General features: G+C 43.6%; 1 protein-coding gene and 1 long non-coding RNA gene across 4 annotated transcripts; one reads left to right on the top strand and one right to left on the bottom strand.

The window, feature by feature from the left end:
* Positions 1–2,668: 2,668 nt before the first annotated feature.
* EHF (ETS homologous factor) lies at positions 2,669–80,450 on the bottom strand. Of its 3 annotated transcripts, none has more exons than XM_077287006.1 (9): positions 80,314–80,450; positions 23,145–23,244; positions 21,230–21,466; positions 12,850–12,909; positions 12,336–12,395; positions 11,371–11,439; positions 10,263–10,328; positions 7,756–7,951; positions 2,669–5,356 (listed from the first exon to the last, which is right to left on the bottom strand). In XM_077287006.1, the coding sequence occupies exons 2-9, from the start codon at positions 23,239–23,241 to the stop codon at positions 5,257–5,259; spliced, it is 885 nt and encodes a 294-aa protein (XP_077143121.1). In that variant the 5' UTR covers positions 23,242–23,244; positions 80,314–80,450; the 3' UTR covers positions 2,669–5,256. The 3 variants fall into 3 exon arrangements, with proteins under 3 accessions (XP_077143121.1, XP_077143120.1, XP_077143122.1); XM_077287005.1 differs by lacking the exon at positions 80,314–80,450 and adding an exon at positions 41,505–41,638; XM_077287007.1 differs by lacking the exons at positions 12,850–12,909; positions 80,314–80,450 and adding an exon at positions 41,505–41,528.
* Positions 80,451–117,007: 36,557 nt separating this feature from the next.
* Positions 117,008–117,735, top strand: LOC143809551 (uncharacterized). Its single transcript, XR_013222331.1, has 3 exons — positions 117,008–117,045; positions 117,121–117,265; positions 117,352–117,735. It is a non-coding gene; the product is annotated as an uncharacterized LOC143809551 (long non-coding RNA).
* The last annotated feature ends 6,584 nt before the right edge of the window (positions 117,736–124,319 follow it).

The following is a 124,319-nucleotide window of genomic DNA, read 5'->3' as shown; positions in this document are numbered from 1 at the left end:
GTATAAATATATATATATGTATGTATGTGTGTTTGTATATATATATATATGTATGTGTGTTTGTATATATATATATATGTGTGTGTGTGTGTGTGTATATATATGTATGTGTGTATATATGTATGTACTCGTGTGTATATATATATATATACTGTATGTATATATATATATATATATATATATACATAAGAACACACACACACACATACTACTGTATATATATATAATACTATATATTTATTTCTGTAAGGCAAAAACAGTAGGACGTTTTTGATCACGCCAATGTTTAAAATTGGGTTACATTTTATACTTTAGAGCAAAACATGGGTTGCAATGATGGACATGTCTTTTAAAGTCACTGAAATCCCACCCTATATGGGGCAAACGCTAGTTTGGCCGAAATCTATTTATCCTGTCTCCCCCATAAAGTAATAACTCGGCCAATTGTTCATGCTTCTGTGGTTTATGGGACCATGATGCACAATCCGGCTGTGATTTTCTTGGCCCGAAGTTGACAGCTTGGGTCAGGAGCCCCGCGGGCCGCTCCATGCATCGGACCACAAAACACCATGACTCAGTCTCAAGATAACAATGTAATCCCTGATTTCTTCTCCAGATCCTGACTTTATCTTGTGTCCTTACATTGATTAGCAAGTGATGGGCTATGGGGGCTTTAATATCCCCCCATGAGATGCGGATGAATGTAAGCAATGTTTGCCATGGATGAGTAATATATTCCAGGCGTATGTGCGGTGTTACTACACTTCACGTGTCCTCACCGCTGTTTTTATGGCTCACGTGTGTCACAATACTTGTCAAGTGACTGATTTGCAGTTCTACCCAGATGAGGCAATATGGAAACTACTTCCTTATGATGTGCCTGAGATTTTTTTTATTTCTGTTTTCAAAATTACACCTCAATGAATTGCATAGTTATCATGATGACTGGTGGGTGACGGAGAGTCAAAAAGTGGCAAATCCAGAATTGTCACCGAACCTTCATGAGATGACAACACAAAACGTACGAGTAGCTCTCTAACGTCCTTCCTTCTTATTACTCCAGCATATATGGATATAGACACGGTCCTTCAAGACGGCAAAAGGGTCTTACTAGAAGGTGGCGACCACCAGTTTCCTAAGCAAGGAACTTGTTCTAGGCAGTTGTCACTTCTCTTCTTCCAATCCTCATGGACCCCAATAAAGGAACAAGGCGTTGAATATGGGAGTAATGAAGGACAGAAGCTTTCTCGGTGCCCAAACATAGGAATTTTATGGGCATTCCCCACCTTTGGTCCTTGAACATGTTGTTGGATGGACTTTTTCTTATGGGGACCCTCTCCCACGCAGACAGGTGACATTCTCTCATCAATAAGTGCTTTTTTTCTTTTGGTTCTCTGGATCCCAAAACCTACAGAATTAGCAGATTGTTGAACTTAATGTCTAGTTGGCTCTACAAAGGGATTTTTAGCAGAGCATTTTTTGGTGCCATCGTGCCCCAGTTTTTTTTCCTTCTCTGTCCATCCCTCTTTCTGGCCCTACGAGTAATATATAGTAGTTTTACATACTCGTCGACCCTCAGATATGGAAAAAGCAGGACAAGATAAAGTGATGGGATATAATTATATAAAGAAGAATGACTGAATGACCAAAAGACTATGTAACTGCACAATGGTCCCCAGTTATTATTGGAAGATCAGCTCTGGAGATCAAACTGCTGCTGTTGTGACTGATACACTGGGCAAAGTGATCAGGAGAGTTCATAAAAAATGGCCAGACTATTGGAAGGACAAGATAGTTGGGGGGGGGGGCAAGGGGAGGCAGAGACGCAACTCTATCATTTGGGAGTTAGGGAAACTTCTCCCAAAATGGAAGATCAGACAATTTGCCTAGTGAGAAAACCCTTTAAAGGGATGATCCAAAGTGCAAGGTAATTTTCATCCTAAATCCCAATCTAATTAGGGCCATAATCTAAACTGTTTTCATAATCACCATCAGTGTCACCATCAGAGTCATCAGTGGCACTCATTTTAGAGGCTGGGCTAGTCCCTGTGCAATGTGACAGTGACAGTGCGCTCTCTGTTGCCAGTTTAGATCAGCAGTAACAAGCTGGCAACAAAGCCCATTGTCAGAATACCCAACATGCTGAGACCAGTGGCATCACTTGTGAGGGCGACACTGGGTATTCTGACAGTGCACTCGTTACCGCTGATCTCATTCGGTGAGAGAGTGCACTGTCACTGTGCACATTGCACAGGGACTAGCCCAGCCCCTGAAATGACCTTTACTGATGACTCTTCGTTTCAGAGAGGGGGCAGGGGCTGTGGAAGTAACCGCAGCTGCTGCTCCCTCATGACACTTTGAGTATCGCAGCATGCAATGTGGATTCTCAAACGAAGCGTCCTCAAAAAAGGCAGTAGTAAAAAAAAAAAAAAAAATGTAGATAGTGTAGTGAGAGATGGGTAGGGAATTTTTAATTCATCTATATTAGAAAATTGTTTAGATTATGGCACTAAATAGATTGCGATTGAGGATTAAAATTACTTTGGAGTCCAGACCACCCCTTTAAGACTTCTATATGATTGACAGATTCTGGGATGCTAAACACAATGTAAATGTTGTACACCTATTATTACCTTATAAAACTCCATATAGAGACATAATACACAGATTAATCTAAAAGTTCATTTTATTAATAAACAATACAGTACAAACTAGACATTTCTCCATAATCATGAGCTACATCAGAAAAAAAATAGAAATTCAACTTTTCGGAGTTCGGAGTGCTCCTCCTGTCCTGTTAAGGGTTTGATGGAGTCATCCCATAATAGTCTACTTCTACTACCGAAAGACTGGACTTATAGAAGTTCTTAGAGAGAGGAGGTGCTTCCCGGTCGGTCTCATCCCCAGTGAAATGGGTAAAGGACGCCCTCAATGTTTGCAAACGAGAACTGGAAAATGTACCAGATTTCTAAAAATATGATGGGGACATCAGGACCTTCTACCCAAGATAGATATACAGCTGTGATGGTGTCAGGAAGAAGCTGAAAGCTGCCTCATTTTTATCTTTGCTATGGGGCCCGCTATAGATGAGCAAATCGATTTGATGCAAATTAAAATTTGTGTTGAATTTTTAGGTATTTGTTGAATCTGGCTATGTCGATCAGTTAGTGAATTGCTTTGTGCAAATCAAGAAGAGAAGGGTGACGTGACGTGGGGCAGGTTACCTCATAATGCCTTGCAGCTATCACATGACATTGTATAGCCCAGCCCACCAGGAGTGACTATCACAGCCTGTATAAAAGCCGAGGTAGGGAATGCAGCAGCCGTATTGTGATGAATCTGGATAGTGAGAGGAAGTCACAGTTCTGCCATGGAGATAGGGATAGAACCATAAAACACTGAAGAAACTGTACAGATAGTATGTGACAGCACAACAGTATAGAAGATTTCCAGAACATTTGAAAGCTTTGGAGTACTTTTGTTTCCCAGCAAAAGTTCCTGAGCAAATTCTGCAAAAGATTCACTCATTTCTAGTGCCCACTGTTTTCTATGAACATCCCTGTCCACAAGAACCTTGTTTAGTGTCACGGACTCTATAGTCCTCTGTGAAGACTCTTCCATACCCAACTCTTCTGAAGCACAGGTAATAGCGATACGTCAGCCAAGCATCAGATATGTGCACACTCTTCCTATTTATGGCTTATTCAGAAATAATTTATAGATATTTTTTGTAAAGAAAAAGCATTATTTCAGTCGTGCCTGCACTTCAAAAATCCTCAGTGTGAACATAGCCTTAGTCAGATCTTTGTGAGGTCAGCTTTGGAAGAGCTTCTCCACCTGTGGCCGGATTGGTGCCATCATTTTCATTACTTTGTCCTTAGCTTAGGAGTCGGACCAAACTTTCACTTCACAGGGTTGCACAGGGGCAATGCTCAATCTATATTTTAATGCCCAATTAATCAGATTTTTACAAAACTTCATTTCGATGGAAACCCAATTTAAGGAACTGTAGAAGAATAGCAACACGTCTGCTTTCTTCCAGACGAAGCGCCACCTCTATCCATGAGCCCCATCTGGTATTGCAGTTCATCTGTAGTCAGGTGTGGAGCTGTTTTTAGGATAAAGCAGCCATGTTTTCCAATTTTCGGTCTACCCCTTTAACAACTCTTCATTTAAAGGGGTACTGCCATCATCAATGCATTAAGTCCCACCACCACAAATGCTCCAGAGAAAGGGGATCGAGCACTGTAGATTTTAGATTATGCTCCCATTAGTGACCTATGTAGCCCAATCTGCGCCCCAACAGCCAAGTCTGAATATACCCCTCGGCCATAACCCATACGATAGGGATATGCTTTGATTATTATGACTGCATGCAGGGAGGGTAGATGATTTGGAAATAAACTCTATTATAATCACCCATTTCTATCGACCACCGATATTAGAGGAAGAAAAACCTCAAAATTCTCCCCACCGATATTAGACCTAAAGCTTGTAATGCCCAAAAGTAGCAGCTTCCACCTCCGGCCGGTAACAAATAAGACGATTCACAGTCAGATAATCAGATGGACTGACGCAGAAGTGGAAGGACGCAGCGACATTTTTGGTCCATGTTACATTCATATATTTTGGGGGAAAGAAAGTAAGAGATAAAGTGACAAAAAGCCTAAAGATTTGAGCTGCTCTGATGCGGTGTCCAGGCTTCACTTCTGCGGCTGGCGTCCTGGGCGACTCTTGCATTTACTACGCCCTAAGACGTCGACGTCATGACATGTAGGGGGGGGACTTAGTAATCGCCATGATGCCGGCTGCAGAAACGAAAACTGCCCTAGATCAGTATACAAGCATTACGTTTTTTGGTTGTTGTTTTTTTATACCCCTTTAAGATAAAGCTGCCTTTAATTACATTGCAAAGTCTGCCCCCACTTAAAAAAAAAAAAAAAAAAAAGGAACTTTACACAAAGTTTATACAAAACCAAGACCATTATAAGAGCGTAAGCTGGCGTCCATGATCTCACATTATTATATCCAATTAACCCTATAAATTCCGCCCCCCCCCCCCCCGAGAGCTCAGAACACAATGCAGCCGAATCCCAGAAAAGCTGCAAGTCACAGAGAACTGTGTACAAGACCGTCTTCCCGAGTGTCGAGAAGAGGCATCAGGGGCACCGGGGTCCGTCCTCCTCGCCTCCTTCTGCTGCCCCCATATAAATAAATTAGTCAGTGTTTGCAGTCTGTGATGGGCTTCGGTGGGCTTCAGCTGTCGTTCTCCTTCCATCCCCGAGCATTCTTCCCAAACTTATAAACCAGACGCCTCCCGTCCACGCGCTCCAAGATCTCTCGCTTGTAGTAGTATCTGGTGGGAAAACACCAAAATGTATTAGTTCATCCCGAATATCGCACACCATAAACCCTCGTCGTGTCTTAAAGGGGGATTCTACCCTTAAAGGGGGATTCTACCCTTTGTTACAGCGGGTGCGCGACCTGTGTGCTCACTATGACCTCTGTGGATAGACAAGCATTTGCGGCTTCTCACCTCCTAGAATTTTTATATTAGTTATATAGCGGTATTATTTATGCACTGTACTATGCAAGGAGAAAGAGGAGTATATAGGTTAAAAAATAATAGTAATACTTTATTAGATTTACAAAAAGTCCATTAGTAGTACATAAATAAATACATGAATAGATACAAAAGATACAAAGAATTCATAGATATAGTGCTTCAGAATGGTTTAAAAGAGCAGGCATCCCCCGGTGCGCAGAGCCCAATATGTCAACATGTATAAGGGTAGTGAGCTGCTGATAATGTATACCTAAAATGCCAAATAGTGCATGTATAATAGGGCAGCAGCGCTTACCAATCAAATGAGGGGCACCCGAACACCGGACTGGAACCGTAGGAACAAAAGAGACCCCCGACGCGCGTTTCGCTTCAGGTGTGGTGCATTGTCAATGTATGCATTTATTTAAGCTGTCTATGATTGTATAATTGGTCACTTCATGGCTTTGTTATTTGAGCACTGCATATAGTTATTATTTGAGCACTATATTGGGATATTGTTGGTTCTTTGAATGTTGATATGATTACAGCACCATATGCTGGTATTATTTGGTCAGTGTATTTTGTTTGAGCGCTATATGGTGATATTGTTTGGTCACTGTATGTTGCTATTATTTAGGCATTTTATGGTGGCATTATTGGTTACTTTATGGTGGCATTATTGGTTACTTTGTGGTGGCATTATTTTATATTATTGGAGTAGACGTCATTACTGCACAGCAAATTCTTCCTGATGCAATGTTAAAACTATGCTGGTGAACGACATTGTAAAGGTTGAAGGAAGAATAAAATGAAATAAATGTTGCAACAAAGGCTACTGCATCTGCGTGTGTAATTGGATCAGATATAGTCACCTACTTCGATGCCAAGAGGAGATCATTGGAAGGATCATTCATCCTTCTTATGTAATAGTCGCCCGTGACTCAGAATACGAAAAATATCCACCTGCTTCTCATGACAACACTTCCTGTCTCCAAATCACCATTCACATTAATATTCACAATCATAACTACAACTATTCAAGCCAGAGGTAGAATTGATGTCAATGGTATTAGTATGAACTCAATCCATGTAATGTCCCTATGACAAAACTAATCAAGGCTAAATAACAGAAGTGTTGTCATTGGGAAAATATTTTTTTTCCAACTAAATCATGTGTTTCTGTCTCTTTAAATACCTGCCTAATTTTTTTTCTTTTTGATAGACTAGGTGGTCATATGATCTGTGCCTTAAAGGCACAGTAGCAATGTGAATCCCCATTACTTTGGCAACATGTACATCGTTGCCAACATTTCTGGGGTGGTTTAAGCCCCACCTCCAAACCACGCCCAACAGGGAACAGCCAACCAATCCTGGTAGTGCTTCCAATCCACCAGGAATGCCTACTTTACATAAACCACACCCCTTTTGTCCCAGGAGTTCCAGCAAATTTAGGACAGATGGCATTTATGCATGTACATAATGTGGTCTTAAAGGGGTTGGCTGGTGACAACTTAAACATCTGTGGGGGCCCGAATCCCTGGATAGGTGATACATTTTTTTAACTGGAAAATCCCTTTAAGGCAGAAGTCTACTGGAAGCTGTCTATTTGGTGAACAACTTACTTTTGGGGCTTCACTAGGCTCTGTGTGACATCACTAATCCCAAAATTTTTTGGAACCTCCAAGATTTATAGGGTTTACAAAAATGATTTTTTTATGTTTCTTTTCCAGCATGGGTGGGACTGAGCACTCGATTATCATTTGACTGCACATAACTGCCAATTGGAAAGGGGTAGAGAATGACGTATAAATAAATAATGATGCCATGCGGTTACAATTTAGTGTACCGACAGTTTCTGGCAGGTAAGGGGGATGCATACAGACCATACGATAAGAGATTTTCATTCTTTTCAACTTGCCTTTTTTTGCATATATTAGTCTAGGGCCGGCCCTAGAGGAGCGGCTAGTTTACTGATTGGCCAGTGTTATAAAGGCAGTGTTATTTGGCCCTGTATTCTTTTAGCACTCAACAGTAAGCCATAAGGGTAGAAGTTTAGATTTAGGTGGTGCCAAGGTAGCAGCTGCATGTGGCCCCTGGTGTCAGAGGAGGCCCTAAGGTCTCTTTACCACATAAGACGCAGTACTATAAATGGTAAGTGAGGCCTGTTAGAAAGTTTGCACCTGGTAAAGAAATAAAGGCCCTTCTGTTACCTCATAGCGCGGCTCAGCTTCTCGTAGGTCATGCTGCTGTTGTTCTTCTTCTTTCCCCATAGCTGTGCCACTGCCTCGGACTTGAGGAATCGGAACACCCCCTCGGAGCGATCTTCCCATCTTATTAAGCCTGGGTTCTTCTCAGGTGTGAGCAGGATATCTCGAATAAACTCCCAAAGATGCGTCCCGCGTGGGTCTGAAGAGAAGAAATCATGGTCACTTACGACAAACTATGCTCCTGATGCTGCCCGGGTATCTACTTTTGCTGGAGTCATTCCATTATATTTTATATTCTAAGCCAGCCCCCTTCTATATTTAGGTTGCAGAGAAGGGGGCTGGCTTAGCCATTGAAAAGTCAGCCAGCCCCCTTCATACACAGCTTTGGTCAGGTGCTGATCCAAGAAATACCATCTGGTATTGAGCACAGAAGAGACCCAAAATTGGAGCGTCTACCAGAGGATCGGCACCACCAGAGCATTGTGCCATAAAGTTGTTCATAGACGGAGCCGGTCAGATTAAATTAACTAGATCATGGAACATGGAGTGAAGAGGAAATATCCATATCCAGGAGTTCTCTACAAGACATTTCGCTACCGGCATCACCGCTGCCAAATAATATTCTGGGACATATTGCTGATGCTCCGCAATCCCAACCTAACCAGTTCCAGAGACAAAAGGAACAAAATTCCTGGCACCGTGGGCCCCTTCTATTAATAAAGCCATGTTCCTTAGCCAAATAACTTATTTTGCAAGCACCATTCCGAGTCAGTCTTTGAAGACAACCCCTTTAAAAATGTGTCCGTGAAGGTGATGGCTACTGATCCCACTTCCAACCAGCAGCCACGATTCAACCACCTGATGGCCGGGCGATTTCCCGTCTTTGCGTGTTCACACGTTCATTGTTCCCCTATTTCAAGAGCAGTAATATTTTTATTTTTCTGCCCACCTAGCCGTATGAGGGGCTTGTTGTTTGCGGGACAAGTCATAGTTTTGAATTGCACCATTCATTTTACCATATTACCTTACTGGACAAAAAAAAAGTTGGGTGAAGCGGTGCCATTATTTTTTGGGTACGGTTTTTGCGGTTACTCATTGTGCAGTAGCAATGACCTAGCGACACTTTTTTTGCATTACAATTTCAGCGCAGTATCACAAAACCTCCACCAGGGGGTGCGGGTTAAGGAAAATAGGTAGACTCACAGAGAAACCACCGACCAGCAGGCAGGAGCCACTATGTGGCAGAAGAGTAGTCAGAAAAGCTGGGTCATCAATGGAGAGGGAACAAAGTACCAGAGTTCACAACAATACACGTGGTCAGAAACAAGCCAAAGAAGTCAGAGCCGGTTGGGAGCAGGAAAGCCAGAGACGGAAGACAATCAAACAGGTCAGGGGACAAGCCGAGTCAAATACCGGGAGGTCACAACACAGAGAGCGAGTACTACAACGAGCGAAGTCACAGGGGAAAATAGGAACGGGACCTAGGTAAGCCGGCAGAGGACAAAGCAGGGTATAACGGGGTCAGCTGCTAAAGCCAGAAACTGGAACTATAACTGACACTGCTTGCAGGTAGCAGCGGACTGAAATAGCCAGATACCAAAACGAGGTAGAAAAGATTAACCCCCGCATGACCATCCCGGGAAGAGAGTAATCAGAAACAAATCCCGGACTGGATTTCCTTGTATTGCACAGGTGATAATTTAATCACCTGCACAGAATGATTCCAGCACCTTGTGGAATGCTAAGGAAATCCTGAAAACATGACCTGTTGGCAGCCCTCGAGGAATGCAGTTTGACACCTCTGGCCTAGATGGCAGCGACGGGCACGTTCAGGAGGTATTCCATCAGCACCCCGTGATCAAGTCGCGGAGAGTATGAACCCATCACCACCAGCATGGTGAACCCTAAATTCTGCAACTGTTGACAGCAGTGTTTAAGGGCCTAAACAGCAGCGATCGGAGCTGGCTCTGGTCGCTGCTGCTGCTAGTCAGGTGTCAGCTGTATAACATATATGAATCCAGCTCAATACACCCACACCTGGGAATCAGTTTTATAATAGTAGATCATGGGTTAGCACCACCCCTGTCCACTGGATGCGCTTAAAGCTCGAGTGAGGCGCAATACCAGACATGGACAGGAGGGGTGCTGTTCTATTTTTTTCCTATCCTCTTCCAATTCTCATAACCTAATTAATAAAAAAAATTGTATAAAATAAAAACACTCAATGAGTCACAGCTCAACGAAGAAATTCCTGGGAAATCATGAGGGCTTCTTTCCTAAGAAGAGCTGTGGCGTTATACAATGTGTGCTATGTGACCGCTAATGTGGTCCAACCTGTTAAAATTCGTTAGAAGTCACCTGTTTACAGAAGAAATGGAAAAAAAATGTGAGAATTTTTTTTTTCGTGCAATCTCTTGAGCTGGGTGCAAGGTTCGGTGCAGCAGGAGGTGGTTTTTCCTGCCCCCCGTGGCTCCTGATATCCTCCCGATTGGCAGATTAACAATACTTACTGTGTTTCTTCACGCTGGCTCTCTGAGGATGGTCCTGAGATTTCTTCACGTCAGATTCTGCATAGGCTGCGCAAACAAAAAACAGTATTGTTGTTCTATGGGGTCTGTCCTTGCCAGAAATGGTGTAATACCGATTGTCGAAACTTTCATATACAAGACAAAGGGTCATTTCATGCGTGTGGCAACACAGTGCACCAAACCTGTGCTGTTCTCATGCACCGCGGAGGGGCGGTATTATTTTGGGTGTCAACTACTACGTACTTTTAAATAATAAGACTATGATGGGAAATATTGGATGCCCCTTTAACTGTAAAGCCCTGCAGAATATGTTGGCGCTATATAAATAAATATTATTATTATTATTATTATTATTATTAAAGGGAATGTCTGCTACTTACAAAACAGTTTAGAAATTATCTCATTACAGTTCTAAAATTAAAAAAATACACACACTAGCATACCGGACCCCACCAATCATCTGTATGACTGCCGGTGCTCTCTGCTGGTCTCCTGGCTTACTCTTCTGGCGGGAAGCGTCAGGTGGTCACTGTAGCCAATCAGCAGCTACTGACTAGCTGCAGTGGTTACACTCTGTCTGAGCTGGAATAAAGAGCCTGGGGGCACCAGAAGCTGTACGGAGCAGTAGCCGGTAGGCAACTATGTTTTCTTATTCCTTTTTTATTTTATTTTAGCACTGGTTTGGGCCCATGTTTTTTAGTAACAGACAACCCCTTTAAGGGCTATCAGATATTTCCCATTCTAGTCTTGTGTGATCACCCCTTTAAGTACATTAAGGCATTGCCTATGCTCAAAAAACCATCATTGGCAAATGGGGCACACTACCTCTTGGCCAGCTGGGCACTTAGTAAAAATTCAGTGCAGAATAGTTGGCTCCAATGAAAAAAAGTTGCGATCACTCTGAGCTGGACCCTGTACCAATAAAGTTGTGAAAAGTTTTTTTTTTAATCCAGCAAAGCAAATTAAAAGCAAAAAAAAACTTTATTGTGGCTACATTCAAGTAGTAGCATGAGCATAAAAAAATATATCTGACGCGTTTCGAGTTTTGCTGACTCTTAATTGTAGATGTAATGATGTGACTGACAGGTACCTGCATTGTAGTGATTGGCTGCAGAGGTGGACAGCTGACTCCGGCTGAAGGCTTTAACATCATATAAGTCTGAAAGACATAATCAAGAACAATCACGGCTTCACAATGGCACAGATAATAGATAACCATGCAAATTATTTTATGGGAAGGTAAATCTGTGCAACACTTTTTATTAATTAGTTCAGATGAAAATTGAACTAATGGTGCAAAAGTTAAAAAAAAAATCTAATCGTTTTGTGTCAACAGCTTCTATGGAGATTAATGCGTTTCCATGGTTACAGACTACAAACAATAGCTGCAGTAAAGTTCCTGCAGTAAAGTTCCCATCCACCTTTGCTCTTCATCTTGACAATGTACAAAAGGTATGAGAATACTCTGAAGGCTACAGATAGAAGGGATTCTGACTGCGGAATCAGACTACACAGTGTTTGTTTGTAGTCTGTTGCCATGGACACTGATAGGGTTTCATAATAGTTGGAAAACAATAGCAGATTTATCATATTTGGGGGAGATGAGGATCTGGCGTGTTTGATTTCGGACTGTCAATCATTTTGTTCTCAGTTAGAAAAGCTGCCAACCAGAGTCTGGCAGTGGCGCTCTTGTAGAGAACACAGGAGCTCGGCTGAGTGAGTACTCCTGTGTATGGAAAAGTCAGGAGACATAGCTGTCAGCCAATCGTTCGGGGGGCCCATTAGTAGAGGCCATTATTAACATATTGGTGGGGATCCAATTCCCGGTACAACCACTGATAAACTGATCAAAAGGATTGTTGAGATCTGCAGAGTCATGTTACGGTACCTTTCACACATGGTACACATGGTAGTGGCTGTGCCTGGTACTGCAACCCCTTCAATCAGCTGATCAATGGGGATTCTGAGTCTTAATCCCACCGATCTGATATTGATGGCCTATCCTCAATCTCAAATGTGTACTTTAAGGCTGAAAATGCAGCCACGCAAACTTACCATCATAGCTGCTTTCATATAAAAATGTGTCTTCTTTCCAGGGTGTGATCGGACCAGGATCTAGGATAGAAAGCATTTACTTTATTGACAGTCATTCAATCACTGTAGCATTTATTCTAAAAAGGAAATATATATATATTTTTTTACATCTGGCGTACAAAAAAAACCCATTAATCGCTATTGGTCATGTATCAACTGAAGGATCAGGTTACATTGTAATTCTAAATATAGCAAGGATGTACATCTGGCATGCAATACCACATTTGTCCCTTAGTGGCCACTGCAGGCGACATGCACACCTAGTGGCAGCTTTCCCTGATCCCAACAGACGATCACATGGGATTTCAAAGGCCGGATCCACTGTGAGCAGCCAATTGATTGGTCTCGATGAGACACTCCTTTAATGATCGACTTTTCTAGGACAATTTTAACAATTATCATTACTTATATTTCCGCCTTCACTTCTTCAGAATGAAATGCAAATTTATGTTAATATGAGAAATATTAATTATACCTGTTTGCTCTGTTTTAATAACGACATTGAGCGACTGGAGAACTTGGCTTCCATATTGACCTATAGGAAAGGAAAGAGGTCACCGTCACATTTACATCAGTGACAGAGCCATGTATTAATTGGATTTAATTTAGTATGATTTGTGCATTATTCCTGTATTTTTATGTCAAGATCTCTGCTTGCTGTTAGTGAATAATATATTAAAACTAATTTACATGTCTTATTACTATAATAAGTGGATCACATGTTGCCGCAATACCAGTGATCATCTGTGATCTGTAGAGGATCATGGTAGTGAGTGCTCAATTCTCCTGCAGTGCCACCACTGGTGAAATGAAGCATTACATGCTTCATAAGGAATTGAATATACGTCCTGTATAATGCCTGTCCAGTATGTGCTGGGTCTGCCATTTCTGATATCTGAGGGTCCTACATGGGGGAATCCCCTCTAATAACTCAGAAAAGTGAAATTAAAGTGGGTTTTCAAACCCAGAAATTCCCTGGTTTTCTCTACAAAGGGCTGGATAACCCCTTCTCAATCCCCCTGATATGTGGATGGCCTAAAAGCCATATACTGAGATCAATCACCTGTCATGGGGGAACTCTGGGACGTGTTCTGCTTCTTCTGTCATTTTGCACACGAGTATTTGTTATGTCACATTTCGCAAAGAGGAAGTTTGACAAACCGGAATAGGAGTAATGCCAAGATATGAGAGCGAGCAATGTGGAAGAATAAGGAAATGCAAAATATCCAGACATTAACCCTCCACGGACCAAGCCTATTAAGGCGCTGAGGACCGCGTTAATTTTTCAGTTTTTCGTTGCTGCATTCAGAGCAGACAGACATAACTTTTTTATACATACAGTACAGACCAAAAGTTTGGACAATCCTTCTCATTTGAAGATTTTTCTGTATTTTTTTGACTATGAAAATTGTACATTCACAATGAAGGCATCAAAACTATGAATCAACACATGTAATAAAATATACTTAACAAAAAAGTGTGAAACAACTGAAATTATGTCTTATATTTTAGGTTCTTCAAAGTAGCCACCTTTTGCTTTGATGACTGCTTTGCACACTCTTGGCATTCTCTTGATGAGCTTCAAGAGGTAGTCACCGGGAATGGTCTTCCAACAATCTTGAAGGGGTTCCCAGAGATGCTTAGCACTTGTTGGCCCTTTTGCCTTCACTCTGCGGTCCAGCTCACCCCAAACCATCTCGATTGGGTTCAGGTCTGGTGACTGTGGAGGCCAGGTCATCTGGCGTAGCATCCCATCACTCTCCTTCTTGGTCAAATAGCCCTTACACAGCCTGGAGGTGTGTTTGGGGTCATTGTCCTGTTGAAAAATAAATGATGGTCCAACTAAACGCAAACCGGATGGAATAGCATGCCGCTGCAAGATGCTGTGGTAGCCATGCTGGTTCAGTATGCCTTCAATTTTGAATAAATCCCCAACAGTGTCACAAGCAAAGCACCCCCACACCATCACACCTCCTCCTCCATGCTTCACGGTGGGAACCAGGCATGTAGAGTCCATCCGTTCACCTTTTCTGCGTCACACAAAGACACGGTGGTTGGAACCAAAGATCTCAAATTTGGATTCATCAGACCAAAGCACAGATTTCCACTGGTCTAATGTCCATTCCTTGTGCTCTTTAGCCCATACAAGTCTCTTCTGCTTGTTGCCTGTCCTTAGCAGTGGTTTCCTAGCAGCTATTTTACCATGAAGGCCTGCTGCACAAAGTCTCCTCTTAACAGATGTTGTAGAGATGTGTCTGCTGCTACAACTCTGTGTGGCATTGACCTGGTCTCTAATCTGAGCTGCTGTTAACCTGCGATTTCTGAGGCTGGTGACTCGGATAAACTTATCCTCAGAAGCAGAGGTGACTCTTGGTCTTCCTTTCCTGGGGCGGTCCTCATGTGAGCCAGTTTCTTTGTAGCGCTTGATGGTTTTTGCCACTGTACATAAGGACACTTTCAAAGTTTGCCCAATTTTTTGGACTGACTGACCTTCATTTCTTAAAGTAATGATGGCCACTCGTTTTTCTTTACTTAGCTGCTTTTTTCTTGCCATAATACAAATTCTAATAGTCTACTCAGTAGGACCATCAGCTGTGTATCCACCAGACTTCTGCTCAACACAACTGATGGTCCCAACCCCATTTATAAGGCAAGAAATCCCACTTAATAAACCTGACAGGGCACACCTGTGAAGTGAAGACCATTTCCGGTGACTACCTCTTGAAGCTCATCAAGAGAATGCCAAGAGTGTGCAAAGCAGTCATCAAAGCAAAAGGTGGCTACTTAGAAGAACTTAGAATAGCTATATATATAAGAGGCATCGTGATTACTCGCTAATCCCGCCCTCTGCACAGTAGCTCCACCCCCACCACATCACCACACACAATCCCGCCCCCCCACCACATCACCACACATAATCCCGCCCCCCACCACATTACCACACATAATCCAACCCCCACCACATTGCCACACATAATCCAACCCCCACCACATTACCACATTACCACACATAATCCAACCCCCCACCACATTATCACACATAATCCAACCCCCCACCACATTACCACATTACCACACATAATCCAACCCCCCACCACATTACCACACATAATCCCGCCCTACCACCACATTACCACACACAATCCCGCCCCCACCACATTACCACACATAATCCCGCCCCCCCACCACATCACCACACACAATCCCGCCCCCCACCACATTACCACACACAATCCCGCCCCCCACCACATTACCACACACAATTCCGCCCCCCACCACATTACCACACATAATCCCGCCCCCCACCACATTACCACACATAATCCCGCCCCACCACCACATCACCACACATAATCCCGCCCCAGCACCACATCACCACACATAATCCCGCCCCCACCACATCACCACATGTAATCCCGCCGCCCCACAATATCACCACATGTAATCCCGCCCCCCCACCACATCACCACACATAATCCTGCCCCCACCACATTACCACAGATAATCCCGCCCCCACCACATCAACACACATAATCCCGCCCCACCATATTACCACACATAATCCCACCCCCCACATCAACACACATAATCCCGCCCCCACCACATTACCACACATAATCCCGCCCCCCCACCACATCACCACACATAATCCCGCCCCCACCACATTACCACACACAATCCCGCCCCTCCACCACATTACCACACACAATCCCGCCCCCACCACATCAACACACATAATCCCACCCCCCACCACATCACCACACATAATTCCACCCCCCACCACATTTCCACACATAATCCCGCCCCCCACCACATTACAACACATAATCCTGCCCCCCCACCACATCACCACACATAATCCCACCCCCCACCACATTACCACAGATAATCCGGCCCCCCACCACATTACCACACACAATCCCGCCCCTCCACCACATTACCACACACAATCCTGCCCCCACCACATTACCACACATAATCCCGCCCCCCACCACATTACCACACACAATCCCGCCCCCCACCACATTACCACACACAATCCCACCCCCACCACATTACCACACACAATCCCGCCCCCCACCACATCAACACACATAATCCCGCCCCCCACCACATTACCACACACAATCCCGCCCCCCACCACATCACCACACATAATCCCACCCCCCACCACATTACCACAGATAATCCCGCCCCCACCACATTACCACAAACAATCCCGCCCCTCCACCACATTACCACACACAATCCCGCCCCCACCACATCAACACACATAATCCCACCCCCCACCACATCACCACACATAATCCCGCCCCCTCACCACATTACCACAATTATTGTTATTAACTTCATTTTAAGTTAATTTACCACCTGCGTAAGCACTATTGAATGTTGTATTTACTTACTTTAGTTTAATCACCAGCAGCGTTAATTAGATAGCAATGAGCGTGCCGAGCGTTAGCTGGCTGGAAACAGCTAGTAAGAAATAATTTCAGTTGTTTCACACTTTTTTGTTAAGTATTTAATCCCACATGTGTTAATTCATAGTTTTGATGCCTTCAGTGTGAATGTACAATTTTCATAGTCACGAAAATACAGAAAAATCTTTAAATGAGAAGGTGTGTCCAAACTTTTGGTCTGTACTGTGTGTATATATATATATATATATATATATATATATATATATATATATATATATATATAATTTTTTTAATTGTAACTTTCATGGTTTGTTTGTTTTTTTTTCCTTTTTTTTCCATTTTGAGATATGATTTTTTTTTTTAATTACTTAAAGTAACTTTTTTTTTTTTGTTTTTTTTTGTTTAAAAAGCAATCCTACTGTTTCTTTTTGCATTTTATATTTGTATCCATTACCTTTATTCTATGAGTCGTTCCAATTATGGCGATATCATATAATACATAATATTGGCACAGTTCATGTTGAACTATAGTTTTTATGTCACCACATTCCAAGAACAACTTTTTTTCTATTTCCAGTAACGTAGCTGTATGTGGGTCTGATTTTTGGGAGTCAAGTTATTTATTTAATTTTTTTTAATAGAACTATTCTTTGGTACATCTAAATTATTGATTAACTTTTAACACTTTTTTTTGGGAGCGTGGAGTGAAAAAAACAAACAAATCAATTCCGTAAAAAATGTTATGCTGTTCACCATGGGGTTTAAATAAAATGTTAACTTTTTCTACGATTACGGTGATGATACAGTGTATGTTTGTATCGGCAAATAGAGTAACTTTTTTGTCTAAAAAATAAATAAATATGGTAAATAATAAATAAAGTATAAAAAATGTTCATTTTTATTTTTTTTTAATAGTTTTAAAGTGACATTAGAACAAATAAAAATATCAAATGCTTATGACAGGTTACTAAATATTACAATATCAAAAGAAAATTGCACAAATTATGAGAACTGGAAGCTTTGGTGTCTAACTATGTCATATTAAATAGATGAGGAATGTATGAGGATTAGGGAACAGTCACACAGTCGTATAACTCTGGAGAGCGCAATGCCATGCTCGGACTGGCCGGCGGCTCTCTCGACCCGAGATTGACAGTTTGATGGATTTCTATGCAGCTGTCATGATCGGGTCGAGAGAGCTGATGGCCAGTCCGAGCACTGCATTGTGATCCTCATCCGAGTTATATGACCATGTTCCTGTCCTTCACATGGAAACTCCATAGGAGAATCAAGCCCGTGTCCCAATATCTCCGGCCATGAAACCTAAATGATATTCTAATTTTTGTTTTTAATTAGGGCATTGCTAGGCCCATAGCTGGCAAGAAAGCCCATCTGTTTAACCTCCTAGATGGCAAAGTAACTCTTACCCGCAGCATGTAAGGGATTAATTGTCAAGGATCAGAGTTTTCTCTAAGGTTGGAAGGTATAGCTTGCTTATTAGTTGGTGAGCCGAAATTTGAAGGTAGAGGAAAGAATGCTTTTTTTTTTAAATTTTAGTGTGACTGTGATGCCTGCGGCACGATCGTTGCAGCGATGGACAGCTCACATGCGCCTATTACACCCAGGCGAGCAGCTACTATATATGATGGCTGTGGACACTGCCCCAGTACCCCCTGACGAAGCTCTGAGCGAAACGTGCGTCGGGGTACTTGGCAGTCTGGTTCATTAATTGTTGCATTGATGATGGCATGTGTTGTGTGTACTGGTGCTATTGCTTTACTGTACTTTATTAGAGGGTTCTCGTTGGGATTATTTATTGTGTTTTTATTTATTATCCTATTTTGTTCAGAGCCTCCTTGAGGAGTCATTGTATGAATTAAGTTTCTTCTACTGTTGATCATGGTCTATCTATTGAACTATGTTTTAGGTCCCCTCCCCTGATTATATTTATGTGCAAGCACTGTAACCCCCCTTCCTTTCTGATTATTATATTTGTCATTAATTATACTTTTAGCCACAGTGTGATTTTTATTTTCAATATTGAATACCATTGACAATGCTGCCTTTCCTTTTTTTCAGATTTTATGGGGTATTTTTTATTCTTTTTTTCTTATAATTTTTGGGTATATAATTAATTGTAATTAATACAATTTATTTATGTTTAGGTCTCTACAATAGGGACTGAGGCAGGGGCGGACATATCATTGGTGCAACCTGTGCAGCCGCACAGGGGCCCAAGGGGTAAGGGAGCCCATTTCAACCTCTAAAGCAGGTGCAATTTTGCATTTTAGGAGCTCTTGGGCTGCAAAGGGCCTATATATTGTACTTGCACAGGGGCCCTTTTCTATCTGTGTCCGCCTTTGGATTGAGGTACTGTACCGCTGTACCCCAGGGCATTTTAAAATGCGCGCTTGTCCTGCCTCCCGTGACGTCCCGGCTTGTGATTGGTCGCGTCGCCCATGTGACCGCGACGCGACCAATCACAAGCCAGAACGTGATTTTAAAATCCTGAAGGACCTAAAATTACGTCACGGCTTGCTGTGATTGGTCGCGTCGCGGTCACATGGGCGGCACGCGACCAATCACAAGCCGGGACTTCACGTAAGGAAGGAAAAGCGCGATTTTTAAGCAAACAACGCTGCCGGTTCCCTCGGTGAGGTCCAGGCTGCGTCGGAGAGGTGAGTATAGCAATATTTTTTATTTTAATTCTTTATTTTACACATTAATGTTTCGATACCGATACCCGATACCACAAAAGTATCGGATCTCGGTATCGGAATTCCGATACAGCAAATATCGGCCGATACCCGATACTTGCGGTATCGGAATGCTAAACAATGGCATCCGATCCGATTTTTTATCGGATCGGATGCCATGCAGGAGGTCTGTGGGTCCAAACAACAGAGCTCCGGTGCAGAGCGTCTAAGCCTGGGACTTCCGGTAGGCCAGGCGCAGCTCCCGGAAGTCCCAGGCCTCTGCGTCGGATCTGTGTTGTTTGGGCGGCATTGCGCTGCTCCCTGCTCCCTGCTGCGCCGGCCAGAAGTCCCAGGCTGCACTTCTGAGGCCTGAGGAGATCGCTGTCTGGAGGCCCTGTGATCGCTGTCTGGAGGCCCTGTGATTGCTGTCTGCAGGCCCTGTGATTGCTGTCTGGAGGCCCTGTGATCGCTGTCTGGAGGCCCTGTGATCGCTGTCTGGAGGCCCTGTGATCGCTGTCTGGAGGCCCTGTGATTGCTGTCTGGAGGCCCTGTGATCGCTGTCTGGAGGCCCTGTGATCGCTGTCTGGAGGCCCTGTGATCGCTGTCTGGAGGCCCTGTGATCGCTGTCTGGAGGCCCTGTGATTGCTGTCTGGAGGCCCTGTGATTGCTGTCTGGAGGCCCTGTGATTGCTGTCTGGAGGCCCTGTGATTGCTGTCTGCAGGCCCTGTGATTGCTGTCTGCAGGCCCTGTGATTGCTGTCTGGAGGCCCTGTGATTGCTGTCTGGAGGCCCTGTGATTGCTGTCTGGAGGCCCTGTGATTGCTGTCTGGAGGCCCTGTGATTGCTGTCTGGAGGCCCTGTGATTGCTGTCTGCAGGCCCTGTGATCGCTGTCTGGAGGCCCTGTGATTGCTGTCTGGACTCAGGCCCTGTGATTGCTGTCTGGAGGCCCTGTGATCGCTGTCTGGAGGCCCTGTGATTGCTGTCTGGAGGCCCTGTGATTGCTGTCTGGAGGCCCTGTGATCGCTGTCTGGAGGCCCTGTGATTGCTGTCTGCAGGCCCTGTGATTGCTGTCTGGAGGCCCTGTGATCGCTGTCTGGAGGCCCTGTGATCGCTGTCTGGAGGCCCTGTGATCGCTGTCTGCAGGCCCTGTGATCGCTGTCTGGAGGCCCTGTGATTGCTGTCTGGAGGCCCTGTGATTGCTGTCTGGAGGCCCTGTGATTGCTGTCTGGAGGCCCTGTGACTACTACAGCAACCATCATCCAGTGAACTGTGGGGTGTCATTGGCCATTACTGAGATAAGTGAGAGGGAGCGCAGTGATGGCGAACCTGTGGCAGTCCAGCTGTTGCAAAACTACAATTCCCATCATGGCTGGCCATTCAAAGCAAAGGCTTTGGCTGTGAAGACATGATGGGAATTGTAGTTTTGCAACAGCTGGAGTGCCACAGGTTCGCCATCACTGGAAGAATTCCCCCTCCCCCTCACTTATCTTAGTTCACGGCACCCCACACAAGTTAAATAATAGCAAGACCAACAAAAGAAACCAACTGACAGATGAACAAAGAAGTCACTAAGCAGGTAAGTTAATTCTAATTATACATATTTGTTATTTAAACTATACATGTCGCAAAATTATGGTTTTTTATCAAGGTGACACACCACCCAAGTTATGCTCGGTTTTTTGGCGAATTTTGACACACCGAGCTCAAAAGGTTGCCCATCACTGGTATAGGGTCTCACCGTGCCACTTGAGATTTTGCACATTGCTGTACAAGATGTGTCCGACAGCACCTGTAGCTTGTGTGAAGTCCTGCAGCGTCATACTGCACAGACGTTCCCCGGTGATGTCAAACTCCTGGAAAGGGATGCAACTGGCGTCCAACTGGTTGGTCTCCACGAACTGTTGCAGCCACTCCCAGACCTGAAATTTAGTCCAGTACTGAGGGTGCATGTCGTGCCACTGACCCGAGAAGAATCCTGCAGAAAGACCAGACACAGGACATGTCAATGCACCGCACAAGTACACGCACTCTTGGCAAAGGTTGGAAATTTTATAGAAGCAGCTGGCACTGTAAAAATGAGAAACATTTCACTTTGTTTGTGAAAGGTGTAAAAGTTTATTAATTGCTTCCTGCCGGATAGACATTGTCTGTTTTTCCTCATCAGAATTTTCTCCACTGCTAATTAGAATAGAATTACCTGGTAATAAGTGTGAATTGTTAACACTTAAAGGGCATGTCCCTATTAGGTCATATAGACTTCATAGGTCCCCCACTGGGGACCCTCTATATTACCTGCTGCTCTGGAGGACTGAGCGAGCGTGACCATATATTACTTTTCTCTAGCATTAATTTTAATTGATTCCTCATTTCTCCAGGAAAGTAGGATTTATTTAATGGCTCGATTGTATCTTACGACATCAAGTTTTGGGTTTGATCGATAGATCTTTAAAAGGGCGCAGTCAGGCGGCCATATGAATCGGAATGAGATCGGAACTCAGTGCATGGACTTGCCGGCGGCTCTCCTGACAACTTCATGTATTTCTATGCAGCTGTTTCTCTTAGTCAGGAGAGCCGCCGGCCAGTCCCTGCACTGCTTTCCGATCTTCTTCCGATTTATATGGCCGCCTGACTGCAAAAATAAGCAACTTTGTAATATATCTTACATAGAAATCTGCTTATTTCTCCTCCTAGACTGATTATTAATTCTGAATTCATTTCCCCATTACTGAGTATGGAGACGACAGTTGGTGCTTTGAAAATTCTATGGTGGGAGGAGTTAGGCTACTTTCACACTAGCGTCGGGCTCGGTCCGTCGCAGTGCGTCGGGCCGACGTTCCCGACGCTAGCGTTGTCTCCGCCGCACAACGGGGGCAGCGGATGCATTTTTTCAGCGCATCCGCTGCCCCATTGTGAGGTGCGGGGAAGTGCGGGGAGGTGGGGGCGGAGTTCCAGCCGCGCATGCGCGGTCGGAAAAAGCGGACCGTCGGGAGCAAAAAACGTTACATGTAACGTTTTTTGCTCCCGACGGTCCACCACAGCACGGCGCAACCGTCGTACGACGGTTGCGACGTGTGTCAATGCGTCGCAAATGCGTCGCTAATGTTAGTCAATGCAGAAAAAACGTATCCTGCAAGCACTTTTGCAGGATGCGTTTTTTCGGCAAAACGACGCATTTGCGACGTATTGCAGTTAACGCTAGTGTGAAAGTAGCCTTAGAGGCCGAAACAGACATTTCTCTTCAAGTTCTCCTGAAAGAAAAGTTACCGTTCTCTATAGAACTTCATGAGCACAAACTGCCATTTCTTATTTCAGTAGTGGAAAAATACTTTGAGGACAGATTTTAACTGTGAGTTAAGAATTTTGAGAATAAATGGTCAATTCAGGAAGAAAAAGAAGCAGATTCGCACCAAAATTTGGAGTATTATTAAAAAGATGCAATTGATGAATCAGCCTAAAACCAGAAATAATGCCCACAATGGCGAACATAAGAAGAAATAGGTGATCACAGAAAACATAATTAGAAAAAAGACACAAATGACAAGAATTTGGTACAAATCAAAAACAGCAATAAAAAAAAACTATAAAAAAAAACAAACAAGACAAAAAAAAAAAGCCACAAGCTAAGACTGGGGGAGTCTTAGTTCCTTTCTTACCATCACATGTGGGGTAGGGAGCAGTCCAGGATGGCTGAAGGGAGTGTGAGTTGGCACTTGGATTAATATTCATGATATTGCTTCCTTGTAAAATCATGATCTACAAATAAAGTAGAAGAAATATTAGATAATTATGGAAATGCATTCTAAAAATCACCTAAATGTACATCCTTGAATACTTTTTTATGCTTGAGTCACCACTGCAATACCAGACACAACCTATGTACCAAGAGTGGCGCTGTTTCAGAAAAAGAAAAATACATGTATAGATATTTTTTATCTCATACTTTCTAATTATAGACTATAATAAATGGGTAAAACCCTTTCACTTTCACTAGCAGAGTTCATGGTTCACGAACAGAAACCACAATTACAGTAAGTCACGTGCCCCGGGATCAGTTTACAGCTTGTAGATAAGCGACAATTCTGACTTATGGGGTAGAAAATAACCAATAACATTCCTGTATGGTAACTGCTAGCCTGGGGAATCAATAGAAAAATGTGACACGTAGCGCTCATTACTGGCAGACGCCTGCTGCAGGGCATGCTGGGAGTTGTAGTGTTGCCACAGTTTAGAGCCCACCATGGTCAAATAGTGGGCATGTTTGTGCAGCTGCCTGATATTTTCATTGGGAATTCACATTGGTGGTGAAATTCTGTATCATAGGCTTCTTAGGCTGGGGTCACACTTGGCGTAAGACAATACGCCACGTATTATACGTCCGTACTACGGCCGTAATACGGAGAAATGTTCCCAAAATATTGATCCGTAGTCAGGGTGTTTCAGCGTATTTTGCGCATGGCATCCTCTGTATGTAATCCGTATGGCATCCGTACTGCGAGATTTTCGCGCAGGCTTGCAAAACCGACATCTAATGGATTTATGTGCTCAAATGTTCGGGAAAACATATATACAGTATATATATATATATATATATATATGTCATTGAGATACATATATATATATATATATTCTGTATTTAGATTTCATTCAGCGCGATATCTGTGAAAAGCCGGTAATTCAATTGCCGGCTTTTCATTTCTCCTGCACAAACCCGACAGGATATGAGACATGGTTTTCATACAGTAAACCATCTCATATCCCCTTTTTTTTGCATATTCCACACTACTAATGTTAGCAGTGTGTATGTGCAAAACTTCAGCGCTGTAGCTGCTGAAATAAAGGGTTAAATGGCGGAAAAAATTGGCGTGGGCTCCCGCGCAATTTTCTCCGCCAGAATGGTAAAGACAGTGACCGAGGGCAGATATTAATAGCCAGGAGAGGGTCCATAGTTATTGGCCCCCCCCGTGGCTAAAAACATCTGCCCCCAGCCACCCCAGAAAAGGCACATCTGGAAGATGCGCCTATTCTGGCACTTGGCCACTCTCTTCCCACTCCCTGTAGCGGTGGGCTATGGGGTAATGAAGGGTTAATGCCACCTTGCTATTGTAAGGTGACATTAAGCCAGATTAATAATGGAGAGGCGTCAATTATGTCACCTATCCATTATTAATCCAATTGTTTGTAAGGGTTAAAAAACACACACACATGATTTAAAAGTATTTTAATGAAATAAACACAGCGGTTGTTTTAATAATTTATTGTTCTCTCAATCCATTTCCAGGCCCTCGCCTGGCAAAATAATAAACGCACAAGATACATACCCTCAGCTGAAACGTCACGTCCCACGATGTAATCCATCTGAAGGGGTTAACTAATATTACAGGCACGAGCTGCGATAAACCACTCGCTCGTGCCTGTAATCCCCCGGGTGCTGAAAGGAAAGCTGGATCTGTACTTACATTGAGTCGCGGTGATGCGCCCTCTGGTGGATGTTCTCATGAACTGCAGCCTGGGAACTTTTTCCCACGCTCCAGGTCATATGAGGACATCCACCAGGGGGCGCATCACCGCGACTGAAGGAAATGTAGGTCAATGACCTACATTTCATTCATTCGCCGGGGAATTACAAGCAGGAGCACACCGCTGCATCAGCAGGGCTCCTGCCTGTAATATTAGTTAACCCCTTCAGATGGATTACTTCGTGGGACGAGACGGTTCACCAGAAGGTATGTATCTTGTGCGTTTATTATTTTGCCAAGCGAGGGCCTGGAAATGGATTGAGAGAACAATAAATTATTACAACAACCGCTGTGTTTATTTCATTAAAATACTTTTAAATCATGTGTGTGTGTGTTTTTTAACCCTTTCAAACAATTGGATTAATAATGGATAGGTGTCATAATTGACGCCTCTCCATTATTAATCTGGCTTAATGTCACCTTACAATAGCAAGGTGGCATTAACCCTTCATTACCCCATATCCCACCGCTACAGGGAGTGGGAAGAGAGTGGCCAAGTGCCAGAATAGGTGCATCTTCCAGATGTGCCTTTTCTGGGGTGGCTGGGGGCAGATGTTTTTAGCCACGGGGGGGCCAATAACCATGGACCCTGTCCTGGCTATTAATATCTGCCCTCAGTCACTGGCTTTACCATTCTGGCGGAGAAAATTGCGCGGGAGCCCACGACAATTTTTTCCGCCATTTAACCCTTTATTTTAGCAGCTACAGCGCTGAAATTTTGCACATAAACATTAGTAGTGTGGAATATGCAAAAAAAAGGGGATATGAGATGGTTTACTGTATGTAAACCATGTCTCATATCCTGTCGGGTTTGTGAAGGAGAAATGAAAAGCCGGCAATTGAATTACCGACTTTTCACTAACACCGGTGCGTATTTCTCGCAAGTCACACTGCTGGTCCGTGTGGAATACGTATTTTTCTCGCCCCCATAGACTTTCATTGGCGATTTTTTGCGCAATACGCTGACAAACGCAGCATGCTGCGATTTTGTACGGCCGTAGAAAGCCGTATAATACTGAACCGTAATATACGGCTAATAGGAGCAGCCCCATTGAGAATAATTGTGCCGTATGTAATGCGAGTTTTACGGACGTAGTTTCTGCGCTCTTACGTCCGTAAAACACGCATGTGTGACCCCGGCCTTAAGAAGTTTGGCCCATCTTGGGGTTGTTTATGTGCCAAAAACTAAAAACTATGACAGCTGTGATCTATCAGAGGTGTCTGCCATCAGTTACAGGCATAAATTATAATAAATCAGTCAGATCATGGTTGCCCCCACTAAATCCCACTTGTCTTTAAGAAAAGCAAAATTTCAAAAAGTCACAATTTTTAGTGCAAAAGTTATAAGCTAAAATCTCAATCTCAAAAATCTGAATCCAACATGATAATTTTTTTTTGTAACCTTGCCTCTACCCCACAAAAAACGCAGCAAAAAGGTATAAAACGTTCCAGGTGTCACAGTTTTGCATGCAAAAAAACGCCCTCATGCAGCTCCAGCAATCAAAAAATAAAACCATTTTATGGTTCGGGAAAATGGTGACACAAACACATTTGTTTTGCAAAGTTTCAAACTCTTTTAAGCTGCTAAATTAATAATGAAAAAAAAACTTTACATATTCAGTATCACCGTAATCGCACTGACCTGGAGAATCATGCTGCCAGGTTATTTGTATTGCATAAAGAATGCAATAAATACAAGACATAGAGGATTTGTTTTTATGGGTTTCTTTTGTTTTTGTTTTGTTTTTTTACCAAAGAAATTTTATTCCCATTTTTCAGTACATTATATGGTGACATGACGGGTGTCATTCAAAACTACAACTCATATGGCTATATTGGGGTAAAAGTAAAAAAAAAGTTATGGCTCTTGGATGAAGGTGAGGGAAAAAAATGAAAACATGAAAATGAAGGTGTTATGGCGGCTGTCGCACCCCGGGACATATATAGTATATCGACACGACAGCCAGAAATATTCTCTAGGCCCCACATTATCTTGAGACTGGGCCCCTGTCAGGAATGAAGGGGTGCGCCAGTTCTCTCCATTCATTCCTAGGAATGGCAGCAATATTGGGGCAGATTCCTTTAAAATGGCTGAAAGAAAACTTGTCCTTTTTGTCCTGTAGCAACCAATCACAGGGTGACTTTCATTTTTTAAGAGCAGAATATGAAATGAAGGATGCACTGTGATTGGTTGCTATAGGCAACAGACAGGTTTTGCTTTAGGCAGTTTTTAAGTTAGGCCCCAATAGTCTTCATAGTCCTGTTGCCCTGGAAACTTCCTTATTGCACATTAATGCTTGTAAACTGACCCCATGAGCATTCATACAATCCTATCCTGAGTCTACCTCAGTGCACGACGCTAAAGAGTCACATATTTCAGTCCAAGCTGCCAAGCAACGCGTTTCATGAGCTTCATACAATAGATGCCAGCCCCCAGTCACACAATGTTTGACATGGGGCCTAGTAATGACCCCATAACACAACACACTCCAGTCTGTCACATCAATAAGCCTCTTGTTTCTCTGCTAACAACCAATCCAAGACAATAATAAAGATCGTTTATCCACCTGAACCCAAACAATGGCGGGTTTGTTGTCATAGGGAACCTGTTTATGATGATGAGGATGATGGATATTGAATACCCGGAGTTTATGAGCTTAAGAGAAGGATTGAAATACACAAAAGACACAATAATAACAAGCTGAAAATAATATAAAAAACAGATATATGTAAAAGTAAAACTTCTGGGCCCTAATGCAAAATCTATAACCAGGCCCATGCCAACCGTGTGCTCTTTATAATACCCACATTGTGCCACTCGTGATTCTCAGGATCGGTGGGGGTCCCGATAGGGTGGTGTATCCAAAACATATACCAATTAGGGGCATTATTAGCGACGATGAGCGTCACTTGCACTATGTGGGTTGGGTACACTTCACTTTGGTACGATTTTGGAGGCACTATTGCTTGTGGAAGTCAATATGGGATTGTGGGGTAGGTCCACCAGGGTCTTCTCCACCGTTATCTTGATAGTATCCAGCCATTGGGTCTTTGTTTTGCCTTCTTTTTATTAATGACCACAATATGTAGGTGCTTAGCATAATTATTTGCCTGCCAATAATGACTTTCAGGGGCAATTGGCAGCACAGCAGGCACATTAGGGGCAGCAGGAGGACGACATTTTTAGGGTGCTGGGATGAAGTTTGCATTGAGAAGTTGGCAGGATGATGGAAAAGTGATTATCTGGACAGCAAATACTGCATAGAGTCATAAATGGAAGATTCAGTCATGATGGTCTGGGCCCGATGGAGAACAAATGGAAAGAGAACATCTACAGTCATCCGCAGGATGTAATTGTGACTGAATCTGATCACTACATATTTAATGTCCTTTTCAGCTTCATGCCAGGCAAAGAAATAGGATTATTAAAGCCATTTATTTAAACAGGACATATTACCAGGTTTACAGTGTCCATTTTTTTCTCTTATTTTATTCTCACTGCTCTCCTGAGTATTCAGTTTCTTTCATTTTTTTTTTAATCTGACATACAGTACAGACCAAAAGTTTGGACACACCTTCTCATTTAGAGATTTTTCTGTATTTTCATGACTATGAGAATTGTACATTCACACTGAAGGCATCAAAACTATGAATTAACACATGTGGAATTATATACTTAACCAAAAAGTGTGAAACAACTGAAATTATGTCTTATATTCTAGGTTCTTCAAAGTAGCCACCTTTTGCTTTGATGACTGCTTTGCACACTCTTGGCATTCTCTTGATGAGCTTCAAGAGGTAGTCACTGAGAATGATCTTCCAACAATCTTGAAGGAGTTCCCAGAGATGCTTAGCACTTCTTGGCCCTTTTGCCTTCACTCTGCCGTCCAGCTCACCCCAAACCATCTCGATTGGGTTCAGGTCTGGTGACTGTGGAGGTCAGGTCATCTGGCGTAGCCCCCCATCACTCTCCTTCTTGGTCAAATAGCCCTTACACAGCCTGGAGGAGTGTTTGGGGTCATTGTCCTGTTGAAAAATAAATGATGGTCCAACTAAATGCAAACCGGATGGAATAGCATGCCGCTGTAAGATGCTATGGTAGCCATGCTGGTTCAGTATGCCTTCAATTTTGAATAAATCCCCAACAGTGTCACCAGCAAAGCACCCCCACACCATCACACCTCCTCCTCCATGCTTCACGGTGGGAACTAGGCATGTAGAGTCCATCCGTTCACCTTTTCTGCGTCGCACAAAGACACGGTGGTTGGAACCAAAGATCTCAAATTTGGACTCAACAGACGAAAGCACAGATTTCCACTGGTCTAATGTCCATTCCGTGTTCTTTAGCCCAAACAAGTCTCTTCTGCTTGTTGCCTGTCTTTAGCAGTGGTTTCCTAGCAGCTATTTTACCATGAAGGCCTGCTGCACAATGTCTCCTCTTAACAGTTGTTGTAGAGATGTGTCTGCTGCTAGAACTCTGTGTGGCATTGACCTGGCCTCTAATCTGAGCTGCTGTTAACCTGCGATTTCTGAGGCTGGTGACTCGGATAAACTTATCCTCAGAAGCAGAGGTGACTCTTGGTCTTCCTTTCCTGGGGAGGTCCTCCTTTCCTGGGGAGGTCCTCATGTGGGCCAGTTTCTTTGTAGCGCTTGATGGTTTTTACCACTGCACTTGGGGACACATTCAAAGTTTTCCCAATTTTTCAGACTGACTGACCTTCATTTTTTAAAGTAATGATGGCCACTCATTTTTCTTTACTAAGCTGCTTTTTTCTTGCCATAATACAAATTCTAACTGTCTATTCAATAGGACTATCAGCTGTGTATCCGCCAGACTTCTGCACAACACAACTGATGGTCCCAACCCCATTTATAAGGCAAGAAATCCCACTTATTAAACCTGACAGGGCACACCTGTGAAGTTAAAACCATTTCCGGTGACTACCTCTTGAAGCTCATCAAGAGAATGCCAAGAGTGTGCAAAGCAGTCATCAAAGCAAAAGGTGGCTACTTTGAAGAACCTAGAATATAAGACATAATTTCAGTTGTTTCACACTTTTTTGTTAAGTATATAATTCCACGTGTTAATTCATAGTTTTGGTGCTTTCAGTGTGAATGTACAATTCTCATAGTCATGAAAATACAGAAAAATCTTTAAATGAGATGGTGTGTCCAAACTTTTGGTCTGTACTGTATGTTCTGGAGATATTATAATTTTTAATTGGTGCTACTTTCCATGGTGTTTAGCCAGGGGCGTTACTTACACGACCCTAATGCTAAAGACACGCCCCAGAGGATCCTGTGAATCCCTTACCCCTTGGTAAAAACCATAAAAATAGTACTAAATAAAAAGGACGGATTAAAAAAAAAAGTGGAATATTCATGGGAACAGCAAGAATAAAATAAGAGCAAAAACTGGAGAAACTTGCCATAACGTGGACATTGTTTGGGTCTATGTCAGCAAAGTGCTGTCTTTAATGCATGGTATTCTCAGAGTTCTCTCCGGTTTATGCACATGGGCACAGTATGGCAGTATGTGTGAACTATTTAGCACATATGACTAAGTTTTGTATTTGGCACAGCTCAATGCAACCTTATGTGCTCAGCTCTGCTACATCTGCACATTAAGTAGGGATTACTTGGTTGCTCATATGTAATGATGAAGCAATGCTGGATGCACGCTATGGGTGACCTGCAGGTGTATCTAGGTATTTCGGTTGCACGCACTTATTGTGAAGTTTGCCAGCGGGTGGCCGGGCGTTGACATGATGAACCCCACCGTGAGGCAGGCGTTAATTTGCTATTGGCAACGTGACTGTTATCTTGTGAATGGCTCTCATGCAGCATTATCCAGCCGTACAGTTTACGTTGGCAGCCCGCTCGGGCCCAGGCACCTGTTCTGTAGCTCTGATACTATCTTATAGGAGCTTTGATTTGCAGCAGAATAAACACACAGTACAAAGAATGGCATCTGCCTAAACAGCACCACGCACCGCAGATCATTTCCCAGTAACGTCTACCATTATTAACCCCTTCGAGTCCTCTGAACTTTTAATAGCCTTGCTGCAACATGGACGACATCTCCGCCTGTCATGACGAAACAAACATTTTAAAAGGGGTTGTCCAATTCTAAAAAAATATATACTGAAAATAGCATAAAATAATAAAACGTATAATTTATTAACATGCTTCTATTATCGCAGGTGCACTGATCTTCAGCTATCCAAGGTTTGACACCTCCAGGGAGCTATGTGTGAATGGAGCTCTGCTGACTACTCATTTTCAAAACCTGACACAGCCTCCTTCTCTATCTATGCATTGGACGTGATAGAAAAAGGGGAGGCTGAATGGGTTAAATAGCAGGGTCGTAACTATAATAAGTGCAGGGGTTGCAATCACACCCGGACCCTGGTGCCTTTCCCCATAGGAAAAAACTATCACTATTAAAAACCTGTTAGTTGGGGGCCCCATAGGAGATTTTGCATTAGAGCCCACACGCTAGAGGAAGCACCATAAAAATTAACAAAATTGGGTCCCCCTTCTGGTGCTCGATCAGACCACCCATTTAATTTGGCTTTGAATGATGCAGAATTTTTCAGCCTATTCCTCTCCTAGAATAATAGGGGTAGTAGTATTTATATCATAAGGACTTGTTTTTGTTAGACCACTTTACCCTACCTGTTGGCTGCCATTATAATACATGAATAAAGTGCAGCGCCCCAGAGTCCTGGTCGTTGCAGTACTGACGCTCCGCGACTAAGGAGGGTGATGTTACGTCTGATGGCACTAAAGGAGTTCACCTGACCAGGTATCACAGTCACACATTACACTTCACACTCTGGCCACCAGGGGGAGCAAAGGGTTCTATGTATTAGGCCACTCCTCACAATCTGGTAAAACTGGGGGTTGGATAGGAAGTTAGACAGAAGCTGACTGGGTTTGATCCAGGCAACATCCTGTGGCAGAGGGTGTTGCGGGGGAAGATCCAGGGGGGTCTCTGTCAGGGGTGGGATCCTGACAGTGGCCTAGCGAAAAGGACAGAACGTTACGGAGCCGCGCCTGCACCCGTTGCGGTGGCATCCTAAGAAAGGACACGAAGCGAGGTTTATTGTGGAGAAGTGAGAAACGAGATCACAGCAAAAAGGAGATAAACCAGTAGGAGTCGTGCCCCAAGATCGGCAACATCCTACTGAGGCACAATGAAGCGTCAGTTGTAAATATCACATAACTATGGCGACTCTTAATACAGATAATAATATTAAGGAGAACCGAGAGTCAAAGCTGGCCAATATGGGTTCACAAAAAGTTATATTTATTTCAAAAAATCACATACATAAAAATGTACCATGAAGTAATAAATAGTTAATTAAGACAACTAGCAACTGTATCCTAAGTACATCAAAACAGCGATCCAGGAAAAAACAGGACACAGGTAAATACAATGAACACTACTTCCCAGTCATGTACGCATCGGTAAATGCCATCACACACATGGGACCTGCTGTCAATGGCAAGCGGTGACTAAACCAAATAGTATGCTTCTAAGAGCGTTATTCAAAAAATCACCACACGTCATGAAGCAGTCAATAATAATGTAAGAAACAAACGTAATTAATTAGATTACCCATGTGTGTGCGGGAGTCCTGTATAGGTCCTGGGTCGCAAACCCCAACGCGCGTTTCGCGTGCAAATTTCGTCGCTTCCTCAGGGGGCCTCAGGGGTGGGATCCTGACAGTGACCTAGCGAACAGGACAGATTGTTACGGAGCCGCGCCTGCACTTGAATGCGGCAGCATCTTAAGAAAGGAAACGAAGCGAAGTTTATTGTGGAGAAGTGAGAAACGAGATCGCAGCAAAAAGGAGATAAACCAGTAGGAGTCGTGCCTTAAGATCGTGGCAACATCCTACTGAGGCGCGTAGCCGGCGGCCAGAACGCCGAGGAAGTATTGTGCTCCAAGCAGTACTTCAAACAGCGGCAGGACAGTTGATTATAGGTTGGCTGTCTCACCTAAAACACCTAAGCAGACATAGGAGGCAATTGTGGGAGAGGGGCGACGCTAGGGTCCCGGAAGAACTCCAGGCCTACCCGTCATACGGGTGCGTCCTAGCCATATCATCTGGGGGACGGAGAAAGAACATCAGAACAGATACGAGTTGTGAGAAAGAACATCAGAAACAGACACAACAGTTGTGAGGACTATCCCGTGGTGCTCAGCAGGGAGGTACTACAACACACAGGCGCTAGAAGGTAGGCACTGATTTCCACCTGCAAAGGGAACTCTGGATGTGCCTTCGGACCGGCCGGTCTCAGCCAGCCCTGTTAGAAGTACTCTGGATTGCGGATCCCGAAGCCTTCAGTAAAGAGGTAAAGAGACTGCAACCCTGTGTCCTCGTTATTCATCGCGACTTGCACCACGCACCACCATCACACCTTTCATTGGACACCCCTTAGCAGGGTCACGGACCGGGTCTAGCCACCGTGACAACCCCAGGACTGAGACTGAGAGTCCCGGTACCGAGTACCCTGCGGCCCTGCGTCTGGGGGCGCTCCATCTTGGCGTCACGAACAGGATCTACTTAAGCCTGAAGGATCAGGTCATGTGTGCCTTGGAACTGTTGGATTGTGCTTGAACTGTGATTTATTGCAAAGACTGTGGATTGCCACTGGCCGCCAAAAGTTCACGCCAAAACCGCCGCCATTGCAGCGCCACGGGAAGCGCAGAAGAAGAAGGGCGTGCCATGGGAGGGGACTATCAAAATGGCGCCAGAAGCAGCGACCGCCCCCTCCGATTACTGCTGTGAGACGACGACCTGCCCAGAAGCAGAGGAGAACCGCCCCCTGATTTGCAACAGCGGGAACGAGAGGAAGAAGAAGCTACGGCCTCAGAAAATGGAGGAGCAACATGCATGTGCCGCCGAAGATCCCGGGGCAGGGATGGCGACCAGCGAGTCCCAGAGCGACGTCGAAGTGATCCCGGCCTGTCCTCGCCAACCGGAGATGGACCCAAACCCGCAGCAGCTGGAGGATCCGGACCTCTCGGAGCTACAGGTGGCGGAGCCGAGCCAGCCTAACCCGAACGCGGAGCCAGCCGCTGTGAAGCCACAGAAGTCGGAGCCGGGCGAGAGGGTCGCATTGGAGGAACCGCAGTCCGGGCTGCAGCCGATTCCAGTGTCCTCGACAACAGAACAGATCGGCATCGGTGGAACCACATCAGACGCAGGTATGGAAAGCGCCCCTGCTCCCCCGACTCCCCAGCCCGACAATGACCGAGTCCTCACCGCTGAGCTGGTAGTGATAACCCCAGGCACTATGGAGAAGCAGGTGCCTCCGTTACCAACAACTATGGGGAAACCGCTAGATGTGAGCCCAGAGGGGGTGATCTTCCAATGGGACACTCCACGGATTGGGCCAGACGGGGCCAGGCAGGAGGGCCTCAGCATTGCTGCGCTCACCTGGGAACAATATAAGGAATGCTTAATTCTACAATGGCAAAACCAAAAAGAGACAGAACCAAATGACCCACCAAAAGTACAAAGACCAAAGACTGAACACAATAAGAGTAACTCGGTAAGGCAGGGGACTGTACTAGCCTTTCACCCGAAGTGGGGTTGGGGCTCTATAGAGGAATCGGGACTGCCGACTGAAGTCTTCTTTACCAGCTACAATGTGAAGACCCCGTTCCGCAACAGATGTGACAATCAACTATGTAAAGGGGACCAGGTGACCTACACTCGCTATCGGAGTGCGCAAGGGTGGTGTGCTCGGGATATCCAACGATGCGAACCGGCGGTGGCGCCACCTACTGCCTGACCAAGGCTAACCCTGATTTGACAAACGCTACTACTGTCGCCACGGTGTGTATTATCGCCGCTACTGAACTTGCAACCACAGCTGACATTTGAATCCAGACACCGGGTGACCTGACCGCGCCTGGGAGACCAACCAATGATACCGATCCCGCATCAGCCGAGAACAGAGGACCGCAGCCTTACCGGTCAGGGAGTGTTTGCCACCAGCTGATGCAGTGTGACCTCCTGTAAGGATAAACCTCGGAACCACGAGTATGTAAATAGTTTTCTGGAACTGTTTGTTTGTTTGTCCTGTTTTGCTGCAACAACCCGACTAGGGTTATTTCTTAAAGGGATCCCTTCGTTTACCCGGGATCCTATTATTTTTGTTTTTACTTTTGTTTTATTTTTGCTTTTGTTCATCATTGTTTACAAAGACTGCCGAATCATGGATGGTGAATGGTTCACAAACTGTATTGTAAATAGTTCACACCTTCTTAAAGGTGCCCTTTACTGGTTTTACAAAAAGGAGAGCTTTTTGAAGAGACTGTTCCTGAATACAGCACAGAAGCCCTTGCCTTAAACAGACTTGCAGATAGAGAGTCTGCACTACCTCGAAGAGACTTGGTTCCCTCTTAAAGGGAATGTTAATTTGTTGCACTTGAGTATAATGTTGCCTTAAGAACGTTGAATGGTAATAATGTTTTACATAGAAGTAATATGTAGTTAGCTAGATAGTTATAGAGAATGTTTAATGATGTTACTAGAGATTGAGGATGGGAAAGAGTTGAAAGCCGAATTTCAATAAAGTGAACCCGTGGGGGTTGGTTAGTGAGTCCTCCTGAGAGCCATAGAGAGATGGTTAATTGATCCTGTACTAAGAAAAGAGGCAGTAGGCCTGGGCAAACAGGCGGTCCTGCATATGAGAAATCAGAGAGTAAAAAGAAAAATGTTGCACTTAGAAAAGAGAAATAAAGAAAAAGTTAATTTATATTTTAGAGTTTTATAGTAAGCCTTTAGTGGGTTCAGCCTATACGCCCTTAAAGGAAAAGTTAAATTATTGTTCAGAATTTTGCACTTGATAGATAGAATACCCGGCTGGGTAATAGAAGTTATTTATAGTATGTTATTTAAAATATTTAAACATGTTTCTGTTTGTAACGTTCAAGAGTCCTCACCTCCCATAAAGGGAAGCACTGTTATATTTACTTGTTTATTGCATTTCAAAATTTTGTATGTCTTTTGCTGACATGTATTGTTGTTCTTCTTCCCAGTCCGGGAGTACTGGATTTAACCGGGGGGGAGTGCAGCGCCCCAGAGATCTGGTCGTTGCAGTAATGTCACTCTGCCACTCAGGGGAGAGATGTTACGTCTGATTGCACAAAAGGAGTTCACCTGACCAGGTATCACAGTCACACACTACATTTCACACTTCAGCCACCAGGGGGAGAAAAGGGTTCTATGCATTAGGCCACTCCTCACACTTGGGTAAAACTGGGGGCTGGATAGGAAGGTAGTCAGAAGCTGACTGGGTTGGATCCAGGCAACATCCTGTGGCAGAGGTTGTTGCGGGGGAAGATTCGGGGGGTCTCTGTCAGGGGTGGGATCCTGACAGTGACCTAGCGAACAGGACAGATTGTTACAGAGCCGCGCCTGCACTTGAATGCGGCGGCATCTTAAGAAAGGAAACGAAGCGAAGTTTATTGTGGAGAAGTGAGAAACGAGATCGCAGCAAAAAGGACATAAACCAGTAGGAGTCGTGCCTTAATATAGTGGCAACATCCTACTGAGGCGCGTGGCCGGAACGCCGAGGAAGTATTGGGCTCCAAGCAGTACTTCAAACAGCGGCAGGACAGTTGATTATAGGTTGGCTGTCTCACCTAAAGCACCTAAGCAGACATAGGAGGCAATTGTGGGAGAGGGGCGACGCTAGGGTCCCGGAAGAACTCCAGGCCTACCCGTCATACGGGTGCGTCCTAGCCATATCATCTGGGGGACGGAGAAAGAACATCAGAACAGATACGAGTTGTGAGAGAGAACATCAGAAACAGACACAACAGTTGTGAGGACTATCCCGTGGTGCTCAGCAGGGAGGTACTACAACACACAGGCGCTAGAAGGTAGGCACTGATTTCCACCTGCAAAGGGAACTCTGGATGTGCCTTCGGACCGGCCGGTCTCAGCCAGCCCTGTTAGAAGTACTCTGGATTGCGGATCCCGAAGCCTTCAGTAAAGAGGTAAAGAGACTGCAACCCTGTGTCCTCGTTATTCATCGCGACTTGCACCACGCACCACCATCACACCTTTCATTGGACACCCCTTAGCAGGGTCACGGACCGGGTCTAGCCACCGTGACAACCCCAGGACTGAGACTGAGAGTCCCGGTACCGAGTACCCCGCGGCCCTGCGTCTGGGGGCGCTCCATCTTGGCGTCACGAACAGGATCTACTTAAGCCTGAAGGATCAGGTCATGTGTGCCTTGGAACTGTTGGATTGTGCTTGAACTGTGATTTATTGCAAAGACTGTGGATTGCCACTGGCCGCCAAAAGTTCACGCCAAAACTGCCGCCATTGCAGCGCCACGGGAAGCGCAGAAGAAGAAGGGTGTGCCATGGGAGGGGACTATCAAAATGGCGCCAGAAGCAGCGACCGCCCCCTCCGATTACTGCTGTGAGACGACGACCTGCCCAGAAGCAGAGGAGAACCGCCCCCTGATTTGCAACAGCGGGAACGAGAGGAAGAAGAAGCTACGGCCTCAGAAAATGGAGGAGCAACATGCATGTGCCGCCGAAGATCCCGGGGCAGGGATGGCGACCAGCGAGTCCCAGAGCGACGTCGAAGTGATCCCGGCCTGTCCTCGCCAACCGGAGATGGACCCGAACCCGCCGCAGCTGGAGGATCCGGACCTCTCGGAGCTACAGGTGGCGGAGCCGAGCCAGCCTATCCCGAACGCGGAGCCAGCCGCTGTGAAGCCACAGAAGTCGGAGCCGGGCGAGAGGGTCGCATTGGAGGAACCGCAGTCCGGGCTGCAGCCGATTCCAGTGTCCTCGACAACAGAACAGATCGGCATCGGTGGAACCACATCAGACGCAGGTATGGAAAGCGCCCCTGCTCCCCCGACCGATCCTGCTCCCGTGACCACTCCCCAGCCCGACAATGACCGAGTCCTCACCGCTGAGCTGGTAGTGATAACCCCAGGCACTATGGAGAAGCTGGTGCCTCCGTTACCAACAACTATGGGGAAACCGCTAGATGTGAGCCCAGAGGGGGTGATCTTCCAATGGGACACTCCACGGATTGGGCCGGACGGGGCCAGGCTGGAGGGCCTCAGCATTGCTGCGCTCACCTGGGAACAATATAAGGAATGCTTAATTCTACAATGGCAAAACCAAAAAGAGACAGAACCAAATGACCCACCAAAAGTACAAAGACTGAACACAATAAGAGTAACTCGGTAAGGCAGGGGACTGTACTAGCCTTTCACCCGAAGTGGGGTTGGGGCTCTATAGAGGAATCGGGACTGCCGACTGAAGTCTTCTTTACCAGCTACAATGTGAAGACCCCGTTCCGCAACAGATGTGACAATCAACTATGTAAAGGGGACCAGGTGACCTACACTCGCTATCGGAGTGCGCAAGGGTGGTGTGCTCGGGATATCCAACGATGCGAACCGGCGGTGGCGCCACCTACTGCCTGACCAAGGCTAACCCTGATTTGACAAACGCTACTACTGTCGCCACGGTGTGTATTATCGCCGCTACTGAACTTGCAACCACAGCTGACATTTGAATCCAGACACCGGGTGACCTGACCGCTCCTGGGAGACCAACCAATGATACCGATCCCGCATCAGCCGAGAACAGAGGACCGCAGCCTTACCGGTCAGGGAGTGTTTGCCACCAGCTGATGCAGTGTGACCTCCTGTAAGGATAAACCTCGGAACCACGAGTATGTAAATAGTTTTCTGGAACTGTTCGTTTGTTTGTCCTGTTTTGCTGCAACAACCCGACTAGGGTTATTTCTTAAAGGGATCCCTTCGTTTACCCGGGATCCTATTATTTTTGTTTTTACTTTAGTTTTATTTTTGCTTTTGTTCATCATTGTTTACAAAGACTGCCGAATCATGGATGGTGAATGGTTCACAAACTGTATTGTAAATAGTTCACACCTTCTTAAAGGTGCCCTTTACTGGTTTTACAAAAAGGAGAGCTTTTTGAAGAGACTGTTCCTGAATACAGCACAGAAGCCCTTGCCTTAAACAGACTTGCAGATAGAGAGTCTGCACTACCTCGAAGAGACTTGGTTCCCTCTTAAAGGGAATGTTAACTTGTTGCACTTGAGTATAATGTTGCCTTAAGAACGTTGAATGGTAATAATGTTTTACATAGAAGTAATATGTAGTTAGCTAGATAGTTATAGAGAATGTTTAATGATGTTACTAGAGATTGAGGATGGGAAAGAGTTGAAAGCCGAATTTCAATAAAGTGAACCCGTGGGGGTTGGTTAGTGAGTCCTCCTGAGAGCCATAGAGAGATGGTTAATTGATCCTGTACTAAGAAAAGAGGCAGTAGGCCTGGGCAAACAGGCGGTCCTGCATATGAGAAATCAGAGAGTAAAAAGAAAAATGTTGCACTTAGAAAAGAGAAATAAAGAAAAAGTTAATTTATATTTTAGAGTTTTATAGTAAGCCTTTAGTGGGTTCAGCCTATACGCCCTTAAAGGAAAAGTTAAATTATTGTTCAGAATTTTGCACTTGATAGATAGAATACCCGGCTGGGTAATAGAAGTTATTTATAGTATGTTATTTAAAATATTTAAACATGTTTCTGTTTGTAACGTTCAAGAGTCCTCTCCTCCCATAAAGGGAAGCACTGTTATATTTACTTGTTTATTGCATTTCAAAATTTTGTATGTCTTTTGCTGACATGTATTGTTGTTCTTCTTCCCAGTCCGGGAGTACTGGATTTAACCGGGGGGGAGTGCAGCGCCCCAGAGATCTGGTCGTTGCAGTAATGTCACTCTGCCACTCAGGGGAGAGATGTTACGTCTGATTGCACAAAAGGAGTTCACCTGACCAGGTATCACAGTCACACACTACATTTCACACTTCAGCCACCAGGGGGAGAAAAGGGTTCTATGCATTAGGCCACTCCTCACACTTGGGTAAAACTGGGGGCTGGATAGGAAGGTAGTCAGAAGCTGACTGGGTTGGATCCAGGCAACATCCTGTGGCAGAGGGTGTTGCGGGGGAAGATTCGGGGGGTCTCTGTCAGGGGTGGGATCCTGACAGTGACCTAGCGAACAGGACAGATTGTTACAGAGCCGCGCCTGCACTTGAATGCGGCGGCATCTTAAGAAAGGAAACGAAGCAAAGTTTATTGTGGAGAAGTGAGAAACGAGATCGCAGCAAAAAGGACATAAACCAGTAGGAGTCGTGCCTTAATATAGTGGCAACATCCTACTGAGGCGCGTGGCCGGAACGCCGAGGAAGTATTGGGCTCCAAGCAGTACTTCAAACAGCGGCAGGACAGTTGATTATAGGTTGGCTGTCTCACCTAAAACACCTAAGCAGACATAGGAGGCAATTGTGGGAGAGGGGCGACGCTAGGGTCCCGGAAGAACTCCAGGCCTACCCGTCATAAGGGTGCGTCCTAGCCATATCATCTGGGGGACGGAGAAGAACATCAGAACAGATACAATAGTTGTGAGAGAGAACATCAGATACAGACACAACAGTTGTGAGGACTATCCCGTGGTGCTCAGCAGGGAGGTACTACAACACACAGGCGCTAGAAGGTAGGCACTGATTTCCACCTGCAAAGGAAACTCTGGATGTGACTTCGGACCGGCCAGTCTCAGCCAGCTCTGTTAGCAGTGCTCCGGATTGTGGATCCCGAAGCCTTCAGTAAAGAGGTAAAGAGACTGCAACCCTGTGTCCTCGTTATTCATCGCGACTTGCACCACGCACCACCATCACATCTTTCATTGGACGCCCCTTAGCAGGGTCATGGACCGGGTCTAGCCACCGTGACAACCCCAGGACCGAGACAGAGAGGCCCGGTACCGAGTACCCCGCGGCCCTGCGTCTGGGGGCGCTCCATAAAGCATAATTGCCAACTTTTGGGCTTGGTAGTACTGAAGTTTCTTTAGTGCGGAGTACTAACCTTTTTGCATACCAGTGCCCCCTAATACAGGACATCCTTCTTCCACAACCATTATTTTTGAAGCTTGGTGAAACTTTTGCGATTTGCCAAAAATGTGCCAACTTTTCCGGAAATCTAGGAGGTCTGCACAGATGTAGGGGCGGATATACCATTGGTGCAACCTGGTGCCCAAGAGGTCAGGGGGCCACTACCACCTCCAAAGCAGGTGGCATTATGCATTATGATGAGCCATTGGATGCAAAGGGCACGAATACTGTTGTATCCGCGCAAGGTGTAGAAGGTAGGTAGGAGCCATAACTGGACCCCTGTTGTAATGAAGTCTTTCTGTAACCTCTGCGCTTACATGATGTGACGGCCATTTCTTATTTTCCGTTTACATTGTATTCCAGCTGCTTGGCACCCAGCAATAACCTTTCTGCTGAGAGCAGAGGACTTGTGGTCATTGACCATAAGCCAATACTAAACAGTCGGGAGACATTCCTGGAAATATTAATGAGATTATGGGTAATGCAAAACTAATAAAAAGTCATACAAAGTAAACCTACCGCAGACATAACATACCGCCCATCATATCAGATGTAATAAGCAGGGGCACCTCCATGTAAGCTTATCTCTTGTTCAAGTCTATAGTCCCTCACGTCAACCGGTATTTGGTTACATTTTACCCTAAAAGATGCGGCTAGGACGCAAAAAAAAGAAAAACAACAAAGAGTTGTTTATAAGCAAAGAAATAACCTAAAATCAAACCGTTTTTATTGGTACCATTTTGAGGTTCATGCAAGTTTTTGTTTGCTTTTTCTTGTACAAAAAACAGCATTTTTTTCTGTTTTTTAATGGTTTTATTTATCATCATCCAATAAATAAATAAAAAAATAACAATAAACAATATCAATAGAATAAAAAAGAGCAAAAATTACCTCTTTTGACTTGGCAGCAGATCTTCTTAAAGCCCTATTTTGGGTCATTCTCCCCACACCAAATCTATGTAACGGCCCATTGCCCCGTTTTGCACGCCTCCTGGTGGTGGGTGCTGATGATCTCACGGTGGAACAGATGTCCACAGCCACCCAGCACTAGAATTTTATTAGCACAAATACTTCTATACAATTTATACTTTTCTTTTTTTGCTGTACACTATGCGGAACTAGTTTTTCCTTTATCAAAGTTGAGTAGACGATAAAAAATGTTAAGAAACTCTAGTTGAGACTTGGCCCAGTTCCAAGGTGATGGAAGACGTCTTAGCAGCCGTGCATTGTAAGGGCGCATTGATTGTATCCTGATATGACCCATAGATACACATCTCTCCTACCCTGGAGTCACTTATCCTTTATGAACCTCATTCTATAGCTCCGCGTGTTCATAAACAATGAGTATTAGGTCATTATAAGTGAAAGACGTGTCAGTCTAGGACAAGCTCTCCTAAAAGCTGCCTTTCTTGATTTCACACCTTCTGGAACCGTCATCTCCATGGTGGCCTTAGTGTACAAGGCTAACAATTCTGCTTTTGTTAGAGGCATAGGGGAGCAGAAGTTCCTACGGTGGCCGAAAGCCTTGCTTCTCCTTGGCATTACGACGTTTGGAGCTTCAAGCTATGCCTCTTGCAAGAGGAGAAAGCCAAGATCCAAACTATGGATCATCACGATGGAGAAGGGACTATATGGGGTCCAAGCCATCCATACCACCTTCACGGCAAGTCCACCATTGTACATTCGTATATGGTATGAGATCCGTATTAGTTAGAAACTCCAGATTAACATCTTTGAGCTCCATCTATGAGACAATAGGAGACTGAAGAAGTATTTGGCCTCTGCCCAAAAAATCTTAAAAAAAAAAAAAGTGTGTACAATGGGAGGACACCCCAGTAAAGCACAATGCAAACAGCTAAACCCAAGACAAACATACGGCTCAATAGCGGCAATGGCAGGTAAATTGCCGTATCAAGTGCACATCTCTTTCTCAGGTAGGATTTCTGAGGAAGATAAGATCTTTTTGCAGAAAAAAGGTCAACAGAGAATGAATATGCTTCCTTGGAAATATCTCTACAGGTTGCAAGAAATTCAAGAAGACTGTTTCGCTTCAGTCCATGAGGGCAGCTACATTCAGTGTGAAACGTCTTGATTTTCTGGAATCGGTGGATATTGCAGAAGATACAGAAGTGGCACGGTCTACTATGCTTATATAGTTGTCAACAATCCCACATTTTCAAAGCCAATCTCCAGAAAATTAAGGGCTGGTTCAAGTGAGGTCCCGCTTGGTTGGGGCATTCTTAAGTGGTACTGGGTTCAGGACTTTGTTATTAAGTATGTGTTTAGGGTCAGAATGTCCTGGCAAAGAAGTGGAGCTTTCCATGGGAGGTCCTGGTGCTAGAACAGGGCCACAAAGGTCGAACTGAAGATTGTCAAGTCAATCGCTTGCCTCTCGGGTCAATTTTTGATGGTCTGAAGAACGAAAGTCACTTCTAAAAGTGTTGGCCACTACTGGACAATCGCTTATTACTAGGCCCATAGAGGTGAAATAACTAGAAAAAAAATCAATATTCATCTTCCGGACCAGCACCACTATTCCATGCTCAGTACTACATCCCCTATCAGTCTCTTGGCATCAAGATTCAGTGGAGACATCACGTGAGCACGGCAGCATCTCATCCAAGCTGAGCAGGGGGAATTAAGCTCTGATTGTCTGCAGTGCTCACATGCAGCCCCCAGTGGATGTTGAAGCCAGCAGATTGGTGCAGACACAGCACTGAGTACGGAGTAGCAATACCGAACATGGGAGGTAAGCATTGTTTTTTTTTTAATTTTTATTAATTTTTAATTTGATTTTTTTTTCACCTCTCAATAGTGAACAACCCCTTTAAACAGGCCATACATTTTAAATTAATGTGAGCAAAATTCACCAATTTTGTCTGGACTTGTCTCCTGACTCTTCTCTGATGATATATATTTGTGAGAAAAGGTTTAGGAAATGATATTTCAACATGTCCAATCCTTTTTTTTTCTCGGGAGAGATAATTGGCAGCAGCTTAATTCCTCCTTCCTATGGACAACACATGCACACTCAGCTGTATTGAGCATGCCTGGGCATCGGTAAGCATAGCTTTAATTTAATGTGCATGGGTAGTGTCACGGTTCCACTCCTCAGTGTGTCTTGGTGGCCCCGGTACTGACAGCTTGGCCATCCAATCTGGTACAGGGGTGTGCAGAGCTGTCAGTGTGCTGATTGACAGCTCGACTATCCAGTCTGAGACTGTGAGGCGTCAGCTGTCTCCAACTGTTCATTATTCCAGGTAATTGCCATGCTACTTAATTAAGCTGTGTCTCCCAGAACTCTGACAGACGTACATTCAGCCTGTGAGGTTTCTTCTCCTGTGCCTTGAGTTCTGTATGCTTAATCTGTTGCCTGACCTTGGACTTCATTCTGACCATCCACCTGTTTAACCGCTTCAGCTCTGACCCGTTATCCTCCCGGTATTCTGACTTCGGAACGTTACCTGACTACGCTTTTGTCTCATCCTTCTGTTTATGACGTACACTCCTGGCCTCTGACCTTGAACTCCTTGACCCCTCTACCTCACGGCTTGGCCGTGAGAAGTGACTAGAGTCACAGGTAGTATGTGTGTAGGGATCAACAAAATACTTGTCGAAGTTCCAGTTTGAAGAGTTTGGGCCCAAATATAAAATCTGGAACAGCACCCGGTAGGTATATCTGCTGTTTTGGATGCTTGCATGGCCTCCTGACAACACTTATAGGAGCAATACTAATTGACACCCGTCAAAAAAGTAAAAAGCTGAACAGAGTTTGGATAAAACTTAAACCCACAGAAGAGGAACCCTCTAGCAGACACATTCTCTGAAATCCCCCGACCTAGCCCACATTATACATTTTACATAATAGCATAATAACCACCATTGTGATGATAGAGTCGCTGTCTGCAGTCACTAACATTGGTTACTACATGCCCCATGATGGGGGAAGATCACACATTTATCATTTTATCGATCTCTATGAATTGTTGCAATGATGCAGAGGAGAAGCTGCAGACTGTGCAGCAGCACGCATGTCGCATGCATTATTCAAGCTTCAGCCCCTTGCAATGGTTCACAAAAGTCAGGCATCATAATTGAAGGTGACAATTCATGTTTTGTTTTTTTTTATAGGAAATTCTCAGATAATTTAGGTTTAGTCAGTATAAAAACACCATAGAGTTCAAACAAAACCCCAGAAATATGTTAACAGAGGTAATATACCGTAACTTTTATTGTTATACTCTGCTCCAAATGTATTGAAGGAGCCAACCGTACTGTATATTACCGCGTCATATAATGGACCGCGCCATAAAAACGCCGCGGAGCACATTTGCATACTATATTTAGACATTTTACTACAACGTAATATTGCTTCTTTTTTTTTTTTTTAGCTTTTTGCTTTTACTCTTAATTTTAGTAGGTAAAGAATTTTATAGGTGTTCAACCCGTGTTCAACCTTCTTTGGTTGAAGAATTGTTTCAGGAATTAGCCGCTCCGTAGATTTACAGAGGACCTTTCAGTTTTGTGAGATTCAATAAATGCCTGTTACCTCTGTTATTCCTCTTGGAAATATTGCCGTTGGGTCAGGGTCCAGCTAATTTCATTGCTCTCCCCTACCAGCTTTAGAAGGGTCCGAAAGAATTAGGTTTATCGCATAATGTGCCTCTGCTAGGAATAACTGTTTAGTTTACCTACAGCACCTCCACAGGGGAAATGAGGTATTAGATGTTGACCAGTGAAATAAATGGGATGAAAATCAGACTCAATGTCTTAAACATTACAGTAGGCAGCCAATCTCAATAGATAAACCCTACTGTGGTCCCGCTTCTCCATGGGAATACCAGACAAAAAGTTGGGTTAGTTTTTGAAGGTATCTTAGGTTTCCAATGTGTTAGAAAGAGTGACGTCCGCTACCCAACTTCCTGTCTGGCTGCGGCTGAAACAAGAGAATTTCGTCATTCTCCGTCTCAGATTCCCTGTCTTCCCTCAAAGGTCTTGTCACTCAGATCCCAACAGATATTTCCACATAGCCCATTGCTTCCTCTAGGAATCCCCCTTCCGCATGGTGCAATAAATGCGTCTGACTATCTAGTAATCACCCTCCCGAAAAAGCATCATAGGGGTCAATGACCAACGTGTTCCTGCACGCTCTAATCTGCAGAGGGGCACATGTGATCATCCTGGTCTCCTCGGTTCATGAAAAGCTGCAAAACCTAAAGTAAAGACTCATACAGGTAGAGCAGTAAAAGAAAGAAAAGTCTAAGGGGTAAGTATGGAATTTTTTAAAATTATAACCATTTTTTTACTTTTTCCGATGATGAATACGGTTACTTAACACATTCTGAAAACGAATTTTAGGGAAATTCTGAAAAGCTATGCGTTGCCCAAATGTAGAGCTCTTAAAGGGAATCTGTCACGTGAAAAAACAGTATTTGCCTGCAGATATGGGGTTAATCTACAGGTTAATAGCATTGTGAACCTGAACGGCGCCGGAACTAAGACCCCCACTGCAAAGAGCAAATTAACTATATTCCTCTTGGTAGCATTTGGGTTGCAGTCATAGGAGTGACATCGGCGCGCGTTCAGTTACTGCTCTAGATATAGTGAGCGGTGGCTGCAACTGCACTTCCAGCACTGACTGACAGCCGGCCCTAATGCCTAGCTGCTGTCAGTCAGTGCCGGGAGCGCAGTTACAAACGCTGCTCAGTTAATCCATCTACTACCCTCCGATGCTGCAGAGGCAAATATTCCCATGCTTGCAGTATTGGAGGACATATAGTTCAGACCGGTACCACAGGCACCACAGGCATATCGCCAACCCGCACTGTTAATCATCAGGAGTGCACCGCTACTCACCCCATCTGCAATCAGGCAACCGTGAGGCAAAGGAGCATTGCTTTACAACTCCCTAAATAAATATAAACACCAGACCAGACCCCCCTAAACTGACACTGACCTCATAGGGGCCGAATCCTTCAACTTTGTGCATAGGATCGATTCACATACTTTGGGATACATTGCATCGCATGCTGGATTCTGAAGTATTGCGGCAGCTGCACAGCCATTGTTTATCCAGGCCATTGTTATAGGGTTCACTCATGCCTCCTCCTACCCTAATCCAACTCTCGCCATACTACTTAATAGTGAATTTCATAATCCGAGGATTAATCAGTAACGCAGAGCAAATACTCAACTCTTTAAAAAGAACATTCACACCTAAAGATGAGGTCAGAGATTTGGGAATAGTCTGCGTGTCCTGCTACTGTACACAATGGAGGCGAAACTCTATAAACTCTAATGACCTATAAAACATATCATAAAATTACACCAATGGAAAACCCACATAACGGCTGCTGCCTGGGTAATCCCATAAGAAACATATGACAATGATTCAGCTGATCCTTGTATGAATAATTGTTTATCAATGTAAGTATGTAGGTTTATATAATGTGATAATGGGGTTATATAGGGTGATAGTGGGGTTACATAGTGATAATGGGGTCATATAGGGTGATAATGGGGTTATATATGGTGATAATGGGGTTATGCAGGGTGATAATGGGGTCATATAGGGTGATAATCAGGTTATATATGGAGATAATGGGGTTATAGAGGGTGATGAGGTTATATAGGGTGATAATGAGGTTATATAGGGTGATAATGGGGTAATATAGGGTGATAACGGGGTTACATAGGGTGATAATGGGGTAATATAGAGTGATATTGGGGTTATATAGGGTGATAATGGGGTCATATAGGGTGATAATTGGGTTATACAGGGTGATAATGAGGTCATATACGGTGATAACGGGGTTATATATGGTTATATAGGGTGATAATGGGGTTACATAGTGTGATAATGAGATTATATAGGGTGATGAGGTTATATAGGGTGATAATGGGGTTAAACAGGGTGATAATGGGGTTCTATAGGGTGAAAATGGGGCTAGGGTGATAATGGGGTTATATATGGTTATAATGGGGTTATATAGGGTGATAATGGGGTTACATAGTGTGATAAGGGGGTTACATAGGGTGATAATTGGGTTATATGAGGTGATAATGGGTTTATATAGGGTTATAATAGTCGTAATACAACCTATATATGAATACAAAGTATTCATGAAAATCACTCACAAAATATAAAATGTAAAGCTGTTTTATTAGACATAAAAATATATTTAAAAACATGAACAATACAATAAATAATCCATGCGTCAGGATTCAGAAAAGATAAATCAAATGTAGATAAAGGAGGCGTTGGGTCAGGTCTGGTCACGGGTATACTAATAATGGTTAAGCAATGCCAAAGAGATAATACTGGCCAGATTCCCAATAAATATGTTAGCTAGATAGATTTAATTAAAACTGGCCAGTTGCTGGCCACAACCGCCTCAACGCACGTTTCGCACTATTGTTTTCTCAAGAGGAGTGGTCAGTACATCCCACAAAGACACAGCAGAAAAAAATGTATATATAAAGTTACATTACTGATCCTGTACTGATCCTGAGTTACCTCCTGTATTATACTCCAGAGCTATACTCCAGAGCTATACTCACTATTCTGCTGGTGCAGTCACTGTGTACATACATTACATTACTGATCCTGAGTTACATCCTGTATTATACTCCAGAGCTGCACTCACTATTCTGCTGGTGCAATCACTGTGTACATAAATTACATTACTGATCCTGAGTTACATCCTGTATTATACTCCAGAGCTGCACCCACTATTCTGCTGGTGCAATCACTGTGTACATAAATTACATTACTGATCCTGAGTTACATCCTGTATTATACTCCAGAGCTGCACCCACTATTCTGCTGGTGCAGTCACTGTGTACATACATTACATTACTGATCCAATACTGGTCCTGAGTTACATCCTGTATTATACCACAGAGCTGCAGTCACTATTCTGCTGGTGTTGTCACTGGGTACATACATTACATTACTGATCCTGAGTTACATCCTGTATTATACTCCAGAGCTGCACTTACTATTTTGCTGGTGCAGTCACTGTGTACATACATTACATTACTGATCCTGAGTTACATCCTGTATTATATTCCAGAGCTGCACCCACTATTCTGCTGGTGAAGTCACTGTGTACATACATTACATTACTGATCCTGAATTACATCCTGTATTATACTCCAGAGCTGCACTCACTATTCTGCTGGTGAAATCACTGTGTACATACATTACATTACTGATCCTGAGTTACATCTTGTATTATACTCCAGAGCTGCACTCACTATTCTGCTGGTGGAGTCACTGTGTACATACATTACATTACTGATCCCGAGTTACATCCTGTATTATACTCCAGAGCTGCACTCACTATTCTGCTGGTGCAGTCACTGTGTACATACATTACATTACTGATCCCGAGTTACATCCTGTATTATACCCCAGAGCTGCACTCACTATTCTGCTGGTGCAGTCACTGTGTACATACATTACTGATCCTGAGTCACGTCCTGTATTATACTCCAGAGCTGCACTCACTATTCTGCTGGTACAGTCACTGTGTACATACATTACTGATCCTGAATTACATCCTGTATTATACTCTAGAGCTGCACTCACTATTCTGCTGGTGCAATCACTGTGTACATACATTACTGATCCTGAGTTACATCTTGTATTATACTCCAGAGCTGCACTCACTATTCTGCTGGTGCAGTCACTGTGTACATACATTTTACATTACTGATCCTGAGTTACATCCTGCATTATACCCCAGAGCTGCACTCACTATTCTGCTGATGCAGTCACTGTGTACATACATTACATTACTGATCCTGAGTTACCTCCTGTATTATACCCCAGAGCTGCACTCACTATTCTGCTGGTGCAGTCACTGTGTACATACATTACTGATCCTGAGTCACGTCCTGTATTATACTCCAGAGCTGCACTCACTATTCTGCTGGTACAGTCACTGTGTACATACATTACTGATCCTGAATTACATCCTGTATTATACTCTAGAGCTGCACTCACTATTCTGCTGGTGCAATCACTGTGTACATACATTACTGATCCTGAGTTACATCTTGTATTATACTCCAGAGCTGCACTCACTATTCTGCTGGTGCAGTCACTGTGTACATACATTTTACATTACTGATCCTGAGTTACATCCTGCATTATACCCCAGAGCTGCACTCACTATTCTGCTGATGCAGTCACTGTGTACATACATTACATTACTGATCCTGAGTTACATCCTGCATTATACCCCAGAGCTGCACTCACTATTCTGCTGGTGCAGTCACTGTGTACATACATTATATTACTGATCCTGAGTTACATCCTATATTATACTCCAGAGCTGCACTCACTATTCTGCTGGTTTCTATAGAAAACAGTCACTAGCTTGTGTGATCTCCTATAATGCAGGTTCCTAGTTTCTCTTTTCCATCAGGTTTATTGTTATCATTTTAATGTACATAATACACAGCAGAATCTTGGGCATAAACTGTACAGACTCCAATGATAAGACAATGGTGTCCATCTAGGGCCACTCAGGTCCATACAACCAGAAGCCGAGCTGCGATCTGCTCTCATGGACTCCGCACATCGGTGTTCATCACTGGAGGGAGCGGACTGCAGTCTAGACTCAATAATACAAATGTTGACATGAGGAGTAAATGTGACGTGTTTGATCTTATGTCTCCTATTTCCCTAGAAATGTGTGAGTGATCTCTGGTCCAAGGGTATTAGAGGTTTGAGGTCGAGGATCCTGCCAAAGGATAAGGACTAGGCTCAAAAGAAAGAATAAAGAACCAAGACAGCTGCCAGCACAAAAAGTCCAGTGTGTGCAGACCGGCTCCTGTAATGTCCAGAGACCACAACGAAATACGGAGCATCCTGAACTCCCACATATCATCTAAGGTTCCCCAGATCTAAAAATCAGAAAGAGAACTTATTGTTTATAGCAATTTTTATATATAACATATATATATATATATATATATATATATATATATATATATATATATATATATATATAAAGAATTGTCGGTGATCTGAAACCTTACAGTTTTCACTCTGAGCCTGATATCAGGCTGATACGTTCTGTTCTGCAGTGATCACCATTATCACCAGAGACAGTATTATAAAGACTGATCACATACAGGGGCGGACATATCATTGGTGCTGCCCCAGAGGTAAAGGGGCCCAATACTACCTGCAAAGCAGCCAGCAGCCTCTGTCAGAGACACAACTATTGTAATGCAAAAGGGCCCATAAACTGATCATGCACAGGGGCCCTTTAATGCCTGCAATTAACACTGCCTCCATATACTGTAGATAACCCAGAATACACCATACACACTACGTAATGTCACAGCTCACCTCCTCCTCCTGTACAATGACTGATAACACCTCTATATACAGTAGATTACACAGGATCCACCATTCACAATAGGTGATGTCACAGCTCAACTCCTCCTCATGTACAATGACTGATAACACCTCTATATACAGTAGATAACACAGGATCCACCATTCACAAAAGGTGATGTCACAGCTCACCTCCTCCACCTGTACAATGACTGATAACACCTCTATATACAGCAGATAACACAGGATCCACCATTCACAATAGGTGATGTCACAGCTCACCTCCTCCTCCTGTACAATGACTGATAACAACACTATATACAGTAGATAGAACAGAATCCACCATTCACAATAGGTGATGTCACAGCTCACCTCCTCCTCCTGTACAATAACTGATAACACCTTTATATACAGTAGATAACAGAGGATCCACCAATCACAATAAGTGATGTCACAGCTCACCTCCTCCTCCTCCTGTACAATAACTGATAACACCTCTATATACAGTAGATAACACAGGATCCACCATTCACAATAGATGATGTCACAGCTCACCTCCTCCTCCTGTACAATGACTGATAACACCTCTATATACAGTAGATAACACAGGATCCAACATTCACAATAGATGATGACACAGCTCACCTTTTCCTCCTGTACAATAACTGATTACGCCTTTATATACAGTAGATAACACAGGATCCACCAATAGCAATAAGTGATGTCACAGCTCACCTCCTCCTCCTCCTGTACAATGACTGATAACACCTCTATATAGAGTAGATAACACAGGATCCACCATTCACAATAGATGATGTCACAGCTCACCTCCTCCTCCTCATGTACAAAGACTGATAACACCTCTATATACAGTAGATAGCACAGAATCCACCATTCACAATAGATGATGTCACAGCTCACCTCCTCCTCCTGTACAATGACTAATAACACCTCTATATACAATAGATAACACAGGATCCAACATTCACAATATATGATGTCACAGCTCATCTCCTCCTCCTCATATACAAAGACTGATAACACCTCTATATACAGTAGATAGCACAGGATCCACCATTCACAATAGGCGAAGTTACAGCTCACCTCCTCCTCCTGTACAATGACTCATAATACCTCTGTATACAGTAGATAGCACTGGATCCACCATTCACAACAGGTGATGTAACACCTCACCTCTTCCTCCTGTAAAATGACTGATAACACCTCTGTGTACAGTAGATAACACAGGATCCACCATTCACAATAGGTGATGTCACAGCTCACCTCCTCCTCCTGTACAGTGACTGATAACACCTCTATATACAGTAGGTAACACAGGATCCACCAATCAGAATACGTGATGTCACAGCTCACCTCCTCCTCCTGTACAATGACTGATAACACCTCTATATACAGTAGATAACACAGGATCCACCATTCACAATAGATGATGTCACAGCTCACCTCCTCCTCCTGTACAATGACTGATAACACCTCTATATACAGTAGATAACACAGGATCCAACATTCACAATAGATGATGACACAGCTCACCTTTTCCTCCTGTACAATAACTGATTACGCCTTTATATACAGTAGATAACACAGGATCCACCAATAACAATAAGTGATGTCACAGCTCACCTCCTCCTCCTCCTGTACAATGACTGATAACACCTCTATATAGAGTAGATAACACAGGATCCACCATTCACAATAGATGATGTCACAGCTCACCTCCTCCTCCTCATGTACAAAGACTGATAACACCTCTATATACAGTAGATAGCACAGAATCCACCATTCACAATAGATGATGTCACAGCTCATCTCCTCCTCCTCGTGTACAAAGACTGATAACACCTCTATATACAGTAGATAGCACAGGATCCATCATTCACAATAGGCGAAGTTACAGCTCACCTCCTCCTCCTGTACAATGACTCATAATACCTCTGTGTACAGTAGATAGCACTGGATCCACCATTCACAACAGGTGATGTAACACCTCACCTCTTCCTCCTGTAAAATGACTGATAACACCTCTGTGTACAGTAGATAACACAGGATCCACCATTCACAATAGGTGATGTCACAGCTCACCTCCTCCTCCTGTACAGTGACTGATAACACCTCTATATACAGTAGGTAACACAGGATCCACCAATCAGAATACGTGATGTCACAGCTCACCTCCACCTCCTGTACAATGACTGATAACACCTCTATATACAGTAGATAACACAGGATCCAACATTCACAATAGATGATGTCACAGCTCACCTCCTCCTCCTGTACAATGACTGATAACTCTATATACAGTAGATAACACAGGATCCACCATTCACAATAGATTATGTCAAAGCTCATCTCCTCCTCCTGTAAAATGACTGATAACAACTCTATATACAGTAGATAACACAGGATCCAACATTCACAATAGGTGATGTCACAGCTCACCTCCTCCTCCTGTACAATAACTGATAACACCTCTGTGTACAGTAGATAATACAGGATCCAACATTCACAATAGATAATGTCACAGCTCACCTCCTCCTCCTGTACAATGACTGATAACACCTCTATATACAGTAGATAACACAGGATCCACCATTCACAATAGATGATGTCACAGCTCACCTCCTCCTCCTCCTGTACAATGAGTGATAACACCTCTATATACAGTAGATAACACAGGATCCACCAATAGCAATAAGTGATGTCACAGCTCACCTCCTCCTCCTCCTGTACAATGACTGATAACACCTCTATATAGAGTAGATAACACAGGATCCACCATTCACAATAGATGATGTCACAGCTCACCTCCTCCTCCTCATGTACAAAGACTGATAACACCTCTATATACAGTAGATAGCACAGAATCCACCATTCACAATAGATGATGTCACAGCTCACCTCCTCCTCCTGTACAATGACTAATAACACCTCTATATACAATAGATAACATAGGATCCAACATTCACAATATATGATGTCACAGCTCATCTCCTCCTCCTCATATACAAAGACTGATAACACCTCTATATACAGTAGATAGCACAGGATCCACCATTCACAATAGGCGAAGTTACAGCTCACCTCCTCCTCCTGTACAATGACTCATAATACCTCTGTATACAGTAGATAGCACTGGATCCACCATTCACAACAGGTGATGTAACACCTCACCTCTTCCTCCTGTAAAATGACTGATAACACCTCTGTGTACAGTAGATAACACAGGATCCACCATTCACAATAGGTGATGTCACAGCTCACCTCCTCCTCCTGTACAGTGACTGATAACACCTCTATATACAGTAGGTAACACAGGATCCACCAATCAGAATACGTGATGTCACAGCTCACCTCCTCCTCCTGTACAATGACTGATAACACCTCTATATACAGTAGATAACACAGGATCCACCATTCACAATAGATGATGTCACAGCTCACCTCCTCCTCCTGTACAATGACTGATAACACCTCTATATACAGTAGATAACACAGGATCCAACATTCACAATAGATGATGACACAGCTCACCTTTTCCTCCTGTACAATAACTGATTACACCTTTATATACAGTAGATAACACAGGATCCACCAATAACAATAAGTGATGTCACAGCTCACCTCCTCCTCCTCCTGTACAATGACTGATAACACCTCTATATAGAGTAGATAACACAGGATCCACCATTCACAATAGATGATGTCACAGCTCACCTCCTCCTCCTCATGTACAAAGACTGATAACACCTCTATATACAGTAGATAGCACAGAATCCACCATTCACAATAGATGATGTCACAGCTCATCTCCTCCTCCTCGTGTACAAAGACTGATAACACCTCTATATACAGTAGATAGCACAGGATCCATCATTCACAATAGGCGAAGTTACAGCTCACCTCCTCCTCCTGTACAATGACTCATAATACCTCTGTGTACAGTAGATAGCACTGGATCCACCATTCACAACAGGTGATGTAACACCTCACCTCTTCCTCCTGTAAAATGACTGATAACACCTCTGTGTACAGTAGATAACACAGGATCCACCATTCACAATAGGTGATGTCACAGCTCACCTCCTCCTCCTGTACAGTGACTGATAACACCTCTATATACAGTAGGTAACACAGGATCCACCAATCAGAATACGTGATGTCACAGCTCACCTCCACCTCCTGTACAATGACTGATAACACCTCTATATACAGTAGATAACACAGGATCCAACATTCACAATAGATGATGTCACAGCTCACCTCCTCCTCCTGTACAATGACTGATAACTCTATATACAGTAGATAACACAGGATCCACCATTCACAATAGATTATGTCAAAGCTCATCTCCTCCTCCTGTAAAATGACTGATAACAACTCTATATACAGTAGATAACACAGGATCCAACATTCACAATAGGTGATGTCACAGCTCACCTCCTCCTCCTGTACAATAACTGATAACACCTCTGTGTACAGTAGATAATACAGGATCCAACATTCACAATAGATAATGTCACAGCTCACCTCCTCCTCCTGTACAATGACTGATAACACCTCTATATACAGTAGATAACACAGGATCCACCATTCACAATAGATGATGTCACAGCTCACCTCCTCCTCCTCCTGTACAATGAGTGATAACACCTCTATATACAGTAGATAACACAGAATCCAACATTCACAATAGGTGATGTCGCAGCTCACCTCCTCCTCCTGTACAATAACTGATAACACCTTTATATACTGTAGATAACACAGGATCCACCAATCACAATGGGTGATGTCACAGCTCACCTCCTCCTCCTCCTGTACAGTGACTGACAGCACCTCTGTATACAGTAGATAACACAGGATCCAACATTCACACTAGATGATGTCACAGCTCACCTCCTCCTCCTGTACAATAACTGATAACACGTTTATATACAGTAGATAACACAGGATCCATCAATCACAAAAGGTGATGTCACAGCTCATCTCCTCCTCCTCCTGTACAATGACTGATAACACCTCTATATACAGTAGATAAGACAGGATCCACCATTCACAATAGATGATGTCACAGCTCACCTCCTCCTCCTGTACAATGACTGATAACACCTCTATATACAGTAGATAACACAGGATCCAACAGTCACAATAGATGATGTCACAGCTCACCTCCTCCTCCTGTACAATAACTGATAACACCTTTATATACAGTAGATAATACAGGAGCCAATAACAATAGGTGATGTCACAGCTCACCTCCTCCTCCTGTACAATGACTGATAACACCTCTATGTACAGTAGATAACACAGGATCCACCATTCACAATAGATGATGTCACAGCTCAACTCCTCCTCCTGTACAATGACTGATAACACCTCTATGTACAGTAGATAACACAGGATCCACCATTCACAATAGGCGAAGTTACAGCTCACCTCCTCCTCCTGTACAATGACTCATAATACCTCTGTATACAGTAGATAGCACAGGATCCACCATTCACAATAGGTCATGTAACAGCTCACCTCTTCCTCCTGTACAATGACTGATAACACCTCTATGTACAGTAGATAACACAGGAACCACCATTCACAATAAGTGATGTCACAGCTCACCTCCTCCTCCTGTACAATGACTGATAACACCTCTATATACAGCAGATAACACAGGATCCATCATTCACAATAGGTGATGTCACAGCTCACCTCCTCCTCCTGTACAATGACTGATAACAACTCTATGTACAGTAGATAACACAGGATCCACCATTCACAATAGGTGATGTCACAGCTCACCTCCTCCTCCTGTACAATGACTGATAACACCTCTATATACAGTAGATAACACAGGATCCACCATTCACGATAGGTGATGTCACAGCTCACCTCCTTCTCCTGTACAATGACTGATAACAACTCTATGTACAGTAGATAACACAGGATCCACCATTCACAATAGGTGATGTCACAGCTCACCTCCTCCTCCTGTAGAATGACTGATAACACCTCTATATACAGTAGATAACACAGGATCTAACATTCACAATAGATGATGTCACAGCTCACCTCCTCCTCCTGTACAATGACTCATAATACCTCTGTATACAGTAGATAGCACTGGATCCACCATTCACAATAGGTGATGTAACAGCTCACCTCTTCCTCCTGTAAAATGACTGAAAACACCTCTGTGTACAGTAGATAACACAGGATCCACCATTCACAATAAGTGATGTCAAAGCTCACCTCCTCCTCCTGTACAGTGACTGATAACACGTCTATATACAGTAGGTAACACAGGATCCACCAATCAGAATACGTGATGTCACAGCTCACCTCCTCCTCCTGTACAATGACTGATAACACCTCTATATACAGTAGATAACACAGGATCCAACATTCACAATAGATGATGTCACAGCTCACCTCCTCCTCCTGTACAATGACTGATAACTCTATATACAGTAGATAACACAGGATCCACCATTCACAATAGATGATGTCACAGCTCATCTCCTCCTTCTGTACAATGACTGATAACAACTCTACATACAGTAGATAACACAGGATCCAACATTCACAATAGGTGATGTCACAGCTCCCCTCCTCCTACTGTATAATGACTGATTACACCTTTATATACAGTAGATAACACAGAATCCAACATTCACAATAGGTGATGTCACAGCTCACCTCCTCCTCCTGTACAATAACTGATAACACCTTTATATACAGTAGATAACACAGGATCCACCAATCACAATAGGTGATGTCACAGCTCACCTCCTCCTCCTCCTGTACAGTGACTGACAGCACCTCTGTATACAGTAGATAACACAGGATCTAACATTCACAATAGATGATGTCACAGCTCACCTCCTCCTCCTGTACAATAACTGATAACACCTTTATATACAGTAGATAATACAGGAGCCACCAATAACAATAGGTGATGTCACAGCTCACCTCCTCCTCCTGTACAATGACTGATAACACCTCTATGTACAGTAGATAACACAGGATCCACCATTCACAATAGATGATGTCACAGCTCAACTCCTCCTCCTGTACAATGACTGATAACACCTCTATGTACAGTAGATAACACAGGATCCACCATTCAAAATAGGCGAAGTTACAGCTCACCTCCTCCTCCTGTACAATGACTGATAATACCTCTGTATACAGTAGATAGCACTGGATCCACCATTCACAATAGGTCATGTAACAGCTCACCTCCTCCTTCTGTACAATGACTGATAACACCTCTATATACAGTAGATAACACAGAATCCAACATTCACAATAGGTGATGTCACAGCTCACCTCCTCCTCCTGTACAATAACTGATAACACCTTTATATACAGTAGATAACACAGGATCCACCAATCACAATAGGTGATGTCACAGCTCACCTCCTCCTCCTCCTGTACAGTGACTGGCAGCACCTCTGTATACAGTAGATAACACAGGATCTAACATTCGCAATAGATGATGTCACAGCTCACCTCCTCCTCCTGTACAATAACTGATAACACGTTTATATACAGTAGATAACACAGGATCCATCAATCACAAAAGGTGATGTCACAGCTCATCTCCTCCTCCTCCTCCTGTACAATGACTGATAACACCTCTATATACAGTAGATAACACAGGATCCACCATTCACAAAAGATGATGTCACAGCTCACCTCCTCCTCCTGTACAATGACTCATAATACCTCTGTATACAGTAGATAGCACTGGATCCACCATTCACAATAGGTGATGTAACAGCTCACCTCTTCCTCCTGTAAAATGACTGAAAACACCTCTGTGTACAGTAGATAACACAGGATCCACCATTCACAATAAGTGATGTCAAAGCTCACCTCCTCCTCCTGTACATTGACTGATAACACGTCTATATACAGTAGGTAACACAGGATCCACCAATCAGAATACGTGATGTCACAGCTCACCTCCTCCTCCTGTACAATGACTGATAACACCTCTATATACAGTAGATAACACAGGATCCAACATTCACAATAGATGATGTCATAGCTCACCTCCTCCTCCTGTACAATGACTGATAACTATATACAGTAGATAACACAGGATCCACCATTCACAATAGATGATGTCACAGCTCATCTCCTCCTTCTGTACAATGACTGATAACAACTCTACATACAGTAGATAACACAGGATCCAACATTCACAATAGGTGATGTCACAGCTCCCCTCCTCCTACTGTATAATGACTGATTACACCTTTATATACAGTAGATAACACAGAATCCAACATTCACAATAGGTGATGTCACAGCTCACCTCCTCCTCCTGTACAATAACTGATAACACCTTTATATACAGTAGATAACACAGGATCCACCAATCACAATAGGTGATGTCACAGCTCACCTCCTCCTCCTCCTGTACAGTGACTGACAGCACCTCTGTATACAGTAGATAACACAGGATCTAACATTCACAATAGATGATGTCACAGCTCACCTCCTCCTCCTGTACAATAACTGATAACACCTTTATATACAGTAGATAATACAGGAGCCACCAATAACAATAGGTGATGTCACAGCTCACCTCCTTCTCCTGTACAATGACTGATAACACCTCTATGTACAGTAGATAACACAGGATCCACCATTCACAATAGATGATGTCACAGCTCAACTCCTCCTCCTGTACAATGACTGATAACACCTCTATGTACAGTAGATAACACAGGATCCACCATTCAAAATAGGCGAAGTTACAGCTCACCTCCTCCTCCTGTACAATGACTGATAATACCTCTGTATACAGTAGATAGCACTGGATCCACCATTCACAATAGGTCATGTAACAGCTCACCTCCTCCTTCTGTACAATGACTGATAACACCTCTATATACAGTAGATAACACAGAATCCAACATTCACAATAGGTGATGTCACAGCTCACCTCCTCCTCCTGTACAATAACTGATAACACCTTTATATACAGTAGATAACACAGGATCCACCAATCACAATAGGTGATGTCACAGCTCACCTCCTCCTCCTCCTGTACAGTGACTGGCAGCACCTCTGTATACAGTAGATAACACAGGATCTAACATTCGCAATAGATGATGTCACAGCTCACCTCCTCCTCCTGTACAATAACTGATAACACGTTTATATACAGTAGATAACACAGGATCCATCAATCACAAAAGGTGATGTCACAGCTCATCTCCTCCTCCTCCTCCTGTACAATGACTGATAACACCTCTATATACAGTAGATAACACAGGATCCACCATTCACAAAAGATGATGTCACAGCTCACCTCCTCCTCCTGTACAATGACTGATAACACCTCTATATACAGTAGATAACACAGGATCCAACATTCACAATAGATGATGTCACAGCTCACCTCCTCCTCCTGTACAATAACTGATAACACCTTTATATACAGTAGATAACACAGGAGCCACCAATAACAATAGGTGATTTCACAGCTCGCCTCCTCCTCCTGTACAATGACTGATAACACCTCTATGTACAGTAGATAACACAGGATCCACCATTCACAATAGATGATGTCACAGCTCAACTCCTCCTCCTGTACAATGACTGATAACACCTCTATGTACAGTAGATAACACAGGATCCACCATTCACAATAGGCGAAGTTACAGCTCACCTCCTCCTCCTGTACAATGACTGATAATACCTCTGTATACAGTAGATAGCACAGGATCCACCATTCACAATAGGCCATGTAACAGCTCACCTCTTCCTCCTGTACAATGACTGATAACACCTCTATGTACAGTAGATAACACAGGAACCACCATTCACAATAAGTGATGTCACAGCTCACCTCCTCCTCCTGTACAATGACTGATAACACCTCTATATACAGCAGATAACACAGGATCCATCATTCACAATAGGTGATGTCACAGCTCACCTCCTCCTCCTGTACAATGACTGATAACACCTCTATATACAGTAGATAACACAGGATCTAACATTCACAATAGATGATGTCACAGCTCACCTCCTCCTCCTGTACAATGACTCATAATACCTCTGTATACAGTAGATAGCACTGGATCCACCATTCACAATAGGTGATGTAACAGCTCACCTCTTCCTCCTGTAAAATGACTGAAAACACCTCTGTGTACAGTAGATAACACAGGATCCACCATTCACAATAAGTGATGTCAAAGCTCACCTCCTCCTCCTGTACAGTGACTGATAACACGTCTATATACAGTAGGTAACACAGGATCCACCAATCAGAATACGTGATGTCACAGCTCACCTCCTCCTCCTGTACAATGACTGATAACACCTCTATATACAGTAGATGACACAGGATCTAACATTCACAATAGATGATGTCACAGCTCACCTCCTCCTCCTGTACAATGACTGATAACTCTATATACAGTAGATAACACAGGATCCACCATTCACAATAGATGATGTCACAGCTCATCTCCTCCTTCTGTACAATGACTGATAACAACTCTACATACAGTAGATAACACAGGATCCAACATTCACAATAGGTGATGTCACAGCTCCCCTCCTCCTACTGTATAATGACTGATTACACCTTTATATACAGTAGATAACACAGAATCCAACATTCACAATAGGTGATGTCACAGCTCACCTCCTCCTCCTGTACAATAACTGATAACACCTTTATATACAGTAGATAACACAGGATCCACCAATCACAATAGGTGATGTCACAGCTCACCTCCTCCCCCTCATGTACAGTGACTGACAGCACCTCTGTATACAGTAGATAACACAGGATCTAACATTCACAATAGATGATGTCACAGCTCACCTCCTCCTCCTGTACAATAACTGATAACACGTTTATATACAGTAGATAACACAGGATCCATCAATCACAAAAGGTGATGTCACAGCTCATCTCCTCCTCCTCCTCCTGTACAATGACTGATAACACCTCTATATACAGTAGATAACACAGGATCCACCATTCACAAAAGATGATGTCACAGCTCACCTCCTCCTCCTGTACAATGACTCATAATACCTCTGTATACAGTAGATAACACAGGATCCACCATTCACAATAGGTGATGTCACAGCTCACCTCCTCCTCCTGTAGAATGACTGATAACACCTCTATATACAGTAGATAACACAGGATCTAACATTCACAATAGATGATGTCACAGCTCACCTCCTCCTCCTGTACAATGACTCATAATACCTCTGTATACAGTAGATAGCACTGGATCCACCATTCACAATAGGTGATGTAACAGCTCACCTCTTCCTCCTGTAAAATGACTGAAAACACCTCTGTGTACAGTAGATAACACAGGATCCACCATTCACAATAAGTGATGTCAAAGCTCACCTCCTCCTCCTGTACAGTGACTGATAACACGTCTATATACAGTAGGTAACACAGGATCCACCAATCAGAATACGTGATGTCACAGCTCACCTCCTCCTCCTGTACAATGACTGATAACACCTCTATATACAGTAGATAACACAGGATCCAACATTCACAATAGATGATGTCACAGCTCACCTCCTCCTCCTGTACAATGACTGATAACTCTATATACAGTAGATAACACAGGATCCACCATTCACAATAGATGATGTCACAGCTCATCTCCTCCTTCTGTACAATGACTGATAACAACTCTACATACAGTAGATAACACAGGATCCAACATTCACAATAGGTGATGTCACAGCTCCCCTCCTCCTACTGTATAATGACTGATTACACCTTTATATACAGTAGATAACACAGAATCCAACATTCACAATAGGTGATGTCACAGCTCACCTCCTCCTCCTGTACAATAACTGATAACACCTTTATATACAGTAGATAACACAGGATCCACCAATCACAATAGGTGATGTCACAGCTCACCTCCTCCTCCTCCTGTACAGTGACTGACAGCACCTCTGTATACAGTAGATAACACAGGATCTAACATTCACAATAGATGATGTCACAGCTCACCTCCTCCTCCTGTACAATAACTGATAACACCTTTATATACAGTAGATAATACAGGAGCCACCAATAACAATAGGTGATGTCACAGCTCACCTCCTCCTCCTGTACAATGACTGATAACACCTCTATGTACAGTAGATAACACAGGATCCACCATTCACAATAGATGATGTCACAGCTCAACTCCTCCTCCTGTACAATGACTGATAACACCTCTATGTACAGTAGATAACACAGGATCCACCATTCAAAATAGGCGAAGTTACAGCTCACCTCCTGCTCCTGTACAATGACTGATAATACCTCTGTATACAGTAGATAGCACTGGATCCACCATTCACAATAGGTCATGTAACAGCTCACCTCCTCCTTCTGTACAATGACTGATAACACCTCTATATACAGTAGATAACACAGAATCCAACATTCACAATAGGTGATGTCACAGCTCACCTCCTCCTCCTGTACAATAACTGATAACACCTTTATATACAGTAGATAACACAGGATCCACCAATCACAATAGGTGATGTCACAGCTCACCTCCTCCTCCTCCTGTACAGTGACTGGCAGCACCTCTGTATACAGTAGATAACACAGGATCTAACATTCGCAATAGATGATGTCACAGCTCACCTCCTCCTCCTGTACAATAACTGATAACACGTTTATATACAGTAGATAACACAGGATCCATCAATCACAAAAGGTGATGTCACAGCTCATCTCCTCCTCCTCCTCCTGTACAATGACTGATAACACCTCTATATACAGTAGATAACACAGGATCCACCATTCACAAAAGATGATGTCACAGCTCACCTCCTCCTCCTGTACAATGACTCATAATACCTCTGTATACAGTAGATAGCACTGGATCCACCATTCACAATAGGTGATGTAACAGCTCACCTCTTCCTCCTGTAAAATGACTGAAAACACCTCTGTGTACAGTAGATAACACAGGATCCACCATTCACAATAAGTGATGTCAAAGCTCACCTCCTCCTCCTGTACATTGACTGATAACACGTCTATATACAGTAGGTAACACAGGATCCACCAATCAGAATACGTGATGTCACAGCTCACCTCCTCCTCCTGTACAATGACTGATAACACCTCTATATACAGTAGATAACACAGGATCCAACATTCACAATAGATGATGTCATAGCTCACCTCCTCCTCCTGTACAATGACTGATAACTATATACAGTAGATAACACAGGATCCACCATTCACAATAGATGATGTCACAGCTCATCTCCTCCTTCTGTACAATGACTGATAACAACTCTACATACAGTAGATAACACAGGATCCAACATTCACAATAGGTGATGTCACAGCTCCCCTCCTCCTACTGTATAATGACTGATTACACCTTTATATACAGTAGATAACACAGAATCCAACATTCACAATAGGTGATGTCACAGCTCACCTCCTCCTCCTGTACAATAACTGATAACACCTTTATATACAGTAGATAACACAGGATCCACCAATCACAATAGGTGATGTCACAGCTCACCTCCTCCTCCTCCTGTACAGTGACTGACAGCACCTCTGTATACAGTAGATAACACAGGATCTAACATTCACAATAGATGATGTCACAGCTCACCTCCTCCTCCTGTACAATAACTGATAACACCTTTATATACAGTAGATAATACAGGAGCCACCAATAACAATAGGTGATGTCACAGCTCACCTCCTTCTCCTGTACAATGACTGATAACACCTCTATGTACAGTAGATAACACAGGATCCACCATTCACAATAGATGATGTCACAGCTCAACTCCTCCTCCTGTACAATGACTGATAACACCTCTATGTACAGTAGATAACACAGGATCCACCATTCAAAATAGGCGAAGTTACAGCTCACCTCCTCCTCCTGTACAATGACTGATAATACCTCTGTATACAGTAGATAGCACTGGATCCACCATTCACAATAGGTCATGTAACAGCTCACCTCCTCCTTCTGTACAATGACTGATAACACCTCTATATACAGTAGATAACACAGAATCCAACATTCACAATAGGTGATGTCACAGCTCACCTCCTCCTCCTGTACAATAACTGATAACACCTTTATATACAGTAGATAACACAGGATCCACCAATCACAATAGGTGATGTCACAGCTCACCTCCTCCTCCTCCTGTACAGTGACTGGCAGCACCTCTGTATACAGTAGATAACACAGGATCTAACATTCGCAATAGATAATGTCACAGCTCACCTCCTCCTCCTGTACAATAACTGATAACACGTTTATATACAGTAGATAACACAGGATCCATCAATCACAAAAGGTGATGTCACAGCTCATCTCCTCCTCCTCCTCCTGTACAATGACTGATAACACCTCTATATACAGTAGATAACACAGGATCCACCATTCACAAAAGATGATGTCACAGCTCACCTCCTCCTCCTGTACAATGACTGATAACACCTCTATATACAGTAGATAACACAGGATCCAACATTCACAATAGATGATGTCACAGCTCACCTCCTCCTCCTGTACAATAACTGATAACACCTTTATATACAGTAGATAACACAGGAGCCACCAATAACAATAGGTGATTTCACAGCTCGCCTCCTCCTCCTGTACAATGACTGATAACACCTCTATGTACAGTAGATAACACAGGATCCACCATTCACAATAGATGATGTCACAGCTCAACTCCTCCTCCTGTACAATGACTGATAACACCTCTATGTACAGTAGATAACACAGGATCCACCATTCACAATAGGCGAAGTTACAGCTCACCTCCTCCTCCTGTACAATGACTGATAATACCTCTGTATACAGTAGATAGCACAGGATCCACCATTCACAATAGGCCATGTAACAGCTCACCTCTTCCTCCTGTACAATGACTGATAACACCTCTATGTACAGTAGATAACACAGGAACCACCATTCACAATAAGTGATGTCACAGCTCACCTCCTCCTCCTGTACAATGACTGATAACACCTCTATATACAGCAGATAACACAGGATCCATCATTCACAATAGGTGATGTCACAGCTCACCTCCTCCTCCTGTACAATGACTGATAACAACTCTATGTACAGTAGATAACACAGGATCCACCATTCACAATAGGTGATGTCACAGCTCACCTCCTCCTCCTGTACAATGACTGATAACACCTCTATATACAGTAGATAACACAGGATCTAACATTCACAATAGATGATGTCACAGCTCACCTCCTCCTCCTGTACAATGACTCATAATACCTCTGTATACAGTAGATAGCACTGGATCCACCATTCACAATAGGTGATGTAACAGCTCACCTCTTCCTCCTGTAAAATGACTGAAAACACCTCTGTGTACAGTAGATAACACAGGATCCACCATTCACAATAAGTGATGTCAAAGCTCACCTCCTCCTCCTGTACAGTGACTGATAACACGTCTATATACAGTAGGTAACACAGGATCCACCAATCAGAATACGTGATGTCACAGCTCACCTCCTCCTCCTGTACAATGACTGATAACACCTCTATATACAGTAGATGACACAGGATCCAACATTCACAATAGATGATGTCACAGCTCACCTCCTCCTCCTGTACAATGACTGATAACTCTATATACAGTAGATAACACAGGATCCACCATTCACAATAGATGATGTCACAGCTCATCTCCTCCTTCTGTACAATGACTGATAACAACTCTACATACAGTAGATAACACAGGATCCAACATTCACAATAGGTGATGTCACAGCTCCCCTCCTCCTACTGTACAATGACTGATAACTCTATATACAGTAGATAACACAGGATCTAACATTCACAATAGATGATGTCACAGCTCACCTCCTCCTCCTGTACAATAACTGATAACACGTTTATATACAGTAGATAACACAGGATCCATCAATCACAAAAGGTGATGTCACAGCTCATCTCCTCCTCCTCCTCCTGTACAATGACTGATAACACCTCTATATACAGTAGATAACACAGGATCCACCATTCACAATAGATGATGTCACAGCTCACCTCCTCCTCCTGTACAATGACTGATAACACCTCTATATACAGTAGATAACACAGAATCCAACATTCACAATAGATGATGTCACAGCTCACCTCCTCCTCCTGTACAATAACTGATAACACCTCTATATACAGTATGTAATACAGGAGCCACCAATAACAATAGGTGATGTCACAGCTCACCTCCTCCTCCTGTACAATGACTGATAACACCTCTATGTACAATAGATAACACAGGATCCACCATTCACAATAGATGATGTCACAGCTCACCTCCTCCTCCTGTACAATGACTGATAACACCTCTATTTACAGTAGATAACACAGGATCCACCATTCACAATAGGCGAAGTTACAGCTCACCTCCTCCTCCTGTACAATGACTGACAATACCTCTGTATACAGTGGATAGCACTGGATTCACCATTCACAATAGGTCATGTAACAGCTCACCTCTTCCTCCTGTGCAATGACTGATAACACCTCTATGCACAGTAGATAACACAGGAACCACCATTCACAATAAGTGATGTCACAGCTCTCCTCCTCCTCCTGTACAATGACTGATAACTCTCTATATAGTAGATAACACAGGATCCACCATTCACAATAGATTATGTCACAGCTCACCTCCTCCTCCTGTACATTGACTGATAACATCTCTATATACAGTAGATAACACAGGATCGACCATTCACAATAGTTGATGTCACAGCTCACCTCCTCCTCCTGTACAATGACTGATAACACCTCTGTGTACAGTAGATAACACAGGATCCAACATTCACAATAGGTGATGTCACAGCTCACCTCCTCCTCCTGTATAATGACTAATTACACCTTTATATACAGTAGATAACACAGAATCCACCAATCACAATACGTGATGTCACAGCTCACCTCCCCCTCCTGTACAATGACTGATAACACCTCTATATACAGTAGATAACACAGAATCCAACATTCACAATAGGTGATATCACAGCTCACCTCCTCCTCCTGTACAATAACTCATAACTCCATTATATACAGTAGATAACACAGAATCCAACATTCACAATAGATGATGTCACAGCTCACCTCCTCCTCCTGTACAATGACTGATAACACCTCTATATACTGTAGATAACACAGAATCCAACATTCACAATAGATGATGTCACACAGCTCACCTCCTCCTCCTGTACAATAACTGATAACGCCTTTATATACTGTAGATAACACAGGATCCACCATTCACAATAGGTGATGTCACACCTCACCTCCTCTTCCTCCTGTACAGTGACTGACAGCACCTCTATATACAGTATATAACACATGATCCACCATTCACAATAGGTGATGTCACAGCTCACCTCCTCCTGTACAATGACTGATAACACCTCTATATACAGTAGATAACACAGGATCCACCATTCACAATAGGTGATTTCACATCTCACCTCCTCCTGTACAGTGACTGATAACACCTCTGTATACAGTAGTTAACACAGGATCCACCAATCACAATAAGTGATGTCACAGCTCACTTCCTCCTCCTCCTCCTGTACAATAACTGATAACACCTCTATATACAGTAGATAACACAGGATCCACCATTCACAATAGATGATGTCACAGCTCACCTCCTCCTCCTGTACAATGACTGATAACACCTCTGTATACAGTAGATAACACAGGATCCAACGTTCACAATAGATGATGTCACAGCTCACCTCCTCCTATACAATAACTGATAACACCTTTATATACAGTAGATAACACAGGATCCACCATTCACAATAAGCAATATTACAGCTCACCTCCTCCTCCTGTACAATGTCTGATAACACCTCTATATACAGTAGATAACACAGGATCCACCATTCACAATAGGTGATGTCACAGCTCACCTCCTCCTTCTGTGCAATGACTGATAACACCTCTATATACAGTAGATAACACAGGATCCAACATTCACAATATATGATGTCACAGCTCACCTCCTCCTCCTCATGTACAAAGACTGATAACACCTCTATATACAGTAGATTGCACAGGATCCACCATTCACAATAGTCGAAGTTACAGCTCACCTCCTCCTCCTGTACAATGACTGATAATACCTCTGTATACAGAAGATAACACTGGATCCACCATTCACAATAGGTGATGTAACAGCTCACCTCTTCCTCCTGTACAATGACTGATAACACCTCTATGTACAGTAGATATCACAGGATCCACCATTCACAATAGGTGATGTCACAGCTCGCCTCCTCCTCCTGTACAGTGACTGATAACACCTCTATATACAGTAGATATCACAGGATCCACCATTCACAATAGGTGATGTCACAGCTCACCTCCTCCTCCTGTACAATGACTGCTAACACCTCTATATACAGTATATAACACAGGATCCACCATTCACAATAGGTGATGTCACATCTCACCTCCTCCTGTACAATGACTGATAACTCCTCTATATACAGTATATAACACAGGATCCACCATTCACAATAGGTGATGTCACAGCTCACCTCCTCCTGTACAATGACTGATAACACCTCTATATACAGTAGATAACACAGGATCCACCATTCACAATAAGCGATGTTACAGCTCACCTCCTCCTCCTGTACAATGTCTGATAACACCTCTATATACAGTAGATAGCACAGAGTCCACCATTCACAATAGGTGATGTAACAGCTCACCTCTTCCTACTGTACAATGACTGATAACACCTCTATGTACAGTAGATATCACAGGATCCACCATTCACAATAGGTGATGTCACAGCTCACCTCCTACTTCTGTACAATGACTGCTAACACCTCTATATACAGTATATAACACAGGATCCACCATTCACAATAGGTGATGTCACAGCTCACCTCCTCCTGTACAATGACTGCTAACACCTCTATATACAGTAGATAACACAGGATCCACCATTTACAATAGGTGATTTCACATCTCACCTCCTCCTGTACAGTGACTGATAACACCTCTGTATACAGTAGATAACACAGGATCCACCATTCACAATAGGTGATGTCACAGCTCACCGCCTCCTCCTGTACAATCACTGATAACACCTCTATATACAGTACATAACACAGGATCCACCATTCACAATAGGTGATGTCATAGCTCACCTTCTCCTCCTGTACAATGACTGATAACACCTCTATATACAGTAGATAACACAGGATCTACCATTCTCAATAGGTAATGTCACAGCTCACCTCCTCCTGTACAATGACTGATAACACCTCTATATACAGTAGATAAAACAGGATCCACCTTTCACAATAGATTATGTCACAGCTCACCTCCTCCTCCTCATGTACAAAGACTGATAACACCTCTATGCACAGTAGATAGCACAGAATCCACCATTCACAATAAGCGATGTTACAGCTCACCTCCTCCTCCTGTACAATGTCTGATAACACCTCTATATACAGTAGATAACACAAGATCCACCATTCACAATATATGATGTCACAGCTCACCTCCTCCTCCTCATGTACAAAGACTGATAACACCTCTATATCCAGTAGATAGCACAGGATCCACCATTCACAATAGGTGAAGTTACAGCTCACCTCCTCCTGTACAATGACTGATAATACCTTTGTATACAGTAGATAGCATTGGATCCACCATTCACAATAGGTAATGTAACAGCTCACCTCCTCCTCCTGTACAATGACTGATAACACCTCTATGTACAGTAGATAACACAGGATCCACCATTCACAATAGGTGATGTCACAGCTCACCTCCTCCTCCTGTACAGTGACTGATAACACCTCTATATACAGTAGATATCACAGGATCCACCATTCACAATAGGTGATGTCACAGCTCACCTCCTCCTCCTGTACAATGACTGCTAACACCTCTATATACAGTATATAACACAGGATCCACCATTCACAATAGGTGATGTCATAGCTCACCTTCTCCTCCTGTACAATGACTGATAACACCTCTATATACAGTAGATAACACAGGATCCACCATTCACAATAAGCGATGTTACAGCTCACCTCCTCCTCCTGTACAATGTCTGATAACACCTCTATATACAGTAGATAGCACAGAGTCCACCATTCACAATAAGCGATGTTACAGCTCACCTCCTCCTCCTGTACAATGTCTGATAACACCTCTATATACAGTAGATAACACAGGATCCACCATTCACAATAGGTGATGTCACATTTCACCTCCTCCTTCTGTACAATGACTGATAACATCTCTATATACAGTAGATAACACAAGATCCACCATTCACAATATATGATGTCACAGCTCACCTCCTCCTCCTCATGTACAAAGACTGATAACACCTCTATATACAGTAGATAACACAGGATCCACCATTCACAATAGGTGATGTCACATTTCACCTCCTCCTTCTGTACAATGACTGATAACATCTCTATATACAGTAGATAACACAAGATCCACAATTCACAATATATGAAGTTACAGCTCACCTCTTCCTCCTGTACAATGACTGATAATACCTCTGTATCCAGTAGATAGCACTGGATGTACCGTTCACAATAGGTGATGTAACAGCTCACCTCTTCCTCCTGTACAATGACTGCTAACACCTCTATATACAGTATATGACACAGGATCCACCATTCACAATAGGTGATGTCACAGCTCACCTCCTCCTATACAATGACTGATAACACCTCTATATACAGTAGATATCACAGGAGCCACCATTCACAATAGGTGATGTCACAGCTCACCTCCTCCTCCTGTACAATGACTGCTAACACCTCTATATACAGTATATAACACAGGATCCACCATTCACAATAGGTGATGTCACAGCTCACCTCCTCCTGTACTGATAACACCTCTATATACAGTAGATAACACAGGATCCACCATTCACAATAGGTGATGTCACAGCTCACCTCCTCCTCTACAATCACTGATAACACCTCTATATACAGTAAATAACACAGGATCCACCATTTACAATAGGTGATGGCACCTCCTCCAGTAGAATGACTGATAACACCTCTTTATACAGTATATAACACAGGATCCACCATTCACAATAGGTGATGTCACAGCTCACCTTCTCCTGTACAATGATTGATAACACCTCTATATACAGTAGATAACACAGGATCTACCATTCACAATAGGTGATGTCACAGCTCACCTACTCCTGTGCAATGTATTCACAGCTACATTGCTAAGCACTGGTCTTATAATGTCCCTCAAGCTACTGTTTTCTACTTGTATTCACAGCTACATTGCTAAGTACTGGTCTTATAATGTCCCCTACGCTACTACTTTCTACTAAGTGCTTTATCTAACCCCATACATCGGATTCACGGCTACACAGCTATGTACAATAACACCTCTATATACAGTAGATAACACAGATTCCACCATTCACAATAGATGATGTCACAGCTCACCTTCTCCTCCAGTACAATGACTGATAACACCTCTATATACAGTAGATAACATAGGATCCACCATTCACAATAGGTGATGTCACAGCTCACCTCCTCCTCCTGTACAATCACTGATAATACCTCTATATACAGTAAATAACACAGGATCCACCATTTACAATAGGTGATGGCACCTCCTCCAGTACAATGACTGATAACACCTCTATATACAGTATATAACACAGGATCCACCATTCACAATAGGTGATATCACAGTTCACCTTCTCCTGTACAATGACTGATAACACCTCTATATTCAGTAGATAACACAGGATCCACCATTCACAATAGGTGATGTCACAGCTCACCTTCTCCTCCTGTACAATGACTGATAACACCTATATATACAGTATATAACACAGGATCCACCATTCACAATAGGTGATATCACAGTTCACTGTTGTGATTTTGCTTTTTGCTCCCTCTAGTGGTCATTAGTGATTTGACTCTGGAGCGTCTGTCTTTTTCTATATCCTCACCTGGGCCGTTAGTTCAGGGGCGTTGCTATATAAGCTCCCTGGACCTTCAGTTCAATGCCTGGCATCGTTGAAATCAGAGCTAATCTGTTGTGCTCTTGTCCTCTGATCCTGGTTCCTGTTTTCCAAGCTAAGTCTGCTTCTTTGCTTTTTGCTTTTGTTTTGTTTGGTATTTTTGTCCAGCTTGTTCCTATCTGTATCCTGACCTTTGCTGGAAGCTCTAGGGGGCTGGTGTTCTCCCCCCGGACCGTTAGACGGTTCGGGGGTTCTTGAATCTCCAGCGTGGATTTTTATAGGGTTTTTGTTGACCAGATAAGTTATCTTGCTATATTCTGCTATTAGTAAGCTGGCCTCTCTTTGCTGAACCTAGTTCATTTCTGTGTTTGTCATTTCCTCTTACCTCACCGTTATTATTTGTGGGGGGCTTGTATCTTGCTTTGGGGTCCCTTTCTCTGGAGGCAAGAGAGGTCTTTGTTTTCTTCTCCTAGGGGTAGTTAGATTCTCCGGCTGGCGCGTGTCATCTAGCGATCACCGTAGGCACGATCCCCGGCTACTTCTAGTGTTGGCGTTAGGAGTAGCTATTTGGTCAACCCAGTTACCACAGCCCTATGAGCTGGATTTTTGTATCTTGCAGACTTACACGTTCCTCTGAGACCCTGTCCACTGGGGTCATAACAGTTCACCTTCTCCTGTACAATGACTGATAACACCTCTATATTCAGTAGATAACACAGGATCCAACATTCACAATAGATGATGTCACAGCTCACCTTCTCCTCCTGTACAGTGACTGATAACACCTCTATATACAGTATATAACACAGGATCCACCATTCACAATAGGTGATATCACAGTTCACCTTCTCCTGTACAATGACTGATAACACCTCTATATTCAGTAGATAACACAGGATCCACCATTCACAATAGGTGATGTCACAGCTCACCTTCTCCTCCTGTACAATGACTGATAACACCTATATATACAGTATATAACACAGGATCCACCATTCACAATAGGTGATATCACAGTTCACCTTCTCCTGTACAATGACTGATAACACCTCTATATACAGTAGATAACACAGGATCCACCATTCACAATAGGTGATGTCACAGCTCACTTCCTCCTCCTGTACAATGACTGATAACACCTCTATATACAGCAGATAACATAGTATCCGCCATTCACAATTTTTGGTATCACAGCTCACCTCCTCCCTTAGTACTGGAGCTCAGCTCCTTTCATTCAGGGGAGTTCAGCTGCAATACCAGACACAACCTATGGGTAGATGTGGCACTGTTTCGAGAAGTAAAGAGCCATACTTTTCTCCTTTTTGTGTAGCCCCTTTACTCCATGACTAGTCCACAGTGAAGTTTCAGTGGAACCCCAATATAAATACTACAGAGTAAAGGAAAGGTAGAAAAAAGGAGAGCACGGCTCTAAGGACTTGATCCAACTGTCAACAATCATGGAGAGCGCATCCAGTGAATGGACCTTGTATTATCCCATGCCACATTCCACCTCCATTGATCTCTTCTCCAGCTTTTCCCTGGATGTGCTGCCTCACTCTTCATACTTGTTGATATAAATACTAAGAAGTGATGGCACACCTGTCTGATATGAGCACACCTTTAAGTCTGGCCGTAACTTTATTTAATCAAATATCATTGTTTACATAGCTGTTATACTCAGTTGCTAATCTGAACATATTTGCTTTTGGTTGTCTGAGTCCAACTTATCATTTATTGGAGTCAGTTAAAGCGTACCTGTCCTTTCAGGCGACTCTTCAGAATAAGCTTTCCTGTGTGTACATGGGGAATAAATCTATTTACGACCATTTTTTCACCAGTTTTTCCCTCTGCAGGAACTAGCTCTAATTTTCAGTTGTCTCTGAGCTAGTAGATGGAGACTAGCAACTATAATGTCTCCCATACACAGCACACACAGACATGAGGGATTCCTGCTCTCCTGTCTCTTTATAGCACATGGTAAAAAGCAGCAGCAGCATGAATGAAGGACATTAAATAGCAGTATGAGCAATGTAGCTGTGAATCCAGTTGTGGGGTGAGATCAAACACTACCAAGTAGCAGTATGGAAGACATTATGCAATAGTACTGAACTGTGTAGACGTGAGTCCAATCTATGGGGTGAGATAAAGCACTTAGTAGAAAGTAGTAGCATGGAGGACATTCTAAAACTTAACAATGTAACTGTGAATACAGAGTAGAAAGCAGAATCATGGGGGACATTATAAGACCAGTACTTAGCAATGTAGCTATGAATACAGATTAGAAATCAGCATGGGGGACATTATAGGACCAGTACTTAGCAAGGTAGCTGTGAATATAGAATAGAAAGCAGCAACATGTGTGACATAAGACCAGTAATTATCAATGTAGCTATGAATACAGAGTAGAAATTAGCATCATGGGTGACATTATAAGACAAGTGCTTAGCAATGTAGCTGTGAATATAGAATAGAAAGCAACAGCATGGGCGACATTATAAGACCAGTACTTAGCAATGTAGCTGTGAATATAAAATAGAAAGCAGCAGCATGGGGGACATTATAAGACCAGTACTTAGCAATGTAGCTGTGAATCCATTTGTGGGGTGAGATAAAACACTACAAAGTAGCAGTATGGAAGACATCATGCAATAGTACATAGCTGTGTAGCCGTGAATCCGATGTATGGGGTTAGATAAAGCACTTAGTAGAAAGTAGTAGCGTAGGGGACATTATAAGACCAGTACTTAGCAATGTAGCTGTGAATACAAGTAGAAAACAGTAACTTGAGAGACATTATAAGACCAGTGCTTAGCAATGTAGCTGTGAATACAGAGTAGAAAGCAGCAGCTTGGGGGGACATTATAAGACCAGTACTTAGCAATGTAGCTGTGAATATAGAATAGAAAGCAGCAGCATGGGGGACAGTGTAACACCAGTACTTAACAATGTAGCTGTGAATCCAACTCTGTGGTGAAATTCATTTAATAGCTGTTCTCTCACTGTGCTGAGTGCTCCTCAGTCCTCACTCCTCTTCCTCCTCCCCTTTCCATAGACTTTACTAGGCAGATGTATTCTGATCTCACATTGAGCAAGCAATTTGTCATAGTAAATGAGCTCAGGAGGCAAAGGGGAGAGGAAAGCGTGGCTCATAAGTAGAGAAAAAAGTGGCATTGCAGCTCGGTTGCATTTACCTTACACAAGCCAAGGACATGAGTCACGGTTTATGGCACAACATTGGAGGATCCATTTTATTCCTGTCTCTGTATGATAACTAAACATTAAGGAGGTTCTCCCGGATTTGAAAAACCTGGCTGCTCTCTTCTTCCAAAAAAAGTGCACCATTCACTTCAATGGGGAAGTAAAGTGCACCGAGCATATAGCCCCCGGATGATAGAGGTATCACTGGAGGGAGGACTTTCTTTTTCCCATAACACAATCCCCGGCTCTGACAGTATTAAGAAAATGACCTTAAAGCCCCCAGATTGTCCTGTCTGGATTCTTATAGCAAATACCTACTGTAAGATTTGCCCTTTTTTTCACATTTTACATACACAGACCATAATTTATTGAAACATACAGTATAGCTATTCCAATTCATTATATTAAAAGATAATAATAATATATATGACTTTCTTTAGGGGCCATAAAAACAATGCTCTATTTAAAAAAAAAAAAAAAAAAGCAATAAATGAAAAAAAAAAGTCAATATTATTACAACCTAAATAAGTCTCGAAATTGATGTAAAAGTCCCCAACAAGTGGAAACGTAACATTTAGCATTTTCCTGTAATAAAAATAAATAATATTATACACTAATTTCTTTTTCAATTTATAAATTTCTCTCAATTACAAATCATTAAGAGCAATTTATAAATCCCACAATAAACCATTAATCCCGCCTTCTCAAGGGGAAAAATCAAGAAAAAAGAAAAAAAAAAAAGAAAAGGACAAAAAGTAAAATGCCATGAAATTTAAAAGAATGAAAAAACAAAAAAAAATAAAAATAAAAAAACAAACCTCACTAGTGCAAGTTAGTGCATAATAAATAACTATTCTAACAGCAAATACACTGACGTCTCTGTACCAAAAGATCATTTAGAAAAAGCATTTAGGTGAGCAGTCACCAGGTGTAGAGCGAGAGTAAAAAGCGTCCAGTATCCGAAAAACTCTGAACCTCATACTTGATGTGGACACATCAGAGAGACACATCACCTGACAACTTTCAAGCCATTAACGGGCCTTCAATCATTGCAATAATACTAAAATACTATTCCAAACAGCTACGTCTTTAAAGGGTTAAATTGCGCAGCTTTTATTTTAATTGATTTAGTCTTTAAATCACAGTAATTAGAACATGGGTCTAAGCTTATCATATATGTTTGGAAAAGGCAAAAAAATATTGAATTTCCCTTTAAAAACAAACAAACAAAAGATTTGTAACGTTAATGCCAATTACTGCGCTCATGGATCTATCTAAATAGATGTGCACAATTGCTTCCCATTTTTTTTACAATTGAAAAAGTAGAAGTTCTACAATTTATGTTGTTGTTGTTTTTCGTTTACATTTTGTACCTTCTATCAAAATAAGAATTAAAAAGGATAAAGTAATACAATAAAAATAATGCTTAATATAATATATTTTAACATCAAAATAATAAATATTATAATAAATATTATACTAGAACACTAATACTAATAATATTAAATGCAAATATTAATAGTAATAATAACTATAATATACTATTATATACTATTAACTATTATATACTCCTATTATTATTCTATACTCCTATTATCTCCAATTATGAAGGAAATTGAAAATCGTAATATTGCATTTCAATTTTTGTTTCTTTTTTTGTTGTTTTATCTCAAGTGAAAATTGAAAAAAAAAAATGTCTCATTTAAATGTTTTCAGGCTTTTTGCCCTGTATCACTATCTCATCTCATTGCCAATTATTGTAAGCTTTTCTTATTGTCTGGCATTTTCCAGTTTCTGGTGGGGGTTAGGTGTTGGGATTTGCAGGAACTGTGCATCAAATGTATAAAGTGCTTGAAACAAGATGACACTTTTTGGGCCAGGTTGTGGATGGTTGGAAATGTGAGGCAGCGAGTTTAGGGAATTTTCTACCTTTCATGTTCGTTTGCTGAGAGCCAGTGGTCCTCTGCACAGGGCGCCTGCAATGGTGCCCCCTAATTAGACACAATTCTACATTTTGTTACAATGTCAATTCCTGATTAAGTTTAAGTTAGGTTGTGTCAGATGAGGAGGAAGAGCCCCAACAAGCCACACTGCTAGGGCCGGGGCATTTAGACACATGACTAGTAGGCTCTGGATCTTATGTGGAACCACAAGTCTCAGCATTTTATTCCAGGTTTCCTATAAAACTATATCTCTAATATTATAGAAATTCTTACATAGGATTCATGTAGCAGAACTGAATTAGAGCTGAAAAGATGGATAGACAGAAAGATAGATAGATAGATAATAGATAGATAGATAATAGATAGATAGATAATAGATAGATGATAGATAGATAGATAGATAGATAGATAGATAGATAGATAGATAGATAGATAGATAGATAGATGATAGATAGATAGATAATAGATAGATAGATAATAGATAGATGATAGATAGATCGATCATAGATAGATAGATAGATAGATGATAGATAGATAATAGATAGATAATAGATAGATAGATAATAGATAATAGACAGATAATAGATAATAGATAGATTGATAGATAGACAGATAATAGATAGATAATACATAGATAGATAATAGATAGATAGATGATAGATAATAGATAGATTGATAGACAGATAATAGATAGATAATAGATAGATGATAGTTAATAGATGATAGATGACACATAGATAATGTCCAAAAAAATAAAAATTGTAGCCAGCTCAATTATTTGTTGTTTCCTATAGATAGAAAATAGATAGATAATAGATAGATAGATAGATAGATAATAGATAGATAATAGATAGCTGATAGATAGATGATAGACAATAGAGATAATTGATATATAGATGATAGATTTGGATCCTTCAGATGGAACTTGAAATCCCACCTCTTCAGGAAAGCCTACAGCCTGCACTGACCCCGCTGCCTCCTCATCACTACCAGAGATACCGCCTCACCAACACCGGAGCTCCTGCAACCCCCAACCTACTGTCTCCTTCCCCATAATCCTGCAGAATGTAAGCCCGCAAGGGCAGGGTCCTCGCCCCTCTGTATCAGTATGTCATTGTTAGTTTACTGTAAGTGATATCTGTAATTTGTATGTAACCCCTTCTCATGTACAGCACCATGGAATCAATGGGGCTATATATATAAATAATAATAATAGATAGATAGATAGATAGATAGATAGATAGATAGATAGATAGATAGATAGATAGATAGATACAAAATAGATGATAGATATAAAATAGATGATAAATAATAGATAATAGATGATAGATATATAGATAATAGAACAGTACTGAGTTTGCAATTTGTCACAATTCTTTATAATACCTCGGTGCATTCTCTTTGGCTTTACATAGGACTGTAAATAAACACTATATATTCTATTAACTCAGAAAGTGATAATAAAAAACCCAAATGATTACATTTAAGTTTCCAATGTAGTCGTACTGAGTTTCTCCTTTGGCGCGAATGATTATAATCTGTGGATTCACAAACTCAGCTCTGCTGCTTCTGTGCTTGTCTGTATACATATGTAGCCGCGCAGGTTTTCACCATGATATCGCGATACGCTGTCTGAGGTTGCAGGTAAACTTACGGCACTATCACGACCCTGCCGACACGACGGCACGGACAGCTCTGCTACATCTCTGTAGTATTGGGGTTCCCCTTGGCGGGGAGCACTTACCTGCCCGCAGGTGTGGAATGAGTGTCATCCGCAGAGAGCCCAGGCTCTGGCACACCTGTCACAGGCAGCAGGTAAGCGGCAGTGGAATAGCAGCACACACGCACAACCGTACACTAACACACAGACACAGTTCGCATTGTTAAATATTTGTGCCAGACACGGCAGCGAGGATTTATCAGCCAATCAGGGTTTTTCCCAGTGTCACTTCCTTTTATATATCGCATGGTCACAGCAGAATAAAATACTATCACAACCAAATGCATTTGGCACCTGAAAGTGACACAAACAGGTTTAACTGGTGTCTGAGGGTAAAGTAACTGTGCAACAAATGGGGGGAGGCGGTGTGGGTAGAGGGGGGCAGACTTTCTGCTAAACTTTTGACTAACTTTCTTATGAAAGATCCTTTCATATACGAGATGAAAAACTTCAGTTGATGTCGCACGCATATTTTAAAGCTGCACTTTGACAGTAAAAAAAGAAAAAAGACAAGAGGCAGAAAGTCCGTGGGCAACTGAACCACTTCCTCTGCTTGCCGTGCACTGTATAGAGTACAGTAAAGTTCAGCTCCCTCTAATGGTGGCTGCCGGAGGTCACAAATGTATCATTTTGGAAAAACCCATAGCTCTCATATATAATTACATAAGCTGTTAGCTCCCCCTAGTGGTGGCCGCAAGCAGGCAGAATTTTATCATTTGTCAGATCAGAACTCAGCACCCCTTACTGATGTTATAAAATTAGCACTGAACTGTGTAATAATTGAATGGCGAAGATTAATTATTAATTATTCCAATTAATAAACAATTATTAATAATTAAAAAATTAATATAAATTAATACTGAATTTTTCGAAAGGGCAGTGTGATGCAGCACGTGGCTCAGATGTGGACCCTTGTGGCTGCAACTGGAACACCACACTCTCAGCTGAGGTGTAGTACCCCCAGGATCCACTAGAGGGCAGCCAACACACTCAGTTGAGGTGTAGTACCCCCAGGAGCCACTAGAGGGCAGCCAGCACGCTCTCAGCTGAGGTGTAGTACCTCCAGGAGCCACTAGAGGGCAGCCAGCACGCTCTCAGCTGAGGTGTAGTACCTCCAGGAGCCACTAGAGGGCAGCGAGCATGCTCTCAGCTAAGGCGTAGTACCCCCAGGAGCCACTAGAGGGCAGCCAGCATGCTCTCAGCTGAGGTGTAGTACCCCCAGAAGCCACTAGAGGGCAGCCAGCAGGCTCTCAGCTGAGGTGTAGTACCCCCAGGAGCCACTAGAGGGCAGCCAGCATGCTCTCAGGTAAGGTGTAGTACCCCCAGGAGCCACTAGCGGGCAGCCAGCACGCTCTCAGCTGAGGTGTAGTATCCCCAGGAGCCACTAGTTGGCAGCCAGCATGCTCTCAGCTCTCGCTTCCTGCAAGATGAACAACATGCACCAGTAGCAAAAACACAGGGCAACCACAGAAGGAGCGCAGGACTGGCCCCGGACAGGATGAGCAAGCCAAAGCATGATTGTGGCAAAGGGTGACAGGTTGGTGAAATCATGTGCATGACGTTTTGGATCATAGCACACCATGAATTTTCTGGTTTCTCCATGGTGTAACTTAAAAAAACTGACATATTCCACCAAGAACCTGTCAGAACAGACAATGAGGCACTTGAGATACAGTATCAGTGAAGCAGAGATTTACATAGGCCACCCATGATGTGGCGAGTACACAGTGATCTATGCTTGTTTCCTCTCCCTTCCCCTCCATGACTATTATGCTCCTTCCTTGACAATTGGGCCATCTTCAGATGAAGCTCCCGAATAGGTTTCTGCTACCTGGTGCCAATGGGGATAGAACCAACCATGGCACATGTCTTATAGCGTGTGCGCATAACAGAGAAAGATGCTGCAAGCAAGGCCAACACCGAACACCCTGACACCGACAAGGCCATCGCTGGCTGGCTGCCAGGAGGCACATTCTCATGTCTGTGAAAGTCCAGAGAGCCCAGTGGGGTCACAGGGGCAATGCTGTGGGCCTGAAAGCATAGGAGGAGAAAGTAATAGGGGCGCGTAGTGCTGTTGGTGGCACACCGGCATTGGGCTTGGATTAGCTCTGTGCGGTCAGTAAAGAGAAGGTACAATGTTGTTTTAGGACTTGGGTTGGAAATGATAAAGCTCTATTGGTCCTACGACCATTGTGATGAGTCCTCCTTCAATGGAAGTCTTCAAACAGAGGCTGGACAGGCATCCGTCTTAGATGGTTTAGCAAATCCTGCATTGAGCAGATGACACTATGACCCCAGAGGTCCCTTCCAACTCTAACATTCTATGATTGTCTTCTTTGCAGTCTGGATACTGCTCGACCTCCATGGATGTTGGGTACCAAGAGCCTTTCGAGCAAATCATGGAGACTGGTCCCAAAAACACAGATAAAGCCAATTCTGGACAAGTGGTACTACTTTAAGGAATAAGAGATGCTTGACCAGATGGTGTAGGAAGAGACTCCCATGGAGGTAAGTCATCCAACTCTCAGCCAAGACTGCCCCATGTCAGTATACCCTTATCTGACAGGTGCCATCTGTTTCCTTGTGTAAAATCTGGCCAGGTTGCCGGTAGGAAGGTCTACAGTGCTCCCGCGGCTTCTCTCTTCGGTGGGTCTGGATCTGTTTTCTATTGCAATAATGCATCAAAAATAATCCTTCCCCTTTAAGTTTTCCGGTGCCGCATGTTACGTTGACGTCTCGTGAAACAACCACACTGTTTTGTCAGCAGTGAACATTTAGGTCATCCAGAGGGATGTGCCCCGACAATGAGGAGTGTTCTGAGAAAACCTGAGACAAATATGTACACAATATCTGGTGTCCACTGAGACGTGCAGTATCGAAGCTAGATCGGAGATAGGAGCTGCACCCCCATATCACCTGTGAGCAATGCTGCCGCTGCCAGGATCCCATGTCACTCCATGTCATAACCTGGCACTGCAGATGTGTACCGAGGAGCCCGGCCCTGGTGCAAACACATCATTTACCAGGATAAGAATATCCTACATTTACTGGAAGCAAAAATGAACCGATATCACATCTCTGGAGGCATCAATGTACATGTCACAGGGAAAAACAGCACGTTGGTAGGTGCTGATGAGGTTGTCCAGACAATAGAAGAACTTCTTCCAGTTCTTCCACTTGAGCGTGGCCATTGACTCTCAACATTGTCTTACTAGGCTTATGACTATACTGGGCATTAAAGGGGTAACTGAAAGCTCCTGGGCCTCAATACAAAATCCGGCAACTGTGCCAGAACGGTATTGTCAAGGAAACTGCTTGGATACCCAGTCTGTGCCTAATTACTTGTCTGACTTTGGTGATGGGTTTTCGGAGGTGGGGTGCCAAGAACTTTCTCCCCATCATCCTTATGACTGCCCTATTAATCTTGTCCCTGGGGCCAAGCAGCCAAAGAGCAGACTATATAATACCTCTGGTCCAAAGAGGCAGGCCATGAAGGGCTATATCGCAAAAAGTTTGGCAAAGGGTCATATCAGACCATCCTCATCCCCCATAGCTGCTGGGTTTTTCTTTGCCTATTTTCGCAAACTCAATCAGATCACGGTCCGGGATCCATATCCGCTCCCTCTCATCCCGGATCTCTTTAATAAGATTGTAGGAGCAAAATGTTTTTCTAAACTGGATCTCAGGGGGGCGTATAATCTCATTAATATTAAAGAGGGGGATGAGTGGAAAACAGCTTTCAATACACCTGAGGCACACTGAGAACCTTGTGATGCCATTTGGGTTAACTAATGCTCCCGCCATCTTTCAGCACTTTGTAAATGACATCTTTAGTCATCTGGTAGGTAGATTTGTGGTAATCTATCCTGATGACATATTAATTTATTCACCTGACCTTGAGTCACATCAGGTACATGTCAGGCAGGTCTTACAAATACTCAAGAGACAATAAATTATTATTAGTCAAACCAGAAAAATGTATGATCTCAGTTGAGGAGTTCTCTTTTCTAGGACATGTTTTATCATCCACCGTTTTTTTCATGGATCCGGCGAACGTCCAGGAGGTACTGGATAGGAATGTTCCTGAGGATATGAAGTCGTCACAAAACTTTTGGGTTTCGCCAACTACAACTGTAACTTCATCAAAAACTTTTCGGTAGTGGCCAAACTTGTGACGAATATGATCAGGAAAGGGCCAGACTTTTCCAAATGGTCCAGTCCGGCCAGGGAAGCATTCAATACCTGGAATATTGGGTAGTGGTGGACAGATTCAGTAAGATGTCACATTTTGTTGCGCTACCCGCTCTACCTAACGCAAAGACCTTGGCGCAAATTTTCATCAGTGAGACTGTAAAATTACATGGGATTATTTCTGACCGTGGGGTGCTCCAAGTTTTGGAGGGTGTTTTGCACTCATTTGAGGATCCATCTGTTGTTCTCTTCAGCATTTCCCCCGCAGTCTAATGGGCAAACTGAACGGTTTAACCAGAATCTTGAGACATATCTTAGGTGTTTTGTGTCTGAGAATCAGGAGGATTGGGTTACCACCTTACCTCTAGCTGAATTTGCGGTAAATAATCGTTGTCATAAGTCTACTGGTAAGTCTCCATTCTTCGGGGCGTACGTATTTCTTCCTCAGTTCAGCCCAACCTTCCTCTAGTGTTAGGGTCGTGACCGACCCGTTTTAGGTTTTAAATGCATACAAATTCTACATACATTTGTTTATTGCATCAAGACTTTTTGACTTTTTCAGGAACTTATTTTAAAACAAAGTACAATAAAATAAAACTATATTACTAAATTGTAAAATGCTCTTATTAAAATTATAACATTTGTGTTGTTGGGGTCAATTTCGACCCAGGTCTAATATAAGAGTAAAAAAACAATAAGTCCCAAAACTGAACTCATAAACACAATATAAACCAACAGCCCACAGCCAGCTCTACCTCCAACAACTTGAGTTAGGGACATGTCCAGGCATGTATGGCCAAATCAGCTTAGGCTAGTTTCACATTAGCGTTTAAATCCGCAGCGTTTAAAACGCTTCCGCAAGTGGTGGAAAAAACGCATATAAACGCGTACAAACGCGGCGTTTTTTAGACACATGCGTTGTCGCATGCGGGTAAAAAAACGCTGCGTTTGTACGCGTTTATATGCGTTTTTTCCTGCGTTTGCGTTTTTGGTACGCATGATGAGAAATTTCACAAGAGAAAAATCAAGATAACCAGACACCGCCAATGGGACTACAGAGGGCGTGTATTATGGGATCTCTATATGTAGACCCTAGGGCTACTGAAATTTTAACAGTTTGCTACTGTATCCTGTGTCATGATGGATCTTCGCATGGAGAGCTTTTATTTCAACCTGGATTTAAGCTTCAAGCTGTTTCTTGCCTGTGCTTTTGCTTGGGAGCAAGACAGAAATCGTGAAAGATGGAGAAGGAGACAGCGTAGGCGTTTTTGGAGGCACCCCATTATCAAAACTACGTGAGAGCCATGGATCCTATCACACGCTCTATGCCGAGCTTAATGCCAACCCGGAGAAATTCCAGGAATACACTAGGATGTCGCAAGACTCGTTCCGGGATTTGCTTTCTCGTGTCCAAGGAGCCATACGGCGACAGGACACCCAGCTCCGTAGAGCGATTCCACCGGAGGAACGTCTGCTGGTTACATTAAGGTACGTTCAAAATCTAAACCAATGACAGTCCAAATTTAGTGTTTTCTGACATGTTTTTTGGGGGTATTTTCCTTTCTTTCTTTAGCGTAACCACACCATAAAAAGAATAGATTGTAATGTTTTTTTGTGTTTGCTTTTCTAACAGATTTCTGGCCACCGGAGAGAGTTTATCATCCCTCCACTTCCAATACCGGCTTGGAATATCCACCCTGTACGGAATAGTTGTGGACACCTGCCGGGCTTTGTGGAATGTACTCCGGGATAAGTTTTTACCCCTACCCACCGTCGACATGTGGCTTGAAATTGCGGAGAAATTCTGGAGTGTGTGTGATTTCCCCAACTGTTTAGGAGCGGTGGATGGATTCGCATTATCAAACCTGCCAGAACAGGATCGGAGTACTTCAATTACAAAAAAATTTTTTCTATTGTGCTCATGGCAATAGCCGATGCGAACTGTCGCTTCATCGCCATGGACATTGGAGCTTTTGGCCGTGGCAACGATTCCCAGACTTTCAAGAACTCTGATATGGGCCGCCGTGTGTATGGCAACAATTTCAATTTTCCCCCGCCACAACCTCTCCCCAACACTCAAGGTGAAAACCTACTGAAGCCCTATTCCAGTCGGGACTTGAACCACACTAGAAGGATCTTTAACTACAGACTGACCAGGGCCCGAAGAACTGTAGCGTGTACCTTTGGCATTCTGGTCGCTAAATGGCGCATTCTTGCATCAGCCATAAATCTAAAAGTGGAAACAGTCGATGAGGTGGTCAAAGCCTGTGTGGTTCTGCACAATTATATAATGGTTAAGGAGCAACCCATCATTGAACTGGATGAACCAGTTGCACACCCACTGCCCGATTTCCAGCATCACCTGCTGCGGTCAACTGCAGCCGTTGGTCACATGCGGGACCAATTTGCGGCCTTTTTTGATTCAGATGTTGGACGTGTGTCATGGCAGGACAATGTTGTGTAAAGGTCCTGTTGTAATTCGATCTGTACCAGTAATTTTCTACAATGATAATAATATTTCTCATTAATAAACTTTAGTTTTGGTTGTGTTGACCGTGTCTCCTATCTTTTTCCTCTCCAAACCAAGGCTGTCCTAAAACTGGCAGTATTTGATCTGTATTTAATATCAGTTTTTGTAATCCAAAATCAGGAGTTGGTGATAAAGGCAGAGGTGCTAGTTATTATGTTAACCCCTTCCTGACATCCGACGTACTATCCCGTCGAGGTGGGGTGGGCCCGTATGACCGCCGACGGGATAGTACGTCATCATCGATCAGCGGCGCTCACGGGGGGAGCGCGGCCGATCGCGGCCGGGTGTCAGCTGCATATCGCAGCTGACATCCGGCACTATGTGCCAGGAGCGGTCACGGACCGCCCCCGGCACATTAACCCCCGGCACACCGCGATCAAACATGATCGCAGTGTACCGGCGGTATAGGGAAGCATCGCGCAGGGAGGGGGCTCCCTGCGGGCTTCCCTGAGACCCCCGGAGCAACGCGATGTGATCGCGTTGCTCTGAGGGTCTCCTACCTCCCTCCTCGCCGCAGGTCCCGGATCCAAGATGGCCGCGGCATCCGGGTCCTGCAGGGAGGGAGGTGGCTTACCGAGTGTCTGCTCAGAGCAGACACTTGGAAAGCCTGCAGCCCTGCACAGCAGATCGTCGATCTGGCAGAGTGCTGTGCACACTGCCAGATCAATGATCTGTGATGTCCCCCCCTGGGACAAAGTAAAAAAGTAAAAAAAAAATTTTTCCACATGTGTAAAAAAAAAAAAAAAAAAATTCCTAAATAAATAATAATAATAAAAAATATATTATTCCCATAAATACATTTCTTTATCTAAATAAAAAAAACAAAACAATAAAAGTACACATATTTAGTATCGCCGCGTCCGTAACGACCCAACCTATAAAACTGCCCCACTAGTTAACCCCTTCAGTAAACACCGTAAGAAAAAAAAAAAAAAAACGAGGCAAAAAACAACGCTTTATTACCATACCGCCGAACAAAAAGTGGAATAACACACGATCAAAAAGACTGATATAAATATCCATGGTACCGCTGAAAACGTCATCTTGTCCCGCAAAAAACAAGCCGCCATACAGCATCATCAGCAAAAAAATAAAAAAGTTATAGTCCTGAGAATAAAGCGATACCAAAATAATTATTTTTTCTATATTTTAGTTTTTATCGTATAAAAGCGCCAAAACATAAAAAAATGATATAAATGAGATATCGCTGTAATCGTACTGACCCGACGAATAAAACTGCTTTATCAATTTTACCAAACGCGGAACGGTATAAACGCCTCTCCCAAAAGAAATTCATGAATAGCAGGTTTTTGGTCATTCTGCCTCACAAAAATCGGAATAAAAAGCGATCAAAAATGGTCACGTGTCCGAAAATGTTACCAATAAAAACGTCAACTCGTCCCGCAAAAAACAAGACCTCACATGACTCTGTGGAGCAAAATGTGGAAAAATTATAGGTCTCAAAATGTGGAGACGCAAAAACTTTTTTGCTATAAAAAGCGTTGCTGGTTTCACACTTGCGTTTTTGTCTGCAGCGTTTTTTGCACAAAAAAACGCATGCGTTTTTTCCCTATATTTGACATGAAAAACGCATGCGTTTTTTTTGTACGCGTTTGGTCGCGTTTTCAAACGCATGCGGTTTTTTTCTGCATGCGTTCATTTTCAGAAATACAACCTGCAGTATTTTCTTGCGTTTTTAAGCACATGCGTTTGTTTGCGTTAAAAACGCATGCATTTTTATCGAAAAAAAACAGAAAACACACTGAAAAGCCACCCACCACCATCAAGGTGATAAAGGGATCCAAACCCTAACCCTACCCCTAAACTCATCCCTAACCGTTTAATGAACATTTTCTGACAGTCATAGTGCCACGTATTTCAGTGCCACGTATTTCAGTGCCACGTATTTCAGTGCCACGTATTTCAGTGCCACGTATTTCAGTGCCACGTATTTCAGTGCCACGTATTTCAGTGCCACGTATCACGTATTTCAGTGCCACGTGTTTCAGTGCCACGTATTTCAGTGCCACGTATCACGTATTTCAGTGCCACATATTTTAGTGCCACGTATTTCAGTGCCACGTATTTCAGTGCCACGTATTTCAGTGCCACGTATTTCAGTGCCACGTATTTCAGTGCCACGTGTTTCAGTGCCACGTATTTAAGTGCCACGTATCACATATTTCAGTGCCACGTATTTCAGTGCCACGTATTTCAGTGCCACGTATTTCAGTGCCACGTATTTCAGTGCCACGTATTTCAGTGCCACGTGTTTCAGTGCCACGTATTTAAGTGCCACGTATCACATATTTCAGTGCCACGTATTTAAGTGCCACGTATTTCAGTGCCACGTATTTCAGTGCCACGTATTTCAGTGCCACGTATTTCAGTGCCACGTATTTCAGTGCCACGTATCACATATTTCAGTGCCACGTATTTCAGTGCCACGTATTTCAGTGCCACGTATTTTAGTGCCACTTGTTTCAGTGCCACGTATTTCAGTGCCACGTATCACGTATTTCAGTGCCACGTGTTTCAGTGCCACGTATTTAAGTGCCACGTATCACGTATTTCAGTGCCATGTATTTCAGTGCCACGTATTTCAGTGCCACGTATCACGTATTTCAGTGCCACGTGTTTCAGTGCCACGTATTTAAGTGCCACGTATCACGTATTTCAGTGCCACGTATTTCAGTGCCACGTATTTCAGTGCCACGTATTTCAGTGCCACGTATTTCAGTGCCACGTATTTCAGTGCCACGTATTTCAGTGCCACGTATTTCAGTGCCACGTATTTTAGTGACGTATTTCAGTCACGTTTAGGGTTAGGGGTAGGGTTAGGGTTAGGGCTAGGGTTGGAGGTAAAGTTAGGGTTAGGGTTTGGATTACATTTACGTTTGGATTAGGGTTGGGATTAGAATTATGGGTGTGTCAGGGCTAGGGGTGTGGTTAGGGTTACCGTTGGGATTAGGGTTAGGGGTGTGTTTGGGTTAGGGTTTCAGGTAGAATTGGGGAGTTTCCACTGTCCAGGCACATCAGGGGCTCTCCAAGCGCGACATGGCGTCCAATCTCAATTCCAGCCAATTCTGCGTTGAAAAAGTAAAACAGTGCTCCTTCCCTTCCGAGCTCTCCCGTGCGCCCAAAAAGGGGTTTACCCCAACATATGTGTTATCAGCGTACTCGGGACAAATTGAACAACAACTTCTGGGGTCCAAGTTCTCTTGTTATCCTTAGGAAAATAAAAATTTGGGGGGCTAAAAATCATTTTTGTGGGAAAAAAAAGATGTTTTATTTTCACGGCTCTGCGTTATAAACTGTAGTGAAACACTTGGGGGTTCAAAGTTCTCACAACACATCTAGATAAGTTCCTTGGGAGGTCTAGTTTCCAATATGGGGTCACTTGTGGGGGGATTGTACTGTTTGGGTACATCAGGGGCTCTGCAAATGCAACGTGACGCCTGCAGACCAATCCATTTAAGGCTGCATTCCAAATGGCGCTCCTTCCCTTCCGAGCTCTGTCAAGCACCCAAACAGTGGTTCCCCCCCACATATGGGGTATCAGCGTACTCAGGACAAATTGGACAACAACTTTTGGGGTCTAATTTATCCTGTTACCCTTGTAAAAATACAAAACTGGGGGCTAAAAAATCATTTTTGTGAAAAAAAAAAAAAGAATTTTTATTTTCACGGCTTTGCGCTATAAACTTTAGTGAAACACTTGGGGGTTCAAAGTTCTCAAAACACATCTAGATAAGTTCCTTGGGAGGTCTAGTTTCCAATATGGGGTCACTTGTAGGGGGTTTGTACTGTTTGGGTACATCAGGGGCTCTGCAAATGCAACGTGACGGCTGCTGACCAATCCATTTAAGTCTGCATTCCAAATGGCGCTCCTTCCCTTCCGAGCTCTGTCATGCGCCCAAACAGTGGTTCCCCCCCACATATGGGGTATCAGCGTACTCAGGACAAATTGGAAAACAAATTTTGGGGTCCAATTTATTCTGTTACCCTTGTAAAAATACAAAGCTGGGTGCTAAAAAATCATTTTTGAGAAAAAAAATAAAAATTATTTTCACGGCTCTGCGTTATAATCTGTAGTGAAACACTTGGGGGTTCAAAGCTCTCAAAACACATCTAGATAAGATCCTTAGGGGGTCTACTTTCCAAAATGGTGTCACTTGTAGGGAGTTTCAATGTTTAGGCACATCAGGGGCTCTCCAAACGCAACATGGCGTCCCATCTCAATTCCAGTCAATTTTGCATTGAAAAGTCAAATGGCGCTCCTTCCCTTCCAAGCTCTGCCATGCGCCCAAACAATGGTTTACACCCACATATGGGGTATCATCGTACTCAGGACAAATTGGCCAACATTTTTTGGGGTCCAATTTCTTCTCTTACCCTTGGGAAAATAAAAAATTGGGGGCGAAAAGATCATTTTTGTGAAAAAATATGATTTTTTATTTTTACGGCTCTGCATTATAAACTTCTGTGAAGCACTTGGTGGGTCAAAGTGCTCACCACACATCTAGATAAGTTCCTTAGGGGGTCTACTTTCCAAAATGGTGTCACTTGTAGGGGGTTTCAGTGTTTAGGCACATCAGGGGCTCTCCAAACGCAACATGGCGTCCCATCTCAATTCCAGTCAATTTTGCATTGAAAAGTCAAATGGCGCTCCTTCCCTTCCAAGCTCTGCCATGCGCCCAAACAATGGTTTACACCCACATATGGGGTATCATCGTACTCAGGACAAATTGCACAACATTTTTTGGGGTCCAATTTCTTCTCTTACCCTTGGGAAAATAAAAAATTGGGGGCGAAAAGATCATTTTTGTGAAAAAATATGATTTTTTATTTTTACGGCTCTGCATTATAAACTTCTGTGAAGCACTTGGTGGGTCAAAGTGCTCACCACACATCAAGATAAGTTCCTTAGGGGGTCTACTTTCCAAAATGGTGTCACTTGTAGGGGGTTTCAGTGTTTAGGCACATCAGGGGCTCTCCAAACGCAACATGGCGTCCCATCTCAATTCCAGTCAATTTTGCATTGAAAAGTCAAATGGCGCTCCTTCCCTTCCAAGCTCTGCCATGCGCCCAAACAATGGTTTACACCCACATATGGGGTATCATCGTACTCAGGACAAATTGCACAACATTTTTTGGGGTCCAATTTCTTCTCTTACCCTTGGGAAAATAAAAAATTGGGGGCGAAAAGATCATTTTTGTGAAAAAATATGATTTTTTATTTTTACGGCTCTGCATTATAAACTTCTGTGAAGCACTTGGTGGGTCAAAGTGCTCACCACACATCAAGATAAGTTCCTTAGGGGGTCTACTTTCCAAAATGGTGTCACTTGTAGGGGGTTTCAGTGTTTAGGCACATCAGGGGCTCTCCAAACGCAACATGGCGTCCCATCTCAATTCCAGTCAATTTTGCATTGAAAAGTCAAATGGCGCTCCTTCCCTTCCAAGCTCTGCCATGCGCCCAAACAATGGTTTACACCCACATATGGGGTATCATCGTACTCAGGACAAATTGCACAACATTTTTTGGGGTCCAATTTCTTCTCTTACCCTTGGGAAAATAAAAAATTGGGGGCGAAAAGATCATTTTTGTGAAAAAATATGATTTTTTATTTTTACGGCTCTGCATTATAAACTTCTGGGAAGCACTTGGTGGGTCAAAGTGCTCACCACACATCAAGATAAGTTCCTTAGGGGGTCTACTTTCCAAAATGGTGTCACTTGTAGGGGGTTTCAGTGTTTAGGCACATTAGTGGCTCTCCAAACGCAACATGGCGTCCCATCTCAATTCCAGTCAATTTTGCATTGAAAAGTCAAATGGCGCTCCTTTCCTTCCGAGCTCTGCCATACGCCCAAACAGTGGTCTACCCCCACATATGGGGTATCAGCGTACTCAGGACAAATTGTACAACAACTTTGGGGGTCCATTTTCTCCTGTTACCCTTGGTAAAATAAAACAAATTGGAGCTGAAATAAATTTTGTGTGAAAAAAAGTTAAATGTTCATTTTTATTTAAACATTCCAAAAATTCCTGTGAAACACCTGAAGGGTTAATAAACTTCTTGAATGTGGTTTTGAGCACCTTGAGGGGTGCAGTTTTTAGAATGGTGTCACACTTGGGTATTTTCTATCATATAGACCCCTCAAAATGACTTCAAATGAGATGTGGTCCCTAAAAAAAAATGGTGTTGTAAAAATGAGAAATTGCTGGTCAACTTTTAACCCTTATAACTCCGTCACAAAAAAAAATTTTGGTTCCAAAATTGTACTGATGTAAAGTAGACATGTGGGAAATGTTACTTATTAAGTATTTTGCGTGACATATGTCTGTGATTTAAGGGCATAAAAATTCAAAGTTGGAAAATTGCAAAATTTTCAAAATTTTCACCAAATTTCCATTTTTTTCACAAATAAACGCAAGTTATATCGAATAAATTTTACCACTAACATGAAGTACAATATGTCACGAGAAAACAATGTCAGAATCGCCAAGATCCGTCAAAGCGTTCCAGAGTTATAGCCTCATAAAGGGACAGTGGTCAGAATTGTAAAAATTGGCCCGGTCATTAACGTGCAAACCACCCTTGGGGGTGAAGGGGTTAATATCATAATTTACCTCAAATTGTTCCACTCCTTGTTTTGGCTTACAAATACTGATATAAAACACTGGCCACATACTGCTAGTAATGACAGCCATGTTGCTTTATAGGTAAACTTGTTGATGTCATTGCGTCATGATTCTCTTCTCCTGTATCCATTGGACACAAACTGAAGAGACAATCACTGTCACACTATCTATACTCATCATCATCAAGTCAGGTGTCAGAAATAATGAATTCATGAAAAACATATACAGGCTCATGAATTCACTATTTCTGACACCTGTGCAGGTGAGCATAGACATGTAGTGTGTGACCACCATTGTCCCTCAAGTTGTGTGTAATAGATTACCGTATATACTCGAGTATAAGCCGAGATTTTCAGCCCAAATTTTTGGACTGAAAGTGCCCCCTCGGCTTATACTCGAGTCACGGTCTGTGGCAGGGTCGGCGGGTGAGGGGGAGAGGGCGCTGAGGCATACTTACCTAGTCCCGGCGATCCTGTCACTCCCCCTGCCCGTCCCACGGTCTCCGGGTGCAGCAGCCTCTTCCCCTGAGCGGTCACGTGGGACCGCTCATTAGAGAAATGAATAGGCTGCTCCACCTCCCATAGGGGCGGAGCCGCCTATTCATTTCTCTAATGAAGCGGTGCCGGTGACCGCTGACAGAGGAAGAGGCTGCGGCACCGAACACAGGCAGGGGGAAGGAGCGGGACGCCGGGAGCAGGTAAGTATCGCATATTCACCTGTCCTCGTTCCACACGCCGGGCGCTGTCTCCATCTTCCCGGCGTCTCTCTCTCCTCACTGACTGCAGGCAGAGGGCGCGATGACGCATATAGTGTGCGCGCCGCCCTCTGCCTGATCAGTCAGGGCAGGGAGACGCCGGGAAGATGGCGCCGAGAAGCTGCAAGCAAGACAGGTGAGTATGTGTTTTATTATTTTTATTGCAGCAGCAGCAGCACAGCTATGGGGCAATAATGGACGGTGCAGAGCACTATATGGCAGAGCTATGGGGCAATGGTGCAGAGCACTGTATGGCACAGCTATGGGGCAGTAATGGTGCAGAGCACTATATGGCACAGCTATGGGGCAGTAATGGTGCAGAGCACTGTATGGCACAGCTATGGGGCAGTAATGGTGCAGAGCACTATATGGCACAGCTATGGGGCAGTAATGGTGCAGAGCACTGTATGGCACAGCTATGGGGCAGTAATGGTGCAGAGCACTATATGGCACAGCTATGGGGCAGTAATGGTGCAGAGCACTATATGGCACAGCTATGGGGCAGTAATGGTGCAGAGCACTGTATGGCACAGCTATGGGGCAATAATGGTGCAGAGCACTATATGGCACAGCTATGGGGCAGTAATGGTGCAGAGCACTATATGGCACAGCTATGGGGCAGTAATGGTGCAGAGCACTGTATGGCACAGCTATGGGGCAATAATGGTGCAGAGCACTATATGGCACAGCTATGGGGCAGTAATGGTGCAGAGCACTGTATGGCACAGCTATGGGGCAATAATGGTGCAGAGCACTATATGGCACAGCTATGGGGCAGTAATGGTGCAGAGCACTGTATGGCACAGCTATGGGGCAATAATGGTGTAGAGCACTATATGGCACAGCTATGGGGCAGTAATGGTGCAGAGCACTGTATGGCACAGCTATGGGGCAATAATGGTGCAGAGCACTATATGGCACAGCTATGGGGCAATAATGGTGCAGAGCACTATATGGCACAGCTATGGGGCCATAATGAACAGTATGGAGCATCTATTTTTATTTTTGAAATTCACCGGTAGCTGTTGCATTTTCCACCCTAGGCTTATACTCGAGTCAATAAGTTTTCCCAGTTTTTTGTGGCAAAATTAGGGGGGTCGGCTTATACTCGGGTCGGCTTATACTCGAGTATATACGGTATGTATGAAGAAGAGAAAATGGTGGTTATACAAGGCAGTTCTCTACTCAACAGGTCAGGTGTCATAACTAATGAGTTTTTTGACACCTGACCTGTTCAGTAGAGGTCTGCACTGTATTTCCACCATTTTCTCTTCAGACTGCCACACTAAGCACAGACCAAAAGAGATTATGGAGATACATAATATATATAAATAGTAAGAAACTAAAAAATGATAGTGTTGGCCCCCTTAAAAATAGTCTGGGTGAAATGGTGGATGAGGATGGGGAAAAAGCCAATATGCTAAATGACTTTTTTTCATCAGTATTTACAAAAGAAAATCCCATGGCAGACAAAATGACTAGTGATAAAAATTCCCCATTAAATGTCACCTGCTTAACCCAGCAGGAAGTACAGCGGCGTCTAAAAATCACTAAAATTGACAAATCTCCGGGCCCGGATGGGATACACCCCCGAGTACTGCAGGAATTAAGTACAGTCATTGATAGACCATTATTTTTAATCTTTAAAGACTCCATAATAACAGGGTCTGTACCACAGGACTGGCGTATAGCAAATGTGGTGCCAATATTCAAAAAAGGGGCAAAAACTGAACTCGGTAATTATAGGCCAGTAAGTTTAACCTCTACTGTGGGTAAAATCCTGGAGGGCATTCTAAGGGATGCTATACTGGAGTATCTGAAGAGGAATAACCTTATGACCCAGTATCAGCACGGGTTTACTAGGGACCGTTCATGTCAGACTAATTTGATCAGCTTCTATGAAGAGGTAAGTGCCGGACTGGACCAAGGGAACCCAGTGGATGTAGTGTATATGGACTTTTCCAAAGCTTTTGATACGGTGCCACACAAAAGGTTGTTACATAAAATGAGAGTAATGGGGATAGGGGAAAATATGTGTAAGTGGGTTGAGAGCTGGCTCAGGGATAGGAAACAAAGGGTGGTTATTAATGGAGCACACTCGGACTGGGTCGCAGTTAGCAGTGGGGTACCACAGGGGTCAGTATTGGGCCCTCTTCTTTTTAACATATTTATTAATGACCTTGTAGGGGGCATTCAGAGTAGAATTTCAATATTTGCAGATGACACTAAACTCTGCAGGGTAATCAATACAGGGGAGGACAATTTTATATTACAGGATGATTTATGTAAACTAGAAGCTTGGGCTGATAAATGGCAAATGAGCTTTAATGGGGATAAATGTAAGGTCATGCACTTGGGTAGAAGGAATAAGATGTATAACTATGTGCTTAATTCTAAAACTCTGGGCAAAACCGTCAATGAAAAAGACCTGGGTGTATGGGTGGATGACAAACTCATATTCAGTGGCCAGTGTCAGGCAGCTGCTACAAAGGCAAATAAAATAATGGGATGTATTAAAAGAGGCATAGATGCTCATGAGCAGAACATAATTTTACCTCTATACAAGTCACTAGTTCGACCACACTTAGAATACTGTGCACAGTTCTGGTCTCCGGTGTATAAGAAAGACATAGCTGAACTGGAGCGGGTGCAGAGAAGAGCGACCAAGGTTATTAGAGGACTGGGGGGTCTGCAATACCAAGATAGGTTATTACACTTGGGGCTATTTAGTTTGGAAAAACGAAGACTAAGGGGTGATCTTATTTTAATGTATAAATATATGAGGGGACAGTACAAAGACCTTTCTGATGATCTTTTTAATCATAGACATGAGACAGGGACAAGGGGGCATCCTCTACGTCTGGAGGAAAGAAGGTTTAAGTATAATAACATACGCGGATTCTTTACTGTAAGAGCAGTGAGACTATGGAACTCTCTGCCGTATGATGTTGTAATGAGTGATTCATTAATTAAATTTAAGAGGGGACTGGATGCCTTTCTGGAAAAGTATAATGTTACAGGGTATATACACTAGATTCCTTGATAAGGCGTTGATCCAGGGAACTAGTCTGATTGCCGTATGTGGAGTCGGGAAGGAATTTTTTTCCCCATGGTGGAGTTACTCTTTGCCACATGGGTTTTTTTTGCCTTCCTCTGGATCAACATGTTAGGGCATGTTAGGTTAGGCTATGGGTTGAACTAGATGGACTTACAGTCTTCCTTCAACCTTAATAACTATGTAACTATGTAACATGTAATATTTTTTGGCCCACCTCATATATGTATACTAAAGACACACAAAGCTGCAGTCTTTTTATTTTTAACTACTGGAGATATGATGTGCCCAAAAAGTACAGTACAGACCAAAAGTTTGGACACACCTTCTCAATTAAAGACTTTTCTGTATTTTCATGACTATGAAAATTGTACATTCACACTGAAGGCATCAAAACTATGAATTAACACATGTGGAATTATATATTTAACAAAAAAAGTGTGAAACAACTGAAATTATGTCTTATATTCTATGTTCTTCAAAGTAGCTACCTTTTGCTTTGATGACTGCTTTGCACACTCTTGGCATTCTCTTGATGAGCTTCAAGAGGTAGTCACCGGGAATGGTCTTCCAACAATCTTGAAGGAGTTCCCAGAGATGCTTAGCACTTGTTGGCCCTTTTGCCTTCACTCTGCGGTCCAGCTCACCCCAAACCATTTCGATTGGGTTCAGGTCTGGTGACTCTGTAGGCCAGGTCATCTGGCGTAGCACCCCATCACTCTCCTTCTTGGTCAAATAACCCTTACACAGCCTGGAGGTGTGTTTGGGTCATTGTCCTGTTGAAAAATAAATGATGCTCCAACTAAACGCAAACCGGATGGAATAGCATGCCGCTGCAAGATGCTGTGGTAGCCATGCTAGTTCAGTATGCCTTCAATTTTGAATAAATCCCCAACAGTGTCACCAGCAAAGCACCCCCACACCATCACACCTCCTCCTCCATGCTTCATGGTGGGAACCTGCCATGTAGAGTCCATCCGTTGACCTTTTCTGCATCGCACAAAGATACGGTGATTGGAACCAAAGATCTCAAATTTGGACTCATCAGACCAAAGCACAGATTTCCACTGCACTAATGTCCATTTCTTGTGTTCTTTAGCCCAAACAAGTCTCTTCTACTTGTTGTCTGTCCTTAGCAGTGATTTCCTAGCAGCTATTTTACCATGAAGGCCTGCTGCACAAAGTCTCCTCTTAACAGTTGTTGTAGAGATATGTCTGCTGCTAGATCTCTGTGTGGCATTCACCTGGTCTCTAATCTGAGCTTATGTTAACCTGCGATTTCTGAGGCTGGTGACTCGGATATACTTATCCTCAGAAGCAGAGGTGACTCTTGGTCTTCCTTACCTGGGGCGGTCCTGATGTGAGCCAGTTTCTTTGTAGCGCTTGATGTTTTTTGCCAATGCACTTGGGGACACTTTCAAAGTTTTCCCAAATTTTCGAACTGACTGACCTTCATTTCTTAAAGTAATGATAGCCACTCGTTTTTCTTTACTTAGCTGCTTTTTTCTTGCCATAATACAAACTCTAACAGTCAATTCAGTAGGACTATCAGCTGTGTATCCACCAGACTTCTGCTCAACACAACTCAAGGTCCCAACCCCATTTATAAGGCAAGAAATCTCACTTATTAATCCTGACAGGGCACACCTGTGAAGTGAAAACCATTTCCAGTGACTACCTCTTGAAGCTTATCAAGAGAATGCCCAGAGTGTGCAAAGCAGTCATCAAAGCAAAAGGTGGCTACTTTGAAGAACCTAGAATATAAGACATATTTTCAGTTGTTTCACATTTTTTTGTTAAGTATATAATTCCACATGTGTTAATTCATAGTTTTGATGCCTTCAGTGTGAATGTACAATTTTCATAGTGATGAAAATACTGAAAAATCTTTAAATGAGAAGGTGTGTCCAAACTTTTGGTCTGTACTGTAAGTGTGTAGCGAAGTTTCTTGGCGCACAGTGTGTGTTGCCGGCGGCGGAAGACACAATAAACCAAACATACCTGTGGCAAATCAAACTTTTTTTTATTTTGTAACAACCCAAAAATGTATTTACTACGCTGGCTTGGGGTAGAGTGATGTAAACGGGGGGGGTGAAGCACTGAGGCCTGGCTAACCGTGGATGACGCAGAGGTGGCAGGAGAAGGGGCAATGAAACTAGAAGGGTCCGGAAGTTCAGGGATGGGGCTTGACACATGAGAGGCTTGAGACGCACTGGAAGGGTGAGACAAACCTGACATTACAGACACATTGAGAGGTGAAGGGGGAGGAATGCTAAGAGTCCTCTGTTTGTTTGTTTTTTTGTAATTTCTTTTTGGTTTGCCTGGTTGTGGGAGGTCTTGGTGGGCTCATATGGCGTGGCATGGTGGCGGGTGACCTGTCAGGGTCCGGCTGCACTGTGCCAGAGTCCATAGTGCTCGTAGAGCGTGCAGCCATGCCATTGTCCATAGTGCTCGTAGAGCATGCAGCCATGCCAGAGTCCATAGCGCTCGTAGAGCGTGCAGCCATGCCAGAGTCCATAGTGCTCGTAGAGCGTGCAGCCATGCCAGAGTCCATAGCGCTTGTAGAGCGGAAGACCATGCCAGGGTCCTGCTGCATCATGGAGGTGGCGGTACGGAAGGCCATGCCAGGGTCCTGCTGCATCGTGGTGGTGGTGGTACGGAAGGCCATGCCAGGGTCCTGCTGCATCGTGGTGGCGGTACGGAAGGCCATGCCAGGGTCCTGCTGCATCGTGGTGGTGGCGGTACAGAAGGCCATTCCAGGGTCCTGCTGCATCGTGGTGGTGGCGGTACAGAAGGCCATGCCAGGGTCCTGCTGCATCGTGGAGTTGGCAGTACAGAAGGCCATGCCAGGGTCCTGCTGCATCGTGGTGGTGGCGGTTTAGAAGGCCATGCCAGGGTCCTGCTGCATCGTGGTGGTGGCGGTATGGAAGGCCATGTCAGGGTCCTGCTGCATCGTGGTGTCAGTGGAGGAGGTCCAAGCAGGAGCAGCGGATGTCATGATGGTGGCGGTGGGATGTCCAACTGCACTCGGCATGGTGGTGGTGCTGTAGTGGTGTCCGGCTGTGGAAGGAATTGAGGTGGCCGTGCAGTGGGATGCAGCAAAGGTCGACATTGAGGTCAATCGTGACAGTGAAGGCACAGGTGGATATGCCCCCACTGTCTGCTGGAAATACTGACTCTGCTGCATAGCCTGCATGTAAGCAGCATTGCAGGTCTGCATGACACTCAGCTGGAGATCAGGAGTAAGGTGTTCCGACATGCCCTGCTCAATTTGATTAAAAAAATGATGTGCTGGCCTCTGGAGGTCGGCTTTCACTTGATCAAGGCTTTTGCTGACCTCCTGGATATGTGCATTTAAGAGGTTATGTGAAACATCCATTCGGTCACCCAAAGCCTTGATTGCGTCGTGTAAAACCGAGCTCAAGTGCAAAAACTCGGGCATGAGTGACCTGTCCGAAGCCCTCTGCCACTGCCGGGATGAGCCCCCCAAAAAAGGGGGCAGTGGAAGAGGACTGCGAAAAGGGAAGACCTGATGGACCAGCTCCCTGGTCTCCAGTTAGTGCGGAAGGCCCACTTGCTGCTGCGCTGCTGGATGGCTGGGACGGCTCCGTGGCTGTCTGATGAAGGACCGCTCCAGAACCTGGGCCAACAGTAGTGCTGAATGTGCTGTGAAAAAAGGAAAAAGAAAATTACTATCAAAAATTTACCAGACGCAAAATTCTGTGGAATGTAAAAATACAGATTATGACAATACAATACAACCTAATGCACGTGATAAATACTTACGTTCTCTGGGCAAGGACCGGTCTTAAAAATGACAGAACGCGATGGTATTTGTAGCGTCTGATCCTTGCTCCTGAACCACTGGGAACACGGCTCTCTTGACGCAGGTCCTTGTTGAAGCGGTCCTTCATCGAACGCCAACGTGTTTTGACTTTGGATACTGTTAAAAAAAAATTGTCGTCAGAAAAAGTACTTTTGGCCATGCTGACACAACTGTGTGTGACGAGAGAAACTCCAGAGAGTTTCTTTCATCACACACAGTCGAGTGAGCACGGCCAAGGTCTCTATCAGATCATCCTCCCGTTGTGAAACCTAAAAATTAAAGAAAGTCATTAAAGTTTGCTCAATTAACATAAGGAAAAGAAAGAAAAAAGATGCTGAGAAATGGCATGAATAGGAAAGTCAACATACAAAAGGATTCCAGAAGAAAAAAGTAAAGAAATACGAGTGGAAAGAAAGGAAGATTCAAGAATATTACACTGAGGACAGTCAGCCTTGTATACGTACCCGCTGCCGTCTTTCCACCGGACCTTGACTCCGCTGCTCCTGCCCTGTCTCTGCCACAGTAGAAGAGCTCTAAAAAAAAGAAAAAAATCAAATTGTCACATGTGTCGATGTGACAGTGAATACTTACCAATCTGACGAGGCAAATACCCACCTCACTGACATGCTCCACTTCCGACTGTCCTGGCCGAAACTCCTCACCAGATGAAGAATCCGAAGAAGACATTCTGATGCATGTAGAAAGAAAGAAATGGCAGAAATTAGGACATGTAGAGACAGAAAATAGAAAATGAAGGCATTGGCTAGGATATACTCACATTGTTCAGGGTCTTGTTTTCCTCCAAGATGTAGCCTGTCTGTGTCTCGTCTGCTTCAGAGTCTGGTGAGACGTGACCTGCAACTGTCCACACCCTCCCTTTATCACCTTGATGGAAGGGGGTGGCTTATCAGTGTCTAGACATGTTTTTCTCAATTGAAACGCATGCGTTAAAAAATGCAACAAAACGCATGTGCTTAAAAACGCATGCTTTTACATTGACAGCAATGCGTTTTTTTGTCGCCATCCTTGCGCAATCGAACGCATGCGTTTCCTGGCGGCAAATAGACGCCTCTAAAAATTACTACATGTTGCATTTCCGTGCCAAGCCGCAAACGACGAGACGACACATGTGTCATCAAACGCGGCAAAACGCGAACAAAAAAAACCGCATGCGTTTTTAATGTTAAATGTAGGAATACACGACGCATGCGTTTATATGCGGTACAAACGCTGCGGCCACAAACGCAAATGTGAAACCAGCCTTAGAGTTGGTACTTAGCAGAGTATACATCTCCAGTTTACACATGCAACAATGAGGAGAAGATTTGATGTAAGCCAAATTCTGGATTATATCTTAGATGATAATGAATCAGAGGACACACAGCAGCAAACTGATACAGATGAACAGGTTTCTGAGGAGGAAGATGACGTCGAGTATCAACCGGAAGACACAGACAATTCTCATCAGTCTGATGAGGAGGTCACTGGTGCTGAAGCTGCTCCCGCTGAAAGATTCAAATCCAAAAGTGGCAAGATCAGTTGGAGCTCAGTACCTCCAGATGTACATGGCAGGGCAGATGCTGCAAATGTCATAAAAATGACCCCTGGGATCACAAGGTTTGCTGTGACAAGAGTAAGTGACATCAAGACATGTTTTGATCTGTTTATGCCATTGTCAATAAAAAAAAGTCATTATTGCTATGACAAACCTTGAAGGAAAAAAAGTCCACGGCAACATGTGGAATGACCTTCATGATGATGTCCTGGATGCCTACATTGGTGTTTTTCTCCTTGCTGGAGTGTACAAATCCGCAATGAGGCCACTGATAGTCTCTGGGACGCATCGACAAGCAGGAATATTTTCCGGGCAACAATGTCACTTCAAAAGTTTCAAAATATATCAAGAGTCCTCAGATTTGACAACAGAGACACCAGAACAAAATATGACAAACTTGCTCCCATCAGGGATGTTTGGGAGAAATGGGTGCAGCTCCTTCCACTGATGTTCAACCCAGGGCCAGAGGTGACAGTAGACGAACGTTTTCTCCCTTTCCGTGGAAAATGCCCCTTCCGGCAATACATCACATCTGCATGGAATCTGCAGATTTACACAGGCAAGTCTGCAAGCGGCATCCCTGAAAAAAAACCAAGGAAAACGTGTAGTCCTCGATATGACTACTGGACTGCAGGGTCACAACATTACTTGTGACAATTTTTTTACCAGCTATGACCTTGGACAAGAACTTCTCAGGAGGAAAATCACCATGGTGGGCACAGTGAAAAAAAACAAACCTGAGCTGCCCGCTGAATTGTTGCAGATGAAGGACAGGGCTCCACTTTCCTCAAAGTTTGTTTTTACAGACACCACCACTGCTATTTCATACTGCCCCAAAAAACGACGGAATGTGGTACTGATGTCCACACTTCACAAAGATGCAGCTGTGTCATCAGGAAGTGACAAAAAGCCCAGAATCATCCTGGACTATAACAAAAACAAAGGAGGAGTGGACAACCTGGACAAGCTGACTGCCACCTACACTTGCCAGCGAATGACTAGGAGATGGCCAAAGGTTGTATTTTACAACATCCTTGATGTGTCTGCATGCAATTCATTTGTGTTGTGGACCCACATTCACCAAGGATGGAATTCAAAGAAAAAAAACAAGCGGAGGATGTTTCTTGAGGAACTAGGAAGATCCCTTGTCAAGGCGCACATTGACCAAAGGGAACGAGCGCCCCGAGACCCAGCCGCTGCAGCCTTGGTCCGACAACTCCAGAGCTCAACAAGTGCTTCGTCCACACCCACAGCAAAACAAAGAGCATCATCACCAGCATCCTCCTCAACCAGCCCTGCCTCAACATCAACCACAACAGCCACAACCCCAGTGAGACCACCTGATTCTAAAAGAAAGAGGTGTCAGGTCTGCCCTAGCAATAAGGACAGAAAGACAAACACATCGTGCTTCGCCTGCAAAAAATACCTCTGCAAAGAACACACAAAAAGTGTCACTTTTTGCCACACATGCATCTAAATACTAATGCATCTAAAAACTAGTATTCGATTTCTGTTGATTTGATTTGCTTGATTGTTGTTTGTTTGTTTGACCTAGAAAAGCTACTTTTTATTATTATTGCTATTAATGTTAACATAATTTTCATCTTTTATTTGTATTAAAATTCTATAAAAAAAAAAAACAGTTTTTTGCCTTTTTCATAAAGTAGTTAGATATGGGTCAAAATTGACCCATAACACCATAGATGTTACTAAAGTTAATAATATAAAATATATATGTATATTTTTTTTACATTTAAGAAATGTGTTCTAAAACCCTTCAGCAATAGTCAGGTAATATAACAAACTTTTTAAAGTTTATATTATTCTCTTGAGGTTCATTTGACAATATTTTTATATTGAAAATGAAGGGTATGCTCTCAAATGAAAGGCCCAGGGGGCCATAACAAAAATATTAAAATCAATCCTTCCATGGATGAGAAACCCTAACAAGGTAACTAAGAGGTAAGAAACAAATTGGATCATAAATAACTGTTTTTAGGGTATCCTAGGGGTGATTTAATACACGGGTCAAAACCGACCCGTTAACATAAGAAAGAGTAACAGAAAGCTAACACTAGAGGAAGGTTTTAATAGGAATCGATTTTCTGAATTACCTGAAGAACGATTTTCATAATCTATTATGTCTGGTAATTTGAGGAAGATGGGGTCCAAATATAAGAGCGTGGCTGATCGGAGACGTTTGGTGGGTCTGGACCTGTGCGTTGGTGACTTGGTGTGGTTGTCCTCAAGCAACATTAAGTTGAAGGTTCCCTCTTGGAAACTGGGTCCCTGGTTCATCTGTCCTTATAAGATTGTGGCCGTCATCAATCCTGTAGCATTCTCCTTGCTTTGCCGCTCACTTTTAGGATCCATAATGTGTTTCATTGATCTTTACTCAAAAAATACATTGCGTCCTCTGTACCATCACCGCTATAGCCATCTCCAGTCATGGTGGATGGAAATTTTGACTTCCAGATAGCTAAGAGCGTTGATTCTTGCTTATTTCTTTGGTCGCTTCAGTATCTGGTACACTGGAAGGGATACGGTCCTGAAGAGAAGAGGTTGGTACCAGCGGTCCCTCGTAAAAGGGGAAGTACTGTCACGGGTTTACCGTGGCAGAGAGGGGCCAGAAGACAGCAGCGTCTGATGTCTCCTACTCTTGCACTGATTAGAAGCACTTCAAATTAAACGGTACAGGTTTCTTTTAGCAATGCAAGGGTTAATCTGCTCAGCTGATAGCTCCTGGAAGCTTTTCAGCATTAGGGCTCAGCTGAGCACTATTAGCCTTAATTTCCTATATAAACTAGGCCCTGGCTAGCGCTCATTGTCAGAGCTAGCTTATGCTGCATGGCTGGAAGTTGCTGTTGGTTATTGGAGAAGGTGTTTCGTGGATTTATCTGTGACTTTTGTTTGGTTTTGAGTGTGTGATAATTCCCTTTCTTCTCCTACTTTGGTTTAACCCCATCCTCGACTCCCTGATGCTTTCTTCTGTTGTATGTGTGTGTATATTTGTATGTTTGGTATTTTTCGTTACCCCTGTTTGTATTACCTTGTTAGTCTGGTTGGTTTATTACCGTGCACTACTACTACTCCCCTCTTCCCTGGATGGTGGAGGGGTACAGACTAAGGGAGGATTCAGGAGCTAAGGCAAGGTACGTGGCCCTGGCATCTTGACCATCAGAAGTAATCTGGGGAACAGGGCAAGCTAGAGCGCCCCTAGCGTTGGGGACAGGGAAGGAGCCCCTGGTCCTGGGACACCGGACAACAGAGTCGTGACACTACCTTTCCCTGCGGGGGCACTGTAATCAGATTTACAGCTGATTATATAACTATAGAAAGTCCTAGCCATGTTAAAAGGACCATCTAACTTAAAGGGATTATGTTAAAATAAATGGGTAAATTAATAATATTACCTTGATTGATAGACATTATTTGTTTTTAAATGTAAATGTTACAGCCTAAGGAAGGATAACAAAAGACAATAATATCAATCTAGGTCAATGAGGACAAACATAAGAGTGTGACTCACGCAAAGGTCGGGAGTACATGTAAATTATCAGCGTGATACCTGGATGTGTCCTCCTTACCTTTTCCTTATGGCTTTAGATGTCCCAACATGGCCCACTTTTATAGACATTTTTTTTTTTTTTTTTTTGCTTAAATGCATACATTTTTGGCTAAGAATAATTTTTATAATTGTGTTTTGTTAAAAGTTTTGCACTGTTTGCCCTCTATAGAAACTGTGTGGCACTGTCTATTGCTGCCCGCAGAATGAGTTAACTGAGAATCCATCAGTGAGCTCATTCTGACAGTCCAATGGGAGCGTTTCTAACTTTATCTGTCTTTTTCTGAGCTCCGCTCAGATGATTTATGTGAAACAAAATTATTTTTAGTTAACGGAGTTCTACCATTTCTGACAGATATGGTATGAATCTTCAGGACGAGGTCACTTGCTCTGCAATTTTTGTACCCAGCTACGTGCAGGGATCAGGAAAACAGATCAGTGGAGGTCCGAGCGTTAACATTTATGATGAGACTACACCGCAAGGAAATATTTTTGCAACATGCTGTCGTACGACCATTTTAGAATGATGATTCTGCTGGAAAATAAAGGCATTTTGCAAAAAAAAGTCGCAGCTTAATAAGATTTCTATTCAAGTCTATGGCAAATGATCCGTGTGTGAACAGCGTCAGAATGTCGGGCACATTTGGAAACATGTTGCAATTACAGTAGGTCGCAGGTGACAATGCAACACGATAGGAAATCATTAGTGGCGATGTCATGATCCAACACATGTCGCTAAGGGTATGTGTCCACGTTCAGGAACCGCTGCGTTTTTGACGCAGCGTTGAGCCGCAGCATCAAAAATGCAGCGTCCAGATGTTACAGCATAGTGGAGGGGATTTAATGAAATCCCGTCTCCAGTGTGCATTAAAAAACGTATGCGGAATTCCCGCAAAAACGCACATGCGTTCCGTTTTTTCAGAACGCAGCATGTTGCTACAATGAGCAAAACACGCAGGAACACCGCAGGTGACCTGCCAGTGACCTCAGGTGCATTTTTGGTCAGGATTTTACCTGCATGAAATCCTGACCAAAGCCTCTGAAGCAAACCTGAACGTGGAAACATACCCTAAGTGATCGAAAACAGATTATCCATAATGCACCATTTAATAACCGAGGTGCAAATCATCTGAGAACCTCCATTAATTAAACTGGTGTAATACAGAATTTTAGGAAAATTTGGGCCAAAAGTTGTGTAAAATACGGTAAGTAAAACAAAGTGATGAAGTTCTGTTTGTTTACAATAGTGAATGTTGCAAACTATTGCACAGTTTTAGTTGGAATATTTTATTGAAAATTGTGCAGGAGAGATTTTATTAAAAAAACATCCTCTTCTATTATTTACTTCCTTTTCTTATTTACTCCTTGCAAACAAACAGCACGAACCTTTCGCACTAACGACAACGACGCTGAGCAGAAAATTAGGAGCAAAGTGCAGAAGTGTTAGCAGATTATGGAAACTAATGATTTAAAGGGAACCGGCCATCAGATCCCTGCTCCCCGATCCACCGCAGCAGGAATCCGTCCCCTCATCCCCAGTGTATAACATCAACCCACCCCCACCTCTGGTGTATAACATCCGGCCCCTCGCCCCTAGTGTATAACATCCGGCCCCTCGCCCCTAGTGTATAACATCCGGCCCCCCTGCCCCTGGTGTATAACATCCGGCCCCCCTGCCCCTGGTGTATAACATCCGGCCCCCCTGCCCCTGGTGTATAACATCCGGCCCCCCTGCCCCTGGTGTATAACATCTGGCCCCCCTGCCCCTGGTGTATAACATCTGCCCACCCCCACCTCTGGTGTATAACATCTGGCCCCCCTGCCCCTGGTGTATAACATCTGCCCACCCCCTCCTCTGGTGTATAACATCCGGCCCCTTGCCCCTGGTGTATAACATCCAGCCCCTTGCCCCTGGTGTATAACATCCAGCCCCCCTGCACCTAGTGTGTAACATCTGCCCACCCCCACCTCTGGTGTATAACATCCGTCCCCTCGCCCCCAGTGTATAACATCTGCCCACCCCCACCTTAGGTGTACAACATCCGGCCCCCTTCGCCCCTGGTGTATAACCTCCAGCCCAGGCTCGCATGGGCCCATAGGGTAACAGGGGTCTCCGCTTGTGGGCCCCTGTGCAGATCTGGGCCCCCAACTCCACTGTATGGGCAGTACTTGGCATAATTCACTCTGTACAGAAAAAAAGCAGCATCTCATCATTCATTAACCAGCTACCCAGTTTATTATTATATAGAGGTAAATTTGTGAATGAGGGTAGTGTAATATTTGTATGCAGGTGAAAAGTGGGCCCCCTAAAGTCAATGTTACTGGTGGACCCTTGTCACCCCAGTCCAACACTGCTCCAGCCCCTCACCCCAGTGTATAACCTCCGTACACAAACTTCACGTGTGCAATCTCCGTACTCCAGCAACACTGCCCCCCGCCAAGAGCTTCGTGGCCAAGCAGCTGCATGCAGCCGTACATCACCAAGCACAATGCCCAGCGTCGGATGGAGTGGTGTAAAGCCGCCACCACTGGAGTAGACGTGTTCTGGGCAGCAACGTTTCTCTTCTAAAGGCCGATTCCTCCCATCCACTCTCTTCTTTTTAGTGCAAAGACCACAATTGCCAGACTGTGGGTCTCCTGACCCGAACTAAAAGTCTCATACACATACAGTAAGTATGGGGATGTTAGTTTGCAGGCAGTCCACCCTCAGGTAGTCCAGACTTTGTTGTAGGTACAGAAACTGGCTGAATTACGGATGTGTGAATTCAGCCTTACAAGTTGGGAGGGTCAGTGATTGTCTTGCTCGGGCTTTTGACCGGTCTATATTTTTGTGAAACTTAACTTTCGGTGATAGGTTGGCTTTAAAATTGCTATATCTGAATTTCAGAATTAAGGACTCGTATCGTGGCGCTGTATCGGTTGTATAGAGCAGTAATACAGCATGTGCAGAAGTCTGTGCACCTATAGTATCCTCTGTATTAATGTAAGAAAATAAAATGTTGCAGCTTGTGCTGTTGTCTGATTTATTACAGTCATTATTATGTACCTACGAGCATTGCTTGTACTGGACACTGTCTCCGTAAGATAGCGCGGGAAAGGTGAAAACACAGGGAGAACATGCACACATATGTGACTGGTTACAGGGGTTACGGTACTTTTTTCAAGTTATCACAAATATCTCAGCTTGCCATTATAAGTCCAGTATTATTCTCTATCATAAAGACTATGTGGATGGGGCATCTAAAGTGGTCACTGCCCTCCTGTATGTGTGCTGTAGCCTCCCCACCCTGGAGCCCCTGCTGTCTTATTCTTATTACTTCTAATACTTTGCAACATTGTTTTTCCATTAGATACTTAACTGCAAAGTGAAACAGCGCCACCATGTGGAGAAGAAGAAAAACTACAACAACCGCAAAACACGGACACTACGGCTAAATACGACAGCAAAGTATTGGGTTGCACTTTTTACCAAATTATGACTTTGAAAATGAGGCTACAGGGGTTGTACGGCCATATAAACAATTCTCAAAATGTCAAATAGTAAAATCTACTATATAATTGTCTAAGGGTCACTTGCGTCTGTCTGTCTGTCCTTCTGTCTGTCACGGATATTCATTGGTCGCGGCCTCTGTCTGTCATGGAATCAAAGTCGCTGATTGGTCTCGCCAGCTGCATGTCATGGCTGCCGCGACCAATCAGCGACGGCCACAGTCCGATTAGTCCCTCCCTACTCCCCTGCAGTCAGTGCCCGGCGCCCGCTCCATACTCCCCGCAGTCACGGCTCACACAGGGTTAATGCCAGCGGTAACGGACCGCCTTATGCCGCGGGTAACTCACTCCTTTACCGCCGCTATTAACCCTGTGTGACCACGTTTTTACTATTGATGCTGGCTATGCAGCCTCAATAGTAAAAACATCTAATGTTAAAAATAATTTAAAAAATTAAAAATCATTATATACTCACCTTCCGCCGCCTTTCCCGCTCCTCGCGACGCTCCGGTGACCGGTCCATGCAGGCGGCAGGTTCCGGTGCTAAGGATGGTCTGCAAGAAGGACCTGCCATGACGTCACGGTCATGTGACCACGACGTCATCACAGGTCCTGCTCGCCTGCGTGAGAAGGATCTGCCATGAGGGTCACACCCTGGGACCGGAAGCTGCCGCCTGCACCGCACACAGGCGACAGAACTACAAGGGTACCCTCGGAAGGTGAGTATATGTTTATTTTTTATTTTTTAACCTGTGACATACGTGACTGGGCAATATACTACGTAGCTGGGCAATATACTACGTGGCTCTGTGCTGTATACTACGTCACTGGGCAATATACTACGTAACTGGGCAATATACTACATGGCGGGGTAATATACTACGTCACTGGGCAATATACTACGTAACTGGGCAATATACTACGTGGCTGGGCAATATACTACGTGGCTCTGTGCTGTATACTACGTCACTGGGCAATATACTACGTTACTGGGCAATATACTACGTGGCTGGGCAATATACTACGTAACTGGGCAATATATTACGTGGCTGGGCAATATACTACGTAACTGGGCAATATACTACGTGGCTGGGCAATATGCTACGTGGCTCTGTGCTGTATACTACGTCATTGGGCAATATACTACGTCACTGGGCAATATACTACGTAACTGGGCAATATACTACGTGGCTGGGTAATATACTACGTCACTGGGTAATATACTACGTAACTGGGCAATAGACTACGTGGCTGGGCAATATACTACGTGACTGGGCAATATACTACGTGGCTGGGCAATATACTACGTGGCTCTGTGCTGTATACTACGTCACTGGGCAATATACTACGTAACTGGGCAATATACTACGTGGCTGGGTAATATACTACGTCACTGGGCAATATACTACGTAACTGGGCAATATACTACGTGGCTGGGCAATATACTATGTGGCTCTGTGCTGTATACTACGTCACTGGGCAATATACTACATTACTGGACAATATACTACGTGGCTGGGCATTACACTACGTAACTGGGCAATATATTACGTGGCTGGGCAATATACTATGTAACTGGGCAATATACTACGTGGCTGGGCAATATGCTACGTCACTGGACAATATACTACGTGGCTGAGCAATATACTACATCACTGGGCAATATACTGCGTAACTGGACAATATACTACGTGGCTGGGTAATATACTACGTCACTGGGCAATATACTACGTAACTGGGCAATAGACTACGTGGCTGGGCAATATACTACGTGGCTCTGTGCTGTATACTACGTCGCTGTGCAATATACTATGTGGCTCTGTGCTGTGTTCTGATCCGGTGACCTTGGAGCCGCATGAGACTTTCTCAGGAGTAGGTGGAACCTATACTGACCGCAAACCCTAAACTGTCACCACAACTAGAAGTAGCCGTGGGGTGTACCTAACACATCCTAGACACCTCGACACAGCCGGAAGACTAAATACCCCTATAGATGGAAATGGGAATTCTATCTTGCCTCAGAGCAGAACCCCAAAGGATAGGCAGCCACCCACAAATATTGACTGTGAGTATTAGAGGAAAGACACACGCAGGCAGAAATCAGGATTTAGCAAAAGAGGCCACACTAGCTAAATAGGAAAGGATAGGACAGAATACTAAGCGGTCAGTATTAAAACCCTAAAAATATCCACAGCAGATAATACAAAAATTCCACCATCTAACTAAAGACATAGAATGTATATCTACATCTCCTGAGAATCCAACTTGACTGAAATATCCAAACACAGTCTAAGCTGGACAAGAAAAAACATTGAATAGTACTGAATTGTAAAGCACACAGCATGTGTGCTGTAGAAACAAAAACCAGACACTTATCTTTGCTGATTTGGCAGCAGGGCAGGAGGAACCAGACAAAGATGCAAAACCTCCAAGAACAATGGACAACTGGCAAGGGCTAATGAATCCTGCAAACCTAAATATCCCAGTCAGAGCTGCAATCAGCAGGGACACCTGCCCAGGATTGCAACCCAGGGACAACTGCATTACTACCAACAACCACCGGAGAGAACCCAAGAGCAGAATTCACAACAGTGCTGTATACTACGTCACTGGGCAATATACTATGTTACTGGGCAATATACTACGTGGCTGGGCAATATACTATGTAACTGGGCAATATACTACATGGCTTGGCAATATACTACGTCACTGGGCAATATACTACGTGGCTGGGCAATATACTGTCACTGGGCAATATACTATGTAACTGGGCAATATACTACGTGGCTGGGCAATATACTACGTGGCTGGGCAATATACGTAACTGGGCAATATACTACGTCACTGGGCAATATACTACGTGGCTGGGCAATATACTACGTAGCTGAGCAATATACTACGTCACTGGGCAATATACTACGTGGCTGGGCAATATACTACGTAGCTGAGCAATATACTACGTCACTGGGCAATATACTACGTAACTGGACAATATACTACATGGCTGGGTAATATACTACGTCACTGGGCAATATACTACGTAATTGGGCAATATACTACGTGGCTGGGCAATATACTACGTGGCTCTGTGCTGTATACTACGTCGCTGTGCAATATACTACGTGGCTCTGTGCTGTACACTACGTCACTGGGCAATATACTACGTCGCTGGGCAATATACTACGTTTCTGGGCAATATACTACGTGGCTGGGCAATATACTACGTAATTGGGCAATATACTACGTGGCTGGGCAATATACTGTCACTGGGCAATATACTATGTAACTGGGCAATATACTATGTAACTGGGCAATATACTACGTGGCTGGGCAATATACTACGTGGCTGGGCAATATACTACGTAGCTGGGCAATATACTACGTGGGCTGTGCAATATACTACGTGTACATGCATATTCTAGAATACCCGATGCATTAGAATAGGGCCGCCATCTAGTGAGTAATAATCGCCTTACTGAACCCCTACAGGTCCCGTTGCAGAGCTTTCCTTGTCTCCCTTTGGTTTATGCACCATTGGATACAAGAATATGTGAGAGAGAAAGAGCCTGTAGGACGACAGAGCAGGGGGCATTATGTACTGGTGGTGACGGAGAGAAGGGTAGAAGTTACAATGAAGTGCCCCAGGGTGGCAGAGGAAATGAAAGGCCTATGGGAAGGACATGGCAACCCTCTGTTCATTTGAGAATTTGGTGGGACTGACAGCACATCGGCCAACGTGAAAACCAGCAAGGCTGAGTTTGGTGTTTCAAGGAGGAAAGGCACCCATCGTACCATTGTTAAGTAAGGAGCAGAATCTAATTGATATCCGAGACTGAAAACTACTATACTATTACTGAATGAAAACCACCCCACCAAGACCTATATATAGACCTATACAGTGACAATGTAGTGGTCGTTACTGCGTCTGCAGATCATCTAAGGTGCTATAGTACAGATAAAGGGAGCGTTACAGGTGATGCTAGAGAACTGGTGAAAGCCAACATGTACACACGGAGAATGTGCAAAATCCTTGCAGATATGGCCCCAGTCAAATATCAAAACCTGAAATGAAAGGATACCTCCGATGTTGGACAAGCACCTCTGATATTGGGCTGACTCCTCTGATGTTGGGCACACACCTCTTACGCTGGGCAGACACCTCTGATGTTGGGCCGACAGACACCTTTTATGTTTGGCAGGCACCTTTGATGTTGTTTAGGCTCCTCTGAAGTTGCACGGGCACCTCTGATGTTGGACAGACACCTCTGATGTTGGGCAGACACCTCTGATGTTGGGCAAACACCTCTTATGTTGGGCAGGCACCTTTGATGTCGTTTAGGCACCTCTGAAGTTGGACAGACACCTCTGTCATTGGGCAGGGACTACTAACGTGGGGCCTATACCTCTGATGTTGAACAGACATTTCTGATGTTGGGCAGGCACCTGTGATGTTGGACAGGAATCTCTGATGTTGGACAAGCACTCCTGATGTTGGGCAGACACCTTTGATGTTGGGCAGACACTTCTGATGTTGGGAAGACACCTCTCATGTTGGACAGGAATCTCTGATGTTGGACAGATACTTCTGATGTTGGACAGACACCTCTAATGTTAAACAGACATCTCTGATGATGGACAAGCACTCCTGATGTTGGGCAGATACCTCTGATGTTGGACAGGCATCTCTGATGTTGGAGGATTAGAACACAGCAAATACCACAAATTTAAAGATTACACCTTTTATATGTTATTCCTAGTATAGAAATGAGTAATTATAGGTATACTGTGTAAATTGGTGACCACCGCCACCTAGTGGAAGAAAAAAGCCCAAGCACCCGACTATGGATTACCAGAGAGTATCTGAACAAAAGAACTTTATTTAGAACATATTTCATATACAGGATTAGCAACATATAATAAGATAAAATACATCATTTAAAATTGCATCATATTAAAACCAGATACAGGACAATAAATTATTGCATATAATATGCCGGCCTAGGTATAGGAAAAATATATATATGGTCCCTTATCCTCACTATTCTAATCCAAAAAATTACGTGCAAAAAGAGAGAGTTTTTTTTATATAAAGTGCAACCAGTGCTATACTTATATATATATATATCTCTCACAGAGAATAATGAATAATACCGTGCTGTGTACCATAACCGCACAACAAATAAATAGGTAGCCAAAAGTGCAATAGTGCTCTTCAAAATATATAGTGCCACGAACAGTATAAAAAGTGCAATGTGCCACTGTTCACAACTCAGACAATTTAGTGCTAAAGCACACACTTGTGCAAAGAACAGAAGGGACAAAGAATAGTTTGCAGATATATTACCTATGAATGGCCGTGTCCTGTAATGGCGCACCCCAACGCGCGTTTCGGACACTTTTCCTTCGTCAGGGGGTCCTATAGGACCCCCTGACGAAGGAAAAGTGTCCGAAACGCGCGTTGGGGTGCGCCATTACAGGACACGGCCATTCATAGGTAATATATCTGCAAACTATTCTTTGTCCCTTCTGTTCTTTGCACAAGTGTGTGCTTTAGCACTAAATTGTCTGAGTTGTGAACAGTGGCACATTGCACTTTTTATACTGTTCGTGGCACTATATATTTTGAAGAGCACTATTGCACTTTTGGCTACCTATTTATTTGTTGTGCGGTTATGGTACACAGCACGGTATTATTCATTATTCTCTGTGAGATATATATATATATATATATATATATATATATATATATAAGTATAGCACTGGTTGCACTTTATATAAAAAAACTCTCTCTTTTTGCACGTAATTTTTTGGATTAGAATAGTGAGGATAAGGGACCATATATATATTTTTTCTATACCTAGGCCGGCATATTATATGCAATAATTTATTGTCCTGTATCTGGTTTTAATATGATGCAATTTTAAATGATGTATTTTATCTTATTATATGTTGCTAATCCTGTATATGAAATATGTTCTAAATAAAGTTCTTTTGTTCAGATACTCTCTGGTAATCCATAGTCGGGTGCTTGGGCTTTTTTCATCTCTGATGTTGGGCAGACACTACAAGTGTTGGGCAGGCACCTCTGATGTTGTACAGGCAATTCAGATGTTGGGTGGATACCTCTGATGTTGGGCAGGCACCTCTGATTTTGGACAGACACCTCTGATGTTGGGCCGGCGCCTCTGGGGTTGGAGAGAAAATTCTGATTTTGAACAAATGCCTCTGATTTTGGACAGACACCTCTGATGTGGGACAGACACCTCTGATGTCAGGCAGGCATTAGCATTCATATCATGTTCCATTAACTGCACTGATGTGTGTGTGTTCACTGCATAACAGGTTTGCAGGTGAACAGCAGTTTTGGTCATTGTCAATCAGTTTGAAAACCGCATGGTTTGGCCGCAGCGTGTGAACTCGCTCTTAATAGCATTATGCAATGTGTAGCATAGACATGTTCCTGGAACCGTGCTGGATACTTGCCCATGCAGAGACAGGTCACAGCCAGCAGCTGAAAAGTGATTATCTACATGTACAGTATATTAATTATGGTGCCATTGTTGGGGGCTTTTGTGTATGTGGCACATATATAGGGGGCATTGTGTGTGTCACAGGAGATCCAATATTGCTGCATTTTGATGACACCAGCAGCATTAAATGGAGGCGGTAAACATGTACCATGATACTGGACAGCCATTGATGTCTGTGCAGAGACCGGCCATAGTAATAGAAGTCTTCAGGGTAATCTGGGCCGGAAGGAGAACAAAACAGAAAACGAATGACTGCAATTAGAAAGAACGTGATTAGCAGCGTGATGATACCATTGCGTGGTTCCTCTGTTATTTCCCCTGGAAATGTAACACTAAAGCGTCAATTTAGTAATACATTTCCAGGAGGAACAACTGGGGAACCGTCCAAGAGCGGACATTGCATTGGGTGCTGAACTCTTCGGTCCCGTTTATTCTTCATGTACACATTGAAGGTGACGTGTGGCTTTTTGCTTTATCTTGTTTTAGGGTGTAACCCTGTGTGTCTGGGTTGTAGGTGTTGCATCGATAGATCTTGCTTTAGGGCTTTATTTCATACTTATGTCTTGCTTGGAGATTCCTGCTATAGCGGCAGCACCTGCGGCGCCTCTGGGGCCGGTATGGGCCATAGGGGAGGATTACCTGTAACAACTAACATTTCAACCCTTAATACTCACCCTTTTTTATTTTTAGACCCATCCATGATCACCCAGGAACGCATAGAAAGTTTCTTATATGATGTCTGCAATTAAGTGGGACTCAGAGCTGGCACTGTTAAACGGGCACAGGAAAAGGAAATGACGAGTGACCGGCTGCTGATTGGCTGCTCGCTGCTCATGTAAGACGTCCATGACCTTTCTTTAGAGAACCTGTAGTAAACCTGCTTTTCATGCACTTATCAGTCTATTATCTCATGCTTTCTAGGTTGTCATCCACTTTTTCAGCAGCTGGTTTCCCTTCATCAGCATTCTGCCAGCACTATATGTGCTTGAAATTTCTTCCCAGCATGCATTTCTCCTACCACTGTCCAATGGCTTGTCTGCTCTGAACTGAAAGCCTTCCTCTTTGTTAAGCGTGTATAACATTCAAATGACAGGAGAACAAAAGCAAAGGGACAATTACTATAGTGATAGAAAGACCTGTCCATACTTCCTGTAGAGGGAAAATGACCCATCCTTACTTCCTATAGAGAGACAAAAACCCACCTGTTACGGAACCCCCCAGCACCCAGAATATGTTGTGCAGTTATATGTATGTATAATAGGTTCCATGTGAGATGCATGTCCCTAATGCATCAGCCCACAGGCTGCGCCCCTGGGCAGAGGGGACAAGATATCCCCCTTCTGACCTCCCCCACCTTTGTAATTCCCACAGTAAATATCGGCAGGCTCCAGCCATCTGCGGCTATTGTAATGTATGTCTGGCCTGCCGCTTTTCAATTGACCTGCCCTCTGTATCTGTGTGATATATTCTGTGTCCTGTGAGTAAAGCGTTGTCACACTGGAAATACGTGGAGAAGCAGTGATCTTTTGTATGCGCCCATGTAACCAAGCAATTCCAGCCAGCGTCCTTCATTCAGACTCCAGCCAAAGCAGAGTGGACCTCCTGAAACACGGGGTGGTACTGAAAGAGGTACTCCAGCACGGTAGACCCCGTCACACCACCCATGTATTGTAAAGAGACAAAAACCCACCCCACTTGCTGTAGAGACAAAGACCTACCCCACTTACTGTAGAGACAAAGACCTGTCCTCACTTACTGTAGAGACAAAGATGCGACCCCACTTACTGTAGAGATAAAGACCCGTCCTCACTTACTGTAGAGAGACAAAGACCCGCCCCCACTTACTGTAGAGACAATGACTTACCCTCACTTGCTGTAGAGACAAAGACCTGCCCCCACTTACTGTAGAGACAAAGACCTGCCCCCACTTACTGTAGAGAGACAAAGACCTGCCCCCACATACTGTAGAGACAAAGACCTGCCACCACTTACTGTAGAGAGACAAAGACCTGCCCTCACTTACTGTAGAGACAATTACTTACCCTCACTTGCTGTAGAGACAAAGACCTTCCCCCACTAACTGTAGAGACAAAGACCTGCCCTCACTTACTGTAAAGAGACAAAGACCTGCCCTCACTTACTGTAGAGACAATGACTTACCCTCACTTGCTGTAGAGACAAAGACCTGCCCCCACTAACTGTAGAGACAAAGACCTGCCCTCACTTACTGTAAAGAGACAAAGACCTGCCCTCACTTACTGTAGAGACAATGACTTACCCTCACTTGCTGTAGAGACAAAGACCTGCCCTCACTTACTGTAGAGACAATGACTTACCCTCACTTGCTGTAGAGACAATGACTTGCCCTCACTTGCTGTAGAGACAAAGATCTGCCCCCACTTACTGTAGAGAGACAAAGACCTGCCCTCAGTTAGTGTAGAGACAATTACTTACCCTCACTTGCTGTAGAGACAAAGACCTGCCCCCACTTACTGTAGAGACAAAAACCTGCCCCCACTTACTGTAGAAAGACAAAGACCTGCCCCCACATACTGTAGAGACAAAGACCTGCCCCCACTTACTGTAGAGAGACAAAGACCCACCCCCACTTACAGTAGAGAGACAAAGACCCGCCCCCACTTACTGTAGAGAGACAAAGACTCACCCCCACTTACTGTAGAGACAAAGACCTGACCCACTTACTGTAGAGACAATGATTCACCCTACTTACTGTACAGAGCCACAGACCCGCCCCCACTTACTGTAGAGACAAATACCCACCCCACTTACTGTAGAGACAAAGACCTGCCCCCACTTACTGTAGAGAGACAAAGACCTGCCTCCACTTACTGTAAAGACAAAGACCTGCCCCCACTTACTGTAGAGACAAAGACCTGCCCCTACTTACTGTAGAGACAAAGACCTTCCCCCACTTACTGTAGAGACAAATACCCACCCCCACTTACTGTAGAGAGACAAAGACCTGCCCGCACTTACTGTAGAGACAAAGACCTGCCCCACTTACTGTAGAGACAAATACCTGCCCCTACTTACTGTAGAGAGACAAATACCTGCCCCCACTTACTGTAGAGACACAAAGACCAGCCCCCACTTACTGTATTGCATCTCAGTGATTCTGCTGCTAGTAATGGATTGCACTTGACAATAGGCAGTGGACAGCAAATTATACAGAAGGTCGACACCTTGTGGACGGTAGTGCAAAGTTATTTTTTCAAGGCTAAATAAAGTGATTTGCGGATTGTTTACGGATCACATTATCTAACCAAAGAGATCAAGAAATATGAAAATACTGTGGCCGTTTAAGTGTATATATGTATATCTCATGTACAGCACCATGGAATATGTTGTGCAGTTATATGTATGTATAATAGGTTCCATGTGAGATGCATGTCCCTAATGCATCAGCCCACAGGCTGCGCCCCTGGGCAGAGGGGACAAGATATCCCCCTTCTGACCTCCCCCACCTTTGTAATTCCCACAGTAAATATCGGCAGGCTCCAGCCATCTGCGGCTATTGTAATGTATGTCTGGCCTGCCGCTTTTCAATTGGCCTGCCCTCTGTATCTGTGTGATATATTCTGTGTCCTGTGAGTAAAGCGTTGTCACACTGGAAATACGTGGAGAAGCAGTGATCTTTTGTATGCGCCCATGTAACCAAGCAATTCCAGCCAGCGTCCTTCATTCAGACTCCAGCCAAAGCAGAGTGGACTGTCATGATCTCTGCAGGCAGAGATCATAGCAAGCCTATAGAGGGACAAGCTCTCGGAAGATGGAACTATACTGACCATGAACTAAGCCTGCCGCGCAACTAGAAATAGCCAGGTAGCATTTCCTATTTATCGCTAGATGCCCAGCTCTGGCCTAAGACCTAAATAGCTAGCAGAGGGAAATATAAGACCTGGCTCACCTCTAGAGAAATATTCCAAAGAAGACAGTAGCCCCCCACATATAATGACGGTGAGTTCAGATGAAACAACAAACGCAGCAGGAAAATAGTCTTAGCAAATTTGAGGTCCGCTTACTAGATAGCAGAAGACAGATAGTATACTTTCATGGTCAGCAGAAAAACACTAACAAAACACCATCCAGAGATTACCTTAAACTCTGGCATTAACTCATAACGCCAGAGTAGCAATCCCTGATCAACGAGAGCTTTCCAGACACAGTAACAAAACTTCAGCTGTGAACTGGAACAAATAGGCAAAACAAAACATGGACAAAAGTCCAACTTATCTAGAAGTTGTCTAGAAGCAGGAACAAGCACTGAGAGGCATCAGATAACATTGTTGACCGGCAAGAAACCACCAGAGAAATGAGCTTAAATAGCGACACCCACTACTGATGGAACCAGGTGAAACAGGAAAGAGGATGACAAGTCCAATTCCACAAGCGGCCACCGGGGGAGCCCAGAATCCAAATTCACAACAGTACCCCCCCCTCAAGGAGGGGGCACCGAACCCTCACCAGATCCACCAGGGCGACCAGGATGAGCCCTATGGAAGGCACGAACAAGATCAGAAGCATGAACATCAGATGCATTGACCCAAGAATTATCCTCCTGGCCGTAACCCTTCCATTTGACCAGATACTGGAGTTTCCGTCTGGAAACACGAGAGTCCAAAATTTTCTCCACAAAAGAAACACAATCCATTCTTCCGTCTAAAATTCTGTCGCTCGCTCCTGGACAGAATTCTATCACACTGCATACTTTCTGGCGTCTTTTCCATAGACACCGCCAGATGGTGCACCGGTTTGCGCTCCCGCAGACGCCTATCAATCTGAATAGCCATTGTCATGGACTCATTCAGACCTGCAGGCAAAGGGAACCCCACCATAACATCCTTAACGGCATCAGAGAGACCTTCTCTGAAAGTTGCCGCCAAGGCGCACTCATTCCACTGAGTAAGCACAGACCATTTACAGAATTTTTGGCAGAAAACTTCAGCTTCGTCTTGCCCCTGAGATAGTGCCATCAAAGTTTTTTCTGCCTGAAGTTCCAAATGAGGTTCCTCATAAAGCAAGCCCAAGGCCAGAAAAAACGCATCCACATCGCGTAACGCAGGATCCCCTGCTGGCAATGAGAAGGCCCAATCTTGAGGGTCACCCCTGAGCAAGGAAATCACAATCCTAACCTGCTGAGCAGGGTCTCCAGCTGAACGAGACTTCAGGGACAAATAAAGCTTACAATTATTTCGGAAATTCTGGAAGCTAGCTCTATTCCCTGTGAAGAACTCCGGCAAAGGAATTCTCGGCTCAGATACCGGAGCATGTACCACAAAATCTTGTAAATTTTGTACTTTCGTGATGAGATTATTCAAACCCGCAGTTACACTCTGGAGATCCATTATAGTCAGGTGCACACAGAGCATGCAGAGATTAGGAGGAGAGAGAGAAAAAAGACTGCAGCAAGGCAGACTGGAGGAAAAAAAAAAAAAAAAAAATTCCAGCAGACTTCTTATAACTCTCCTTTCTCAACCTGGGTCTTTAACACTTTATGGCCGGTCAAACTGTCATGATCTCTGCAGGCAGAGATCATAGCAAGCCTATAGAGGGACAAGCTCTCGGAAGATGGAACTATACTGACCATGAACTAAGCCTGCCGCGCAACTAGAAATAGCCAGGTAGCATTTCCTATTTATCGCTAGATGCCCAGCTCTGGCCTAAGACCTAAATAGCTAGCAGAGGGAAATATAAGACCTGGCTCACCTCTAGAGAAATATTCCAAAGAAGACAGTAGCCCCCCACATATAATGACGGTGAGTTCAGATGAAACAACAAACGCAGCAGGAAAATAGTCTTAGCAAATTTGAGGTCCGCTTACTAGATAGCAGAAGACAGATAGTATACTTTCATGGTCAGCAGAAAAACACTAACAAAACACCATCCAGAGATTACCTTAAACTCTGGCATTAACTCATAACGCCAGAGTAGCAATCCCTGATCAACGAGAGCTTTCCAGACACAGTAACAAAACTTCAGCTGTGAACTGGAACAAATAGGCAAAACAAAACATGGACAAAAGTCCAACTTATCTAGAAGTTGTCTAGAAGCAGGAACAAGCACTGAGAGGCATCAGATAACATTGTTGACCGGCAAGAAACCACCAGAGAAATGAGCTTAAATAGCGACACCCACTACTGATGGAACCAGGTGAAACAGGAAAGAGGATGACAAGTCCAATTCCACAAGCGGCCACCGGGGGAGCCCAGAATCCAAATTCACAACAGTGGACCTCCTGAAACACGGGGTGGTACTGAAAGAGGTACTCCAGCACGGTAGACCCCGTCACACCACCCATGTATTGTAAAGAGACAAAAACCCACCCCACTTGCTGTAGAGACAAAGACCTACCCCACTTACTGTAGAGACAAAGACCTGTCCTCACTTACTGTAGAGACAAAGATGCGACCCCACTTACTGTAGAGATAAAGACCCGTCCTCACTTACTGTAGAGAGACAAAGACCCGCCCCCACTTACTGTAGAGACAATGACTTACCCTCACTTGCTGTAGAGACAAAGACCTGCCCCCACTTACTGTAGAGACAAAGACCTGCCCCCACTTACTGTAGAGAGACAAAGACCTGCCCCCACATACTGTAGAGACAAAGACCTGCCACCACTTACTGTAGAGAGACAAAGACCTGCCCTCACTTACTGTAGAGACAATTACTTACCCTCACTTGCTGTAGAGACAAAGACCTTCCCCCACTAACTGTAGAGACAAAGACCTGCCCTCACTTACTGTAAAGAGACAAAGACCTGCCCTCACTTACTGTAGAGACAATGACTTACCCTCACTTGCTGTAGAGACAAAGACCTGCCCCCACTAACTGTAGAGACAAAGACCTGCCCTCACTTACTGTAAAGAGACAAAGACCTGCCCTCACTTACTGTAGAGACAATGACTTACCCTCACTTGCTGTAGAGACAAAGACCTGCCCTCACTTACTGTAGAGACAATGACTTACCCTCACTTGCTGTAGAGACAATGACTTGCCCTCACTTGCTGTAGAGACAAAGATCTGCCCCCACTTACTGTAGAGAGACAAAGACCTGCCCTCAGTTAGTGTAGAGACAATTACTTACCCTCACTTGCTGTAGAGACAAAGACCTGCCCCCACTTACTGTAGAGACAAAAACCTGCCCCCACTTACTGTAGAAAGACAAAGACCTGCCCCCACATACTGTAGAGACAAAGACCTGCCCCCACTTACTGTAGAGAGACAAAGACCCACCCCCACTTACAGTAGAGAGACAAAGACCCGCCCCCACTTACTATAGAGAGACAAAGACTCACCCCCACTTACTGTAGAGACAAAGACCTGACCCACTTACTGTAGAGACAATGATTCACCCTACTTACTGTACAGAGCCACAGACCCGCCCCCACTTACTGTAGAGACAAATACCCACCCCACTTACTGTAGAGACAAAGACCTGCCCCCACTTACTGTAGAGAGACAAAGACCTGCCTCCACTTACTGTAAAGACAAAGACCTGCCCCCACTTACTGTAGAGACAAAGACCTGCCCCTACTTACTGTAGAGACAAAGACCTTCCCCCACTTACTGTAGAGACAAATACCCACCCCCACTTACTGTAGAGAGACAAAGACCTGCCCGCACTTACTGTAGAGACAAAGACCTGCCCCACTTACTGTAGAGACAAATACCTGCCCCTACTTACTGTAGAGAGACAAATACCTGCCCCCACTTACTGTAGAGACACAAAGACCAGCCCCCACTTACTGTATTGCATCTCAGTGATTCTGCTGCTAGTAATGGATTGCACTTGACAATAGGCAGTGGACAGCAAATTATACAGAAGGTCGACACCTTGTGGACGGTAGTGCAAAGTTATTTTTTCA

The sequence above is a fragment of the Ranitomeya variabilis genome, chromosome 2, assembly GCF_051348905.1.
Source record: "Ranitomeya variabilis isolate aRanVar5 chromosome 2, aRanVar5.hap1, whole genome shotgun sequence".
Lineage (NCBI taxonomy): Eukaryota > Metazoa > Chordata > Amphibia > Anura > Dendrobatidae > Ranitomeya > Ranitomeya variabilis.
This window is presented reverse-complemented; position numbering and strand designations above follow the sequence as displayed.

What these genes read in the sequence shown, in the direction of transcription:
- EHF (XM_077287005.1), bottom strand. An exon ending in GCAAAATCTCAAGTGGCACG is followed by an intron (nt 12,910 to 21,229) that starts GTGAGACCCTAT and finishes CCTTTCCTATAG; the next exon opens with GTCAATATGGAAGCCAAGTT. An exon ending in AGCCAGCGTGAAGAAACACA is followed by an intron (nt 7,952 to 10,262) that starts GTAAGTATTGTT and finishes TCTTCTCTTCAG; the next exon opens with ACCCACGCGGGACGCATCTT.